Below are 120,210 nucleotides of genomic sequence, written 5' to 3' on the forward strand. Positions count from 1 at the left end.
GGTCTTGGTTGGTTAGAAATAGACATATGAGACTTTAAGAATGACAAAAACGTAAATTTATATCTTAATCTACAAAATACTACCTAATGCTTCATTTTTATGTCTTGGTTTTAGTATTTTCTAGTATATCAAATAATAACATTATGTTTTATGTTGATATTAATCTTTATTTTTATCTCAATTTTAATTATAGTTTTGGTTATACTATCAAACGAGCCCAAGGATTAATAATGGTCAAATACGGCAGCTTGTCCACATATGAATCCAGGAGCAGGACCAATTCAGTTTCTTACACTTTGTGGTAATTACAGTTTTACACCCAAACTTCTTCAAAATTTTCACTAATAGTAAAACACAATTGTGAATTTGTGAGTATTAAATCCTTATCAGTTGATAATTCAAAATGCCGTTTGCGGTATTTGATAATTCCATTTGCAATCTGATATAAGTACTAAATCTACAAAAATGCAGTAGTGTTAAATGTTAATCAACAAATAATTTTCCCGTCATTATTTTTATTCAGCCTGAATTCTACAATTTTAAAAATTAGTATAACAGTTGAATATAAAAAGTGTAACTAACCTTTTAAACTTTTTTAAGACATTCGATTATGACTTTAGTAATCAACTTTGCAACGACTAAAGTTAGTTAATTATATCCAAAAATGGCGTAAATATACAGTTAGGCTTAGGCCCGCCATTTAAGAAGAGGTGTGGGCAAAGGCATATGAAAGTGGCACCCCATTTCCCCCATTACTTCTCGAAACGCGCCGGCAATGCTGTCCTTTTCTTGCCCAGTCTAGTCCATCATTTGACGAAACCAACGAGGAGAAACTACTATGAACTACCAATTCAATTGGCCTCTTCTTCCCCAAAAGTCACCATTCGGCACCTCTTGTTTTTTGGGTTTTTTAGGTTAAGTTAAAATATGCAACTTTCACATTCAATTAAATAAGACATTTATTTGAGGCTAATTGATAACTGTAAGGTACTTTTAGTTCAAGGGCGGAAAAAAAATTAAGTGAGAGTTCATTGGCCTAAGCGCAATTATCCATTGTTAAGTTTGTCTTTGATGTGTATTTTATTATCCAACCAATGGTTGAATATTCCGTCAGATGGCTGTATTTAATGCGTGATGGTCTTTTATAGCGTTTCTCTACATCTATATAAGTCAACCCATCTATGCTATTAATGATTTCTGCTGCATTTACTTGTTCCATTTATATTTTGAAGCGACAGTTAATTTAGAATTTTGATCTTGCTTCATATTTTATTCACCCTGCTTTGTATTTCGGGATTTATGAGCTGGGAGATTTCTTTTGATGCTTAATCTATTCATCTCTCAAGTTTATTTGATTTGAATGCTTTGTATTTCGTTTTCTTTGCTGCTTGTACTCTGATCTTGAGATATATTCAATTGTATGGTTGTTGCATAAACAGATTAGCTGACTATTCAATCTTGATTCCCATTTGTGAGTTTGGTTTGACCAAAATCTGTTTATAGTCTTGTTTTGTGTTGAGATCCCATATACTGCTTGATTCTGATTGTTGAAAAGATCCCTTTTTTTTGTAAAGATAGTTAGTGGGACGTAAGAATAGACGAAAATTCACCAACATGGCTCACTTAACTTACTCTGATTCAATGTCTGGGAGCTCTCAGCATGGCCAAGGCGTACAGTTTGTGCCGTTTAAGACCTCAACAGGGTCACTTAGGGTGTTGTTGTTGCACGGGAATTTGGATATTTGGGTGAAAGAAGCCAAGAATCTCCCAAATATGGATATGTTCCACAAGAACTTAGGTGATATGTTTGGGAGGTTGTCTGGCAAGTTCTTGAGTAAAGTGGAAGGCACACCGCCTGTCAAGATCACGAGTGATCCTTACGTTACCATCTCCGTGTCTAATGCTGTGATTGGTAGGACCTTTGTGATTAGTAACAGCGAGAACCCCGTTTGGAGTCAGCATTTCAATCTGCCAGTCGCGCATTATGGTGCAGAGGTGCACTTTGTGGTAAAGGATAGTGATGTTGTGGGATCTCAGATGATAGGGGCTGTTGGGATCCCTGTCGAGCAGGTGATATCTGGTGTGCGAATTGAGGGTACTTATCCAATTCTCGCTGCAAACGGGAAGCAGTGCAACCCGGGGGCTGTTTTGACCCTTTCCATTGAGTACACACCAATGGAGAGGGTGCCCCTCTACCATGGTGGGGTAGGTGGAGATGTCTCGTATCAAGGTGTGCCTGGTACCTACTTTCCTATCCGGAGAGGGGGCAGAGTCACGCTGTATCAAGACGCTCACGCTGATGATGAGTTGCTTCCTAAGCTGTGGTTGGCTAATGGTAGGTATTATAACCATGGACATTGTTGGCATGATATCTATGATGCAATATGTCAGGCTCGTCGTCTGATTTATATCACCGGATGGTCTGTATATCACCTTGTTCAGCTTGTGCGGGATGGGCCTAATGCCAAAAACAGTGTTTTGGGTGAAGTTTTGAAAACCAAGTCTCAAGAAGGCGTGCGTGTCTTGCTCTTGATATGGGATGATCCTACATCCACTAGCATCTTGGGGTATAAAACGGTAAGACTTTTGTTTAATCCCTTTTGAAGTTGAAACAATTTATCATCTGGTCATTTTTAGTTAACATTCTATATTTAGACATGAGTATCATATATAGTAAAGTCATTTATGATACAAGTTTCTTTTATTTTGAAACAGATCAAAGGATTCTGTTGCTTATGATACAGCATGCTTTCTATAATCAGCTTTTACTCGTGATGCAACTTTTTTTTTATAATAAATGGCAGCCACTGCAGTTTTGTTAACTTGCTTCTGCTTCAGTTATGGTCAAGATTCTTAGGCCACTCTTTTTATGACATTCAGGAAGGTGTAATGAACACAAACGATGAAGAAACACGCCGTTATTTCAAGCATTCATCTGTTCAAGTGCTGCTATGTCCACGATCTGCTGGGAAGGGTAGCTGGGCCAAAAAGCAGGTTTAATATCATATTAGTTTCTCCTCACACGGATAAGACTTTTCGTCAAGTATATTGTTTCATCTCTTAACTGCTTCAGTCGGACGTATAAAGGAGTCCCTGAAGGGATCTGTCCCTTATAAAAGATCAAGATTATTTTCTTGTTATTTATACTATGACTACACGATTCTTTTAAAGTGAATTCCTGTTTGCATTCGAAGAAATAAAGACCCAACTTTTCCTTATGCCATCAGGAAACTGGAACGATCTATACTCATCATCAAAAGAGTGTGATAGTAGATGCAGATGCAGGTCAAAACAGGAGAAAGATCGTATCCTTTGTCGGGGGGCTTGATCTTTGCAAGGGAAGATATGATACTCAGAAACACTCAATTTTCAACACACTTCAAACTGTTCACAAAGATGATTTTCATCAACCTAATTTTGCTGTAAGTGAATATTTTATTTATGCTTCCCCACCTCCATGTTGTGTATTACTTCTTTGTCACTTTTATATATGGAGACGTTATCTCTTTGTTAGGGGGCAACTACTGGCTGTCCGAGAGAGCCGTGGCATGATCTACACTGTAAGATTGATGGTCCAGCAGCATATGATGTATTGACCAATTTTCAAGAACGTTGGCTAATGGCCTCAAAGCGCCACGGCCTTCAAAAACTGAAAACTTCATATGATGACTCCTTACTCAAACTCGAAAGAATCCCTGACGTGCTAGGGATAGATGAGGCTGCTGAGCTTGCTAGAAATGATCCAGAGGGTTGGCATGTTCAGGTATAAATAAAATTGCTCTTCAAAACCTTTCCTCTTTATCGAGGCTAAATTTACTACATGTCATAGGTATTCCGTTCCATCGATTCAAACTCTGTTGAAGGCTTCCCCAAGGATCCTAAGGACGCCCCAGGAAAGGTCAGATCCTATTTTCTTTTTCCCTATTCCATTAGATTAGACTGTATGATGGTAGTATGGCATAATAACTTTATTTCTTTGCGACAGAATCTGGTCTGTGGGAAGAATCTGCTGATTGATATGAGTATACACACTGCTTACGTGAAGGCAATTCGCGCTGCACAACATTTTATCTACATTGAGAACCAGTACTTCCTTGGGTCTTCATTCAATTGGTCTAATTATAACGACTTGGGTGAGAAACAAGCCGTTAGTTGTCATGTTTTAGTCTTAATTTTCCATCTAAGTCTGCATTCTAAACTAAGCTGGTGATGATGGTGGAAACTCCTTATATTTTCAGGGGCAAACAACTTAATCCCTATGGAAATCGCTCTCAAGATCGCCAATAAAATCAGAGCACGGGAGAGGTTTGCTGTGTACATTATCGTTCCAATGTGGCCGGAGGGGGTTCCTACAAGTACTCCCACTCAAAGAATTCTCTTTTGGCAGGTGAAATCGCGCACCTCATGTTTTCTTCGTCTGTAAGAATGATATAATAAGGAACTCAATCTGCGTCTGTAGTACTACCTTGAGACTAGTGTTGAGAATCTTGAGATCAGATAAAACCCCGTTTTCTTGCACTTAATTTATTAGTAATTCGCAAGTGCGGTGCGCGTGTGTGTTAGCCTAACAGTAAAGTAGTTAATGTGTGAGGCCAAAGGTCTTAGGTGCAATTATACATAGGCATGGTCTTAACTTTAATGTTGCAATTACCAGAAAAGAATAAATATTGAAACGAAAGTTGTGTATGCGTGCAGTATAACACAATGCAAATGATGTACGAAACCATCTACAAAGCTTTACAAGAGGTGGGGATGGAGAATGAGTACGAGCCCCAGGATTACTTGAATTTCTTCTGCCTTGGGAATCGTGAGACAGACGTCAGTGGAGGCAACACAAAGAGCTCCAGTGGAACTACCCCACAAGTACACATTCATTCTCTCAGTTCCTACATGTTATTGTTGATACATTTCTCTCTGGATTCTTGACTTTGAATGCGATATTGTCATGTGTCCAGGCACTGAGTCGGAAAAACAGGCGATTCATGATCTATGTTCATTCGAAGGGGATGATAGTAGATGATGAGTTTGTGCTCATGGGTTCTGCAAACATCAACCAACGCTCTCTGGAAGGAACCAGGGATACTGAAATCGCTATGGGCGCATATCAACCTCAGTATATATGGGCAAACAAACATGCTAATCCTCATGGAGAGGTATGATATAAATCTGACAACATTTTGTTTTGATATGTTACTCTCTTTCAACTCAAACCCGGACAGATTCGTATAGTTTTTTTTGGGAATATTGCAGTTTAATACCCGAAGTATATAATTAACAATGAAAGACCAAACCATAGACATTTTAATCAATATATCCTGAGCTACACATGATAACGATTCAATACCCGAACTATCACAAAACAAACAAAAATGTCCCAAAATTTTAATTTCCAGTTACAAATAGGTTGGTTGCATGGCTCGTAGGACACTGACATGAATGTTAGAACAAATATATTGAAAATGAGCTAGCATCAAAGTTGCGGCGTTTCACTACCTAAAATTTTCCTTTTTGTTTGTCCATGTAGTATTAAACTGTAATTTTTCCCAGTAGTTTTTCACATAGCTATTTCTCATTTTTACTATGAGCATAAATGTGCCTTTTTCTTCACTAATGTTAACCAAAGTCAACAACACCTGCTTGCATATGTGATCAAGTTGTTATATGGTACAGATCTATGGATATAGGATGTCGTTATGGGCCGAGCACACTGGTACAATTGAGCCATGCTTTGAGCAGCCGGAGAGTTTAGAAACTGTGAGGCGCGTGAGATGGATGGGCGAGCTGAACTGGAAACAATTTGCTGCTAACGAAGTGAGTGATATGCGCGGCCACCTACTGAAGTATCCGGTTGAGGTCGACAGAACTGGGAAGGTGAGGCCTCTTCCCGGCAATGAAACATTTCCAGACATGGGTGGCAAGATTATAGGAACATTCAGTGGCATTCAAGAGAATCTCACTATTTGATCTTAAACTAAACCTCAGATTTTACTGTTCTTGTCCATCATTCCTTCATTTTTGATGCTAGAATCATGGCTTTGGTGATTTGTTTTGATCCATACATTTTAATAGGAACCTAGATTGAGTTGTTAGAATCGAATAAGGTGTATTTTTCTTGATTTTAATAAAAAATTATGTAACCCATAAATCAGTGTATTCGTTGAGCTACAATGTTCCATTTCTCGATAATAACATATATACTACTCACTCATTTTGGCACTTAACGTTAAATTAGTATAACATACTAAAAAAATTGACAACAACTGTTTTCAGAATTAAGGTATAGCAGGAATGTTTGGTCTTATTCCCATCTCCAGTTTCGACATTTCAGCATGCTCATTGGCTTACGCACGTTACGAGGTGTTGTTTTGTGAATAAGGTTTTTTGTGTGAAGGAATTGCTTGAAATATAGAGTTATAGGTTTGGCAATCAAGACAAAAACAGAAACATAAGACAGATTCAAAAGATGATAAGCATGCATTACTTCAGATACTAGGAATTAGTTGTTCTGAAGACCAAATATTATGCTGGGATACAAACTCCAAATGGATGGATAGAAGGCGATATGAGCAACGTGGATAATTAAAAACCTGGGATCCTGGTCTAGCGACATGGATCAGTTCATCGATCTATCAACATTTATGAATCTTCCTTGACTCGGAAAAAGATACTTAAACGAAAACGATTGCGAATACATAATCTAGTTTAATGGAAGAACATGAATTTAACATACCTCAGCCAAAGAAGAACAGATTCATCAACTCAAAAGTGTCACTAATGGTTGAAAGAAAAGCACGACTGTAAAAGATGAAAGACTAGTAACATCTAATGTACTCGGCCAAAAAAATATGGTAAAAGTATAACCCTCTAAAATATGATTGCACAAATCATTCTATTCTGTACCCAAGACAAGTCAAATATGTCATGACATGAGATATTTGTAGATAGCAAAATGACCAAAGTAGTCAATCTGATAACAAATACAGCAGCTCAAAGGAATTTCAGCAAATCTGGGACAATACTTGCATTCTAGAGCAAATTCTCTAGAAAAAACTAGCAAGGTTTAACATCCTGTTCCAAACATATTGGTTTGATCTCCAAAGATACAACTTCTTCAAAGAACCTCACGGTTTGATCTCCAAAGATACAACTTCTTCAAAGAACCTCACATAATCATCATGCCCTTCAAGATATCTGATACGAGACAAAAATAAGTTTTCATTTAATAGTGTTACCTCAGCACACATGCTATAACAAATACAAATATGAAGTCGAACATATTCACGGGGGTAAGTCCTGTTATCAGAAAACTCTAAAACTACCCTGTTAACTATTAAATGAGTAGAAAATAAATAACGTCGGAAGAGTCTGGCAGAATTCTTAACCAACACACTCCAAACAGATGCACTCATACACCGCAATAGTTAAAATTTCTTGGTTTTTCAGTAGCTTAACTCTGCAGGTTATAATTTTAGATTGTTACAGTTACTTCAGTAAGATAATAATACATTTCTTATACTATATAAGTTATAACTATCTAGGGGCTAGATAGTTTCTGTACTGCAAGTATGTGAATAACTTTTTTTCTTCTCATTTTATTCCCATCTATCTCTTGTCTAAGGATTGCACAGCCCCACACGGTAAAGCTACTCAATACGAGTTCCAATCAGGAACTCTTAAATTGATATAAAATGATGTAAACACACCTCAAGGAATTCAATACTTTTATCAGGGAGGTCATGAGTTAAACTCTTAGTTGCATTAGATTAAACAAACGAGGATGCAAGAGAAATGAGATCTTAAATATTCTGGAGCGTAGATGAAACCCAGTGTCCATACTAAAAACATACAATAACCTGAAACAATTACAACGGTGTTGCACTTCGATAAAAGGATCTTAAAACGGAAATCCCATAGTAGAAAACATAGTGATGGTTGTTTAAACTGTTTCATTCTTGAAAGGATCCAAAACCAATACTCGCAGCCTAAACTAGTTTGAAGCTTTGGGTGCATTTGAAATCCACTCTCATGGATAAGGATTCAAAATCAACTTGTTGAATACTTTCATTCTATGCTAAAAATCCCTTTTCCATTCAAATCTTATTTGATAGTTCCAGCTTAGCTAAACGAAGTGAACAATCTCTCACATGTGACTTAAAATAGTCCACTCCTAACAGCGGTCAATTCTTCCTGCTACCAAATAAGGAGTAGTAATTTGGATGATCAACAATGGACTCCTTAAAACGCAAAACATAATTTTTTTTTCACATACACCAGTGGAAAATCTCAGCTTCTTCCAAATTAATACAGTCTAGTTTATCTAAATAGTGACCTATCTTTGCTGAAACTTGGAACTCATTGTAACTAGTTCAGAAATAAGTCAATAACTGTTCCATAAATTGAAATATCCAATACTATCATCTTGGACTTGATTTCTTTCTCCCAGTAGTTTTTCCTTCCCTAAGGATTCCCCCATACTCTGATGGTTTGGAAGCAACCAATAAAGTTGAACAACTAGATAAAACCATTCTATTAAGGGGACATCCCTGCCTTACAACCCATATACAGTATATAACTTTTAAAAATATAAGCCGCATAACTGCCAATATGATATCACCCCACAGAAGCAACTTCATAACTCATTTGTATCACACTCTGATTCACATATCCAGCATACCTACTGTCATCCCTATTGTTGAGCTGGGGACCAGACTGTATTTTCATTTTTCAGTAGAGAAATACACAAATGTAGAAAATTCTTAAACAGAAAATGGATATGAAAATATCAAAGGAGTTGATACAATTATTCTCTAAAAGGTTCGCAAAAGTTATGTTTAAACAGAATAAATAATAAGTACTACTCCCTCCGTCCCAGTTTAAGAGTCTTGTTTTGCCATTTCCGTCCATCCCAATTTAAGAGTCCCATTTAGAATTTACCATATTTGGACATAAAATTTAACCTCATTGTTGATGAAATTTACACTCAAATGCCATTACTTTCATAAAAATAAAACAAAACAAAATCCTAAACATACTAAAAGTCAAAAGGGTCCCACTTTTCACTACCCCGCTTCAATTATTACACACTCCAACAACCACTATCTCACTTCAATTATTACACACTAACAATTTCTTAAAACCCGTGTCCTAACTAAATTGCACTCGGAGGGAGTATATATTTAGGAAATAAGCCATAATTGGACAATAGAATCAATCACCTAAATTGTCCAGTATAAATATACTCAATAGAATAACTAGTGCAGCCCATATAAAAGTGTTAAATACTAATCATGAGTTTAAAAGTACATACTCTGCACTTTTAAGCTGTGTGTGCATCTGTGTTTGACAGAGGTTGACAGAGGGTTAGTAATCACCAGGTTTACAAGGGACATACTTTGATCATCCAGAAAGATCATGGTACGTAATGCAACTTTTTAAAACACATTCTAGTTCCTTCTATGTCTTTTCTCTCATTATCAAACATATATATGACAGCAAGGAAACCCTAAAACAAAGAATTTCAATAAATACATGAATGTTGAAACAAATCCTACTTACCAATTAAAGCAATCCCTTGAAATAAAGGGTGGCAAGCATCACCCTGATACCATTTTCACAATGATGCACAGCAAATTGAGAAGTATAAGAGGCACTCGTAAGTACTGAGTTGCGTAAATAAGACCAAGTATCTGTCCCTTGAATGAATTTCTCTTAATTCCAGAATACTCCTGGAAGCTCCATCCCCTAGGGGCAAGGAACCGATCTTCATTTAATATGGCCAGAGCATTTGCAAGAAGCAGAAAGCCTTCTACAAGTGTCCACAACCCCATTCCTGTATGATATAGCAGTTTAGAATCACTTTTACAGAAACATCTATACTAGCTCAAGCTTTGTGCTGTTATTTCCAAAAACTAAACCTAATTTTTGCAAATGACTAACAGAACATTAAGAACACTTCTGTCAAGAGCAACTCCTTGATTTGAAACAATTTTGGTAACTCTCACATCCGCGAGGATCAATGACTATGGAGGAGCTTGATTTTCAGAGTCTAGCCACCACACAATAATACTGATCAACTGGCAGACTCAAAGGAAGAAGCATTGATTCAATCATTTGATTTTAAGCCCAAATCTCATTACAAATTAAAAACTACCGTTCAATAACTCATAAATTGGTAGGACATAAAGAGCCCTATGATTTGCTGAAATATAAACTAGCGAGGCAATCTGTGCTATGAGCGAAGACCAGAACATCGAAATGATAGTAATTCAAATTAGAAAAACCTGGACTCTGGAGCTGAATCGCAGAATGATCACAAGTAAATCTTCAAAGGGTGCAGATACGTGAAGCAGATGTGGTTGGCGGCGGCAGCAGGATCCCCGGATTTGAAGAAATCGCCCAGTCCGCCTAGAGCGATTTTTCCTTCACTTCTTCCTTTTTCCCTTTACTTCTTCATTCCTATTCCATTTTATTTCTCTTTAATCCTCCGCGTTAATTTTTTTTCAATTATACATAATACAGGATCGTATATAATTTTAGGTTTCGTTCGTATATCAAGGAATTGTTTCGTTTATATTACTACCTTCGTTTCAAGTAACGGAAAGCATTTTTTTTTTTTGGCACAGATATTATGAAAAATTATATTAAATGAAGAATAAAATAGGAAATTGAAAAAGAATAAACATACAGATAAAGAGAGAATGAAATAGGAGATAATAAAATAAAAAATGCGTTGACTTTCGTAAAAAAGGAAATGACTTCACTACTATAGAACGAGAGGTATAAGGAATTATTGAAGATGTGAAATTGAAATATAGGAGTAATATAAAAATCTATTTATAATAATATATTTATATAGCGTAAATGTTTTTTGAACGTATTGATTTTATCAAATTTCCATTGTGAAATCATAATTTATTAATAGTAGTAGTAGTATTCTATTTTTTCCCCCAAAATATGTTATGCCATTATGGGATACTTATATCTATCTAATATGCACATCATCACTTCCAACTTTTACTAGTGCCTTGCTTTATACTCCCTCCGTCCCACAAAAGATGTCACACTTTCCTTTTCAGTTTATCCCACAAAAGATGTCACTTTTTCCTTTTTAGAAAAAGTTCTCTCTCACATAAATATAAAAATTATATTTTCTCTCTACATTTAACACACAAAACAAAATTTCCTAAAATCTTGTGTCGTCCCACAAGTGTGACATCTTTTGTGGGACGGAGTGAGTACAATTTTATCGTGAATTTAGTTAGGGCTGGTTTGGTTCGCTTGATATTTTATATCAAGAAAAGGGAGAATGTTGATTAGGAAAACTCTTTTCTTGCTTTACGCTATGTAAGCCTAAATTTTGCCGATTTCTTTTCTTGTATTTGGTTGGAGTGTTTTGCAAAAAAGAACTAATCCAAATTCCATCCGTACCCTCAACTTATTTCCTTATTTCCAACTTTGTCCTCATGGAACCCTAGTAATATAATTTGTTCCTCCCGCCACAATCTGCACTCATTTACCGCCGTCTCACTCATTACAAACCCTCTTCGCCACTTTTGCAGTTCGATGTCGACCGATTCGCCTAATCCCACACAACGGTAAGTACCTTCCGCACTCTTGGTATATGTTTATGCATCTGTTACGCCATTTTGTTCCGTGTGGTGGATGCTCTCTTCGTTGATATTTGTATTTGTTCCGTGTGGTGGATGCATCTGTTACGTCAGATTTGAGATTGTTTGATTCGAACACTCTATTTTGCTACTATCAATACAAACTATGTTTTAATTACACATTTTTTCTATTTGTTGAGTTCGTACTATGTTGCTGTCTACTTTGCTGCTATCAATACAAACCATAAGTCTATCACTATGAACTCTCCATTTTGTTGTTGCATCATTGCATTTGTAGTCTCTGTTTTGATGGATCCTAATTTTGCTGTCTATTTTGCTGCTATCAATACAAACCACAAGTCTATCATTATGAACTCTCCATTTTGTTGTTGCATCATTGCATTTGTAGTCTCTGTTTTGATGGATCCTAATTTTGCTGTCTATTTTGCTACTATTAATACAAACCACAAGTCTATCACTATGAACTCTCCATTTTGTTGTTGCATCATTGCATTTATAGTCACTGTTTTGATGGATCTTAGTTTTGTTGTCTATTTTGCTGCTATCAATACAAACCACAAGTCTATCACTATGAACTCTCCATTTTGTTGCTGCATCATTGCATTTATAGTCACTGTTTTGATGGATCCTAGTTCATCTACATGTTTTTTTTTGAAAGGATCTCAACGGCATCTAAAAGACCAAACTTCAGCTTGGATGGTTCTCAGAGTCAGCAAAGTATGCTATCCATTCCCAACATATAATAGCAATATACCTTCAGCTTCATTTATTATGGTTTCTGTAGTTGCTTATTACATTGAGGTTGCATTATATTTGGTTTGTGGGTTGTGCAGTGGTTAACTCACACTTGAAACGATCTCGCAAGATGAAGATGAAGGGAGACCGAACTAGGAGATGTTGGACTGACAGAGAGGATGAGGCATTGGTTCTCGGCTTTCAAGGACCTTGTCGCAGATAAGTGGAAGTCTGGCAATGGTTTTCGAGGTGGCTATCTTTCGAAGCTTGAAGATATCATGAAGAGCAAGTTTCCTTTGGCAAACATCAAGGGAACTCCACATATCACATCCAAATTTAGTGCTTGGAAAAAGCACTACGGCTCGTTGGGTAAAATCTTGGACAGGAGTGGAGTTGGGTTTAATGTGAAGGATGACTACAAAATAGATTGTGATGATGATCAGTGGGATCAAATTGTGAAGGTTTGGATTGATTATATTCTCTGCAAAATATTATGAAATTGTTGCTTTACTAACATAAATGGATGACGATTTTGACATTGCATTATAATACTAGTATTTAGCTTTGGATGAAATAAACAAAAGTAAAGTATAAAGAAACCTTCAATAATTTCTCCCAAGACGCCCTCTAGAGCTATCACCTCGTTGGTGTTGTAATTCCAGTAAACGCCATCCGTGTCACAAACCATTTTGAAGGTACGATAACGATGCTCAAAGAAGTGAAATCGCTCGTACAACTCACGCCACGAGAAGGTGAGCCCCAGGTCAGCTGTGATCACCACCGAAACTTGCTCGAGCACGTCGAAGGGGATGACCATACCATCCCACTCAGCCATTTTCTTCGACTTGGTGATGACAGAGAGCATGAGCGAGTCAACTTCGGCGGTCCAGTATGATTTGTAGAAGAATGACCCTTGCCTCGGAATGTTGGTTGCCATTTGTATGTGAGATGGAAAGTGTAGAGAATGTACAAGAATTAAAGATGAGCAATGGTTAAGTAGTGAAGCTGGCGTGTTTTGCAGCAGGAGCAGGTAACCTTTATTCTCCCTTATCCATTACTTTGTACTTAACTTCCACCCGTGAAGAGATTCCTCTTCATGAATTTACAAGAGAACTTTGCATCAGAACTTTTTTCCCTCTTGCATGCCTGATTTTGGAGATCAGCTTTAGTTCTCTGATTGAAATTTTCCAAGTAGGTGGTACACCCCTCAAATCAATTCACGGGTTGGCAAAACAAATAGTGTTATTCACCTCTCTTTATACATAGAACCTCCCACCATCTACATAGCAAGTATTGATATCTTATATTGATTTTCATCAAAGAAATGGCTACTCTGCCCGTGGACGCCTACCCTTCGTAAGTTTCTTAAATGATATCAATTTAATTTCTCTCGTGGTTAGTTCGACAACTATATTGACATCGTGACCTCGCCACACACTGATGTAGGAATTTGAAACCTTCATTCTGCAAAATAATGTTCAGCGATGACTACGACATCCGTTTGGTATGACATTATATTTTTAAAAGCTTTCATAATTTTGTCGCAACTAGGGACTGACCTTGTAGTTTTATTTTAGAGGTTCCCTCCACTATGGTATGCTGTTTACGGGAGGGATCTTCCTTCCGAATGCGAACTTCAGCTGCCAAATGGAATACCTTGGAAGGTTGGGATATCAAAAATCAACAGGGAAATTTATTTCGACAAGAATTGGCCAAGGTTTATTCAATACAACAATATCGAAAGAGGTCACACACTCGTCTTCAGCCATCATGGTGGGTCGGACTTCAAAGTATTGAGGTACATGGCTGATGGATGCATGCCCGAACAAGACATAGTAGGTAAGGTTTTCATACCATTCTCAATAGCTTAGAGATGAAGCTCGTTTGAAACCTATTAACTTCTACATCACTTATGAATAACACGAGGGTTGTTGAACACAAGACGTTACCATCCACTGGGCGAAGAAAGCAATGATAGTGATGTTGAGCCTCACTATGACCAATCTGGAGTTGTGTAGGCGTTGCCTGCTTTCACATGTGTTTTGATGTCGTCTGACTTGAAGGGTGGACCGGTAATTACATCACGGTTTATAGCTATTTCTTTTATGCCTTGAAGTTAAATTTGTAGTCACAATCCTTGTGTAGAACTTGCCGAACATATGGTGGAAAACTCACATCCAAGATAAAGAATCTATTGAATTAGTAACCTTATGGGTAGGCATAAAATCGTGGGATATCTTTGTGAAGATAAAAGATGGTGACGTGTGGATATGTAGAGGATGGAAGAAATTTGCTCACATGAATGAGCTTGAGGTTGGAACACTATCCAGGTTCGAGCTGCTTCCGGGACCTGCAAACACTTTCAATGTCACATTTCAGAGAGGTCGTCGTAATGATTAACTGCGTTTGTTCCAAAAAATATATGCTCCGAGCGTTTCGATGTTTTTATTTAATTTCGTATAGTATCTGCGTTTGTATTTCGAATAGTATTATTGCCCTTGTTTTTAGCTCGATTATGCTCTGAGCATTTGTTAGTATGTTAGTATGTCACTCATGAAGATGCCTTTATTTCTTATCTAAAAAAGTGCACTATCTTTAAATTCTAGTCGTTCAACTAAAAATTATTTAAACATCAAAAAAATATTAGTAAAGAAAAATTGATAAGAGATTCTATATATTTAATAATAATGTAATTACGTACATTTTTTTTATTGTTAACATTAATTTGTGTTTATTTAATAATAAAATAAATGAACAAGAATGAATGTTACAAATTCAATGTTTTACTTTATTACATACTTTATCGATCAAACTGTGAGGGTCCATGGTGTTAACATGATCTATCAAATGATGCCTGATGATCAAACCAAATCCATAATTTCCATAGTTCATCAAATATAAAACAAGCAAAGTTGTGGAACATGAAATCAAACGAAACAAGTAGTGGTTAAATGAAAAGGAAATGACAAATAGGTCGATTTTCTAATACATAGCAGACTTTATGGAAGTCCCAAACATAGTTAACTAACAACTTGGCTTCAATATTGCGATGGCTCTTCTAAAGTCAACAACTCCTTATGTAATGCATTTCATGGAGGGCCGCCAGTACGCTGCGTAGGAAGAAGACCACGATCAACTTTGCAGCCCAATCAATTATTTCCATGTACACATTCAAAGATAACTAACAATGTAAACAATAACTTTACCTGAGACCACATTGTGTTTGCTAGTTGGTCTCGAAAGAGGTTCCAGTCTGTTGTTGCCTCCACATAATCAACAAAGTCGACATCAGATGGATCTACATTTGTGTCGATACCATCAGCCCAGTGATCTGCGAGATCGTCTAGAGGATCGACAGCCATCTCGCTCTTGATGTAGTTATGGAGTAAAAAACAAGCTGATATCAAACGAACTTGTACCTTGATAGGATAGAATGATGCACTCCATAGTATGTCAAATCTCATCTTCAATACAGCGAATGCCTGTTCAGTTACATTTCTCGTCTTAGTATAACGCATGTTGTACAACTCGACTGCATTTTGTGGTGTGTCTGCATTCGGCCCCCATTCCTTCAGATGGTATCGAACACCTTTATATGGAGTTAGAAAACCTTGGCTATTTGCGTACCCATTGTCGCAGAGATAGTAATTTCCTTCCAAAAGAAAGACAACACATAAGAGGTCAATTTTATGCGAACAGAGTGTGAAATACAATACCTATAGGGACCCTTAGACCATAGGGGCGACTGACATCATTTTGAAGAACTCGGGCATCACCGGCAGATCCTTCCCATCCAGGTAGTACGTATGTGAACCGCATGTGTCGATCACACGCCGCTAGAGTATTCGTTGTAATTTGACCCTTCTTATTCCTATAACGTGGTTTGTCGGAATTAGAAAACAAAACATTTATAAAAGTACCATCGAGAGCACCGAGACAACCCTGCACATAATAAATTCAAGGCATGGAAGTCATATTTAGTTGAACAGCAAGAATAATTGTGATCTAGTGAAAATTTTAAATAAAATATTTTGATTGTTCGGCCTTTTCGCAATAATAAAGTACCTTGAAATGTTTCCACCTCCAATCCACACAATTATCAGGTATTGCCTCAGGTTTGACGATAAACAACGTGTGCATTTTCAAGATAGCTCGAAGTACCGCATGGAATTAGCATGAAATAGTATGGCTCGACCGCAAAAAATCAAACCCACTGAGATGAATCTTCTTGTGATATGCTAATATGCCTAAAAAAATGGCCACTTGTTCTTCAACATACACAAACCGCTTGTCACGAAGAGTACCCAGCTGACGGAACAACGCACATAGTCTACCAAATGCATTCCGGTCCATCCTAAGATTGACCAGGCAGTCCATGTCAGTAACACCAATTAATTTGTTCAAGTGGCTGACTTGTTTAGGAATTTTGTCGTTGATGCTGTAAGGTAGTGCAAGTTCAGCTCTCTTCCTTTTATTGTGTCCACCCAATCGTTTGAGGATCAAGTATATGATACAAAATCGAGATACATGATAATTCCGTATAATCTCCTCCATCATATGCATCACAGTTTTTTCCTTCTTAGAAGTTCGATCCGTCTAACAACAAGCAATTAGGAGTAAATAAAATTACTGAAACCAACAAATAAAATATTTAAAAGACACCAAACCAAGTCTTTCATAATGATATGTATTGGCAGCATAAGCTTGAATCTAAAAAAAGCCTCGACAAAAACATATCTGCATAGAAGATGGATATCACAATTGTTCACAATCCTCAATAACACAATCTTTTCATCATATCAAATTGAAACATTCAAACTAAGTCAATACTAACAAATTAAAACAAAAATTTATCATTTTTTTGCTTAGCAGTACCATATGAAATTTCGGCAAACCAAAACAAAAAGAACTAAATTGACGCATTCAAACGAGATGGCTTGTTGAACCCACTTCAATAAAGAAGAAAATATTTGAAAACCATTTGGGTAACCCAGATTTGCCAATTAATTGACACAAAATGTTCTTCCGATGTTGAAGAAAAAATTAGGGCTTTTATACTCAACTAGTGCACCGAAAATGCAATCTGAGATTACTAACCTTCTCTTCACGCTAAAGTCCGGGCGAGGTTCTGATGTACCTTCTTCAAAAAACGGCTGTAGTCGTCGTCGGTAGTTTTAATAATAGCTTGAGATATTGAAAAAAATGGTGTACGTCCAAATATGAGAAGTGGATATAGGGGTAAAAGAGAGGGTTATTTTGGTAAATTATGTAAGGTATTTAAAAAATAAAGAGAAAAGAAAAGCTATATCTCAAATTTGTGCGGATACCCTAACTAAAGAAATGTGCATTTTTGGCGGGCCAGTGCCAAAAACTTGGGCCTTGCAGAAAAGGTAAATGTTGAACCAAACATTTGATAACTTTAGATTACAGTCACTAACTGTGCTTATCAAGCGAACCAAACCAGCCCTTAGCGTCTAATAATTTTGAGGTGCTTCTATATATTAAGAGAACAATTAATTTTACCGCTTTAAGCACGAAACGTGCATTCAAGAACATCAATCAAGATGTAAGACCATGTTTATCGGTCATATGGGTCGACCGCCATGTCATATTTCCATTCAAAAAAAAAAAGATAACCAAATAAAGGTCTCCCTCTCTCTAAGTTCTCGGTCTATTTGACATCAAACACAGACCGTGTGGTCTATTTGACATCAATCAATGAAATTGTGCCAAATGACATAATCTCATTGGTTGATAAATATTTTATTTTTAAATATATATATCTTTTATATGTAATATTAAAAAAATATATAATGTATACCAAAATTCATATATTTTCATCCATAGAGACCATATTTGCTATAGTTTTGCACAAAAATATTTCAATCTTTTCTTCTCATTTAAATGTTATTTATTGTGCTTTTTTTTAGTAAATTTGCATTGTACATTAATATATATTTCGTATAAAAATATATTATCAACAAATAATGTGAAAATAAACATATAATGGTGTGGTTGGTTAGTTATTGATAAACCTTCAATAAATGTATGGTTAGATTGGATGAATATTGTTGATGTGGAAGATGATGTGGAGGAGATGAAAATTAATTAAATATTAAAAAGTGGATAGTCAGGTTCGGTTGAATGGTTGTTAATCAACGTAGTCTAATTCATCTTGTGGTAGAAGGTTCCTTCGTATTAATTTAATTAGTTCAGTTAATTAGTTTATCATTTATTTTTTCTATTGTAATATAATTAGCTTTTACACAATATTAGTAATTCGATATATGAAGTATTTTTGTTTTAAAAATATTTATTGAAAATAAAACGAAGAATATACATACTAAAACGTGCGTCTTCCAACAAATATATTTCCTTAAGATATGATTATAAGAAGTGAATCCAAGATACAATAAAACGTTACGATTGCTGTGGTTGAATGCAACAACCGTCTTATTTGTAATTAACATTTCAACAAGGGCAAGCTAAGAGCTGCTTTAATTGTTTAAGTTGCTATCTCGAACCACGACTTCGCCATGTCCGATTTCACATTCAGAAGTGTGGATGGGGTTTAAGCTGTTCAAGCTTCCCACTCCTAGAATTGCGGAAAGGCAGCTTCCCCGTAGCGGCGGCGCCGCTATCGTAGAGGTTGTAGGGCGCGCCGGGGATGTAGTTATACACCACCAGCGGCGTCCTCACCACGCGCTTCCCATCCCTCCAAACAATAGCCCCCGAAACAATCGGCTGCTGCGCAATCGCAGGCCCCTCCACGCTAACGCTGAAGTTCTGCGCCTCTCCCACGCTCGAGAACGTCAGAACCGGCGGCGAAACGGAGACTTTGATGAGCGGCGACGGCATGTAGAGACTGGCTGTGTAGGTGGAGTTTGCATCACCGACGTTGGTGACTGTACGATTGAAGACGGCGCTGATCTTGTCGCCGTCTTCGACGTAGAGAGAGAAGGAGGGGTAGTTGAGGTCCCAGGCTCTCCCGGGGGCCGTGGAGGCGCAGGTGCTGTTGTCGCCGGTGATTAGGCGGAGGTTGGTGGTGTTGTAGCCTTGCTTGCACAGGAAGTTGACGTAATCGGCCTCACTTGCGTCGAAGACTAGGCCCGGGTCTTGAGCCACGACCGGGTTGATCTGCCCTGACCCGTAGGCGAACTCCAGATCGCGGTGCTTCCTCGGGTCCATCACGTAAGCTGATCACATTGGTATATATATTTAAGTTATAATATAATTGTTAACCACATTACACTAATTTCTTTGTTTTCTGGATTCTGATTACGTTTCATTATAAAATAATTAAGGGTTTTACTAATGGTCTTATTGATTGAAGAATGACCTGTTGTCATGAGGGCAGACTTGATGGCAGCGGGAGACCAGTTGGGATGAAGGGCTTTGACAAAAGCAGCGGCGGCGCTAGCATGAGGGCAAGACATTGATGTACCGGAGATGATATTGAACAGCGACCTCCTCGGGTCATCGTAGTCCACGGAAGTCCCCACCAACGGCGACCATCCGGCCAGAATATCCACGCCGGGGGCACTGATATCAGGCTGTTATGAATATAGTATTTTTGAGACAAAGTTTTTCACATGATCATCATATATATACAAAAATGGATGAAGAGGAACCTTGAGAATGTCGGGGCTAATGGGGCTCGGCCCTCTCGAAGAAAACGATGCGACAATTGGAGCCATGCCGTCCTTCATCCCATCGCTCACAAATATGGTTGCCACAGGGTTGCTGAGAGAAATCATTCGATCAACTTCAAAATTCAACTAAGGAGAATTCATGTAGTAGTAGCACTTAATTACCTTGAACTTCTGATGTAGTTTAAGACCTTCTTTCCATCTTCGGGGTTGATGAATGTGGCTGGCAACGACCAGCTGAAGGCGTAGTCGGGAGTGTCGAAAGTGACATCCGACATAACGGTGCCAACGCCGTTAGCCACCAGGATGGCGACGCCATCGAATAGCGCCTCGCAGTAGACAATTTTCCCGGCTAGAATGTCGGTGTTCATCGCGCCCTCCAAGCAGTATCTGGCGTAGTCGGGGCTGGAGCCGATGGTGTAGTTGGCAGCATCTCCACCCCAAATTAAAGGGTAAGAAGTCCCATTCAGATCAAAGGTGTTTATGAGGATTCCCTACATTCAGATTCAGTCCTTGTGTTAGGGGGAAATTACAATTTTAATCTTTGCCTATATGAATATTGATCTTACAGTCAAAATCTGGCCATCTCCGAGCTGAAGTCTAGCGACGAATTTTCTATCAATGGTGCTTGCAGCAACGGTGAGGGACCAAGGAGAATAGTTAGCAACGGAAACAGGGTAAGGCCCGGAGTTCCCAGCGGAATTGGAGGTCAAAATCCCATTCTTCATGGCGTGGAAAGATCCAATGGCGATGACATCGTCAATGTAATCAGCGGGCCAGCTGGATCCCAGCGAGACGGATATGACATCAACTCCGTCGGCTATGGCGTCGTCGAAGGCTTTCAGGATATCGGCGGAGTTGCAGCCGAACGACCAGCACACTTTGTAGACTGCGACTCTGGAACTGGGGACGCCTCCTCTGGCTACGCCCGCACCGAGGCCGAAGTAGCTGGCGTCCACCTCCACGCCCGCAGCAGTGGACGCCGTGTGGGTCCCGTGTCCTTCCGTGTCTCTCGGAGATTGGTCCTCGCCCGAGTAACCGTCGCTGTTGTAATATCTCGCTCCGATGATCTTGCTGCAACCATTTTAATTATGTACTATGTCAAAAGAATTTAGGAAATTATTCTTTTGTTCTAAACTATTTTGTTCAATGTGTAACTAAGCTGATTACTTGTTGCAGGTGAAGTTTTGGCCTGTACAGGCTCCCTTCCATTTGGCTGGCGGAGGGCTGAAACCTGTGTCGTTGAAACTTGGATGCTCCGGCCACACTCCTATAAATAAAAAATAAACATTATGTAAAAAAGTTACCTTTTTCAAGAGTTAGGATTAGAGTGAATTACCGGTGTCTAGGAGGCCAATTACGACGTCGGATAGAGAAGGAGCTCCGAGTTTATCGGATGTAAGGTTCAAGAAATCCCAAGACCGCGTTGTGTGCAGCTTGTACACCTGGTTCTGGTTAACTGATACCACTCCTTCCATTTCTGCATTTGTAAGTTAAAAATTTCTCTTAATTTAAGCACAGAATATTTTGAATGTATACTTTGTGAATTTTTTAATTGCAATAATAGATGATCCCACCAGCAATCCTTTTGGCTTCGTCATTGGTCAGCTTAGCCGCAAATCCGTTGAAACTTCTGCCGTAGCTGTAAACCAGTGATTCTTTGGCAGAACTAGCACTGCAAATGCAAGTTAATTAATCACATTTCATAACTAATGACTACGTTAAGAACATGGAAATGAAGATTGTTGTAAGGAGTATATGTATAGGTATTAGGTAGAAACCTTCCAAGTACTTGATGCAACATGGAATGATGGTTGGATGCAACCGATGCATCGCCATCAGGCCGAGCTCCCATGTACACAATGTGCAGCTGCAAGCAAATCAAGTCAGCTTGTGTTGATCATAAATGTAGTACTCAATCATGTAGATTACTAAGAATTATGAAAATTAAGGCATCTATATATATTACTACTATATGAATACTTACGGTCCTCTCTTGGCATTGGCAGTTGAGCACAAGAGTTGAAAGCAAAAGAGGATAGAGAAGGGAAAACACCGCTGCTTTCACCATCTCTACTATGTATTTCTGAGGTTTGTTATCTTAATAAACTGAAGAAGAGACTTGATGTTTATATAGACTAGCTTTGCATGTAGTAGTATTGTTTTCTTCGCATTGGATTAGCCTTAGCAGGCAGAAATCTGCGTTGACTTCTTGGTAGTGTTTGAGAATGTCGCCATATTTTATGTACACTATATACTATACCTAATATCAAAGCCAGATTGTTTGGGATTATGACTTGTTTGACGTTATGTTTTTGCTTTCTAGTGATTGCTTTGTTTTAAGTTCCTTTGTCACTATATATATTCCTTGAAATCTCCATTTGTATTAGGGTCGACAAAGACAAAGAATTAACCACAATTTTAAGTTTTTTACTCACTCCGTCCCACAATAAGAGACTTATTTTGTTGGTAAGTACCACAATAATTATTTAACCCATTTTTCTTTATAATTCTTAAAATCCGTGTCATAACTGAATAGAACTCCTATTATGAGACCGAGGGAGTATGTAGAAATTTGAAGTATATGAAAGAATTATTATACTCCATCTTTATTTGCATGAATTCTAGTTTCCTCCAACAAAATAAAATTATTGTTTTGGGTTAATTCGAAGTACCAAGACAATGTTAATTAATAGTTCTAGTAATAATATAAACAAAATGTATTTTGCTTATGAAAGAAGTCAAAATTAATGTTTTAATCTATCTACCAATATCGACGAATAAAATTAATTATATGTAATAAAGGAATAATTTCCATCTCGTCGTATTGGACAGTAGAAGAATTTCGGTATAAGTTACACTATAAATTTCTCATATTGCACACAATACACCAATACATCTAATAAACAAATTCATAAAAAAAATATGTATAGTTTAATATTCTAGAAACAAATACTCATTTATTTCCAACCAAATACTCATGAAACGTCTCATATCCGTCGAAACGGTCGAATATATTCAATCAGTTCACAACAATATTCACAACAAGTATATGTTTATATATTTACTAATTCCCATTGCAATAACAATTTCATGTCTAGAAATTGCAGCTAATTTAACTGTCACTTTTCCGCGAGACATCAATTCTCTCATTCAGCATCTTCACTCCCACATACCTGTTAGTCAAGTACCATTGTAAAAAAAAGTTCTTATATTATCATAAAAATTTAGAAAATTCATTCTAAACAAACTCCCAAATAATGCCAATCCACCAATGCATCTAATAAACAATAGATTGATCCTTATTCTTAAAGAACAAAGTCATTCATTTTCAGAGGATTAGTAATGTTCCCATTTTGCCCATGGTCATCGTGTTTTGAACTCCCAACCATAAATTTTCTTAACAACTATGTTGCACTTCATTGTCAGAAAATTTATTGTTCAAAAATAGTGAAAGTTTGAACCCTAAAAAACGTCTAGGTTAGAAAAAATAGGTCACGCCATTTGGTGTTCCTAATGGACAGTTAAAATGACAAAGTTGTGCATGAATGAGTTAGTAAAAATGCATTGAGAAACATTGCACACACATACCTCCCAAGCATCATAACAGTGGCTTGAGGATTAGTTCCCGGAGTGGTATTAAAGGTGGATCCATCAACAACTCGTAAAGCATCGACTCCAAAAACCTTATAATCATGATCCACCACCCTCCCAACTTGACACCCTCCATGGTAATGCCAAAGGGTCCTCACACCCAGCCTGCAATATCGCTCCAACGATATTGTGTCATTCGGGCTATAAGGCAGTGAATAATTCTCAAATACGAAGGGTTTAAACGCATTTGAATCGACTATATTTGCCATAATTTTGAGGCCATAAACACATCTTTCCAGATCTATAGAGTTGTTGAAATAATTGAATCTAACAAGAGGATTGTCATTAGGGTCCTTGTTTTTGAGCTTCAAGTAACCTCTAGAGAGAGGGCCCTGCACTTTTGCTAATATGAAACCCCCTTGTAGTGCTCTTGGATCTGGGTCTTGTGCTGAGATCATCTCAATCTGTATTCATCAAATTAGTTCAACTTGATATATATTTGCAAATATTAGAAAGTGTAGTCAAAATAGGTAAAATATATTACTTCATCCGTCTCATAATAGATACTATATGTCATACTTTTTCATTTTTGAAAAAAGTTCACTCTCACATTAATATAAAAATTATATTTTCTCACTTTATTTAACACACTAGACAAAACCTCCTAAAATCTTGTGTCGTCCCACAAGCGTGACATCTTTGTGGGACGGATGGAGTACATAAAATAAAGAGAAATCAGATCCATGGGCCTGAGATAATGAGCCCATAAGCAAAATCTCAATTCATTTTTGGGCCTTAAGGCATACCTGAGGAGAGAGCATCGTATATCCACCGGTGAAGTTTCTTCCACTGATGGCTTCGATATCGTTTCCAGTTTGGGATATTCCGGCCACCTGAACTAGAGAAACCTCCACCGGGGTCGGCGACGGCACATATATGGCGTTCATTGGGTTGTCTCCCATACCTTGGCCCACTGAAGGCTGGTCCATAACTACTGTAATATTATGGGCCTGGAGATCACCCATTGGGCCTATACCACTTAGCATTAACAGCTGCGGGCTTCCAATTGCCCCAGCCGATAATATCACCTCATTATTGGGCCCTGGTTTTAAGTATGCTGTGTGATTCTCCCCAATCGCATCTTTAAATATCACCCCTTCAGCACTTGGCCTCTCCTTCCCTATTATATTGATCACAAGAGATGTAAGATATGAACAGATGCTGATAAATAATAATGGTTTTGGAATATACTCCCTCCGTCCCGCTTTAGCAGTCCCATTGACTTTCTGCCATCTTTTTGTAAAAATAATAAAAAATAGTTAAAGAAGAGAAACGGTAAATTAAAAGAGAGAATAATATAGAGAAGAGTCTTATCTATATTATTGTCTCTCTTACTTTAACATTTCTCTACTTTAACTATTTTTTATCACTTTTACAAAAAAAGGGCAGAAAAGTCAATGGGACTGCTAAAGCGGGACGGAGGGAGTATTTTTTTTCGTAGTTAATAGGGATACTGGCCTTTAGTATCAAGGAACTTTTTAAAAGTTGGGCTTTCCCATGAATTTTCAAATTAGCGAATAATATTACGAACTTTACATGAGTTTGTTATTTCCCATTGAGTAGTTTTCACTGGAGAAAAAATTTCGGCAAATAATATTATGATGCGGATTTTTTTTTTTTGTAATTTTTCAACAACAACTTCGAGAGCTTCAAGTATTTCAATCTTTGAGAAAAAATTTTCTTGAAGCACACCCTCCAAAATCTATTAATATAGTCAAAATTTATTGACTGTTGGGAAATAAAAAACTCGGATAAAGTTTGTGATATTATTTGTCAATTTGAAAGTTCGTGGGAAACACATAACCTTTTGAAAGTTTCATGATATTAGAGACCAATATTCCAGTTAATAATATTTCAATTGGTAAAAATATTCAAGATACGTATACATGGTACTCCCTTCGTCTGAAAAAGTTTCTCGCATTTTTCTATTTCCATCCGTCCCACAAAATTTGTCACATTTCACTTTTTATCCTTTTTTATAGTGAACCTAATATTCCACTAATTCATTCACATTTTATTATAATATAAAAGTAGTACTCATGTTTTACTAATTTTTCCAACTAATTTTCCATTACCATTTCTTAAAACTTGTGTCATTTAAAGCGCGACAAAATTTATGCGACCACGTGAGTAATTAGCTTGAATAAAATTCACTTGGACTAAAAAATGAAAGCAAGATATACCTCGAGTGGTGAACAAGATTTTTTGAACCGTAGCATTGAGCAGCACAGTAAGTCTGTTAAAATCCGCATACTCCACAATTAGTTCCGCCGCCGTGTGGCGCCGCTCGTCGCCGTCAAATATAGTGCCGCCGATTTTCGTCCCAATCAAATGGTCATACGTAAATCCATTATAAGGGACCACGCCAGCCTCGAGCAATCCATCCCTCACAGCCGCCTGCCACTGCCGCACCGTGGGCTTAAACACCACCGCCTTCTCCACCCACCGGTACGACTCCTCGACGAGGCGGGGGTCCCAGCCAGCGCCCGCCACGTAGCCGTCGGAGGCGCGTGAGTAGAATCCGGCGTTGATGGAGGTGCCCCCGCCCAGGACACGGGCGCGTGAGTTGAAGACGCCATCTTCGGAGATGAAGCGCTGGGCGGGGGAGGAACGGGAGAGGTCCAAGAGGGCTCCCCCGAAGGCCGAGAGATAGGTGATGTTGGGATTGCCGTAGGGCGAGCCGCCGCGCTCCAGGACGAGCACGGTGGAGTTTCGGGAGAGCGTGGCAGCGAGTGAGCAACCAGCGGTGCCGCCGCCGACTATGATGTAGTCATAGAAGGAAATTGTTGGCGCCGAGGTTGCTTCGTGCATGAAACTGCCAATCGAACCTATTGAAATATTGTAAAATTCGTTCTTGAAAAACTCTTAACTGTACTTATTTTCATTTCGGTCGTTCCCTAAAAATATGTCACCTTTCAATACCATTTTTAGTAATGGATCTCACATTCCACTAACTTATTCATACTCATATTTTATTATTAAAGTAGGACTCATATATCACTAATTTTTTATTACATTTCTTAAAATTAGTGTCGGGTCAAATGGTGGCAAATTATAAGGAACGGATAGGAATTATTAAGAAATAAACATTAGAAATCGGTATGTATTTAAGAGAGAGAGAGAGAGACCTCCTTCAGAAGAAGTGAAACTATGAAAGATGATGTTGATCCTGGCAAATCCAAAAAAGAGTAATCTCCACAGCCGAAAACCCATGAATCTATCAACTTGAGGCATTCTACAACCTTAATTAATTACTCCATGTCATTGAACTAGCTAGTGTGTGTATATATATATATAATCAAGGCAGTGACTGATGTGGATAGTTAACGTGGCGTTTAAGTGGAAATTAAGTAAGAAAGCGTTTGACTAAGCTAAATTTGAAGAGCTTATTAACTAAGTGAGTTTAATAAGAGATCCTTCAAAAGCTTATAAAATGCAATTTCTTAATTAAGCTAATTGATCTTATAAGCTAGAGAGATCATTCTAATTTAGAAAATGAAAATCATAATTAGACAGGAAAAAAAATATAAATACTAGTAGAATTTTTAAAGATCCTAGGTTACAAATTTTGAAAAATAAATTATGAATGAGGAGATTAATGTTTGGAAGCTTATAAGTTGTTTGGAGCTTATTTATACAGTTTATAACTACTTTTAAAAAGCTTATTTTATCAAATACTATTTTACATGAGATTATAAATTTCTAAGTAACTTTAGTAATCTATTTTAAAAGCTTTTAGCCTTTTTAAGTCCATCCAAACACTCTGAATTTTTTTAATGAATGTTCATCGATAACACATGTAATACACTTTGGTTGTTGAGATTAAAGTATTTACGTCTGGACGAATCTTTATCGACAACATGTCCATAACATGTTTTGGTTGTTCGAAAATAAGTGGAATTAAGGTATTTACGTCTGCACATTTAAATTTAAGAATTGACAACAAAACATACTTTATAGTTTAGAACACACTTTAATAGATAGATGTTTTGTCACGCCATTGTATAGATAATAATTCCAAATTTCCAATGACACTTGGGTTGTCAATAACATTACGTTGTTCTATTCTCGTGTACTTGGTAGGGTGTGATGGGTATAACTTATTTTAAATTAGATATAAATTATGTTTTTAAATTGGAGTGCTAAAATAAAAGGTTTAAGTATTTTGCAATTATTGCTAAAAATAATACGGGGGTGTTCGGTTGGTAAGACTAAATCCCATGATTAAATATGTATCATATTTGGTTCATAAGATTGACTCCCACAACTTAATCCTAGATAGATAGTCTCATGATAATTAGTCATAGCCTCCCCACTCCAACTAAAATAATCTCACAACTTAATCCTATATGGATAGTCTCATGATAATTAGTCATGGCAACCGAACACCACCTACGTGTACTGAATTTTCGCCATACTTTTAAAAAATAGTCTTAAACTCATAGACTCATATATACTCCATCCATTCCTTGTAATAGATGCATTTCTTTTCGGCACGAAGTTTAAGAATAATGTATTAAATGGATGGTGAAAAAGTAAGAGAGTATAAAGTAAAAGAGATGAAGAGAGAATAAAGTAAAAATAGAATTACTTTTTGCCAAGAATAGATCATTCAATTAACCTAGAATTTTCTAAAATAGAAAAATGACTCTATTAACATGGAACGAACGGAGAGAATGGAGGGAGGGAGTAGTTGTATATTCTTTTTTAAAATACCCATTTTGTAATATTTTGAAAAGATATCCGAAAATTACGATTTTGCCGACTGAATGATATGTCACATCGCAAAGTCATCCCGTGAATTATGTGGTTCAACTACAAGAAACTATTAGAATTATTAGGATTTATATTCAAAAATTCAAAGCCAATACAAATTAAATCACATCATAGCATGCTTTCCTTATTTAGATTATTTATAATGGGAGTGTGATCAATTGTTAACCTTTTAAGTTGTTAACTTTGCTAACTCATCAACAAAATGTAATTTTGTTCACATTTCAATATACTATATTGATAATTTTAATACACTGCATTGTTGATTAAACAAAGTTAGTAATATAAAGCACTCCATTTACCGTTTATATTAAATCCTGGTGTTATAGTGCATGTTTTCTATCTAATACTTAGTAAATTAACCGACGGTACAGTCCACCGTGGCGGACACAAGTGGAGGAGGTAAGGGGCTTAAGTCCTTCCCAAACTATTTTTTTTAATAAATTTCTACTTTTTTTTCCCAAAATTCTTAGAAACTATCTTCAGTCTTTCTTAAATTAATATCTTTGGAGTTTAATGGGAAAGAATTTAGTGAGAAGGAAGGGCTGAAAAATAAATTTACAGAGAAAACTTGATAGAATAAATGGTAGCATTAGAGTTGGGACGAGGAAGATAAATAAATAAAATATCTTAAACTTAAATAAATATAATAATAATAGTTGAAAAAGTCAATCCCTATTCCCTAATTAAATGGTGGCACGTTTAACTTTTAGCTCTACAAATATTGTGAATAGATATTACTCCATGCTTTTTTATTTCAAACGAGAATTAAACTTATAATCGGTGAGGTGAGGCCATTATTTTTTCTTTTCTTTTACCATTCTCTTCGTTTCTTAAAATTAATATAAATTTTAATACAAAACTAGTCTATTAAAAATAAATAAATAACGAAATTAATATTAAGGGATTGTAGGGTCTCTATTTACTAAAGAGGGAGTTTCTATTTTTAAGAAAGAAATTTAAAATAAATATATATTAAGAAATGAATGGAGTAGTTTACAAAATCACAATGTATTAGATAATTATGCATTTTTATAGAGTATTAGATATTTATTGCTTTAGCAAATTAAACACAACCAGAACATATGAGTTGTATTATTCTTTTTGTTAAATTTGTGGTAGGATTAATTTTATATGGTATTAGATATTTATGCATTTTTATACTACCTCCGTTCCTGAAAGTTTGACACAGTTTATCATTTCGGTTCGTCCCTGAAAGTTTGACACACTTCACTTTTTACCATTTTTCGTAGTGGACCTTATATTCCACTAACTCATTTCTACTCGCATTTTATTATAAAATTAATACTTTAAAAGTAGGACCCACATCCCACCAACTTTTTTAACTCATTTTCCATTACATTTCTTAGGGGACGGAGGTAGTAATTTTTACTCCATCCATTTGTGGATTAAAGTAAGATAGATGAAGAGAGTGGAAATAAAGTAAGATAGATGAAAAGAGTAAATATGAGAGATGATGACACAAAATATATAATCTCATTTGTGGATAACATAAGTTTTAATGAGAAATTAATAAATTAAGGGAGAAAGAGAAAAGGTAGTTAAAGTAAAAGAAATAGAAAGAAAAGTAAAGAAACTTTCCATTTTCACAAACAGGACTAGTAGACATCCCAAAATAACAAAATGAGACTATTTTTCATGGACAAAGGTGAGTATGAAAAATTTTAGTGAAGCCTGGCAAACTTTTTTTCTGCGTCCGCCACTGACAGTCCATCGATAATGTCGCCAATTATTTTGGCGTGTATGCTTTACGCTAATGTCCGTCGAAATCCTTTAGAAATTCCATTGAAGATGTTTATCGTTGTTAGAGCATCTCCAATGGTACTTCGGCCAGAAATCGGCCAGCAGTTTCTCCCCCTGCCACGTCAGCAGCACTAAAAATCCACCTGCCACATCAGATTTAGGCCAGCCATAGGCCATCCGCAATAAAAATAATTCAAAAAATACTACATTTACGGATTTAAAATCACAATACGGAATTAAATTTACGACATATATACGGGAAAAATTCGTTAATTTTATTTAAATAAAAAAAAGTACATTAACTAAAAATCAAAAAAATTACATAATAAAAAAAAATCCGGGCTTCCACACACGAGCCACCGCCCCACTCTACTCTTCACTAATTTATTAAAAAAATACACAAAAAATGTTAGTATGCCTTGAATCTGTTATAGTTTGCCGCTAGCCGAACGGGGGTCTCAGCGAGTCAGGGGGTCAAGGGGGGCGACGCCCCCTTGCCATGGGGGTCCGGGGGCGCGGAGAGGCCCCCGGCCCGACGGTATGACATATTTCTGTTTTAGCTCTTAATTTTGTATTGGGCCTAGTTGTTGTTGTCCATCGTTAGATGTTGCTCTTATACAGAAATTTAGAGAGAGGGAAAATCGCGTTTATATAGGTTTTTAAAAAAAAAAAAAAAAATTGAAAATCGGCGCTGGCCGATCGGCACGCCACAATGGCGGCCAGCGCATCGGCTAGCGCCGGTCGATCAGCCAGCGGACGCCGATATTTTGGCCGATTTAGCGCTGGCCGACTCCAATGGTTTTGGCTAGCCGATCGGCCAGCGCGACGAATCGGCTAGCCGGTTGCTAGCCGACCATTGGAGATGCTCTTAGTTTGTCGGAATTCCGTCGATAATCAATCTGTAAACTCCATTCCTGTAGTGTTTGATGAATTTATGATATTCAAATTATTTAAGAATTGTAAATCGCAAGGGTTAAAAGGATGACATACATATATATATATAGGGAAATGTCCAAAAGAGAAGTTTGTTGAGTGTCAGTAACCCCAACCCTATGATATACACCCACCGCAGGAGAGAGTGTTTGATGACCAGCAATCCCCTTGCTGTCAGATTAAACTTTCGAAAACCAGCAACTTTGAAGAGCGGAAAACGACGAAACCTATTTTTGTCCCTATTATGTTTTCTTTCAATTTGTTTTAGCTCTGCCAATTTAATGTTATCTTCAGTGAACTCTGCTTTTTTCGAGTTAGTATTCGATTTCTTTCATGATGTTTATGTAGGGCATTGAAGGTCTAAAATGGAAAATCATCAATTTTGTAAGACATTTGATTTCCTACATAATCCATACGAAAGAAAACTTATCTTTTAAAGACACAAAAATTGAGACGCATTTATTATCGTGAAATTTTTTAAAAGTATCAACAATTTAGGTTGCAAAAGGAAGTGTTGCTAAATTAAGAACAATTAACTAAATCTTTTTATTTTTTAGGACTCTTTTATTTGCGCTCTCTAATTTTAATTGGGACACTAACAATAGGGATACTTTTTGAAGCGTTGGTGGTATATTTAAAACACAAATTAGCATCCATATAAATTGCATTCAAATTGTTCTTAATGGTTTTTTTTTTTTTTTTTTTTTCTTTCTGCATGCAGTGGTTATACTTCATTCTAAAAATTTGTACAATGTCCAGCCTCTGCACATGCACAGATGCCGTTACGTTAGATTTTGAATTGCAATGGAGAATTTGGGTCAAACTATATAGTGCTTTATAGATTCATTTAATTATTTCATTACCAAAATCCATCCATCTGAATACACCCATGTCTGAGAAAATAAAAGACTAGCAGAATCATCAATTTCCGAATCTCTCTTTCAGAATCTTCACTCCCATATACCTATCACACAAAATCAAAGCACACACATATGTACATTAAAATCATGCAAAAATGTAATATGATACATGCATGTCTAAAATGGAAATATATCTATAGACATTACCTGCCGAGCATCATAACAGTGGCTTGAGGATTAGTTCCAGGAGAGTCACGAAAGGTGGATCCATCAATAACACGCAATGCATCAATCCCAGTAACCCGATAATCCGAATCCACAACCCGTCCCATCTGGCATCCCCCGTGGTAATGCCAGATGGTCATGACTGTGTCCTTGCAATACTGCTCCAACGAGGTGGAGACGTTAGCATGGTGGGGGAGGAGGTTGATGGGCGAGCTAGCGGTCATGTTTAGGAGGATGGGGAGGGAGAGGTAGTCGTATCTGAAGGGCGCCATGGGCCTCGACTGGATGACCCTCTCAATCACCCTCAGGCCCTCCACGCATCTCTGGAGGTCCTGAGGGTGTTGGAAGTAGTTGAATGTGACGGAAGGGTTGTCGTTAGGGTTCGTGTTTATGAGGTTTAGGTGGCCTTGGGAGAGGGGCCCTCGAACTTTCTCGAGGATGAATCCACCGTTGAAAACGATGGGGTCTAGGGCTTCCATGGCTGCGATTGCTTTGGCTAGGGCTTCTGGAGTCCTTTGCTTTGGTGGTAATGTTGAGAACTGACCAATCTACATCAACATAATTCATGAAATTAATTGTTACATGTTCATGTATGTGGTGGATATGTGTCGAATTAGATGTGTAACGTTTTTAATCTTGTGAATTGATTTAGTGTAACATAGGCACATGCGCCCAACGACTTTGGGAATGGACTTAAGATATGAAAAGGGCCCTCAAAATAGTTATATGCCACAACTAAATTTCTAATTTAAAAGGCCCCATAATTTAAATCATTAAGTTGAAGGTAAACTTACTAAAGAAACTTACCCTTGGAGAGAAGATTCCAAAGTCTCTTTGGGTGGAGCCGCCAGCAAAGTTTTCTCCGCTGGCGGCTTCGATATAGCTCCCGTAGGAGGTAATCCCGACGACTTGAATCAAGGACACCTCCACCGGAGCCGGCGACGGAATATATATGGCGTTCATTGGGTTGTCGGCCATGCCTTGGCCCACTGAAGGCTGGTCCAAAACAACTGTTATATTATGGGCCTTGAGGTGGTCCATTGGGCCCACCCCACTTAGCATTAGTAGCTGTGGGCTCCCAATCGCCCCTGCTGATAATATTACCTCATTCTTTTCTCCATCATTTAAATAAGCTATGTGGTTATTTCCAGAAGCGTCTCTAAATATCACCCCATGAGCTGATGGCCTCTTCCTCCCTGTTCACAATTTTAAATATCAATTACTACTATATTAAATAAATTTGTATAGTAGTAGTATTTTTTTTAAGAGAAAAAAATTAGTTACACATTCGAATTTTAAGAGCTGAATACTATATCTAAGCATCATTAATAAAATGGGAAAATTATCAAAGAAAACCATAAAGTTTGATCAATATCTATTTAATCCTGTAACTTTTTAAAAATTAGTATCATTTAAATTATAACTTTAGCTTAATCTTATATTCAATATTTTTTCATACTAATCAATAACTTTTATAAGTAATATACAAATTTGTAAAAAAAATCATGGATTTAGACTTCCACGTACACATTTTCCTTCAAGTACAAATAAATGAGACAATTAAGAAAAAAATCAAAATTGTGACATAACTAATTGACTAGTATTTTTTAAAATTGTGTGATTGACTAGAATTTGAGTAATCTTAATGATTTTTCCGGCCATTTGCTCTAATAAAATAAAAAAGAGGAGGATACCTGTAGTTGTGAAGAGAATCTTATGGACAGAAGCATGCAACATGACGGTAATGCCCTTGGGGTTGGCATACTCCAAAAGATCCGCCGCCGTGTGGCGCCGCCCCTCCCCGTCGAAGATGGTCCCGCCGACCTTCGTCCCGATCAAATGATCATACGTGAACCCATTATAAGGACTAACACCGGTCTGCAGCAGTCCATCCCTGACCGCCGTCTGCCACTGCCTCATCGGCGGCTGAAACGCCACCACCTTCTCCGCCCACCGATACGACTCGTTGACGAGGCGGCTGTCCCAGCCGACGCCAGCGACGTACCTGGAGGAGGCGCGCGTGTAGAAGCCGGCGTTGATGCAGCTGCCGCCTCCGAGGACGCGGGCGCGGGCGTTGATGACGCCGTCTTCGGAGACGAAGCGCTGGGAGGGTGAGGAGGGGGAGAGGTCGGAGAGGGCTCTCCCGAAGGAGGAGAGGTTGGTGATGTTGGGGTTTCCGTAGGGGGACCCCCCGCGCTCGAGGAGGAGCACGGTGGAGTTGTGGGAGAGGGTGGCGGCGAGGGGGCAGCCCGCGGTGCCGCCGCCGATGATGATGTAGTCGTAGTAGGAGAGTGGCGGAGCGGAGGTTGCTTGGTGTAGGAAACTATAGTTTGGAGCTGAAATGTTTTACCACATGAAAATTTTAATGCATCTTTACTAGTACTATGATTTAATGTCAAAAAGATATTATTACTAATATAGTAATGAAGTTATATAAATGAAGATATTAGTACAAGATTGATAATCCAAAGTTGGGGTACATTTGTTTTTAACTTCAATTCAAGTATAAGTACTTGCGCATTCTATATTTTTAAGGCACCAATTGACTATCTTGTCTAAATGAATGCCCATAATTGACTCTTTCACTAAATATACTTTTCGAACGAAATTATATGTAATGTGTGTGTATATATCTATGTAGCAATCAGCTATGACTCTAATTTGATTATATAAAGCTAAAAATGTATGATTGATAACAGTAGAGTATAATTAATGTTCCTTGGGAAGAAGTAGTTGGACAGTTTGTGGCTTCTGTGGAGCATAATTAATAAAAAGGGACATAATCTAGTTACATATATCTGTGAAGAATATTTATGGACCGAAATGGAGTAGCTCGTAGATGCCAGCAAATTAATGAATTAGTGAAAATTAGTTAAATTTACCGGTATAAATACAAGTTATTAAATGAATTATGTTTACAAATTACAAAATGAAATCAGAGTGAGAAATGGAAAAGAAAACCGTTACTTGTAGATGCAAACCAAGTAATGCAGTAGTGATAACTAGTTAAAAACATAAGTATATATAAATCAAGGTGCAAAATATTAAAGAAAACATATTTCAATAGCATTGATTTTGAAATGATCCACTACTACTTCAATCAGGTTTCAGTCAAAACAAAATCGTAAGTAGGTGAACATATGAAAAAAAATCTTACAAAAAAAAGAGATATGGAAATTAAATGCAGAAAATGAAAACAAAAAATGTAAAGGAAATATTTAGAGTTAAATAATATACCTGGCTCTGATGAGCAGAAGCTATGAAAGAGCAGAATCTCAGCAAAGGCAGCAAAGAACAATCTCCACAGCCAAAAACCCATGATCTCAAATTCTGAATTTGCAAACTATAAAATTTTAGCTCTTCCTTTCTTTTTTTGACTTTTTAACTTGTGAAAAGTGATTTATCTAAATAGTTCAGAGAATATAAAGCTCATATATTATATAGTATGTATAAAGTAGTATATATATAAGGGTTGAATTATTGAATCAGGAGAAGAGCAAGAATTGAGATGGGTTACTAGAGCTCACTAAAAGTTTGGAGAATGAAAAGATGGTTGGTGGTTAAAAGTTTGAAGATCATGGGTTAGCAAAATTCAAGAATTATGTACATTTTTTTTGGAGGCATTTATATAATGACACGCTCACAGTCATATAAATATATACGCACCTGAATTAGTGGCAATTTAATTGGAGGGTGGGTGTGGGGGGTTTTACAGTGTTGCATGCTGCTTTTTGAGGTGTATATGTGTAGTAGCTACAAGGAAATAATACTCTCAATGAGCAGAAATTTCTGTTAGGTTATTTATTAATATAAAGTGATTTCAGGTCTTGGGGTGTTATACATGGTGAGGAAAATATTCAGGAATTATTGTTAATTGGAGTGTGCATTCTGGTTGGAAGTATAAAAAATGGCTATTAAGTAGTTACTGAATTAATTGTCAGTTAATGCTCAAATTTCCTCTAATTTTAACATGGTCTTTGATAACGTTGCAATAATGACTTTTGATCGCCTTAACAAACATCACATCATAATACAACAATATTAACTTGGATTATTTGCCTGAAAGTTATTTTTTATTTTTCACCTGACCTTTATTTTTTTAATACAAGTACATGAACTTTGAAATTTTATGGTTTTCCCGAAACAAATAAAAAACCAACATGGTGGCTGCACAAGTTAACTAATTAATTAGCAATGTATACATACATTGTAACAATGTTACTTTGAAACTTTCAATTATCAATATTTCACTGCTCAAAAGAGAATAGGGTGGTCAAACTCAAGTTGATATAATACTAGTATTAGAGATGGCTTGTGGAAAATATGAAAGGTCCCATCACATTTCAAGACTTACAAGGATAAATAATTAAATATACAATACAAACTGAAAATTCCAGTTAAAGAGACTTCCAAGATGAATACAAAGATACTAATTACATTATAAAATATCAACCAAAAAGACATATATAATAATCAATGGCACACCATTTATCTCTACATACTTGAATGCATATATAACATTCTCTTGAGGTACTAGGATGACTTTAATTTGGCCTAGTGTGGTAGGCCAAACATAGCAACAATAGAGGTGATGCTGTGGCTAATACAGACTGTTGTATGTGCAGCATGTAGCAACAATGGAGGCGATGCAAATCACTAGGGAAGGAAGTAGGGTGATGTTTAAGAGCTTACTCTCCCCTATGAACCCGGCAAGGGTGATCGTCGCATCAGCAACAACTCGCGCAAGCGTCCCAGCTTCGGTCGACAGAAGGCCACCATTGTACGTCCCCCGGGAAAGTCTCGACGACATTACTCTGGACAGGAGAGACAAATTGACTCCTGAAACAACAAACCACAGCAGAGTGTTAAAATTATCACAGTTTCTGGGTAAGTTTTAAACTAAATGAAAATGAAATGGTTTCAGACTACTGCAAATATTAAAAAACAAGTTGAAACTACTGTTATGGCCTGCTTTGTTTTCAATCATTCACATAAATATTTTGATGATTGAAGTAGAAAATGTTTCAAAATATTTGCTTTACCTTCCAACACTTCAGCAGAGACAAACATGACTAGGCCTGCTACGACATATTGTGGCACAGAATATGGGACAATAAAGTTGAAGCTGAATAGTATACCCAGGAAGACCACAATTTCAGATGCCATCAATATTTGCCTGCAAAGAGTTCATCGTGTAATGCTTAGTTGGGTTGAAAATCTCATCTAGAACACACCAACCATTATGACATAGAGATTGAGGGACTAAAATTATTAAACATCAGATTTTAGAACAGAGTACAAATAAAATGGATCATATCCAATGCAGCACTTATGAACAAAATAGAAGTGTGGGTCTGACTAATCATGGTTCTTATGATGCATTGATGTATCATAAGGTGATTTGCACTTTATGGTTAGATTTCTAAAACCCAATGGTGGTGTTCGCTTTCCTAGATAAAATAGTACCAAGATATACTCTAGGATTGAGTTGCGAGATTATTTTAGTTGGAGGGGGTTAGCTATGACTAATTATCCCATGATTATCCATACATGATTGGGTTGTGGGATTGAATCTCATGAACCAAACAAACAACATATTTAATCTCGAGATGCAATCTTGCAAACCGGACACCCCCGATGAGTATACAACAAACGCATGACATGTTATGGCAAGTTCTTTATATGAAATATTTGATGTTGTTGCTCAAGAAGAAACATATAAGGCTGATCATTTAATCTTGGCCAAATGGGACAACTGGAGCCCCACACCTAAATAGCTGAATATCATCACTGTTCCATCGTTATTTAAGTGGACACTAGTTCAAACTTGATCTGAAAAATGCTGCTCCAGTTTGAGTAAGAAACAGAAGAAATTAATTAGTAATGGCTCAAGGAAAACGGAATACCAGGTCACAACTATAAATATGAATTTTGTGGCATGCAAATAGAAATTCTCTGACAATACATGTACGACTCAGCTTTCTATGGTTTTTTCTTATCCACTAGTGGCATTTGAATCTGTTTAGAGAAGTTGAGAAAAAGTCCAATGCCTTATATCATAACACATATCCAAGGTCTGGCAAGGCGGGAAAAGAATTACCTGTCCTCGAACATGTTGCTTATGTAACTCCCAACAACAATGTTTACCGGTAGAACTGTTAGACCTAGACAGGCAAGAAATATGGACACGGTGCTTGTGGTCCAACCAAAATAGTATGTTGTAACAACACTTGATTCTGAAAGTAGGATCTCCATAGCATATTTGAGCATAAAGTAAATAAGCAATTGAACCTGCACAATAGTATGTAGAACCTTCATGAGACTGGGAAAGCATGATATCCACATCCAATCTAGGATGGGTGAGGGATATATTATTATTGGGAGAAAAAGGTTTTATAAAAATATTAGTACTATCATCTATGCATATACTATTGAAGTTATTTATTCTTTTCAGTAGAGCTGCCCTAGAGAACTCATACATTCCCTGGCAGCATATAAATCGGTCCAGCTCAAGAACAGATACTGCTTTCATGATGTTCCTTCTAATTATCAACAATTACTCAAATTATTTGAGATACAGTCAGACTGTTTGTATTAGTACACACTTCTAGTAACAACATAGAACGGCTATAACATTTTCTCAAATCATCTTCTATATCTCAATGTAAGAAAATGGCTTGGTAATTTAGCTTTCTAAACAGAATTACTCTAGTAAGAGTGAAAGTTAGTTTGTTACCTTTACAGAAGGTGTAAGCAGCCTGTAAGCTGATGCTAGTGAGTTGGCTGGTCGGCGAGATTCCTCTGAAGCCTCCTCACTTTCTTCATCCCCCTCTTCATCTTCTTCATTCTCAATTGACTTCAGAAGTAATGGTTGTGCAGGACCAATCTCAAGAGAGACTTGTTCTTCTGGTCAAAACAATTAAGAAAAAAATATCATTTATTTTATTACAGGGGTGCAAAATACAGTATAATTTGAATTTTAGAAAGAGATAAACAAAGGAGTTTTTATAAGCATTTGATATGAGTGAATTGTTTTCTCTTTACAATGAATCACAAAAACTAGCCCCATTTTGCATTCTGACTAACAGACACAGCAAGATTTGAACTATCATCAAGTAATAAGCATTGCTGAAAATATAGAATATACATGTAAAAATTCACATTCTCCGAACTTTTGATGATACCAGAAACAAACTCCATTAGTGGGACATGAGCTTCATGTGAAACTGAGGTTTCCAAAATAAGGTGCTCAATATCTGATTGATTTTTAATTCTGATCACGACTATTATTGGAGGATCAATTCTAATCTTCACTTAATATTACGAGAATAGTTTTTATTTATGCCTACTAACATGATATCAAGTAAGTAACAACAGGATTGTTGGTTTCTTTCACACCCTATAGAAGACTCTACAACCAGTCATGTTACATTTGTTTTGTTTACCCAGCGAAAATGGAAGAACTGAATCAAGCACTATGAAAGATATGATACCGGTGTTGGGTTCCTGCGGGATGGGATCGACTTCGGTATCACGAGCAGGTTCCCTAAATGTGATCCACAGCAACACTAGATACAATAACCAAAGCACAGCCATCACCCAACCAGGCAAAGTCTCCTGATTAAAAGTGATTTTATAGATCTTGAATTTGATTTGAAGTAACCCGGCTAATGCCGGGCCACATGCCATTCCTAGAGCACTAGCACTGACAAACCCTGCTGAGGCCTGCATGCGATATTTAAGTGGCACACAGTCGCTAATGTAACGTCGGTTAACTGCTCTGGCAGAACCCAACCTGCATATTCATTTAATGGAGCAGGAACTTAACTTAGAAATATATCCAAGTCAATTACATCAGTTCAGTAATTGTAGGGAACAATCAGATAGTATAAATAAAATATCAAATTCATTATGGCAGTTAAGGCCACCATTATTGTCACAACAAAGATTCATTATCACCATCAATTTATTGGATCGGAGTTTCATATTTCAGTTTGTTGATAGCAAATGTTAAACTACGATCTCTTAGTGGGAAAAGTAAGTTAACAATTTATAACTTTGACAATGCAAAATATTAAACCCCTAATAATCCATTATGGGGTCATTTTGAGTTGTCTCTAGAATTTAATAATCTGTGGATTAGGAAACATTAATTTTGTAGTATGGAACTATGGATACCTTTAATTGGTAGCACAAAGAGGATCAATCAAGGACGCCTTAGAGGACAAACACTGCTAGCATCTATAGACCTATAATCTAGCATGAGCAAGACAGTTCTCAAAAAGAAAGTAGCATTGATATAACAGCACCAAGGATATTCTGCAAAAAATAGGAAAATATGACATATGCCCAAAGAGAAATTAACAGTGCCAGATCGAGTTACCACAGGCAGATGAAAACACATACACACGTGCACAACACACACACATATGATACTTACCCACAAAGTAGTCTTCCAATCAGAAGTACAGCTATTGAATTGACATCGTAAGCCATTGCATACATAACATTTCCTGCACAAAGAACTAAGCTGCTAAATACAAGAGGTCCAAAGTATGACTTGTTAGACCAAGCACTCAAATACACAGAGGAAAATATCTGTGCGATCGCCATTGCTCCAATTATAACACCACAGACTGTCGGTGCTGCCCCAAGGCTCATAGAGTAATCATCAGCTGTCGGTACAATAATGTATGTATTGATCATGTAGAGAAATGTGCTTGCTAAGTTTAGAAGAAGTGACATGAAATGATATCTTTCTTCACTTGGAGGTTCCTCGGCAGCAGAAGGCAACTCTTCATGCATGATAAATGCATGTTGTGCCAAAAAGTTGAGAAAATGTGTAGAGTGTGTTAATCTGTCGGAAGCTGCTTTTATGGCGTCAACGACAGGATCCTGCAGATTTATTCTCCATGAGAAGATGAAATGAGAAGTGATTGCATGATAGTGAAGTACACTAATAGATTCAGAAGATATGGTCAACCTAACTGATCATATATAGATAAGTAGGACGCGTGAATACCTGGAGTGGAAGAGCGGGCTGGTCGTATATAGATAAGTAGCTTCCCTGACGGTCTTGAAGATCTCCAAGATTTCGAGAAATTGCTCCAACAACAGCTCCAAGTCCCTGCAATCACTGGTCAAGTCAGCCAAGATCTGTTCCATATTTTAATATAATTGCCAAGCTCCACAATATTAAAGTAAAATGTCAGGAAAAAACTATCAAAAGTATGGACAAGGAAAAGTAGCCAAAGGATACAATCTATATCCATATAAGCATATTACCACATGCTTGAAGACTTGCTGAAGTTGGGAATAAGGATGGTTCGCACGTGTTTTCACATAGTAATCGGTGAACTTGTATCGCAGTCGCTTATCAAACTTCTTAAGGATCTTCCGCAGACCAATGGCATTCATTTCAACAAAAAAGAGTAGCTTCAAGAGATCTCGCCCCACTTCTCTGTAGGCTTCACGTAGATCAGATATTTTGGAAATATCAGGCTCCTCTTGAAGAGAGTCCTGTTCCTTGTTAAGCTGGGAAATCCTGCTTGCTAGAATGCCTTGTTGTTCTAACATAAATAGAACAATTTTTTCAATCTGGAAGGAGAACAAAAGATTTACTAAGTTCTGATGTAAACAATTGAGCATACATAGAGCTGTTAGATTTGTCTTATTCTCAAGCACTTTTGTTAAAAATGCTAGGCTTCACTTGTCCAGATGCACAACTTCTTTATGGTACAAAAAATAGACAATAACACACACACACACACACACACACCCAACAGAGAGGCAGATAAGATCTTGTATTTTCCATAGAAAACATGAAGTTTTATTACATAGAAACAGAAAACGTGGAAAAGGTGAAAAAAACAAAACAGCAGATCTCCTTCCCCTACTGTTTTTCTTTAAAAATTCTACAAGTTCTGAGGTCATTTGTAACTTCGTCAACACACGAGTGGAATGTGAATTTTTCAATTTTTTAGGCTTAATTCCTGCCAGGCACCTGATACAGGTAGAGTGCACCATTTACAGCAATATGGTTGTACCTCTAATACAGGTACAAATTCTAGTAGAAATAACTATACTGGCAGAATAGTATGAGATGAAAGACTGATATGTCATGTCATGGACTCATGTCCACGAGAAAAAAATTTGAGATCATATATTTAAGGAACATCTAACATTCTCGTAGAAAAAAAATATCAACTTAAGGCAACATTTGTTATGGAACTATGTTCCATAAGGTATATGAAGTTTGATTACCTGAGTATCCAGCATTCTTGAGAAATCCTTGAGAGCGTTTCGGTGATCCAATGCTCCAGATTCAATTTGAGTAGTGTACTGCTTAACTTTTTTCTTCATTAGTTTGTAGTTGATGTAGAATCTGTACGATATCAAAATATTTCAAACTACAGCTAGCACAAAAACACCTACAACATATGCAGTATGTTTCATCATGAGTTGTGATCCTATTCTCATCTGACTGCATAGGCTTCCCACTTTTACAGGTTTCTCCGGGCAATAGTTTACATGAAGAATAACTCCCCAAATCCACTTAGTAACCATTCATAAGCCTTACAAGGATATGTAAATTGGCTACTACTTTTTGTCAACCATTAAAACAACTGTCTGCAACTCTGTATAAGTTTTTTTATAAAAACAAACTGTATTTATAAGTTAAACAACTATAATTCCCTCAATAGACTCTCAGCTTAACAAACAACAAGACTGTAAATAATTGCATACCTTTGCCATTCTTGGATTTGTCTTTCCTTCAACCTTTTCCCGAATTCAACCATCTTTATCTGCATCAGAATGAGAGAAAAATAGAGAAAATCAACTAAAGTTGTAAAGGATGCCGGTAACAGCTTCTCGGCTTCCAAGTGCTAATAAGAGAGAAAACATAACTACTGAATTTGAGATCAAATCCACACCAGAAAAAAAAAACGAAAAAAATGTGTTGTAGAAGAGCGGCTTCAACATAATGGCTGCAGATATTACTCTCTTACCACACGATAAATTAAATTGTTGAAGAGATAAGCCACAAACAACTAGCTCCAGAATCTTCTGTATATCTCAAACAATTACTCCACAAGAGTTGAGATCCAAAGATAAAATGATTGCTCTGCCACTCAAGCGCTGATCGGAAACCAATCTTATCATCAACTCTAAAATTGCAAGCTAAACATACATTCAGGGGCAACAAAGAGGCTACTACTATATTTCTGACGTAATAGTCGATGTCGCCGGAAATCGAAGTGGCTTGAATTAGATGAGCATCAACAAACAAATATCAACTCAATTTTGATGCGTAGGTAGTTGAGTAGTTCAACTCACAGGAATCAGTCGGTATTCTAATCAAACTTGATCAGCTATGCAAGTAATTGGTGGCTGATGCAGAATTGAAGTATAGTTGTCAGCATATAGAGATAGTCAAGAGCAACGATTATGAAATACTCCTATTTTACGAGTGAAATGGATAGCTAATCGAAGTTTTAATTTTCTTTTTTCCCTTCAATCATTGTAGGACCCATAACTGGGTAGTATATATGATCACGAAATGTTTGCTATTTATATTACTAAATTAACCCCATGACATGACGACAATAAACTCGTAATTAGACTAGAGTGCATTTTTAATGTCTGAATTTTGTCCCCCCTTTCAATGATGTAGGCTGTAGACCGATCCACACAGAGATGTTAAGAGATTTTATTTTATATATTAAATAAAAAAAATATTTATTTTATAAAAATATGAGTTTTTTTTTTTAAATAGCAATTCATTTTATTTTAGTTCGTTCTTTAAAAATAGCGACTTTCAAACTTTTTATTTTAGAAAATCTGTACACCCTCATACATCAATTTATTTATCACTTATAAGTTAGTATAACATTACAATTAACAATTTAGAGTGGATCTCATAATCCGCTAATATTAACTCTATTATTTTTCTCTCTCTCTTACTTTACTAATTTTTCTCTCCCTCCCCCTCCTCCTTGCTTTACCAAATTGTACATTAAAATTCATACCGTTTCAAACCTTCCTATTTTTAAAAAACGGAGGGAGTATATAATATGAGAATAAATACATAATTGATATTGGTAAAATAAGATAGAGGAGGTGACAAGTAGTAGTTAAAGTAGTGTTAGTGGATAGTGACATTCACGTTATTATAACCCCCTCCGTCTCAGAGAAATAGACGATATTTCTTTTTTGTCCTTCTCTCCGTCTCATAGAAATAGGCCATATTTCTTTTTTGTCCTTCTCTTCTCCCTCCGTCCGTGAATAAGAGTCTCATTACTATCCGACACAGGTTTTAAGAAATGTAAAGAAAAGTGAGTGGAAGAAAGTTAGTGGAATATAGGTCCCACTTGTGTGAGGCCGCTTTATCATTTATACTAGTAATTATGAACCGGGACTCCTATTTGCGGACGGACTAAAATAGAAAAACGGAACTCCTATTCATGGACGGGGGAGTACTTTATAATTTATGGGCCCCACTGTCCATTACAAAATTTCAACTATTTTTTCTCATTGCTTTTATTTTACCAATTATTAAAACACGTGTCAATACCAAATGATCAATTTCTATTGGATGGATGAGTACTATTTATTGAATTGTAATAGTAGGTTACACTGGTATCAGTTGTAAATAAATTGATGTTATGAATAATAAGTTGAGAGAATTTATGGAAATGTTTATATTTTTAAAAAATAGAAAAAATGGATATATTTTTATAAGACAAAGGAATATTAATGTGAAAGAAGACTTTTCTTCAAAAATAAAATTGTATGATATCTTGCGTGGGATAAATAAAAAAATGTGATATAGTATAACATTATTTGCTGTCTTTATTCTTCAAAATTGTCATCACGTTATGATGCTATTTTGCTCTTATTAGCTTGATATTTTTTTGATTTTTGGAAAGTGAGAGAACTATATAGTTTTTCTGTGTGTTGGCATATTCCAAACTTTCCATTAATTATGAACCGTCCATTATTTAGGTTTTCTATTTTTTTATTTGTATACTTCCACGATCCAATAAAAATATGAACATTTAGAATAATACGAGAATTAATATACAATTGGTGAAGTAAACGATAGAAGGAGAAGGGTAGTTGAGTTAGTGTTCGTGGATAGTGTGACATACATTATTATTAGTATTAAATGAGTTGTAATGGTGGATCATAGTGGTATAAGTTGTGAATAAATTGATGTATACGATTAATGAGTTGGAAATAACTTTTCATAAATGGAAATGCTCATATTTTTATGGGACAAACAAAAACAGAAAGTGCATATTTGAATTTTATTTTCTCTCATGTGACTTGCTAAGGAATTGGTGTTCAATTTCAATCATTGTTTAGGAATGTTAATCGGACTAACTCGTTTTGATTGTCGAGCTATTTAGGTTAACTCGTTATGAATTTTTCAGGCTGTAAATTTTTAACTCTAACTGTTATCCACCGCATTTCTAACCCATCAGGCTTTTCAGCCCATAAAGATTTTAAAACAGTCTCTTATAATCAATATTTTCCTTATAATTAATATTTTCCTATATAAATAATTCTAAAGTTTAGTTATTTTTTTCTTGTTAATTATAAAGTTACATAAAATCCATAAATTTTCATGATTATCATTATTAAGTGAAAATGAGTCTTTTTCATCTCGATAAATCAACTAATTAAAGCAATAAATTTCTAATATCATGTCATGTACTCCCTCCGTCTCCAATTAAGAGTCACACTTTTTCATTTTGGTCCGTCCCCAATTAAGAGTCACACTTCATTTTTACCGTAAATAGTAAGTAGGTCCCACATTCCACTAACTCAATTCACTCACATTTTATTATAAAACCAATATAAAAAAATGGGTCCTACATTCCACTAACTTTTTCAACCAACTTTTCTTTACATTTCTTAAAACCTGTGCCCGGTCAAAGAGTGACTCCTAGGGACGAAGGGAGTAATTTCAACTGAAGTGCTTAATAAAATTTGATTGCAATAAAAATATTGAGTCATGTGTGCACGAATGTGTACCTTTATCCATGGTGCGAAATTGCGAATATAACTAAAATTGAATTTTTTTCTATTGGTGTCATAAACTCATAATTCATTAGTTTTGATCCCCTGTAAGAGTATTTATAGTAATAAAATAAATACTAAACTATGCATCAAATATAATGCTATTACTATAAAATAGAAATACTATTGAATAATATGATATAATCAGTCATATATTGTAAATTACATGTATTGAATTAATTATACTATTTCCATTATTGAAAAATAAAAACATTTAAAATGGCACAAATTTAATACATAATTAATAAAATGAGATAGAAAAATTGGTAAAACAAAAAAAATAAAATAAAAGAGAGGAAGAGCAAAAATATTCAAAATAGTGTTTAGTAAATTATGCGATACTATCTTGAAATAGAAAACTAAAAAAGAATATATATTTGCAATAGACTGCCTAAAATAATAAAAATATCTATTTTTAAGTACTAGTATAATATTTAATTAATAGAGAAAGGAAAATGATTATAGAATACAGATGTTAAGATTTGATTGGCCAGCAGCATGGTGACATAGTAGCACTCTGGAATCACCTTTCAGACTCTGGAATGCTCCATAATACTCTACCAAAAGAAAAGCACCATTTTCAGGTGTATATATACATAGCTCATCCCATCCCAATCCTCCACAGAAACAAACACTTTGAACGCCATTTCATAGTAGTAATTCACTCGCTCTCATCAATCACCAATCGCAATGTCTCTCATTCCCAGCTTCTTCGGCCGCCGCAGCTCCGATCCTTTCTCCCTCGATCTGTGGGACCCTTTCCGCGACTTGGCCGTGGGGTCCGGCAGCGAGACGTCTCAGTTCGCGGCGACTCGCGTGGACTGGAAGGAGACGCCGGAGGCCCACGTGTTCAAGGCCGACGTGCCCGGCCTCAAGAAGGAGGAGGTCAAAGTGGAGGTGGAGGAAGGGAATGTGCTCCAGATCAGCGGCGAGCGCAGCCGCGAGAAGGAGGAGAAGAATGACACCTGGCACCGCGTCGAGCGGAGCTCTGGCAAATTCCTCCGGCGCTTCCGCCTCCCGGAGAACGCTAAGGCTGATCAGGTTAAGGCGAGCATGGAGAATGGGGTGCTGACCGTGACCGTGCCCAAGGAGGAAGTCAAGAAGCCTCAGGTCAAAGCCATTGATATCTCTGGCTGAGAATATTATCTTCAATTGTGCTTGGAATTTTAATAAGCTATGTATGAATGAAGTGTGTTTCTGGTTTTTATCTCATATGTATGTATCTGATTTGAGTCCGAATGTAATAAAGTGAGTTAAAATAAAATATCATTTGTGCATGTTTGAAGTTTATATTAGGAAAGTAAAAGCAAATTAAGTACTCTTATCTTAGGTAGTAAAACAGTTACTATTGCTAATTACTTATGTGTGGAACAAGTATTCTATTCTTGAGTGACTAATTTATCAGCATAGATCAAAGTTGTATCCATGCTTCCTCTACCTCTAGACCTTATATTGTTAAAATTCGTGCAAATTAAACCACTTGATCAAATTTTGTTCCTTTACCTAACTTTTAAAATTGACCGATTAAAGTATATACTGTACTAAATACTAATTTAGACAAATCTTTGAATAGTCCCATGGATTTAAATTTGGAAAAATTTGAGCGTGGTTAGACTGCTAAGAACTTACGACATAGACGCCGAAACGTATGACATGTAATAAATTATTAAAAAATATTGTTCCACTAGAAATTATGTCTTTTATAAAAAAAGAGGTTTAACTACAAATTATGTCTTTCATAAAAGAATCCTGGGGTTGAAATCATGTTCCTTATAAAAAAACATAAGGGTAATTTTCTCCATGTTCAAATTTATTGGACAATTCAAAAAACCATTTAAAGTCACAATTAAATTGGACATTTTTTTGAAGTAATTGGATAGACTCAAATTTGATAAATTTCGTGACTACTTATTTGCCCTTACTTCGGTGTTTCGGATTTTTATCGTGATAGTACTAATTATGAATTTGTTCAACTTGTTTTCGATTATTACCAATTTGAGTACGAGTAGTATTTAGCAGTGTCACTTTCTTTTGTGGTGAGTGAAGTTTAACAACGATTTTATTGTAGTTTTGTTAAGCTCGCCACATATTTATATTTTGTTTATTTATATGTGCAGTAGAGGTTGGGAAAGGGAATGCCCATTGGCCACCGCCACAAACACTGATAAAATTATTTGTATAAATTTGTTTTAAAATCTTGATGTAAAATTCTAGTACTACTGTGATTTTTAACAGGATGTACAAGTACCAGTATTGACGAAAGACAAACTCTGTTTCGGAACATCAAGCATAATAGTACATTCTGTTCTTACAGCCAAACACACTTGAGTAAAACAAACTACACACTATACATTATTACATGTCGATTCATAACAGTCAAAATACATAGAATCGAAATTCTAGAGATAATTCTCTTAACCAGAGATATCAATAGCCTTCACTTGAGGCTTCTTCACTTCCTCCTTAGGCACTGTAACGGTGAGCACCTCATCCTCCATCGCCACCTTCAACACGATGACATTAAAATATCAACACGTTATATTGAAGTTCAATAAAATTATGTGTTGACATTTTAATGTAATCGTATTGACATTTTTAATACACATTGTTGATGAGTTAACGAGTTAACAACTTAAGCAAGTTAGCAATTGATCACACCCCTATTCCTCTATATTATTTTTTCTTTTATTTAACTACTTATTAGTATTATCTTTTAAAACACATGCAAAATATAAATATTTCATTTTTAATACGAACACGTTTGATTTGCTTTTGGAAACCGATTCTAGCACTCAATAAAATTTGTGTGAACAATTGAATGTATATAGTAATATGTCGCTCAAATAATTAATTTGCGAGCACAATCATGCTCACAAACACTGTATATACTTGCAAATCTTGCTCGCAATATTTGCAATTGAAGGGAAAATGGCGAGTGGGACTACCTATTCTTGGCTATCGTGTGACTGTATTATGGAATGAGATCATTATCATACAATGTAACAAAACATTATTATAGAATGAGATCATTATCATACAATGTAACAAAACATTACATATGCTTGTGCTTCTTTTTAAGTATGATATTTTATTTTTATTCTAGATATGCGTGATTCCTTATTTTATGCCTTGAATCCTAATTACGATATCTATAAGATTTTAATTACAGATTCAAAGGAGAAATTATTACTATAATAAAATCATTAAATAAAATGATAATATAAAATAAAAATATTAAAAAATAAATCATACTTATAATAATGAATACATATAAATATGCGAATTTATTAATCTAATTAAATTTTAATACTATTTTTAAAATGTTTTAATTAAAAAGTGAATCAACAATAAAACTAAAAAATATCATGAAAAATCAAATTAAGGAATCAGGCATGTCTAGAATAAAGATGATTATTTTTAAGTTCAGAGAATAATAAAAAGGAAAGCAGAGAATCACCTCAAACCCTGAAAGTAGCGCCCCTTCTCTCTCTCCCTCCCTCCCTCCCTCCCTCGCCAGCCGCCAGTTTTCTCTCCCAAATCGGCGCCGCCACGCCCCTCCGCCGTGCCTCGCGAGTTGCTGTCTTTTTAGATTAAACGTTGCTGCTTTCCATCGGCTGCATCACTTTGTTGTTGCTGTGTCACGTCCAGACGTCGGGAATTCAAGGTGCTGCTCTGTTCTGCTTATATACCGCACAAAAATTCAATTTTTAATTGAATTTGAACTGATTTTGTATCACTGTGTGTGTTTAATGAATAGCAGAATATTCGGTATGTTTTTCTAGAAAATAGAAGAAGAGCAGTATACATAAACCTAATTGCAAAGAAGCAAAATCAGGAGAACTTTTACAAAGAAAAGAGAAATTAATGTAGTTGATGTTATAGTTTTGGGTTTGTTACTTTGTTGACACGACTCCTTTCTAACTGGATTCTCTATAGTACCTAGCACCTCCAAACGTACGTCGCCAGACTTTCCCTACTGCAATTGCTTAGATGGATTTGGGTGTCGGAGTCAGGAGCTTCAACACCAAAACCACGACCTCGTTCTTCAGCCATCTCCACCACATCAAACCCGACAATCTTAACAGTAATCGCGTCGCCTCATATGCTTTCTTACACTCTCGTCGGAATCCCATGGGGCGAGCATCCGTCAAAGTGAACAACAGCATCACCGATTCTGTTTCAAAGGTAACACACACAACTTTGCTGAGGAACCTAAGATTCAAATGAATTTGTGTCAGTTAGTTTCTTGCTAGTTTCTACAGTGAAGAGGTGCTTAGTTCGTTTTTAAGATTAGAGTTGGAAAGGTTTGTTGTTGTTTGAAGATAGGTTATTTTGGATAAGATGAATATAGATTAGGAAATATAGTATGGTTTACTCAAACTTATGAATGAGGGAGTACTAGAAAGTTGAATCTGTATTAACTATTAGAAAATGTTTTGATATTCGCAGTAGAAGTAAGGGGAACAGAATGACCAATTCAGGTTCTATTATCAATCATGGGAACAATTGGAAGTATCTTTTGTTATTCGAAAATCAAATGGAATTCCAGGGAAAAGCACAAATAATTTTGTTTGTTGATAAATAGATGTTTATGACAATCATCTCAATTGATATTGTTATGGGTACATACAAAGTGTAGCCTGGTTGACTTTGAACCAGTTTCAAACAAGAGTCAACAGGAGTTGGCATATTGATACTTATGCAAGAAGTGTTTCTTATCTGTATCATTTAAGGGCTTCAGATACACTGCTGTTTTTCAACATTCAGAAAAATCTGTGCTTCGGAATTTGGATTGCTGTGGGTAACTAGGTTTGCATGTTCAGATCAATTCATGATATATGAGGATATAATGGTAATTGGTAAAAGAAAAGAGATAGTCAAGGGAAGTTTCGTGTTTTTTTGTAACTTGATACACTGATTAGGTTGACGCAACTTATCTTAACTGATATCTTCACATGTTAAAGCATAGAACTTTCCCTGATGTAAGTTGTATCGTTTTTCCAGGTAAACTCGATGGCTGCTGATGATTATGTACTGGATCTTGAGCTATCAAGTTTGGCAGCTTTGTGCCCCTTGGATGGACGATATTGGTCAAAAGTGAAGGATTTGGCTCCTTTTATGAGTGAATTCGGTCTTATTAAGTATCGAGTTGTAGTTGAGGTAAGCATTTGGTTTACAATTCGATTATAACTATTTTTGCTGGTCATCACTATAACAGCGGGCAGTGGGCTAGATGTATCTAGGCTCTTACATCACATTCATAAACTGTACTAGATGTTGTATGTGGCATAAGTTCCATGTTCAATTAGCTCGTATGACAATAAGAACTACATGGCTGGAGAGTGGAGACTTCTTTCGTTTTAGTTTATACACTCAGCTAAAAGGTTTATTAATATGAATAGTTAATTTCTTGTTTGACTGTCAGCCTAAAACAGAATAGTTCTTGTTAGTTACTAGTTAGTAATCCCATTGAAGTTACTTTTCCTATCCCACATACTAACCATATAGTATATTGTTACAACTTAATATTACAGATGGAGTGACTTTAGTTTTTGACCAAAAAATGAAATGGCGGCTTATTTGTCAAGACCATTGTTATCGCTTGCTGCTTGTTCAGGTGGTATCTGGTGGGTATAAGGAGATGGGATTGGAAGTATATTAGACTTTGGAAAATCATGCTACGGAAAATTCTTAGTAGCTTTTGTTTTTCATCTGGAATTAAGAATTTAGGATTTATTTCAGATTTGTGGAAATGGAAATCCTCCTCCTTCTATTTCCCAACACATGATTTATTTTAATTTGGTGCAGTTCAAAGAGTCCAGCCTTTCACTCAAAATATGTTGATGTTTTATTGGACATGATAAAGCTTGAATAGATTTGATATGATGTGTTGTTACATAAAAGCTAGTACATTTTATATCAGGTTCATCCACTTTAATCTCTTTCACCTTCTGAATGGTCTTAAACAACTTTTTTCAGATTAAATGGTTGCTCAAGCTTTCTCAAATCCATGAAGTCTCTGAGGTCCCGAAGTTCTCTAAAGAAGCCGAGTCTTATCTTCAAAATTTAATCGATCAATTTAACCTAGACGATGCATTGGAGGTGAAGAAAATTGAGAAGGTGACTAACCATGACGTCAAAGCTGTTGAGTACTTTCTGAAACAAAAATGCCAGTCTCATCCAGAGATAAATAAGGTGCACATGTCTATACCTTTGGCCTTGGATATTTTGAATCTGATTTTGGTATTATAATATTGCTTTGATTAATTTAACAAGAATTCGGTAGTCGTTGCACTTATATGAGTTCAAATCTTGATGTCCTTCCCTTTTTGCAGGGGATTTACATTTCTCTTGAGACTCATAGTATGTACTAATCACTATCCATTTTGTTAGGTGCTTGAATTTTTCCATTTTGCTTGCACGTCGGAGGACATTAACAACCTGGCGCATGCGTTGATGCTGAAAGATTCCCTCAATAAAGTCATACTACCTTCTATGGACAAATTGATCAGAGCTTTGTGTGACATTGCAACTGCAACTGCTTCTATATCTATGTTGTCTCGAACTCATGGACAAGTAATACACTTTGGTGCTAAGCTTTCAAATAATTTTCATACTTAATATTATCATGCCCCTGCATTGTAGTCTTCTATTGTGTATTGGTGATACATTAACATGCATTAATCAGATACGAAAGCACAAAAATATTTATTAAGATTGTTTCCGTCATTCTATGGCCGATTGAGAAATAGCTAACCATATTTTCCACTTTGTGACGTTTTTGTGATTTTTAGCCAGCTTCACCAACCACATTAGGGAAGGAAATTGCGGTCTTTGCGTATAGACTCAGTAGAGAACGTGAGATATTGTCGCAAATTGAAATTTTAGGAAAGTTTGCTGGGGCTGTCGGAAACTACAATGCTCATCTAGTTGCATATCCTGAAGTGAACTGGCCACGGGTTGCAGAGGAGTTTGTGACATCTCTTGGAATAAGTTTTAATCCCTATGTAACTCAGGTATGTAAGGAAATAATGAGTTTCTAATTTTAGTTGTTGCTTATTAGGTTCATTTTCATATGACAGTATCTAATATACACTCTTTTGAGTGCTGTTTAATTCCATCTCACAAGAATGATTGTCTGGCAAAAAAATATCACTCGTCCTTTTCTATTTCAGATCGAAAAAGGATTTTTCTGTGAAAACCTGAACTAACTAACCATTTATTATCCATCTGATACAGATTGAATCGCATGACTATATGGCTAGACTTTTCAACTCTATTATGCTGTTCAACAACATTTTAGTGGACTTTGACAGAGATGTCTGGGGATACATTTCTTTGGGTTACTTCAAGCAGGTGAGAGCAACAATCTGTTATTTGAGTACTATATCATTCTTCTCTTGCATCATGCCAAATTGATACATTCTCAACCTTAAGCAGATAACTAAGGCGGGGGAGATTGGATCCTCAACGATGCCCCACAAAGTTAATCCAATCGACTTTGAAAATAGCGAAGGCAATTGTGGAATTGCAAATGGAGGCTTATCACATCTTAGCACAAAGTTACCTATATCACGCATGCAGGTAACGTTTTTCCATAAAATTTGTTTAAGCTGTATTATCTTCACTATTGACTTTAAGCATCTAAATCCTGACCGTCCTGTGATTTTTCATTGCAGCGAGACTTGACTGATTCGACTGTTCTGAGGAACATGGGTGTTGGGTTAGGACATTCTCTTCTTGCCTACAAAAGTGCATTGCAAGGAATCGCAAAGCTCCAGGTATGAAATATTATTTGTGTTGATTTCCATAACCTACAATACATGTGGTATTTTTGTATGATTTGATAATCTCCATTAAATTATCTACTAAATATAGGTCAATGAAGCTTCGCTGAATGCAGACTTGGACCAGACTTGGGAGGTGCTTGCGGAGCCAATACAAACTGTATGTCTTCTGTCATACTTTAGAGTGTTTTTCTTTTCTGCCGACAATAGGTTCTCTAGTCGTATCTCTCAATGTGGCCCTTTTTCATCTGGTTATAGGTAATGCGGCGGTATGGTGTTCCAGAGCCATATGAGAAGCTCAAAGAGCTAACTCGAGGCAGAGCAGTCACTAGAGAAAGCATAAGAGAGTTCATAGAAGGCCTGGACGTTCCCACAGAAGCCAAGAAAGGTCTCTTAGATTTGACGCCCCATACATATACTGGGGAAGCTGAAGAGTTGGCGAAGAAGCTCAACCTCGTTCGGAGCTCGGTGAACGGAGCAAGCCTTTCCTGAGTGCAGTTGATCACTTTGTTGGTCGATGAAACAATGCTTCACGAATGGTTTGATCCTCTCTTCTTCTATCACAACAATTTTTGTAGGAGACAATTCTGGACATGTAAAATCACTATTAATCAATGTATAATTCCGGGAACCCATTTATTCGAAAAGAACCGATATTTAGTGAATCGGCCTGGTTTTTTTTTTTTTTTTTAAAACTAGACGTGTGTACTAGTAGCAACACTCTATTCCATGATACGCACAAAACACAAATAGAATGTAACTTCTTTAACATCTACATGATGTAATAATGATGGATGAACAATTAAATTGTTAAGATTTGGTATCATGGAATTTGAACCTTGAATTCCAAATCCAATATTTGGTACCACAAAATATTAAGATTTGAGATTCAATTACAATTCTAATTCTAATTGCACAATTTGATTTCCATATCAAAAGTAGATAAATGAAATTCCAAAGTTATAAAATCGGGCACCTTCACAAACTACACCCACAACGCACACAACCACATACAACTCACACACACGCACACTACATTTAAAATGCATGCACACGCGTGCACTTCATATCAGTATATCAGTTTAGCGAACAAAAGATTTGGAATTGAATTATAATTGAATTTCTTTAAATTCAATTCTAATTCCGTGTACCAGATGTCAATTTCTTAGTCATGGACATGTTCATTAATCATGCATGAAAACACGTCAATATGCAAACTCTTAGAAACGCACTTAGAACTTATCCCTCCCCATCCCCGCCCCACAATTTAGTCTTTCAGTAAATATGATGAATATGAATACCAGGTATTTCTATTGCAACGATGGCCACCGAGGTCCTAGCAACACTACTAATAAAAGCAATATTCATATATGTGGCCATGAATTTGATCATCAGCATTCGGTAGCTCATGCCGGCTCTTCTGCGTCTATTGCATCAATATATTATAGTACTATATATATCCCCTTCAAATCCATCACCACCTGCTTCATCAAATTCACATTCAATTTATTGTGTTCTAGTAAAGTTTCTGGAAGTTACACAGTGCATAGACAAAGACACTTTACTCCCAAATTCAAATCGCTCCTCAATAAAAAAGTTTACTTATATCTTCCGGGTGGACATATGGCGATAAGTTCCTCAATAAAAAGTGTATTTATATCTTATTCTCTTTTCTCAGTGCTTTCCTAGTAATTTCCTAAACATAAAAGTAACTAAATGGCATAGAAAGAGCATTGTATCTTGTGTTTCATTTGACTGATATTTATTGCACAGGTCCATTTCATAGATTGAACCTGGTGATTGTTTAAGTTATCCTGCTCCATCTTCTCACTCTAGAATTTAAATATGGTTCACAATTCCATTTTTTAAGTGAGGCTTTGGAATTAGTCAAGAGTTCGATTAGAATAAATATGGATTCGCATTCGATATCTACTTATTATAACAAACCTCAGTTTTTGTGTTATGCCATCATAAAAGAAAAAAAAAAAAGCTAAATCATATATAGAGCTCACATAAAGATATAGAGCAAGCACTTGAGATTATCACCATGAATTTGATGCAAATAATCTGTAAAAAAAGGTATCTAATCATGCATTCTTTTTCTTTTTTACTCATGTTCTCTTTGCTATTGATTGTACTACTATTCAAGAAACTCTATTCGTCCATCTCTGCAGATTGTTTCCCATGATGCCCACAATCCTTGGATTTATTTCATTCCTATGTCTAACACTAACAGCAACCTCCCAAGAAATATCTTGGTCTAAAAATGGTTGTCCGAATAAGTGCGGAAATATCACCATTCCATACCCTTTCGGGGTTGGCCCTGGATGCAGTGTAAATTCTTCGTTTGCCATCACCTGCGACAACAGCACCACCCCCGAAAAGCCCTTCCTGAGCAGCATCAATCGCGAAGTACTGAACATCTCTGTCCATGGTGTGGTCATCGTAAACCAGCCCATTTCACAAATGAATTGCTCAACTGAGCAGAGAGTGGGATCACTGCCTGTGTCCCTTGAAGGAAGTCCCTTCACAATCTCGCCACGCTACAACTCATTGGCTGTACTAGGCTGCTCGAATTCAGTGTGGCTGCTTGCTAATGAAACAACCACACTTGGTGGATGTATGGCAATATGTCAAGCCAATAGCCCCACCAATGGCTGCGATGGCCTCAACTGCTGCAAGGCCGATATCCCAGAAAGGCTACAGAGCTTCCAATTTTGTTATAGAAGCATTCAAAGCAGCAGCGATGGCTTATGCGGATACACCTTCCCCGTCCATAAGAATTGGTTCCGAGAAGAGTATGGAAGGTACAGAGGCCTTCAGATCAACCAATCATATCCATACGATCAAGAATTTGTATCTGCACCACTTGTGCTTGAGTGGGAATTCGACTACCCTGCAGTAAACAATCTTTCTTATTGCCTTAACTTGACCGAATCTTCAACAATAGTTAACCCTTACAATTATCACCTCGAACATGAATATGTATCTTCCGTAGGCTATTGCTATTGCAGAGATGGCTACCAAGGCAATCCATATGTTACAACTCAAGGATGCATTGACATAGACGAATGCTCACTTAATGAAACATACACATATAGAACATGCACGGGGGGGGGGGGGGGGGGGGAAATTGCACCGAAAAAACAAGGCTTCGCTACTGCCCAACAGGGACTTGCATCAACAAAATTGGGGGTTACGACTGTCGTCATCCAGGTAGCACTACATATAAACGCAATATAGCCTTGATCAGCATTGGTAGTGTGCTTGGGGCGCTGCTTCTGCTCCTTTCAGCCTGGAAAGCCGTGAAGCTTACAAGGAAGAGGGTCAAGGCGAAACGCAGGCAAGAGTTCTTCAAGCGCAATGGGGGCTTGCTACTGCAGCAGCAGCTCTCTTCAACTGATAAAAGCCTTGAAAAGACCAAGGTCTTCACTTACAAGGAGCTGGCAAAGGCTACTGATAACTACAACGAGAATCGCATACTTGGACATGGCGGCCAAGGCACGGTCTACAAAGGAATGTTAGCCGATGGTAACATTGTGGCCGTTAAGAAATCAAAGATGGTGGAAGAAGGCTATCTGCAAGACTTCATCAACGAGGTTGTCGTTCTCTCACAGATTAATCACAGGAATGTGGTTAAATTGTTGGGATGTTGTCTGGAGACGGAAGTTCCTGTACTCGTCTACGAGTTCATCACAAACGACACACTTTTCCGACACATCCACAACCCGAGTGAGGAATATTTCCCCCTATCTTGGGAGATTCGGCTCCAGATTATGAGAGAAGTAGCCGGCGCTCTTGCTTACCTGCACTCTGCTGCATCCGTGCCTATTTATCATCGAGATATCAAGTCAACTAACATTTTGTTGGATGATAAATACAGGGCAAAAATTTCAGATTTTGGGGCATCAAGAACGATTTCTATTGATCAAACACACCTCACCACACGAGTTCTCGGGACCTTTGGCTACTTAGATCCAGAGTACTTCCAGTCGAGCCAGTTCACAGAAAAAAGCGATGTCTACAGCTTTGGAGTTGTTATGGTCGAGCTTATAACAGGAGAGAAGGCAATATCTTCTATTAGAGCTGAAGTTGGGAGGAGTTTGGCTACTCAGTTTTTGCATATGATGGAGGAAGATAAAGTGTTTGATATTGTTGATGAAAGGGTACTTAGAGAGGGGAAGAGAGAGGAAATCATGGGCGTTGCTCAACTTGCAAGAAGATGTCTACATCTCAACGGAAAGAGAAGGCCAACGATGAAGGAGGTAGCTGTGGAATTGGAAGGAATCCAAATACTTAAACTGAAACAAGATTCAGAGTTGCAGCAAGGGAGCGAAGTTGTTGAGGTTCATGAAGCATACGACGACTTCTCTCGCATCACAGACAGCATGTACTTTGATGCCAATTCCATCAACGCCTCCTCACAAGAAGATAGTGATCCATTGCTAGATTCACCATGAAACTAAGGGCAACAGTATAAATAGTGCATATCATAGTGCAAATTTTCATCAAAGTTAAATAGTGTGTTTTGTAAGTGGAGAAAGTATCTCACATCGTTATTTTATATACTACTACTACTACTACTAGTTCCTGTAAAAAATGTCAATCAAGTATAAATGTGTGTAAAAAAGTTATAAGTGTGCATTATTTTGTAGAACAAATTACTACTTTCCATCGATCCCATAAGAATGTGCATATTTGATTTTCTCCCCTGTCCCTTTTACATAATAGTATGAGATAAAACAAAAACGGCAGGTTTACATTTCAGGTTGCTGATTCGTAGAATATATACTAAACCCGCTGGTAGATAATAACTACTACAATTTGAAATTGCTGCATAAACATAAAAATATATATATATATATATATATAGAACAAAAATACCTGCAATAATGTGAGAATCATAAAGCAAGCGGCTGAAAACCGAAGAGAGGGAGAAAATGTGCGCCGCTTCTCGCGATGAAGATGATGTCAACGTCAATTGCTTCGGGCGAGCCAATCTTCACATCGTGTAATAATTGATACCTCTACCATACCGATTCAGCTCACCGTCGGTCTGAAGCAGAAGCAGGAATCTCCGCTCTATTATAGACTCATTGATTTAGTCTAGACTCTAACTCAATTTTTGATTAATAATTATATTAATATTAATAATTAATCATAATCTCACCTCTTATATTTTATCTAACAAACAGTCATAATCATTTCATCTAACAAACATAACCACCACATACCACATACTTATTAGGAGTAATTATTTTTCCTAAAAATAAATTATAGGAGTAACTTAAATTATATGATAATTAATCGAGCAAGATTAGTTGGATTCGAAAGCAGTGTTTGATACACCTGTAATCAAACCAACAAAAATAAATTATTCGTATATAATAATTAGTCATAGTCTCACTTCTTATAATTATTTATCTAATAAACAATCATAATCATTTTATCTAACAAACAGAATACGAGAAGTAGCTGATATTCAATTTAGCTAAAAGTAAATTTCAATCGTTGTGATTCTTGTTCAACCTAGCACTAGAACATCCTATATAAACTCAGCAGGTCTTTCAAAATCGAGGTATTAAAATTAATGCTAATAATATTGAATAACATGATTGATCAAAAGATAGTATAAGATGTCTTTGCTTTTCTCCGCTAATTATTTGAAACCTCAAAAATGAAATGCAATTTTCTTAAGGGTTCATGAAGTGCCCAAGCAAGAACTATATATGTGCGATTAAGCTAGTGAAATATGGGCAAGAAATTTGACAAGATCAAAAGAGAAAATCATCATCAAGTTACACTGTCCCAAAAATTAATCACCAATTCATTATTTATTATTGTATAAAAACACAAAACCAAGTACTATATCTCAAAGGTGGTTTTAGTCATTCTAAGCATCACCATCCCAGCGCTAGAATGATAAAAACAACCCCAGTTTCGGCTCCTCAGACGACGGTGATAGACGAGATATCTACCACCAACTCATCAAACAATGCATCAAAAACCACAGCTTCCAACTCCAACGCCATCTCCCTAATCTCTCCATCAAAGCATCTCCACTCCTTCGACCCTTCCATGTCTTCCACGTAAGTCTGACTGTTCCATCCGAGAAGAGCATCACGGATTAATGCTGTGCTGTTGATCCATCTCTCTGCTTCTCGTACCAGATCTTCGCAGTACTCATCTCCCAATTGCCTCGACATGATTTTCTCTCTGAAGAAATCCAACAGAAGCCTGTCTGCCTTGCATGGTGGCATCACTTGTTGCAATAAATCCATTGCCTTTTGCTCTGCTCGCTTCACCTCGTCCTCCTCTAGTTCGCCTTCTTCTCGGGTGCTTGACACCAAAGAATTAGGCAAAGGAGATTCTGTAGATTCGAACCGTTTGCTTAAGTTGAGGGGATCCACACCTCCAAACCTCTCAATCTTTGGCTTCCTACTTCCTGTGCATCAGAATTTTTAATAAAAAATGTAGTAGTATATTTTGTGAATTTTTCAGGAGTAGTAGGAAGGTGATCTGACCTTCCATATGTGGGAAAGGGGATGAAACTTCATCATCATCGAATGGACAATCCAACACCGACACGGGGCTGAATTGTTCTTTCTCTTCACTTACTGACCACTGCTTTTGCTACATGTTCAATATCGACATTAATGTATGAATATGATGTATATACATTTAAAAATATATTTATTTGAATTATTATTACAAAAGAAATAAAAACATGTTAACAATCTAACATTTCAGTAACTCAAACGTTTCACCTATAAATTGGAGCTAAAAAATCTTACTACTAATAAACTAAACTATGCTAAGTGGTCACATCAAAGTAAGAATATATCCTAGGAGAAACAATATCTAAATGAAACTCCCTGTTGTGATATTTGTTACACATCAACACGTGATAAATGCTGCCTAAATCTGGTGAAACTAAGGCTGTGTCCAATACGAGCTCATTTGATATGATAGTAATTTTGTTGCAATAAATCAAGAGAAGTTAGATCTGTCGAGTGTGTATTCAATAACTGTGGACACTAGATAGGCTGGGGACCTCAAAAATATTTCGTTTGGTGATAACGTAGGGTTGTGACATTGAAGTCACATTAATCATGATTTCAATAATGATAAAGGATATCATTATTTATTGAGTCCCACCCCCACAATAGACAGTCACCAATAAATATTGCAGCATATATTTTGAGACAGATGAAACTTATTCACTTTGCTTGGATTGGACCACTTCCAACGATTATTGTTCTCCACTCTCTTCATTCGGCAAAGATTGATCCTTGCTCGCAACAAGACAGTCTAATTTCTCATCTCAATAGTATTTTACTTAAATTAATAAATTTTGGTTGAAATTATTAAATTGTAATTAAAGCATATTGTGGGGTGAGAAGTGAAATCACAGAGCGTAATAGGTTCATTAAAATAAAATAATTGCCATGAGAATTTGGATGTTTCTGATAGAAGCAAAAAGGCTGAGACCACAAAGACCCATGGTATGTAAATCCCAATACTCGTATAGAATTTGTCAAAAATGTCAACCCATTACTTGACAAAATTTGTTTACAATTTTCTACCTTTTTTTAAAGACTAAAACAATATACTAATATAGCCTCCCATTTGATTATTATTATTAATAGTACTAGTATTTAACTCGACCACACCCACCTAGTTACAAAATTCAGGTTCATAATAAATACGCAAAGAAATGTAGTGCTACATATATTGATAATAATGACTACTTGTAATGCAATACAAATGATCATGTAGACATCATGTATATAGTTAGCTAGCTTATGATTAATTGTAATACTACTACTACTAATTATTTAATTTATTTCTATAGTTCTCACTTCTCAACCGTCGGGAAGCGCAATTTAATAATCCATGGAATCTAGCGTAGCCAATTCTCTCCCGCTTCGCACGTGTGCCCCCAGCTATTTTTACTCCATCTTTACCGCTCTGGAATTTCATCAATTTCAACATTCTTCTTAATTGTTTACCCATTTTGAATTCCCCTCGCCTATTATTTTACTATTTTTCAAACTTTTGAAACTATATATTTTAATCTTCTCACATCCCTATAATATTCTGCTCACTGATTCAAAATTCAAACTGCAAGTTTAGCGATGAATGATGATCGTAACCTTAATTAATTTTCTATACTGCTCAAATTATAGAACTAGTGAAACTAAATTACACTAATTTCCTCACTGCAAACTTAAAAATATTGAAATATTAAATTTATTATTATAAAATAGTATATTTTTTGTTCAACAAATACCGAATTAAAAGCAATTTGTGTCAGTCGTAATATCTACACTACATCCAGCAAATCATCATGTATAATTTGATCATATAGTGGGAAGAGCTAAATTAAGCTATACTTAAATGGAGAAATTAATTCCTAAAGGCTAAACTGAGCTACATAATTAGGGACAAATCTCTATCTTACCACTTTTGTTACTTTTACTAAATGCTCCATCGCCATTTTAGATATATAACCAAACTATCCAATTTAATGACGCCAAATTTAGGAAAAAAAGTGTACTTAGTAAACTAAACGTTTAAGTTCATCTTAATACTATAAAAATTGAGGCATATAATGATTAGTTGGATGCATAAATAGTGGTCCCATAAATAATCAGTGGATTGATATGACCGACATCCAAAATAATAGTTTGTACTATAATTTGATCCTCCATTGCTAAAAAAAATTAACACAAAAGCTATTTATCTGTTGACAATCTCCTTAACTAGCAAAAACTACAACTCCAATTTGAGATGAATCAAGTTCTAATCCTAGCATTGAAATTTTAATATGTATCCTTTATTTGATTTTAAATATATCAATGAAATGAATCAATTGAAATCAATTAATTGAACTTATTAAAAGCTTACCTCCGTGGAGGATTCGGTGGCGCCACCGGTGCTTGAGTCGTCAGTCGTAACATCGCCGTCTTTTAGTATCTCGACGTCGACGTCTTCGTCTTCCTCTCTTTTCACCTCAGTGAAATTGGATGAATTACCGCTGGAACACGCGTTGAAATCGGTGGGAATATCCAACGGCGGAGGATCCTCCTTCATCAGCTGATCGAACGATTTGAGCCGCTGGATCTCCTTGTGGCTCGAGTTCCTCTTCCAGAAGATAGTTTTCCGGAGGATTTTCCTGGACAGGCTGCGCGGCAGGATCGACTTATCCGGGGAGCCGAATGGTAGGCGTTTCACGGCGGCGATGACTCTCTGGAACGCGGAGGCGGCGGATTTGGAGGGGCTTTTGTTGAAGATGAAATACTTTTTATGCTGGTTGAGGTCGATCTCGACGAGGAATCGGACGGTGCTGGGGCAGCATTGCCTTCTCGGAAACGATTTGAAGCCGTTGGATGAGCAGGAGCTCATGTCGTCCATCAAGTAGTCCTTGAGGAGCGAGGGTTTGGGGAACGCCTTGTGTTTGATCAATTTGGAATCCATATTTCTGAAATTAGGTGTTTTGTTTAGGAGTGATGAAAATGTAATCAAACTATGATTTGATTTGAGGAGTGAAAATGATGTGATGATGGATTTTCAACATTTCAGTGGATATGCGTTTGGTACGCGGAGGCGGAGCTGTTAGTAATGGGGAGGGAGTGAGTGAAGTGAGTGAAAATGGGCTCCTTTAAAAGAAGCTTCTATTCAGATTTAGAGAGAGAAGATGCTGGATGCTTCTTGCTGAGGAATTTTGAATCACAAGTTTAATTATAATAATGAGGTTTAAATCCAAGAGGGGTCGTCGAGTGGCTGATACTCATCTATCCTTAATTACATGGTTGGGGGATTGATTCCTGACTTTGAGCCAGCTATTTCATCTATCGAGATATCTACAAATCAGCTCGGTGAATAGTCATTATGCACGTCAATAGATATCTTTGGTAATTAAAATAAATAATGATAATGAGGTTTACGTATTGTTTGTAGAAGATTATTGATGGAGTTTTAATTAATAGAGAGGGTTTTTGAATTTCACAGTAATTTTAAATTTGTATGTATTGGCTGGTGGACTGAGAAATGACCAGAAGTTGACCTTGTCAATTAGATTAATGATGGTCGACCTGCTATTAATTATCACTGACAATAAATCTGATACACAAATCACATTTATTTGTTTGGACATAAAAAGTTACTATATTGATAATATAGGAATTATTCAAATGAGTAACGATAAACAACTAAATTTTGTACAACCAAAACAAGATTATATTAGCTATTTTGATGTGTTAAATATAAATTGAAATAATAAATATAGTTAGTTAACAAATTAAAAATAATTTATTAGTCTTTGGCCTAATTTTCAATTTTTTATTTTTATATTTGAATTTTTCTATTATTTTTTAAATTTGAATTAAAGTATGCATTAATTATATTTTATGGTTCAAATTTTTTTTAAAAAATTATACACAAATACCATAATATTATGCACGTTCCCTATATTATATGTATGTCTATACTTTTTAATTAAATGCATAAATAAATTAATTTTTTTCTCAAATAAACCAATTTTTGGTTGTACAAAATTTGGTTGCATAGACTTGTTGTATTCAAATTTCATTGTAAATTTTTTATTTTGTTTTTTTGAAGAGAGAAACATTTCTTAGTGAGGGGACTCTATGAGTCTAGCTTGCCAGCCTCACTTATGTTTAATCAGTAGAATTATAATATTATGCTCTCGGTCGTAAAATGTTGGTATTAATGTCATGTTTTTGACTTGATATAGATTTTAAGAAATATGAAGAAAAAAAATTATAAAAATTTGTAGAACGTGGATCTCACATTTATATAATAGAATGTGAGTGTAACGAGCTAGTGAAAAATGAAGTCCGTTTACCAAAGTTGAAAAAAATAAGGTCTATAACTTTTCATGGACAGATCGTGATGGAAAAATTAGACAATATTTCACGGACGGAAGGAGTATTCGTTGAACATAAATTCTCAAGGTGTGTATTGTCTTATGGATAGCTTTTTATTAGATTTTACTTACAGTTGGTTTGAACTTAAATTATTTTGTAAAACTAAGTATTTGTGAAATGAGCAATGAGCTTAATAATCCTCACGTGATAGGGTCAGATTTAATGACACGTTTGCCCCATTAAATTCAATGTCACACTTTACTTGATCTAATTTAAGTGGGCGGCCGTATCTCTATTTAAATAACCTGACTAGTCAGTAGTAAATTTGTTATCAAGAGAAATAGTTGGGCTATAGTCCGTAAACGAGTTACAAGACTTAATAGCTATTATACGAACAGTGGCCCAACTTGAATATTGAATTCGTGTGTAATGAATAATTACATAATTAAAGATCTAAAATGTAGTACTCCGTATTAATAAGGAAATTGGTACACTCTTTAATACACTATTCATTTTAAAGTCGTACATATATTTTCCAAAAAAATAACAGAGTCGTACATATTAAAAGCCACAAGAAAATAAAATATGGTAATTAGTTGTCTACTTTATCGTATTGTCCCAAGTGAGTTGTATTTCTTTTTTAGTTGTCTTATTATATAAGAGTCATTTTCTTTTTTAACAAATATAAATATCATATTTTTCTCTTACTTTATTATTGTTATTATTATTATTATTATTATTTTTTTATACTTTATTTTCTATCCCACTTCATTATATGTCCATTTAACTAAGGGTGTCCATAATAGACTAGAACAACCACGATTCTGCCAAGGCACAACCACAAAAACTCTTTCACAACTTCAAACTCTTCCGCCACATCATCACAAAATAAATTAAGGAAATTTTTAAAAAAATGAAAAATACCAGCACGGCGGACCACCGCGGCTCCCTTCCGGCGTGCAATAGGCCTCGCGGCTCGGCCACCACCTCCGCCCCCACCGCCCCACTGCGGCTCTCTCCCATCCAGCCCACCCCACTACGGCTCACCCTTGTCCAGCCCGCCCCACTGTGATGATGCTATTGTGGACACTCTAATTACTAAACATCAGTTTCTTAAATTTCGTGCCAAAAAAGTGTCACACTTATAGTGAGACAAATAAAGTAGTACTTCTCCTGTCTACAAAATATAATCTCATTTTGACATTTTGAAATGTCCACAAAAAGTAATTAATATTTCAAAAATGGAAACTTTGTCATACATACCTACTTTTTCTCCTTCCATTTCTTGTTTTATACTTTATAAGTGGAGGGAGTATTATTTTTCTGTGCGACTTGATTTATACGGAGAGTTATATTTATAACGTTTTTCAAGAATATGGTCTCCTACGTTGATTTAGAGGTTAATTTATTGTAATACTAATTATTCTTGACCACGATGAAGAAGTTAATCATCATAAACCAATTCTTTTCATTAACGGTACACTGCTAATTAGGGCTGGCAATTTTTGACACGATACGATAACACGACACGAACCGGCACGAAATTAATGGTTTGGGTCAGAGCTTATCGTGTTCGTGTCCTTATCGAGTCGACCCATTAAGGACACGAAAATTTCGTGTCGTGTTCGTGTCGGGTTCGTGTTATCCGTTAACAATGCGTGTTTGTGTTGTGTTCGTGTTATCCGTTAACACATAATATTTTAATATTATTATTATTATTAACACATTATATTTTAATATTATTATTCTTATTATTTTCATTTTTCAATACTTATTTTCGTGTCATTAAATGGGTTCGTGTCGTGTTGACCCGAAACGGTTCGTGTCGTTAATGGGTTCGTGTCGTGTTCGTATCTGAGGGTAGCGGGTCGTGTTCGTGTTCGTGTTTGAGGTTTTCTTAACGGGTCGTGTTCGTATTTGTTGTTATCGTGTTCGTGTCGTTATCGTGTCGACACGATAACGACCCGACACGCACGATTTGCCACCCCTACTGCTAATACTTGAACTACCCCAGTTGTTTTTCATTAATGGCACGTTGCTAATACTTGAACCACCCAAATTCATATATTTTCCTGAGTTAGGGATAAATCATTTGAAGGACACAAGCTAGAATGGAGGATTCTTATCCAACCATGAAAATTATGAAGTTTGATTGTTCCTTAATTAAAAATATGAATATTCGAAGACAGACATTGTTAATATAAGAGAAATGAAGAGAAAATATAATGAGATCCACATTAGTTTTTCGTAGGACTAATTTAGATAATTCATAATTTTATAGGATATACTTGGTATTAAAAAAAGAAAATGATTCATATTTTTAAGGAAAGAAAAGGAGTATTACGCAAAAAATATACTCCAACATCATTTTACACGGTGGGATTCTTGTCCTATAAATTTCTATTCCCTCCGTTCCCTCATAGTTGAGGCAAAAATTTTCGGCACAAAGTTTAAAAAAAGAATGTTGAGTATGTTAAATAAATAGATAAAAAAGTAAGAAAGAGAAAGGTAGAGAGAATAAGGTAAAAAGTGAATAAAGTAGAGAGAATAAAGTAAAAGAGAGTAAAGTAAGAAAGAGAAAAAAGTTACTCCCTCCGTCCTAGTTTTATAGTCACATTTTGTCATAAAAGGCCGTCCCACATTTATACTCACATTTAGAATTTTTCATATTTGGACATAAAATTTTACCCCATTATTCACTAAAATTACACCCAAATTCCATTATCAACACAAAAATAAACCAAAACAAAATAAAAAACCAAAAAGTAAAAAAATGGACCCACCTTCAACCAACTCACTTTATTTATTACACACACTCCTCCATCTCACTTCATTTATTACACACTCTATCATCTCACTCCTCTATCTCACTTCATTTATTACACACTCCACCATCTAACTTAATTAATTACACACTCCACCAATTCCTTAAAACCCGTGTCATAACTAAATGTGACTATAAATCTGGGACGGAGGGAGTACTATATATGGAAATGACTCAACTATGAGAGAACTTCCCGAAATAGAAAAATGACTCAACTATAAGGGTATCCACAATGGTGGCCCTTTTGGGCATGCCCAAGCCACCATTTCTTGGGCATGCCCAACAAACTTGGCCCTGCCCATGAAAACTTGGCCACCACAATGGTGGCCCTCCGGGCCACCATTTTTTTTTTTATATTTCAACAATTAAAATTATTTTCATACATTTTTGTTATATTTTAATATTACTAAAACAAAAATTATATGCCTATAATAATAAAAAAATGCATACTTTAAAAATTACTAAAAAAAATTGAAACCAAATTATCGTCGTATTATAGATAGGGTAAAATTATACAACGATAATATTTTAAATACAATAAAAAAAAATGACGCACACCGGAGGAGGACTGACCCCGGAGTTGGGGTGTCTGTTGCCATGACGGCGGCGATTGTGGACTCCACAGGTGGGTTGGAGGGGGGTCGGACTCGATCTCCACGGTTGGGAAGACGAAAATGCGCCAAATCCCGATTCTCCATAGCCGGGAGAATCATCTCCACCTTGCATTTTGTAGACTTTGGAAATGGTAGAGATTGAAATTTTAGGGTTTAGAATCGAGAAAGATAAAAAAAATGGTATGAATATAGTATTTATAAATACAATTTTCGAAATAAATAAATAAAATCTGACCAAGGGCCGCGGCTCTCGGCCCTTGCAGTGGCGGGCCGAGCCGCGTGCCCAGGAGCCTCGGCCTGGCCGAGAGCTCGGCCATCGCTCGTCCACCCCCCAGGCCGCGTCCTCCTCTCGGCTCAGTAGTGGGGGGCCGCGCCCTGCCCAAGCCCGGGCCAAGGGCCGCGGCCCTCCCACTGTGGACACTCTAAGGGAACGGAGGGAGTATATATTATGAGAGATTTTGAAGAATGAATCCATGTAAGATCGAACTTGTTGCTCTTGCAAATTATAGATGTTTTGACTGGATTGTTTTAGGTCTATGCAAAACATGTTATTTCTGGATAAAGATATGGAAAAAAAATGGTGTGGGACAATAAATAATTAAAACAATTGATGGATTTATTGGAGAGGGAGTGGAAGAACTAAATTAGACTCAACCATCAAAGGAAAACGTTTTACGTTTAAATCTTTAATTTCTTCTATTAAAAAGTTTAAAACCATCAGCTAATTTTACCTTCCTTGCCTAGGAAAAGAGAAAAATTTAATTTGTTTTCGTAATTTTGAAATATAAATAATTATAATTGTTCTGTTCACATGACAGTGACAATAAACTTGGTGACTAATTCAGTAGCTTCTTCCTATTAGAAGGTTCGACTGAAACTTCTTACTTAACGAGTGTTGGGTTCCACCTATACTATATACCAAAACAGCCAATCATTTTCAAATAGTTTGCATTTCAGATATAATACGACAACGTATCAGATAATCCCATTTAAGGGACCAAAAAGCCAAACACTAACTCCAATTAAAAAAATTAATTGAGGATAGCAGGCAAACAAAGCATTCACAAAAAAGAAAAGAAAACCACACATGTCGCAAAAAGCATGTGCATCACAAAATAACTAAGCTCATTTCTTTTTTACCACTACATAATTTTCTACGCAAAATCATTTATATACTCCATATATGTATAGTAGTACTATATAATAATTTTTTATATAAAATCTAGCCATTCATTGGTGGGACTATATATATATGTCCTACCCCCAAATCATCATATATTTAATTTATCAAAGTGAGTAACTCCACAGCTCCACCTCAGCATCGCTTTCCCCGTCATCATCCCAGCCGAAACCCCCTTCGAAGTGCCGCGGCGGCGACATCAGCGCGCCGCCCACCCGGTCATATTCCTGATTCATGCAAAAATCACCACCCAGCACATTCACGGAGCTACTCCCCTCATCCACCGCCGCGGCCGCATTATTCATCTCCCCTCTTTCCTCATAAACCTCGCCCCCCAACGTGGGGCGGAATGCCTCCGCGGCCTCGACAGCGACCCTCCGTATCTCCTTGGGGTCGTTGGAGGCCGGGTGGGGCAGCCGCCACACGGAGTCCGCGAAGTTAAGACAGGCGCCCTGGCCCCTGAGGGCCAGGGCGGCCACGTCATGGGCCCTGGCGGCCATCTCGGCGGTCGGGTAGGTCCCGAGCCATATCCGCTTCTGCTGGGTGGGCTCACGCACCTCGCACACCCAGCGGTTGGAGTTGCGGCGCCGCACGCCGCGGTAGACTGGGTGGCGCGTCTCCTTGAACTTCTTCCTCCCGGCACGCTTCTTCGGGTGGCTCGACGCCAGGATCACCTCCTCGTCGGAATGAGAGCTCTTGAAGGAATTCATGAGATGAGGCAGTTGTTAGTTAATTAATCAGCTGATGTTTTTTGTTTGGTAGAAAATGTGATGTTAGAGAGAGAAGAGGGGACATATGTGTCTATTTATAGCTTTTTGCCTTTTTGGAGATGCGATATCCACACGGACTAACTGAAGGTGCCAGCCTGGCTTTTTGAATTCATTCACACTAGTGCTTAGTGAGGAAGTTATTTTTGTATAAAATGTGAGGCCAGCGCAGAAATAAAAACGTGCTTATTTGATGACGTGGGGTTTTCTATATAGTGAGGATTTGCTGGTGATTTCGAAGGTCGCATATGTATTTGTTTCTATGGATCAATTGGTTTGCACGTTGCACAAAAATGTTATACTGTTTGACTTTACTCTTTTGAGTATAGATAATTGACTTGATATTTTGGGATTTTAGGTTTAATAGTAAAGTCTTTTTTTTTAAATATGACATGTGCAGTTTTGTTGACCCAATATTGTGTTTCTGCCTTTTTGTTATATGTATCTCCGATTTCGGCTGCAAGTGGTTAGTTGGAGGATTCAATATTTGACTTATTGCAAAATTGATAGGAATCGAATTTATAATGAGATACTAATAGATGAAGAATTAAGATATAATGGTATATATTGATAAGTGAATAATGGAGTATGATTTATGTGAAAAAAATATTAATACTCCCTCAATTAAAAATCATTTTGCCAATTAATTAGTTGACCAAATAAACAGTTACGTTACATAGTAGTACTTTTTTTTTATCGGGAAATATAATTTAATTAATCTAATAAAATTGCTCCCTCCGTCTTTTAGTTGTGACATATTTGACTTTTAAAAAATAATTAGTAGATGTGGTTTGAATGGACAAATGGTAATGTAGTTTTTTGGTAAATTAGATGTGATACTAAATTTGAAATATCACGTAGTAGTGATCATCAAAAGGAGAATACACTTGCTTTATTTATAAGTAGGAGGGTATAAAAGAGTGCAAACAACTAATGGCAGGTTTGGTAGGGCCCGTATAGATGATAACTCATCTATGGATAGAAATCCAGGAAAAAAATGCTAAAAAAATGTCATTTTTTTCATAGATTTACATCCATAGATGAGTTATCACCCCTACCAAATATAGGCCTAAGTATTATAGAGCCACCACACCCTTTTAACTGGGGCATAATTAGAGACCATATCACAATTACTAGATAAAAAAATAATAAAAGATGGAATTTAATTTTAAATTTTTGGATTTTAAAAATACAAAGGTTATTTTAAGGGTTTTAGTTATTTTAGAAATATTGGATTTTGAAAGCATACAGGTCACTTTTAGACTATTTTAGTTTATTTAAAAAATTCAAATTTTAAAAATATAATGGTAATTTTGAAATCGTTTTAGTTCATATACTTATAGTGTATTTATAATGAACTAAAATGATCTTCCTATAACTCCCATGTTTTGGAATGAACCAAAACGCCCTTAAAATGACTTACGTGTTTTCGAAATCCAACAACCAATCTCATCTTACTATTTCTTTTATCCATAGTTCGGTTTTGATCATTAGTTATACTTAAAGATGTGGTTATTTTTTTTATCGCTATCCGTGCAGGGCATTTGCACATGTATCCTAGCATAATACTCTCTCCGTCCACTATTAGAAGTCTCATTTATAGGTGGTATGGATTTTAAGAAATGTTAAGAAAAGTGAGTGGAAAAAAGTTAATGGAATAGGGATTCCACTTGTATATATCAGTTTTAAATGAAAAGTGAGTGGAATGAGTTAGTGGAAGATGAGACCCTATTAACATTTATAGTAAAAGTGAACCGGGACTTCTATTCGCGGACGGACTAAAATGAAAAAAACGAGACTCCTATTCACGGACGGAGGGAGTAGCATTTATATAGTAGTACTATTTCCAAATTACGATTGGTAAATATACAGTATACATATAGAGCTTGAAATTGATACCGTAAATTACGTTATATTTTCTCTATTTATATTTGTTGGTAATTTTTGTCTCTTGTAACTTTTTACAGTAAACATGAACTCCTGTAAAATTTATTACTATGTGTTTCTATAGCTAGCTTTGTCGAAGAAATTAAAAAAAATTAATCATAAAATAAAATTTAAAAATTAAATGAAAAATGACGAGGTTTCGACTGAGATGATACTAAAAAGAGTAAAGGTCAATTTTTGTCCTAAACATATGACCAAAATACGAATTTGGTCCAAAACATTCACTTTTTTGAAAGACAAGTTCATAATAAATGAAATTCTTATCACAATGATCCTCTTTTTTACGGTTTCTTAAAAAATTAACAATCATGCCACTTTGCAATTAGTGTTGACCGTTAGTTTTTTGACGAAACCATAAAAAGGGACTACTTCGGTCACATTTTTATTTGTTATGGAACTATTTTTCAGAAAAAGAATGTTTTATACCAAATTCATATTTTGGTCAGCACAAAAATTGACCTATACTCTGCTAAAAAATCATTTGTGAGTTGTCAAATGAATGTATAAAGCTCATTCATCACGCTCTAGTTAAATGAACTAATGCTTAAACCGAAATTTTAGTCTTTTAGCTCTAAACAAGCTAATAAACAAAATTTAAATATAATTAACTTAGTTATTTTAATATAGACTTACTATTTCACCAAAATATAGTGTAAAATAATCTTTCACCAAAATCTGACGAGTTAGACTCTGGTATGATTATGATATTGCTGTACAAGCAATATAATTATTTCTACTGGATCCGAATCCTAATTGTTTTTAGTAGTAATTGAATAATAAATGGATTACAAAATTAGCAGAAACAAGATTTTAGGCTCCATGATGTATTATTAAGTGATCACATGATTAAAACACTGAGGTCACACATAATACTATACATAGTTTAGATATAGCGGTAGATAATAATTATCCACGTAAGAAACGTGTTGAATGTGGGATCAAACTATTTAATTGAGTAGCTAACAATATGGGAGACAACCATTATTTTAGTAATTAAGTTATAATCAGTGTTAAGTAGAGCTCTCCAGGTGGAGTAATGGGTAAAATCAGTGTCCATTAAGAGTAAACTGTGTCCCACAAATGTCACTCTCAAACTAATATAATAGCGTATCAGAAGGTTCCATTAAAAGTATACTGGGCCATGGCCGAAAGTCTAATCATATTTTCCATAATATTACTAACTAATCATTTCAAAATCTTTCAAATACTTTTATACTGTCGTTGGTTTACCAAATATACTCATACTTTAGTTCTTGTCTCTAATAATTGTTAGCTAAGGGAATAATTAGAAATCATGGAATTGACTTTTATTATACGAAAAGGGGAAAATATAAATAATTGTATTTTATTTATTTTCGGGATTTAATTATGTTTGTGAACTGTATCACAGTCTTCTTGAATTGAAAAGAAGTGCAATATGTTCCTCACATTGTCTTGTATCATAGTCTTCTTTTTTATGGAATACGCATTAGTCCCTCACATATAGAATGTCGATTTATACATGCAGCGTGTAAAAAAAATAAGTGGAAAAATTTTAGGAATCGTTATTGTGGATTGATTGATTGAATTTGAATTTGTGATATAGTGATGTTTAACAATTTTTAAATTAATTTAATTTGTGATACGTGCAAATTCAAAATGTGTCTTTATATATTTTCATTTTTAATCTACCGCTACAACGAGGCATTAAATAAGTCACGAATGCAATTTAAATTGATATTATGCAATTAAAACTTGATATTGCATAATTAAAGCATGATTAAAACTTTATCATGATTTAAAACTAAGTAGTTAAATTAAAGTACACTAATTTTTAATTGATAAAATTAATTAAAATGCTAATTTTATTTCTTATCGAATAACCCGAACCCAACTTGAATTCATCGGGTTCTTATTGGGTGAACCCGAAAAGGATCCAAACCCACTAGGTAAACTCATTAATTTTGTGTGAATTCGTGTCAAAAATTACAAATCCTGTCTAATGAATTAAAACTTAAGAAATAAACAATAAAATAATAGAGTTATTATCTAAGCTCTATAATAATTAGAATTTCACCTTTGATTTCATGAATTGTATAACCAGCATGCTATGTGTTTATACTGCTTGCCATAAATTATTTTTTCAAATTCGAAAAAATATAAATAATGGAGACCATGTGCTGGAAGAGCTAAGGGTCGAATCGACATACCATTAAAATCTACTAAACGGGCTGAATCATGTTAGTGGCTAAGAACCCATGTTTAAAGCCCAGTTTACTTTTTTTTATAGTAGTAACCATTGGGAGTATTAGCTAAAGACAAAAAAGAAAAAACTTTAAATCAGTGATAAGAAATGATTGTGGAGCATCCAGTGAAATTTGGGCCTCCAATTTTTCCCGTAAGATTAATAGTAAGCAGGATAAGTTCGAGTACACTTTGTAATTTTTTATTGGAAAAATACCAAAATCATCTCAATTTTGAGCACCATATTTTATTTTGAATCCGCAATAGCGAACTAGCCGATGCCCTAGCCGCCAGCGAGCGGCTAGGTGCTCGGCTAGTCCGCTATTGCGGTAGGCGACCTGAACGGATGGGAAAAAAAGCTCGAGAGGTTGGGCGTCCACTAACCGGCTAGCCGATCACTGGCGGCCTATTGCACGGCGATCGATCAGTTAGCCATTTTTATTTTTTAAATATTTTTTTTTATAATCTATATTTACAACTCATTGTACTTTATTTTTTTGGCTGGACTATTGTTAGGCGGTGGCTAGGGTGAAGCTATTGGGATGCTCTAAGTAAAATTGTTTACTGATACAACGTTATTGATTCAATGTTTTAGTAATCGAATAAGAAGGATATTGATATTCCTTGTGAGCTTCTCCATTTTATCTCCAAATACAGGTTTATCTGAGAGCATCTTCAACGGCGGACGTCGCGGAAGTCCGATCGGACATCCGCCGTAGTGAAGCAAAAACTCGGACACGGACGTCCCGTGCCCCCGTTGGATGGGCTCGGATATCTGACCAACGGGCGTGCAGACGTCCGCTACTGTGGCGTGGGTAGGACGTCGAGGTCAAACGTCCGACTAATTTTTATTTTTTTTAACTCTATAAATAGGGCTCGTTGAACTTCATTTCATTCATACCACTTGTGTTGACAAGTTTTTCTCTCTAAATTCTATTTTCAAGTATATCTAGAATGGCTAGTAGTCGTGTGGGTGGTAGTGGCGGCGGCGCTAGTGATAGTGATAGTGATAGTGATAGTGAGAATGAATTGGATGTAGCTATGGAAGGGGCGATTGATCGATTGCTACGGCAGAGGCAGCAGGCGGCGGTACCTCGGCCGATCCATCGGCGACGTCATGTACCCCGGGACCACATTGCTGCACATATTCGGTTGTATCAGGACTACTTCGCTCCGCAATCGCATTTTGGGGATGCCTTATTCCGACGACGTTTTAGGATGCATCGTCCGCTGTTTATGCATATCGTGGGTGCTTTAGAGAGAAGATACGAGTATTTCAGGATCAGGGAGGATGCGGCTAGCAAACCCGGACACACGCCCTTATAGAAGTTCACTGCCGCAATCAGGCAACTGGCGTATGGAGGCCCGACCAACATGTTCGACTAGTACCTCCACATTGGCTCGTCGTCAGCCGTCGAGTGTCTGCAGAATTTTTGCGCGGGCGTTAGAGAGATATTCGGGGATCGCTATCTTCGGAGTCCGAGCCCCGAAGACTGCCAACAGTTGATAAATATGCACGGGTCAGTGCACGGGTTCCCTGGGATGTTGGGCAGCATAGATTGTATGCATTGGGAGTGGAAGAACTGCCCCGCCACTTGGAAGGGGATACACACTTCCGGCTTCAAAGCCAAGCATCCCACGATGATCCTTGAAGCTATAGCTGACTACCAGCTGTGGATATAACATGCTTATTTTGGAGTCGCCTGGTCGAACAACGACCTCAATGTCCTTCAGTCGTCGCCCCTGTTCAACGATCAGTGCAATGGCGTTGGTCCTGCCATCAGTTTCGTTGCCAACGGCAACCAACACAATATGGGATACTATTTGGCGGATGAGATATACCCAAACTGGTCCGTCTTTGTGAAGACGATCAAGCATGCGATCGGACCAAAGAAGTCTTACTTTGCGAGCCGTCAGGAGGCAGCGCGCAAGGATGTTGAGCGGGCATTTGGTGTGCTCTAGAGTCGATGGGCGATGGTGAAGTGTCCTTCACGGATGTGGTATATTCCCAACATCGGCGACATCATGTACGCATGTATCATTTTGCACAACATGATTGTCGAAAGTGAAGGTGACGAACTAACTCAGTGGACCAACGAAGATGATACGGGTGCCGGTCCAAGCCACGGCGTGGCCAGCGTGAATGTGAACATGGGGGTACCTCATGGAGAGGTTGAGCGGTTGCGCGCATTTGCCGACATGCGGCAAAGAGATGCCCATATTTGAGTTCAGGAGGATATCATCGAAGAGGTTTGGACGCGGAGGGATCGACGTTGATATGGTTCATTTTTTATTATCTACTCCCTCCGTCCCGCTTAAGATGACACATTTCCTTTTTTGGTAACTTTCTCTCTCCAATTAATACACTCAACCACTTTTTCTCACTCCTATTAAAATATTTATCTTTCTTTATCTCTCTACTTTAATACTTACATCCACCTTCTCTCTCTCCAATTAAACACTTTAACCAATACTACCTCTGTCCCTTAAATTTTGATACTTATTACCATTTCGGTCCGTCCCTGAAAATTTGATACACTTCACTTTTACCATTTTTGGTAGTGGACCCCATATTCCACTAACTCATTCCTACTCACATTTTATTATAAAACTAATACTTTAAAAGTAGGACCCACATTCCACCAACTTTTTCAACTCACTTTCCATTACATTTCTTAAAATCCGTGTCGGGTCAAAGTATAGCAAATTTTGGGGGACGGAGGTAGTAACTCCTAAAATCTCGTGCCGGCTAAGCAATGTGTCATCTTAGTCGGGACGGGGGGAGTACTATGTAATTTTTCTTTTTTCGAATAATGTATGTTTTTTTTAATGAAATATTTGCATTTTCCCGTTCGTATTCGTGTCTAATTTTAATTCTTTAAATTTTAATTTTAATTGTGAATTTAATTTTATTGCGAGAAGTCCTAGTGTAGGGGAAGTCCTAGTGATGTGGCAGTGGAATAGGAAGTCTTAGTGATGACGTGACATGAAGTTTTTTTGAGAAGTCCTAGTGGGAAGAATGCCACTGATTTAAGTGGGTTCGAAATATTTTATTGGCGTACCCAAAAAGCCCTTGCATTTTGTTGGCAGGTAACTTTGTTTTTTTCTTCTAAATAGAGTGATATTTAAAATTTCAGTGGCGTATATATAATATTTACTGAATCTCTTTTCCTGTTTATAGGTATTAAGCCTATTACTACTATGACAGACTCCAGTCAGTATATACATAAGTAAATATCTTTATCGCTACATGAGAAATTATATTATTCCTTCTTTTATAAAACAGACAAATCAAATTCCACAAATAAAACTTTGTTTTGCAATATTTGTTCAAAAATTAAATATTTATTGGGTTTTAAAACTTTTCTGCATGCACTGCAATGATGGGAAATAAATAAAAGACTGGAACCTGAAAAAAAGCTGATTTTATTCAAAAATTCACTTTTCCAAAACATTAAAAAAATGGGAGCAGAGGAAGCGGAACATCCCCAAAACTCACCACTCAGCGCCGGCCACCATTTCCCGGTGGGTTCCGCAGTTGAAGTACTGGAAAACGACGCAGCCGTACGTTTCGTCGGCACCGTCGTCCCTCTCCCCAGAAATATCGACCCCGAAAATCAGGGGAAGCTTCACGTGAGGTACAAAGCTCTCCTGGCGCGCAAAGGCCGCTCCGACCGCCTGCACGAGTTCGTCCACGTCTCTTCCGTGCGGCCGACGCCCCCGCCGCCGCACAAGGCGGCCAAGCACTTCGAGGTGAACGACTTCGTCGAAGCGTACTACAAGGACGGCTGGTGGGAGGGCGTCGTCACCGCCGCGGTGGACGGCGGGCAGAGGCTCGTGGTCACGTTTGAAAACCCTCCCGACGAGCTCGAGTTTGCGCCGTCGAGGCTGCGGCCGCTCTGGGATTGGGCCGATGGGGTTTGGACCTGGCCTCAGAGAAAGGGGGAAAATGGAAATTCGGCCTTTAATGTGGGAGAGAAGGTGGAGGTTTCGATTGAGAGAGATGGCGGTGATTCTGATTTTAGGGGCGCTTGGTTTCCGGCGGTTATTGTGAGGGATTCGGGGAATGGGGCTTATTCGGTGGAATTGAAGGATAAAAATGGCGGGAGTGTTGAAGAAGAGGTTGAATTTGCTCGTATTAGGCCTTGCCCTCCGATTCTAGGCGATGGGAGATTTGGGGCTTTTGAGAAAGTGGATGCGTTCTTCGATTTTGGGTGGTGGAGTGGATTGATTATGAAGAAGGTTAAGATGAATGAGTACATTGTGTTTTTTGAGCAGAGTGATTCTACTAAGAAGATGGATCGGCCGGAATTGAGGCCGCATTTGGAATGGAAGGATGGGAAATGGCTCATTGAAGGCGTCTCCGAGGCGGCGACGCCAAAGTCGTCGAAAAGTAGAAGAAAATCGACCTTTTCTGATTCTAGGGTTTCTCTGAAAAAGCACAAGCCCCAAATTGAGCATGCAAATGAAGAAACAGAGCGTGTTGATGAAGACGGGGATGATGTTGAATATGATCGAGAGCTGCGCTCGAAACGGATACAGGATGTACACATTCCATCGATGCTGCCATTGATTGATGATGATGATGATGATTCTAGGGCACCAAATTCTGCGCAGAAACTGCCGTTTGTTAAGCATAACGCCATTTGGAAATCGATCGAGTCGATGGAGGTGCTGCAGAGGATGCCTCAGAGGCCGCATTTTGAGCCGCTGATTGCCTTCAAGGAGAGCCAGCGGGAGGGGCTGGCGATAGGGTGTATGATGACGTTCACGAATGTGGTGGAGGCGAGTTGCAGGTTGAAGTTCAGTGACCCGAAGAGTGTGGCGGAGGACCTCCAGGAGATGCTGTTGGACTTGGAGAGGTATGGTTTCCAAGTTGGGGCGGTGAGGGAGCTGTTGATGAAGTTGCTGAAGGCGAAGGAGGAGGAGGAGAGGCTCGTGGGTCGGGCTAAGGGGATAATGGAGCAGATTGAGGTGCGGAGTGAGAAGAGGGGGAAGATTGAGAGGGATATGCGGGTGATAGGCGAGCATTTGGGGAGGCTGCAGGAGCAGCTTAAGCTGGCGGAGGTGGAGATGGAGAAGGAGGTGGAGGAGATTGCGCGTTTGCAGGCCGGATTGGAGGAGGATCGGCAGCAGATGGAGAGTTTGAGGGCTGATTTTGAAGGTGTGACTGCCTCTCTTTGCAATGGGGATTGATGATGAGGAAGAGTAGTGTGCATGCCATGGCTTGGTTTAGAATTGTGGGAGATTCTAATCCTTTATTTTGTCCTTATGAAGCTTTGGCATTTTAGGTGTCTCTTGCCTTTGGTTTTTAGTTTAACTTGAATTAGATGAGAGTAAGCCTTGTTCTAGTTATAAAGTTAGTATTTACACACTGGCGGCCTCTACTCGCGATACCAATGCAAACAACAAGAAATGAATGAACAAATGTATTAATTAATTGGGGAAAAAGAGAGTTGTTTGAGTGTGTAGGATTCGACAAATTGCCACCATTCATTCATCAACAGATCTCTCAATTCTAAGTTACAGCGTGGAGCTCGTAAACTGATAATGATGTATGTATTGGTTGTTCATACTTTGGATTTATTGAGATTGATTAATTAATTAATTAATTATTTGTTACATTATGAATTACATTAAAGAAATGAGATGGAAGGAAGAATAGAAAATGAGAAATGAGATGAAAGGGAGTGCAACAAATTAAAATATTTAATTTGGTACGATAAGTTGGTTTTTGGTTAACGTTCGAGATCGAGTCACATAATTAAGTCATCACGTCTTATCAATGCTACAATTTTGATTTATTGAAAAATTAAATTAATAATTTAGTAGTAGTAATTTATAGACAAAAATTGTCAAGTTGATATCACACTCAAAATAAAAATTAAACTTATGCTTAAGGAATATAAAAGCAAATACACTTTATATATATGTCTCATTAAAAATAAAACATTTTTGTTTTTAAACTGTCCTACATGATATATTTTCTAAAGTAAAACTAATATCATTTCTACTTTTATTTTCTATTATTTCAATTTCTTTTAGCTTATCTCATAAAATAACACAATATAAAATTCTACATAAAAGTAAGTACTATTTGTCTATTTCTATCTAGTGAGAGTTTTACTTTTATTAATGCCACTACTTTGTTCTTTAATTTATCAATTTTTTATCGTAAAAAAAATGTTGAAGCCCAAAATTTAGCAACTGTTTATAAGTCAAGCCACGAAAAAAGGAATAAAAAAATAACTAATGTAAATAAAGAAGATCCTAATTGATTTGATATTAATATATGTTGTCCCCGCCAGCTGCTCCCCATTATGAATTGAGACCACCCCATTTCCGCCAAATGCCGACTCCACCGCCCACTCCTCTCATTCCACAGTTCAGCCTTAAATTTTAGCCGCAATTTCCTTATCACTTGAGTCCACAATAGGAGCATCCACACTAACAGGCGAGTGACCGGATAGCCGGTCCGCTTGCCGAACTATTGCAATCGGCAAGCGCCGAATCGGCGAGAATATCGGCGAGCGCTCGCCGATTCTTGAGCGCTGGCCGATGCGCTCGCCGATCCGCTCACCGTCATTGTAGGCTGGCGATCGGCCAGCGCATTTTTATTTATTATTAAATTTTCGAAACACTGTATAAACGCGATTTTACTGTCATTTTCATTCGCACCACTTGTTTTAACGAGTTTTCTCTCTCTCTTAATTTCTGTACAAGAACAATAAAGCGAAGTAGATCACAACAACGAGTCTACTCCAGCGACGAGCAGAACTCAAACTCCCATGATACCCGCATGGGCGGAATGGGGGTAGATGGGCGGCGGGTACTACAACATGTACCCTTGGCAGCAGATGATGCCGCAGGGTGGCGGGCAGGGGCTACCGGGCATGCAACCCGATATGCAGATGATGCCCGGTTGGGGAGTCAGGATGCAGATGATGCCACAGATGATGCTGGGGTGGCAGACAGGGGTGCAGCCGGTGCAGCCCATGACGCCGGGGGGAGGGTGGATAATGTCTATCGCCCCACTCTTGATTTTTTGACTGCGTCTTCCCACACATCGACCCCAGTGGAGACGCAATTCACTGGAGATGACACTTTCTCCATAGAGGAGTTATTACCGGGCGTTCGATTCGGAGACACTCCCATTCAGATAGTGAGAGTAGGTCAGGGGCGGGGGCAGGATCAGGGCGCACCGAAGAAGAAGAAGAAGAAGAAGAAGAAGAAGAAGAAGAAGAAGGGGAAAAAGGTGGTAGGTGAGTCGTCGCAGCCGGCTGATGACAACGGTGCACGGAGGAAGTGGACGGAAGATGAGAACGTTGCGCTGGCCAAGGCTTGGGTGTCTGTTTGTGACGATCCCCTCGTTTCGAACAATTAGAGGATCGTCAACATGTGGGCTAAGATTGCACCAGCCTACCGGAGGAATTGCCCGTATAGGAAGGTAGGCATACACCGGGGAGGAGTGTCGGAAGGGGTGGGAACGAATCAGGGTTGCGGTCTACCGATTTGCGGGCTTATACACCAACGCCCTCCGCATGAAGACCAGTGGCCAGACTGACGAGGACTGCAGGAGGATAGCGGAGAAAGTCTTCCCTGTGCGGGGGTTGTATAAGGAATTCACCTACTGGAACTGCTCTCTGTTTCTAACGGATTCCGAGAAGTTCCGGGCGGGTGTCGATGCTGGCTGGCCGAAGAAGCAGCGGCTGAACTATACCGGTAATTACAGCGGCAGCAGCGGCGGTTCCCACGACCTCCCCGAGGATGTTCCAGATGAGTCGTCCCCTCCATCCTTCGCTCGCCACACTCGCTCAATTGGTCAGAGAGGGCGCAACGGGCAGCGAGGGGAGTCGTCCAGGGGTCCCAGGAGGTCCAGTCGGCATCCCCCCCCCCCCCCCCCCGCTGGCAAGTCGGCAGCCGAGCTCGCCTTCTACGCGCGTCAACAAACGCGCAAACATATGCACAAGATCTTCTACGAATGGAAGGAGGCAACTGACCCCGAGGAGAAGGAGTTTCTTCACTCAATGCTCGAGAGTATGCGGGTCGATTTGGATACCTTCGCGGCATAGTTGGGGGGATCAGGTGCAGGCTCAGATGCCGGTGTAGCCGGGGGCGGCGAGGACGGCGGCTACGGCGACGAGGAGTAGAGTGGCGCGGTGGCTCGTATGTGGAAGCCTGGATTTTTTTTTATTATGTAATTTTTTTATTTTTTTTTAGTTAATGTACTTTTTTTATTTAAATAAAATTAACGAATTTTTTCCGTATATGTGTCGTAAATTTAATTCCGTAAATTTAGTTATTTTTTAATATTGTTGATGACGTGGCTAGCCTGTGGCTAGCCTATTGCTTGTCAAGTTACTTGTCCTGATGATGTGGCAGGAGGAATTTTAGTGCTGGATGATGTGGCATGAAGAGAAACAGGTGGCTAGCCTATTTACCATTGTGGATGCTCTAAGGAGGAGGATACTTCCATGGACATGTCACTTTTTTTTATCTACTCTCATTTTTGTTTTCTATAGTCACAAAAATTTATTCATAGCAATAGTGGACGCTTCTAAGCCACAGCTCACATTATTTTATCAATTGTTGGCACAAAATTTTAATTGAATTAACCCAGCTCCCTTTTTCAAGTCAAAACCCAATCTTAATTCCAACTTTTTTTTTATTCTCTCACGCACCCAAATCCAAATACCTCCTTCATCAACCCATTTTCTTCTTCTCTGCAGGCATTCTCTCAAAAAATAATTAAAAAAAATGAAAAATAGAAAAACCGGAAATCCGACGGCGCCGCGGCTCTGCGGGCCGTGCTATAAGCCGCCGCGGGCACCAACACTGCTCCTACCCACCCGCCCCCCTCTGTGCATTGCAATTGGGCGCTGTGGCGGAGTCAGTGGCCGTCGGGGTCCTATTATCGTGGTTACCCTTATGCCGTTGGCGTGTTCACTATATAAGAATTAGGCAATTCTTGATCTAATTGGGGGAATTATGGTGTTCACCTTCCACTAATTAATTATTGGGGGCCTTACAATTGAGGTGGAGTCTGCACTATTCATGCGAATTGAGAAAGAATTAAAATCTTGCCTAATAGGTAAGATTTGTTGTGCATTGAAAAACACACCAAGAAATGGACTTGGTTTTACATATTTGCCCAATTTTCCATCTTCCACTTGGAAAAATAAAATTGTCAATCCATAATTCTATTAACTTAAAGTCTTTATTTTATGGAGTATAATATTTGGGCCAATTCTAGTATAGTAAATAGGGGGACATAATTATATATGTACCCAATTATGACTCAATTCTTGAAATAATTACTTCTTCCAAATCTTAGAAATGGAATTAGTTCATAGTGAACAAGCATTTAATATTTTAGTTTTCTTCTTAGAAATGGAATTAGTTCATAGTGAACAAGCATTTAATATTTTAGTTTTCCAACTAAAACACCCCAATTTATTCCATCTTTTTAGCTCCAACTCCAACTCCAAATTTAGCCATAATCTCAAAAGTTAGTTAATTGGATTAAGATTTCATATCTTTGAAGGACTTTTTGTAACATTCTTCGTTCTATCTTAATTTGCTCTCCTTGGATACCTTTTGAAACCTACCCATTACCCAATCTCCACATAGCATCTCAATAGATGTTAGCAATACACGCCCTAATCTCACATTCTCACTTAGCTTTCTCTCTTGAAACACATGCAAACCGCACACAAAATCCAACAGCAACTTACAAATTCCTTCTCATATTTTGATTGATTTATCAAAACAAATGGTGCAATTTTTTTACATGTTTACAAGTTTGTATTTTGTTTGACGGATTATAAATTGTTTCTCTTGTGAATTATCATAGCCATTGTTTCTTTTGCGAATTATCATAGCCAAAAAAATTGTAGGTGTTGAATTTGTCGTGTTTTATGTAAAAACGATGGAGTTTTGTTAGAGAATGTTTTTGAATAGGTTGGTGTTCTAGAATAAAATGGCTACAAGGATTGTAAGTAATTGTCGATGAGTTGAGTGCTAGGGAGGAGATGAAGTCGGTTATTACAAAGAGCATGACATCTTAGTTGTATAAACCATAGAAAATTTTACTCGTCAAATTTCATTTTCTAGATATATTACCGTAATAGGGTATGCCTGCATAAATGATACTCGTAAACCGCAAACTTTCTCGACTTCATCCTGACCCGCTACCTGACTTTTTATGGGTATCAAATACCTTAGTACTATAAAATGTGTGTCGGTCCAGTTATATATATTTGTTGGCACAAAATCAGGCTAGGCCCAATTCCTTCTCATATTTTCTCACTGATTTTGGTCCTTTTGGATGCGCTGTCACGAATTTGTGGCCTTGCCTTCCTTCTCTTGGACATAATAGATATTTTAAGAGAGTTAGATTATGATGTAAAAGTGAGTGAATAATAAATCTTATTAAAAGCGCCTAATATACTTGGAAAGTCCGGAAAAGAATATATAAATATACAGAGTATATTTATAAACCCAAAAGAGTAAACTCAAACCATTCGAGTCGAAATAAAAAATGAGTAAGAACATTACCTTGGCAGTCCGAATTAACGGAACCAATTACCCGTTATGGTCGAGGCTGATGAAGATAGCAATCGGAACCAGGAAGGGATATGCCGATATCCCTTCCTGGTTCCGATTGCTATCTTCATCAGCCTCGACCATAACGGGTAATTGGTTCCGTTTAGTCGGACTGTCATGGTAACGTTCTTACTCATTTTTTATTTTGACTCGACTAGTTTGGGTTTATCATCGTCCATCTTTGGTTGTAGGGTTTGGGTCTCTCGCCAATTTGGTCGAGAGAGGTATATTTGGGCAGTGATGAATTTTTTTTTGAACCTGGCTCTGATACCATGTTAAAACGGGAGTATAGATTTTCCATTCAACTTGTCGTCGTATATCATTCATCAAGCCCATAGGTATAGAGATCAATACATATGGTAAATATTTATCCTAGATCCTATATGGTAAGGATCAATTATAAACAAATTACAAATCAATTCCACTTTTTATATCACGCAATTTTTAATTACAGAGGTTACACATTCAATTTTGTATATCGAAATTGTGTAATTAGGTCAAAAAGGTTACAAACTATGTTGAAATAGAACTAAAATGTAGTATTAGTTAGCTTTTAATTAGTTAGTTTAGCATTTTATTGGACATTTTATTAGTTAGTTCTAGCCTATATATAAGGCATTTTGTTGTGAGTTCTTGTTAACTTCTTCTAAAATGTAGCAAATTTCCCTTTTTCTTCTCCAGTCTCTCTATCGAGAAAGAATTCACAATTTTCAACAAACTATCAACACTACTATTCACTGTTTTAACGTGTAACAATGCTAGCATCGTTTCTTTCATTTTTACTGTAGCACACAAGCTAATGTGAAAAATTGACTATATTTTAATTGCCTGTATCTGATCAATATTTATCTCTTGTGATAAATCATAACAATAAGGACCTGTTATTTTTTATCATAAATATATCAGGGTAAATGAGGGATAATATAATTCTCTTCCTTTAAAATCTTCATATAGTTTTCCTTAGTTTGCATAGTATGAAAGATTATTTCAGTTTCCTTTCTTATTCATCATCCGTAAAAAACCATGATGCAGTGATAATCGTATTCTATATTCGAGTGAAGTGAACATATGCAAAATTAGAAAGTAAATCTTTATTTTTAAATAAAATTGTTAGTACTTTATATGCCACCAACCTGTTGAAAATTATTAATTTTGTATTCAAAGCGACTATATTTGGAATTCACAGGTACTCCGTACTTTATCTAAAAGTAATACATATGTAAATTATAAACCAAGCATTACTAACATTTAATGAACACCTAAAATTAATGCAAAAACTCTTCAATGGATTGAAAATTTATGTTCAATAATAAGCATATATTGCAAAATACTATGTGAATTGTGATAGAGTGTCTCCTAAAGCATGATATTAAAGTATTGATAGGATTAAAATGAATTTTACGTCATGAGAAAATAATCTAAACCCAAAAATAAAATAAATCGAAAATTACCTAACATTATGAGCAGTAAAAAGCATGAAGCAATAGAATTTCAGTTCAAAGGTCAATATTCATATTGCGTATGATCTCGTTGTTCTCATACCAAAATCATCTTAATTATAATAGCGATTCTTAACCCAAATTTAAAATTGGTGACAAGTAAATATGTAATGATTGCAAATGTTTTGTGATAAAATATGGTTTGCACAAAAGTCGTAGGTGTAAGAAATGGTCCTTCCAATGTCTCTTATCATTTCCATTGTTTTCAAAAATTTCGCTTCATCAACACCCCAAATTAATTTTCCGATTTCAACACACATCCCTTTCCTCTCTTACTCCTCTCTTTGATGATTATTTTGACTTACTCAATCCTCAGTACACTGTCCCTCTCTTATGGTCCTTCACAAAAATTAATTACATTTAATAACACTACTACTATATATCAACATATATCTGTCAACTTAAAATAGAAAGAAGCTCTATCCAAAAAACATGTAAATTGCATAGATAATCATTGAGATCCTAGTACAAGGAGTACATTATAAAAAAACATTACTTAATGACACTTTGATCATCAATTTTACACACATACCAACAAAAGAGGGGTTTAGCAAAAAAAAAAATTTCAGGGTTTGGAATTGAAAATTGCTCTACTTTGTTGTTGATATGCAACCCTAAATATAAATATACCCTATCAATTTTAATAAAATAAAATCTCTAATCATGCACTATCAATTAACGTATCCTCCAAAATCTAATTATGCATGCAAAATTATCTTCTTCTTTTTTCAATTTCATTTTTTCCGTATATATACTAAAAGTGGCTCCACAAGCCATCACTGCCGAAAATCTCCGGCCACTCTTCGGGCGGTGGCGGCGACGCCAACCGAGGGGGGCTAACGAGCATCCCCTCGGCCATATCCACGAGCAAATTAGGCATGTAAAACAACTCCTCCTCATCAACATACGCATGCATTTCGCTCACCATTTTGGCATCCTCCGCCGCCGCCGCCTCCTCAGCGGCGGCGGCCTCCTTGGGGCGCATGAGCTCGGCGGCCCCGGCGGCAGCGCGGCGGATATCGGGAGGCGAGGAGGAAGCCGGGATGGGAAACGAGGCGGCGTGATCGGGCAAGTTCAATGGGACATGGGCGCCTTTGAGGGCGAGGGCGGCGACGTCGTAGGCGGCCGCGGCCATCTCCGGCGAGGGATAGGTGCCGAGCCATATGCGCGTGGTTTTTCTTGGCTGGCGAATCTCCGACACCCATTTGCCGCTGCGGCACCTTATTCCGCGGTAGATAGGATGTTTTCCCGAGGTCGGGGAGGAGGCCGAGGAGGAGGCGGCGGAGGAGCTTGTTTTGGTGGCTTTCTTTGGAGGGTCAGCCATACATGGAATCATGAGTGAGTCACTGTGTGTATAAATATACTACTAGTCTACTACATACAATTGTAATGGTTGAATTTTGAGTATAATATACTATGATTGTTGAGTGGTTGATTTATGGAAGAAATTATAAGAGAAACTATATATATATAAGGGAATAGGATTGTGTCGAAAAAAAAAAGAACCCGTGGGAAATTCGTGGGTAAATTGACGACGTGGGTGGAGACAAGCATAAAATTAAAACACGTATTGTAGCATAAAAAGTGAGCTAATATTGAGCTGTTTGTTTACAGAGGTCAATACCTTTCGTTTTCACCTTATATCTCTGAAAATGAAAAGAATAAGGTGCAAGTGTAATTGTATGAATTTTATGATGAATAGTTTGTTGGGAACGACCGCTAACTAGCAGGGTTTTCTTTTTATTTGTTAATTTCTTGTTTTTCATTCTCATAAAACGTGGTGAGTTGAATTGAAGGGAATGTTACCGGTGAATTACTATAGCTATATTTTGACACTTTGATCACCTATGTCTTACTTGATTATCTTAGTTTGACTCTTAAAATGTTAAGGTCCAAAATATTTGAACTTTTATAAACATAAATTAAGGTATATATGATATGAGAGGTAGGCAGCGGGATTATGATCAATGTCGAACTAATTACTAGTGTCAAACCGTCGAGCCCTTCATTTTTAGTTTGTGTTAGTTCGTTTTAGAACATTATGATTACAAGGAGTTCATTTTTAGTTTATGTTAATTCATTTAAGAACATTGTTAGATAATAAAGAGTTCATTTTTAGTACTCCATCCGTCCCAAGATAAGTAACCTACTTCTTTTGGGCACGGGATTTAAGAAATAGTATTTAAATAAGTTAAAGTGGAGAGAGTAAAGTATGAGAGAGGGAAAAGTAGAGGAGAGAAGAGAGAATAAAGTAGATGGAGAATAAAGTAAGAGAGATGACTTTTTGCTAAAAATGAACTCCGTGTCATCTAATAATAAAGTCTGTATTGGTTCGATGGTTCAACCAGTGTTTTAAAAACCGGTTTGGACCGGCCGGTCAGACCGGTCCGGCCGCGAACCGGTGCTCATGCCGGTTCGGTTCACCATATTGGGCCGCCTAGAGGTTGAGCCGTTTTGAACCGGATGAACCGGCCGGTTCGACCGGAAATCGGGAACCGGTTGAACCGATTTTGTGACATTTTCAGCTTTTTTTCAAAAATTTGTGTCCTATGGGATTAGAACCATATACCTCATATATATAAGTCCAACTCCATTACCACTCCACCACTTCAATTGTTGTGGTATAATAATAACTTTAATTATTCTTAAAATCAATGAATAAATTTTCATTCATTCTATGATTAACTATTATTTTTATAAATTGATTAATTCATTATAATTAATTTTAAATAAAATATGTTAATTAAATTTAAGTTTTAACTATACTATCTTCAATTAAGTTTAATAATATTTTATTTTTCACTAAATTATATAAAAATATATATGAATTTGATCAAAACTACATTTTATTATATAATAAATTTGGTATATTTATAAAATATATATTTAATTATATATGCTACAGTAAAACAGTTCGACCAGTGATTGGACCGATCCGACCAATTGAATCGTGAACCAATAGCTTCACCGGTTTGCTTGCCAGTCCGATTTTTAAAACATTGGGTTCAACATTAGGAATGTGTTATGCATATATCACAACCCGTAGGCAGGGCCCATTTGCAAGTAATGAGCTAGTGGCGTTGGATTAATCCATATTTAATCAAATTATGTCATATTTCTCTTGATATGGAATATTTTCTCGACATATATAACCTTATTTGTATCTGAGGGAAATAACAAGTAAGCTTATAGTCTGGGAAATAACAAGTAAGCTTATAGTGTGCAATTAGCACATCAAAGGCTTGATTTGATTGTAACAAAAGTATTTACTTCCTCCGTCTCCGAATAATATGAACAATGGGTTTGACACGGATTTTAATAAATAGGGGAAAAGTAAGAGAGAGAGAGAGAGAGAGAGAAAGGGTAGTAGAAATAATGTTAATGGAAAGTAGGGTTAATGTAATGATATAAGTTGGTAATGGCAATGATAATGATATAAGTTATAAATAAAATGATGCATAGGACAATGTGTTGTTTGACTTTTTCAAAATTAAAAAGTTCATACTTTTCAGTGACGGATGAAAAAAGAAATAGTTCATACTCTTTGAGGACGGAGGGAGCATTATTTCAAAAGTATTCCTCCAGTCCTATTAAAAATCTTCGTTGAATATTAAGAAAAAAATTGATTAAAGTGCTAAATGTACAACTAGTAATTACAGTACTCCCTCCGTCCACGAATAGGAGTCCTGTTTTTCCATTTTGGTCCGTCCACAAATAGGAGTCCCGGTTCATAATTACCATAAATGGTAAAGAGACCTCACATTCTACTAACTCATTCCACTCACATATCATATAAAACTAATATATACAAGTGGGACCCCTATTCCACTAACTTTCTTCCACCCACTTTTCTTAACATTTCTTAAAACTCTCGTGCCGAATAGAAATAGGACTCCTATTCGTTGACGGAGGGAGTATAACAGAACTATTGAAATAAGACAACTTAAAAAAATGGGGTGAGTAATTTGGAAGCGAAACACATCCCGTCATCAAAACTCAGAAAATCCACACTTTAGATCCGATCCCTCAAACAATTTTTTCTCGAAAATATCGATTTAGAATTGATGATGTTGACTGTAATCTTGAAAGTTGGGGTGGTTAAATTATAATTTATTCTAAAAATAAAATAAAAATAAATGAAACAAAATCATTTAAACATAGATAGGGTAAATAGGAAACCATTATTATCTTCTTAATAAATTTTAAAAATATTATTTTGGATTGTGTTTCCTTTCACCATCAGCAATAGTAATCAATGCAAACAAGGGAGATGAGAGGTGTGAGAAACTGAATCCCAATTTAAGCTTGGTTTCACTCACTGTCACAACTCAATTTGGGTATCTAAAGGTGATAAGAAACCACCCAGCATAAATTATTGAGACAGTGTACTAAATTAATACGCCCCATCCACGAAAAATAGAACACATTTGCCATTTTTAGTTATCCACGAAAAATAAGACACATTTAAATAATATACATCTCACATTCCACTAACACTACTTCTCTCTTACTTTTCCCTTTTTCTCTTACTACTAATTATTTGGACTCACATTCAAGTAATAACTTCTCTCTTACTTTACCAATTCTACATTAAAATTCGTGTCATTCACAAAGTGTCCTATTTTTTTTAGACGGGAAAAGTATAAATTTCTTACAAACTATAGAAAAATATACTACTCCCTCCATTCCATAGTATATTAAAGAGCAAGCCGTCAGCCATTAATTTAAAACATATTCACACATAAGAAAAACATTAATTTTTATTGAGCCTTTGCATTCAAAAACTAAGCCTAGTAAGTGATTAAAAAAGTTTCTACTCGTAAATACAAAGAAAATTAAATAAATAGTCACGAGAATTTCACAATAAAAACGAGAACACAAATCGTGTCCAGCACCATAAAATGGGTAACGCCAACAATAGTAGTACAACATTAACAAATTTAAGAAAACACCTAATTTTCCTATCAAATCATCAGACTCATAGACTACATGGCACATCTTATTTTTCATCTGTGAGTTCCCATCATCTTATCTATAGGGGAAACAACATGAATTTCCCTGCCTACAAACAACTTACAGAATCAGCAGCATCCTAACAAAACTTATGGCACTTGTGGGCTTGATTTCTTCCCACTAGAACCCTTTAAAAATAATTTCACAACTCCACAACCCAATATGCCAACAAAATGAAATAATGGAAATCTAAATTCAGACCAATCACTTTTGCAAGATGTGTACCGAAGTTCAAATTAGCACATCCTTGTGTAGAAAACCAATTTCCCAATGAAAACGACGATACTGCACGAATCCAGTCACGATGTGTCAAACTTCAAGATCCAATAAGAAAGGTACTGGAAATCATCGCCCAAATGCATCCCCAGCTGAAAATGCCTCCAATAATTAGTGCCAAGAAAACAGCAGACCAGATGACAGGAATGACAGTGTGAATCTTGCAAGACGGCATACAATGAAAACTCTCCCAACACAAGGATCATTGTAGTTGATACTTCCGTAGCTTGTCCTTCACAGGTGGCTCCAAAGCGGACATGCATTGTTCCCATGCTCCATCCTTGAGCATCTGGCAACATTTCAAGTAAGCAGTGAGTCGTCATCAATTCGTTCTTCCACAAATTACAAATGATCATTAACAACATCCTCTCCAACCAAGTATACTTTCCAAATTCTAGAGTGGAATTTAGTCACAACTAGCGGTATAATTGATCAAAATGCCCCAATTCAATTCTTTAAACGAAAAGAAACAATCTAGCATAGGAATTGAAAGTATCCATAAAAAGAACTACTCCACTTACTTGTTTATACCCATGCAACACCTGGCATACTTCATTGTGTAGGTCCTCGCTTCTTATTTCCTGGGAACATAACATAAAATAAGAAAAGGGACTTGTTGCATATACCACACAAAGAACTAGTGAAGCATCACTTACATGCCAACTAGCAATTGCCTTGCACATGAAAACCAGTGAATTTAAGGCCCCTGATGGATTTGCTCTAACCTGAAACCAATCAATAACATGTCAAATCATGCTACAAAGTAAGTCACTGTTAAAATACCATGGGCATATGAGAACATAATCCTCTTACCATTGCACACAAACCTCTGAAAGCATCTTCCTTCTCTATGTCATCTCGTATCCTAATTTAATTCCACAGAAACAAAGGTTATCAAACTAGCTTCGAAATGAAGAAATTTGAAATAATCATGAAACCGATTAAAATTAATGAACTTTTATACTGCATAGTTTACGAGTGTACAAGACAGACAAGTATTTTAAGTTAAAACTGTCTGCCAAAATAAAAGGAGATGTATTTCCTGCAGTTTTTCCAACAAGATGTTCAAACTCTCATTTGCAAATATATTATTGGCCTTTACATCACCTTCTCTGGTGATGCATTAGATGCAATTAACTTAACCCTTACTGTTCTTAATACATTGAAATGCCAAGTCACACCTTGATAGAGAAAATTCAAGTAGTCAAAAAAAAATAAAAAAAATTTGATACAAATGAAGAGAACTTACATGGACAAAGCAATACACCAAGACTGCATGAAATGCTCCATGTGAGGTGAGACAAGCTCGGGGCACACCCATGCAAGTCTTCCAAGTGTAATTGCTGTATTTTCAATGAGTGATTTGTTGAGGCCCTGGAATATTAGCATAAACAGCATGAGAAGAGCAATTAGACATGCTCTCCCACTATAATATCACTGATTCCAGGGCATTAAAATTGAATGGACTGGCCAACTGTGCGCCCAACGAAAGAAAGAATCAAGGAACGGTGGTTACCTCAGGATGTTGAAGTATTAAGACCAAGGCTGATACCACAGTCAGAACAACTGGAGACATCTCCTTGCGAACCTGAAGTTAAAAAGTTTCAACTAAAAAATGTCAAGGCTCATTAAAGATATGAGGAGAGAGTTCTTTCTGCCATTCAAAATAATGGGGTCCTTTTTGGTATTCACAGAGACTTGTTAAGAACAGGCTCACAGACTAGACCACAAGAGATTCAGTGAAATTGAGAAAGCACTGGAACAAAATGCTGAAGAACACCAAATGCATCAAGATGGGAAGAAAATTACAATCAGGAGGTGAAGGATCTAAATGCACCCACAGTAAACATGCAGATACATGCTAGTGCAAGTACTTCCTCTAGAATAGCAGAGTCGCACTGCAAGGCTTCACGAATCACTTCGTTGTCAATAGTTATCGGCAATCATTTTTCGCATGAATATGATGTCATCTCATATTCCTTTTTTTATATGACAAAATATTATATCAGGAATGTTTACGAATAAATTAAGAGATTCTGCATCATACCTAGGAGATTATTCACATTTCTCAACTTTTTACAGTATACACAAGACAAGGCTTGACACTATGCAAGAAGGACGATACCTTTATTGCTAGTTCTCCGATTGCCCAGCATGCATTGTTGGCAACAGATACTGTTTCCTTCAACTTTGGGGGGTTCTGATGAGAGTGAAGGTAAATTGAATCATTAGAAAGGAAGGTCTAATAAAACAATAGCCAACGTAACAGATAAATTATTCTACTTACCAATTGCTTAGCAGAAACATCAAGGAATTCAGCTAATCGTGGATGTAAATGAACTGGACAGACCTAATCATATCATCAAAGAAAACCCCGTTGAATGAACGCCCCAGCTAGGGTAGCTAGTTGGACCAGCACAAAAAAAGAATCATTCTCAACTTACTCTAGCAAGGTCCCCCAGCAGTGCAAAAGCACTTTGCCTGACATCATAGGCATCATCCATACAGCATTGCAGCAGCAAGTCTCGTAAATTACTTTGTGAAACCTAAAGAGATAAAAACATAATTAGTAAAAATGATAATATGAAATTTTGAGCCCCACAACAAAAAATATACAAGAAAACAGATGTTATGAAGAACTCATTCACATACTTTTATGCTATTTTTTTCACGTTAGATTTCAGAACTTGTAACGTAGCAAGTAAAAGCTGAAGTTTGCCACAGCAATAACAGAGTTCAACAAAGAACAACTCAAAGTAGTTGCCATTCAAAAAAACGCGTATCCAATAAAAAATCAATGGGAAGAATATAACGCTATATCACTCAAGTGCAAGGGGCTCCACACAATGAATAATTCCCAAAAAAAAATTGTAAAACAAGATGAGTACGCGGTGCAGTATCACAACATTAGGCATTATCAGGCAGGAGGAAAATTACCAAACTCTCTATGCCAGGACCAAGACCCTCAGTAAGTCCAGAGAGAAGATCCAAACAGCAAACTATGAACTCTTTATCATATGGTGAGCCAGCTGAAATAGGATCAGCCTGAATGGAGAAGTGCAACTTTTAGAGTATTCATTGCAAGAAGAAAAAATAAGTACAAAATTTTCGTCAATAACCTTAGTGTAGCAAGAGATTACGGGAGAAATAATCAATTGTAAAAAAAGTCAAGTTGATTCAAAGGTACCCACTCTATTAAACTGAAATGCATCAGGCACTTTCTAACTATTATATTTGCACATTTTCAAAGCAAAAGAACCATATAGTTCAATCCCTTACTCTACAGATGATTTGTATAAGTTTGATCTCGTGCATAATAGAACAAAGCGGAAAGAAACACTAAATCTAATGAAACCACTACATGAGGATCAGGGGCCAATATTCAAGTAAATACTCCCTAAGTAACAAGTTACATGAGCTAAGGACTCAGTAAGCAGGTATATATTACTAATTCAAACCTTTGCCAGTTGTTGAGTCTGGATGATGCTTATACACCTCTGATACACTGGTTGAGCAAACTGCAAAAATCCAGTACCCAGTGCCTGAAAGAGACCATGCTATTCAGTTTCTCTTGAGTATATTGTCCCAGATATACTCAATTCATATAGTTTTCCCTATTTGCACAGCAATAATTGCAAAAATTTAAATATATTTTCCAAAGAGATTACAGTTTACCTGTGCTATTGATGTAAAGCATTCCAGCAGTGGGAAAAGATCTTTGTCAGAGTTTGAAAGCTGCTGCCACTTTGTAATCAATGGGGGCATCAAGATTTCAAGATATTTAGGCTGCATTAGAGTGAACACATTTTTCCTTATAATGCTGAACAAGGGGGAAGACGTAAATAATACAATTGTAGTGAACAATCATGCACAGCACAGACCTGATTCAGTTCCCCTCCAACAGCATCTGCTAATGTTCCAATGGCATCATACACAATTCTGAGATTCCTCCTCTGTGAACAAAAAGGCGCTCATGAAAAAGAAAAAGAAGAAAGAAAGTAGCAGAAAAAAGGAGTTAAATATGCACTGGTAAAGTTACAAACACGTATTTGACTAATAAGAAGTTATGAAGCTTTCTACCCAATAACCACATAACTGGAATAAAGAACATTCAGAGGAGGAGCACAATGAACCTGATATTTCCCAAAGGCACACATTAAGTGTTGCAGAATGACATCCAGTCGTGGTACCAACTCTTCCGCAGCTTCCTGAAATTTGAAGAGAAAAAAGAACATTACAGGGAAGAAAGAAAAAACAGTGGAGTATATGAATCAATAGTAACTTCAATATGACTCCATTTACTAAAAGCTTCTTAAAAGACAAATGTAGGCAAAAGAGACCTCTTCAAGTGTCGCAAACGCTGAACAAGCAGCTTCTTGTACCCTCTTATTATCATCCAATAATCTTCGTAGGAAACCCGTCAAAACTTTCTCAAACTGATCATGACCTTCTCGATGTGCAGTACCCTACAACAATTTCCAATAGAGTTCAGTTTACATAATGGAAAGAAGAGAGATTGATAAACTCAATAATCTCATCATGGGCACCAAATGAACATAAAACCAATTAAGACGAAACAGAAAGCCACAAAACATATTGAAAAAACAATAGAACACTGATAATCTTGAGCAAATCGACTATATGTCTCCAATACAAGGCTGATCAGATGACGAGAGGTGAGCAAAGTGAATAGCCTCACATGGAAATATTTTTCCCCAATTAAAACACCTTCCCAAAACAATATCCATTCCAGGAAAGCAGAGAAATATCCCTAATACAAAAGCACACCAACTCCAAGATGCTTCTTGACTGGATGTGAAAAGCAAGAAATTACAATAACTTACCTGAACAATATATTTGCTGAAACGTGATAGTGTCCAACAAGAGATGCTCCTTATCAGAGGATACTTGTCATCTAAGAGAGGAACAAGAAATGCAATAATCTGCAAAAGAATTAGACACGGATGTATCAAGGAAAATTAGATTGGGGGAAAATACAAAGGTATACTATTCATCATGGATTGAACTTTTGAATAAAACAAAATTAATGAACCAAAACCACATTAAAGGTATCAATTCCTTAAAAAAACAAAGTAAACAACACAACAAACCAGGATCATTATACACATGCAAGGCCCATTAGGAAAGAGCTTATATCAAATGAAGAAATAGACAGATAGACAGCATGCACTGAAATTGGCATGATAGGAGGGAGAGGAGGATATGATTGAAATTACAAGCAGGAACCAAAAAAATTCAACTATCAACTACAGAAGCCTTTTGAAGTAAGTATAGATATCTATCTCAGTGACACCATGAGAGATTAGATTATGTAGCTAATTTGCAAGATCACCCTGATAAAATGAAACTACTCTTACGAATCCAAGGGATATGACTTCCATTCACAACAGTACATCTGTTAAGCCTTTCATTGCAAAAACATCTTGCAATTAAAAGGTTGGATATTTAAACTCCTTGTGGGAGTGGTAATAACATACATTCGAGCCCTCTGGACCTGAATGCTGAAGCATCATGCCAAAGCCTTAGAAGTCTACTGTGATCCAGTTTCCTTCTAAGATTAAGATGTACATTGCAAATTATTTCTATTAAATATAAACCTCAGTACATTTACTTTCTTCCCTCGCTGTTCTAGCAACCCAGTACCACAGATATCCACACTACCAAAAGTTGCACTTATGTACTATGCATGCAATCGCAACAAAAAAAATGAAAGATAACATTAGAATATGAAACATTCTACAGGAAATGTAATCTACTGAGGTTCGGCACTATATCTCCAGAAAATGAGATGTTACTAGCACCAAATAACCAGCGAATATGCTCGGGTGGAACATGAATGCTAGGAGCTTTAGGGAGGAGACAGACATTAGAGAAAGGTTGAAACATGCCTCATCTGTTTACCTTCTTGGGGCAGAGAAGAAACAGCAAAGTCATCAATATGAAGAATCCAACTGCATTTGGCCAGGTTTCTAATGAGCTTACTTTACTAATACCTCCGTCCACGGAAATTCTTGTTTTTCAATTTTGGGCAGTCCAAGTTTTTTTTTCTGTAATGAAGTGGGTCCATTTTCCACTAACAACACTTCAACAAGTTTTTCTCTCTATCTCTCTCTTACTTTACCCATTTGGCATTAAAACCCATGCCGTACACAACCAAGACTATTTTTTTTGGACAGAGGTAGTGGTAAGTAAAAGAAACATATATATTTTCTATTCAGGGCATGAGTCATATATATTTATTCACCAATGGACGAATTGGAAGTTATGCATGCAATTAAGAACTTTAACAAACATAATGCAAATGAATCAAATTTATAACGGAAAGCAGCTAGAGCAGGCTTGAAGTGTTATCCAGCTTATGCTGGCAGGGTAGTAGAAACATAAAAGGAGGAATATAAGTGCTACTGCAAGAGGGGCTCCAACCAATTCAGCTTTATGTTAGTCGATAAACAACAAGCAACTCTTGATAGACAAAGCATGACGCATACAACAACAGACGCAACAAACAAGTTAAACTCTGGATGAAACTTAAAAGAGAACAAATATCAAAGAACTTCCAGGCGCACAAAACGCAGCCATGTGTTAGAAACATAATTAGTTATTAATGCGTGTCAATGAAAATTACCTCAGATAAATGTGGATAGAGGCCATTAATGCATCCCTCGCCTATGGCACCAAAGGCTAAAACGGCAGCTTCCCTATCTTTCCAGGCTTCATCACCAGTAGCAGACAACTTTGCCTGCAAAGAAAGCCAACCACAATTTCGACAAAATTGAGCAACAGCAAATATGTAAACATCAATAGAAAAAAAATATGGCAGCAGTATGTATCCACTGTTTTATTCTCATGCCACGTTATGTTTCTCATCAGCTCCCATAATGGATACAGAATAATATTGGACTTTATAATTCAATATAACATTTGTGCAATCAAAGGATCAATAAATTAAAATTGTCAGAGTGAGTCCACCTATGTGTCCTGCTAATTGTTGTTTTTGGAACCTTTCATGTCCAGCAACTAAAAAAAAGCAACTGAAACACTTGAATCTTCATGAACTTTTACAGCTTTATACAGTTGAGAATGTTATTTAGTGTATCAGTACAACATTTTTTGAAAGCCTCCACCATTTAAACATCATTTAGCAAAGAATTACATATAGAAAACTCCATCAGGATTTGAAATAAAATTTTAAAAAGAAATAACAACAATCTCAACCATCAATGATGAAAGGGAAAGTAACCAAAAAGGAAAAAAAAAAAGAAAAATAACAGGAATACAGAAAATCTTTCACCAAACATCATTACCTGCACAATGGGCATCAAGGTGGGCAAGATCTCATCTCCAAACACATTGGAAATGAAGTCCAGAGCAGCTGCACTGCATTTACGTAAGTTCCACACATTTACAATATCATCATCCTGAAATCACAAGAAAGAAAGCACCTGTTGAATATACTAAACAAAAGACTTGAAAGGGGCACAAGTAAAAATATGAAGAAATAAAACAACTTAATGAATTATGAATCTGTATATGTATTACTCCCTCCGTCCCACTCTAAGTGAAGCATTTCTTATTCGACATGGGATTTTACGTGGTGTTGTTTTGTGAGTTCAGTGGAGAGAGTATAAATTAAGATTTAAGAGAGAGAATAAAGTAGAGGGTGATGTTTCTAATTTAAGGAATGTGCCACTTAGAGCAGATATCTCAAAAGGAAAATGTGTCACTTAAGAGTGGGGATAGAGGGAGTATTATTTAGAGTAGAAGGGTTAGCAAGCCAATGCCAGTCAAAATGTTCAATTGGTACTAAATGATCGCAACCCCAGACTTGAGCCTACTAGATGACCACTCCTAAAGTTACTTCAATGTTTATTTTCCATATTTTTCTTACTTGTTAGTAGTTAGTAGTTGTATAAGCATGGTGTGTTGGGTTGTGTTTGAAGTCATGCATTTGTGTTTTGGTTTCCTACTTATGTAAGTATAGGGTTGGAGTCAACATTTATGATCATCTCAGAGAACTTTGAGACGACAGATTTTTTGGGAGGCTACGATGTGAATATTTTTCTCTTTCTACAAGTTCCGTTCAGCACAGTACATTAATTTGTTTGATTTCTTCTTTTCTCTCAGTTGTCATTTGAATTTACCAATTCAGTCCAACTTGCCCTTCCACCACATTTATGATTCAAATGGGCTGCATCAAGGATTTGTTGGCTGAGATTGCACTCTACTAAGTAGCTCAGCAAAATCAATTAGTTGAACAAGACTGACGTCTTGAACAACTTATCATGTCTGTTCTCCATGGCAAGGCCTGAAAGTGGACACAGGGCCCAGAGTCGATTTTCCTAGACAATTCAAACGTTCACGTAGGCCTACCCTTAATTGCAATGGATGGCATCTCCCTACAAGGGGGTCAATGGGTGCTTAGCTATTGCTAGGAGTTAGGCCCTGCATGTGTGATTTTAGTTTTCCTTATTATCTAAGTGGGAAGGTTGGAGCAATTTACATTCCCCTCCGGAAACCAAAAATTTGTTATTATTGAAACCCTTTTTGTCCACATCGACAAATTTGTGGTCTTCACTCATCTATTAATGAGTGGATAACCCTCCCCTTATTAGGCCTTTTAGGGGGGTGGGGGGGGAGTAGCCCATTTCTAACATGGTATCGAAGCGGGCCCAAGTCAGTGATGGGTTTCTTTGTTGCAAGTGTGGGAGTCCGATGACCATTCCGGCCCACACATTGCGGGGCCGTATTGAAACCCCTCTCTCCCCCCCCCCCCCTTCTCTCTTGTCCCACATCGACAAATTGGTAATCTCGACTCCTGTATAAAAGAGTGGATAACCCTCCCCTTATAAGGTGTTTTAACAGGGTGGGTGGCCTATTTCTAAAAGTTATTTTGGCAACTTTCTTGGACAGGCTACTTATGCACCTATAAATTTTAGACTCTGTTTCTACCACCAAAACCAATGAGAAATGTCATAATTACCTCATCTTCCACATCCTCTGATCCATGAAAGCGAGATGCATGAAAGCGAGGCTTCAGATCCTGCATTTATTAATTTCCTCAGGAACATGTCGCATATCAAAATGCTACATCCAAATGGAACAGTAGGAATTGCAATATAACCTGCTCTCTGTCTGGAAGAGATCCATCCTCCTTCAAAAAGAGAAAGAGTGAAGAGAAAACAAACAGAATTAATTTCAATAAATCAATAAAGGGTTGAAAGAATATTTACAAAAAAAAACAATAAGAATAATAAGCGAACCTCAGCTTCAACAATAGATTCATCATCATCAGAATATGCCATGTTTGAAAGCAAAATCTGTAGAAGTAGGGTGGCATATTAATGAAATGAATTGGTAAAGCAAGCTATTCAATAGAGAGGACTGCATCAAGCATGAATCGTACTGGAAGAAGACGTGGTAAAAACTCTCTCAAGTTTTCAGGAGGCAATTCTGCTTCGCAATAAGCAGACCTGTCCAATGAAAATAAGGAAAATAAGTACAAAAACAAAGATAGATCTCAACATCCACGAGTTAATTCTCAGAGGAGACAAAAAGATAGTGAAAATAAGGAAGATCAAAAACAGCATATGCATAGGAAACAGATGGAAAAACTCTAGTTCCTGTAATTATATGCAAGAGATATATACTGCTAAACTTATAGCTCACACCATTAACGTGATTTACTATGTCGTATGCACTACAGATAATTTTGTCATGCAGCAGAAAATAATCCCGGAAGCTAAAGCAAATATATAGTCAGTGCAACTTCAAAACCTTCAAAACCATTTAATAAGATTTTATGAAAATTTCTGATCTATATACACTAAGGCCCTTCTTGGTGTGATAGAACTAAAACTTCAGCCACCAGAGAGAATCCCCGCTAGAAAGGAAGCGAGAAAAACAAGAACATGGATTGCATGACCACCTATTCATAGGGTAAAGAGGTGACTCAAATATTAAATATATATCAACTTCATCTTGCTTTTCCCTTTCTAACCATACAGAAATACTGTTTTACAGTGAAATAAAGTAATCTAACAAAACATCCAAACTAAATCAGGACATGAGCTTTTCAGAAGATTGGAATTTGGATTCATGATCGAAGAAGTCATATAAAGCAATCATTCATTGAAGTTGCAGAACTCTTTAGTTGAGATATAGAATAGCTCAATATTCCACAGAAAAAAAAGCCAAACTTGGTAACAAATAAAATGACAACATAGCACATCATAGATTTCTAAATGGTTAGAGCTATAAAATATATCTTGAGAGCAACTATATACCAAAATTCACAGGCTTCTAGAGCCACTTCGTCATCTTGGTCTTTGTTGACTACCAACATATACTCGATGACGTTCCTTAAATGTGGCTGCAGTATAAGTTTGAAATGGTATCCAGAACATCAGCATAAACATTTTTGTGAATACAACAGATATATTAGTCAAAATCAAAAAGTATTAGCAACTTAAATTTAAAGATTAAGGACATTTTAAACTATACATATCTATACACATTTGAAATGTATTAATTGAATTACACACCTCCAATACAGAAGAACGAACTTCAATTAGCTGAACAAACGCAGCACACACCTGTGTAGCAAATGTGCGTCAAAAATCCAGTTATTAGATAGTAGATATTGGTTAAAACCTGGATAGTCTCATAATAATGTATGAGCTACAAATAATTGGGGCAACATGGCACACATTTTTCCAAGAAACCATACAATACAGAAAGGATCTTTCACCTCAACAAATCCTATGCTCAGTTAATGTGAATAAATACAAAAGAAAAAATGTCTAGATTGTCGAACATGAGATGCAAAAGTTAAGACATGGAACAAGAGAAAGAAAGGCAACAGGCAACAATTGACAGATCCCATCAGCTAAATCAGAAACAAATGCATAAACAACAAAACTTTATAGAGGAAATAGAAGTGAAACAAATGTATAAACAACAAAACTTTATAGAGGAAATAGAAGTGAAACAAATGTATAAACAACCAATGTCTGTACGACTGTTTTATTACATTGTTTGCCACATATCCACACATTATTAGCATTGAATTACAACAAGTTAGAAATAAAAAATAAATAAATAAGCAAAGAATCTTACCAGCTTCCGCACCTCCGGAGTTGGATCATTAGCAAGAAGAAACAAACCTTGTAAATATTTATCCATAGACACAGATAGAACCTGCACATTGGTCACAACAGCTTTTTATAACATTTGAACAGTAGCTAAAGAGACATAAGAAACTAATTTTTCCGAATCCAAATTCAACTGCACTCACAGTAGGCATTAGCATAACATACTGATTCACCGAACCCAAAGCAAGCTTCCGTAGTGTAGCATGTGGTGACTGGAAGAGCTGTTTTTGCACAAATGACATACAAAATGAACCTTGATATCATAGGTTAAAGTGTCGATGGACATAGGAAGGGAGGGACAGCAAGAAAAGCACATCAGGCGAACCTGAAGAAATCTAGGAATAAAAGCATTAATGGGCCGTTCAGATAATCCAGAAATATCAGAATCTAGCACTTGGGGAACATCTTCACAAATCTGCATTGAAAGACATTAAATTAGAGCATTTGTATGTACAGAGCTACATATTCAGCTTCAGGATTATTTTCTCAAAACAAGTCACTGAGTCAAAAGGGTGAGGTCTCTCATCCCAATTCCCAAAACAAGAATGCTGAAGATTACAGAAAGATTATACGCAATTTTACAAAATATGTTCAGCTCTTTATTCTTCCAATGCAAGAAGAATAGTTTGAGAACAGACAAAGGAAACCAGCATGAAAAGTATTACTACCACTGCAAAAGATACCAGGAAAGAAAATTCCAACATAATATCTTGCATCATTCCGTTTTACATCTTATTGGGGCAAAGAGATACAGAATGGTAAAGTGTGATAATTCAGATAATCCAACAAAGCAGAATGAACTTATGACATAAAAAAATGATAGAAGGAACAAAAATGAAACAAAGACAAGTGTCAGAGATACTGGCAAATCAAGAAATTATACCTTAGACAAAGCATCCATAGCACCTTCCATATGATTGACATCATTACTATCCAAACACTTTACAAGCGCATGAAGCAATTCAGGCCACTCAGCAACTCCCCCAATCTGAACAAAAGTACTAATAATGGTCCCAGCTGTAGACCTAATTTGTTTATCAGCTGCTCCCACACAAGGTAACAACTCCAACTTTATATATTGTTGATTTGCAGGTGGCATGGTTTTGAGTGCACTTCTAAGGTTGTTTTTCAGAAGCAGGCCAGCTGCTTGCCTAACCTCAACTGAGATTCCCTGTTATATTACATTTATGTATGAGTACATTGACTGAGGCAACACAAGTTCAACACCAACAGCTATTGGACACAATACTTTATTATTAGCAGCTTCTCAACCAACACCAGCTAATCAAAAGTTATAACTATCCAGGAGTTATATAGTTCAAGCAACTACGCTTATCCTAACCAAATTTGGACCTCACACGAAAGCAGTTGTTTTTTATACATTATTACCATGTCAGTTCAAAAGAGATGACTTGCTTCCACAACATCTTCCATTGATTGCATTTTCAGTTAAAATTAATGGTATTTTGTTTGATTTAGTAGCACAACTTTCTGAAAAAATGAACGAGGATAAATTACAACAAACTAACATTAAGTTATTACGCTCATTCTAAATCCCCACCAGAATATGAAGTCAGTACTAACTAAAACAAAACAATGAAACGCCACAACAGGCGAAGTTTTAGCATTATCCTACAACCGATGAATCCATAAAGCCCTAACTGGTAGAATTCCAAAAAACAGCCTTTTTAATAATGTGACCCCAAACCTAATCAATTCCATGTATAACTGGACCGAGCAAGTAACAGCAGTCGTAAGCACAATTCCAGCCATAGTTTAAAAGCAAAGTCAATGTTGAGAGTTAAGACGCAAATCAACCTCCGCTCGCGCGAAAATGAAGGCGAGATAATTATTGAAATCGGGGAACTGAGAGTAGTGCTCCAGCTTCTGCCAAATCGCAGACTTGTCATCGGCGGTGGGAGCCATCTGCTGCTGTAGAAGCCCACAGATCTCCCTCAGTCCCTCCTCCTGCGGCACCCACGCCGCTGCTTCGCCACCGGACGCCATCCCTTACTACTTCAACACAAAAACTAATCCCGTTTACCAAAGAAAAGACTGAATCAAAAAACGGATAAAAGTGATCGACACGATATTTGGAGAATAAGAAAGAGAGAGAAAGACGAGAAGCAGAACCAACGATGAATTTTGAAGGCTCTGTTCTCAGATGAAGAAGAAGAAGGAGAAGACTGAGAAAGATTTGCGTTTTTCTTTCTTCTTTTTTTTTTTTTGGCTTTGAAGAGCCTGGATCGAGTGCGGGCGGGTGTTGGGGATACTGTAGAGAGAACCAATAGGGGAAATTTGTCGATTTGAAAGTGGGCCCGAGAGCAAGTGGGCGGTGAATAACGGGGAACAAAAAAACCAGCCACAGTTGGCTTACTTTTTGGAATAAAGTCTCACACGATGTTCATATTTTCTTTGCAAGAATAATAATCTAATCATTATTTTTCAAACAATCAGATGATGTTATAATTTAAATTGTCCTTGGAGTATGCATAATTACACAAATCCATATAGTATTTTTTTCGAATTTTTTGTATTAAATACACTGTGTTTCATACTAATTTTGTTTATATGAGACATAATATTCATGATTAGCAGTATTAAGCTTGAAATTTTGTTTATGATATTCTCAAATCATTTGCATTCATAATTATATATTTTGTTAATAATTTTGAAAAATCGAGTACATCCCATAGTTATATATTTTCATAAGGTATCTCTTGTAATATTAATAGTTTTTTTTAATATTAAATAACTTATTAGTGATAGTTTTTCAATATTCTGGAAACTGAATTTGTATGTCAACCGAGAAAATTACTAGTTCATGATTAAAATATTGTAACAAATATATAAATATATGTATTAAGATAATAACAGCATCTTATATGTTAACGAATAATCCATCGATATACTGCATGATTTTAAAATCGGGATGTTGGAATTTTGCCATGTGTCGCTCGTGTTGCACCCAAACTAAAAAGACAGTGGCTTATTGGTCATTTTTACAATGGAACAATTATGGTAAATCCGTTTTTTTTACGTGCAATCTGATTCTGTATACCGCAACTTAATTAAATACCACGTTGGAAATTTGAATTTTTTTTGTCTTATGTGAAATCTGATTTTGTATATACCACGCGCCATATTTTAACCTAAACTATATTTTAACCTAAATTTTGAATTTAAATTTCAGTTGACATACCTCTAAATTTAAATTTCGGATGACATACTGATTCAGTTTGCAAATTTGAATATGCAAACCTCTAAAATCTACCATAGTTTTAAAAAAGTGACCTACATTTTTTAACCTAAACTTTGTCACAATATCAAACGCAACCCTCAATCTTTAAACATATCTACACAAGTTTCTGAACCTTGATGTAATATCTTTGGAGAGACTTATTTTTTGAACACTTTTATGCTCCAAAATACCATGAAGCCCTCAAAGGGCATTTTATTCTATTTGTGATGAGAGAGACGACAATCTTCTGCATACTCTGGCTGTTGATGCAAATTTGACATCTCATTTAGAATTAAGTCATCTATCTTCTTATCCAACTTTTGTTGCAGATTTGACATTTCATTTAAAATGCATTAAACTGCGATCAATACTTAACTTTCAACACCTTTGTTATTAGATTGGATGTACGCAAGGTACAAATACAAAAAGATGCAGATAAATTACAATTCCATTACTTCGAATCACAAATAGAGTTCCAAAAATGCTATTTGAATCCCATTACTGGTTTTTAAGAGCTTTGCCTCTTGCTGGCCTCGCCGGCTTGATGAATTTGCCAAGCAGGATTAGAACTATTGGAACAATCGTTCCAATATAGTAAACACTTCCGTAGGCGCTGACTGTTTCGTGAAGGCTGAGCACCTGTTTAAGGCACAAGCACAACACCATGGTCAATCAGCTACACATTACTGTTGATATCTTTAGTCGAAATTTAATTGTGGAGAGACATACGAACCATGAAACCAATGCAGGAGTAGTTCAGAATGAGAAGTGTGTAAGCAAAGTTTACGAACACTAGGAGGTTCTTAACCAGAGATGATTGACAAGCTTGCTGCCATCTGTAAAGAACTGCTCATAGACCAAGCTAAGTCGGATGTGAAGAAATGATTCAAACGCTGCCTGAAAGTAGTGTTGGCATAGATTGATGCTTACCTCTTGAACCAGCAATCATAGTAGCAGATTGAATGAAGAAGATGATGTACCCCGGATATAATCCCTGTCAACCAATGAATCAGTAAAAAACTTATATTAATCAGGACATTTAACTATCTTGGTTAACTCACCCATTCAAATCCCTAAGAAAAAGAAACAAGCAGTTCAAATGAGAGTGTTTAAACAGAAAGAAAGAAAAGCACTAACAAAACTAAGCCTTCTGTGACCATCATATTGTGTACATTCACATTGACAGACAAAATTATGCAATTTGTTTCAGAAATTACGCATATGTTATCCTACAAAGACACCAGGCCTTAAAAGCATGGCCACACAATTTGAAACATCTTGCCTATCTCAGAATTAACAACTCAACCTTAGTCCTATAGACATTCTTCATATGCTGTATCCACATTTTGCAGAAATCAAAATGACTAACAACATGTACTCTTTGACAGTTTACTATAGGGAGAAGATAATTCCAGGAACTAATAGTAACTATTGATGAAGAAAGCAGAATAAGGGGCTAAAAAAATCTATTAGGGTGAGAAGATAAGTATTAACACTTACATGCCAGACTGCACTGACAGTTTGGGTGGCCAGCAACTGGAAGAAGCCTGGTTTCCTTCCATTCTGAATCAGCCTCTCATAGACATCTAAACAATGTAACAAAAATTAGATTAGATGAAGATGTAGATTATAGTTTTATGATTCATTTTACAGATATTAGATAAGCAAATGTAAAAAATAGCATAATTCAAAGTGAATGTGTACAAAACTATCATACAATCATATTCCTAACTCTAAGCTCAAAATATGCAAGCACAATAGAAAAGGTACGCATAGTAATAATTTCAGCTGCGCATCTAAGATCAACTACAATTGATTGTTTTTGATGAGAAACCGTTTCAGAATTTAGCTTCTGAAGCTATGGCAGAGCAAGGAACCAATATAAAGGCCATGCTGCACTTGGACTACTCCCATGATACTTTGGAGGTAACAATACGAGCAGCTAGCAGCTATGCATTTTTAAAAAATAGTTAACTTACAGTGCCTGAGCCAGGTGCTAACTTGAATATTCCATACAAGGGGTAACTGCACGGAACTCTTTGCCAGCTCAACACCTAATATATCAACGTTCTTTGCACGGTCCCATCGTGGTTTGGATGGATTCGAATCAGTCCAGCCAGAAAATCCAAAACCAGATATAATAATAGAAGCTTCTGATATGGACCAAATGAAATAATATTTCCAACGAGCAGTGAAGCCTGACATGTACTGGTAGCTTAGTCGTTTCCAGAAGCCATAGTCTTGGTATACTGGTTCTGTGAATCGAGAAAGTGGGAAATGTGCTACAAGATAGAGATATAATCCCATACAGACAACGGCTTGAAGAACAGCTTTGCAAGTTGCCAAATAAGGAGAGGGGGATGACCCCTGCTTTGTAGGTTGCCAAATCTATCACAGATGATAATGGCTGAATCAAAAACAAGATCAAAAGTAGGGATACATGTTGAAGCATTTATAAGAATATAGAACCAATACCCCTTTCCTCTCAGTCCAGTCCAAATAATCCTTCATTTCATACACTGGACCAGCAAAGTGACTTCCACAACACAGACAGTAACCAAAGTACTCAAGCAAAGATGGCAGCTTTTTCAACCGGTTCCGCTTTTGAGCCTCACGCAAATCTTCCTCTTTTAGAACTCCGTCATTGTAATTGATCACACATGATATGATTTTTAGTGTTATCACCATCAGAGAACCTATACATAGGGAACGCCAAGGATATATAAGAAATTTCAGTGAAATCATGATATTTCTTCATAGGCATGAATCATGATTAACTACAGAATTCAGTAGAAAGAGGCTGATATGTTGTGAATCATTTCATTTTACGTGAGCAAGCTTGAACAGTCCACATGGTTACTCTAAAAGGAGCAGATTTGCATTATTTACATTTGAATCCCATTTCATTATGCAGAGGCATCTTCAGTTTGTTTTAGACATTTTGTGAACCGCAATATTTATGATAAATTACACTTTTCATCCAATGTTCTGGTCTAGTAATCGAAAAAGAACTAGAGGACAATAGTTGGTGCTTTGCTAAGAGATATATGCAGTTTATATGTGGAAGCAGATTTTATCAACATTACTTTTAAATGCTCACAAGCGCAGAATTTGAGAGAACAAAATGGTTTGACCAAAGAATCTACAGATAGAAAAACTGAGAGAACTATTGGTTTTACTACCATTACAGAATATAAAATAAAGATATGCAGCATAAGAAAAAAGCATGTTATTCCATTCATAGATATATAGACATTAATACATAGTCTATATCACTATACAGAAGCATAATAATCCTAATGCCTAACATAGTAGTTGTACCAATAAGTTTTTAAAGCAGCTCTACACACACTTTAGCATACCATAATAAGAAAATTGCTTTAATAAAGTTAAGATACTCACATCAGTAAATAAATGCTACAGCATGTCATAACCATGCTAGTACTGTACGTGTTCAACAGAGTTAGGCTTTTGATACTAATCAACAACCAAAGATGAGCATGCTCAAGAATGAAACAAATTTAAGTTGGAAGTAATGAGAAGGTGCTCACCTGTAGCATCAATGCCCCCTTCCTTCCATGCATCACCACTCATGTAATACACATGGCTGCACACATCAACATTATTCAAACAGTAAGAAACTGATTTTATAGTCCCCCACGCTTAACTTGAACCGTATATGATTTGCTACCATAACAAATAAAAACGTTTATCCAAATAACTTCAAATGAACAACTAATCCTACTCCAATTTCAGAAAACAGTAGAAGTAAATTGAATATAGCTCACAAATAACGAGTAATAGGCAAAAGAGCTCTAAGATGCCAAATAGGGGCATTCCAAATATTTGACTTAGCACAGTTGAGGCGATAGATACAATGCTTGAAAATTGAAATCAAAAGAAATCGACAAAATCGAGAACAATGAAAAGTTCCAACTGACCAGCCAATGAGGTAACCGAAGGCGAGGAAGAAGGTAATGATTCCACAATAGTGCCGGCAGAGCAGCATGGAGGCGTATCCTAAGAGCATCGGCACAATGAAATGCAAATTGGAGGAGAATCCAAAGGAGAGATAGGAAAGGAAGGCTCCCGTGGCGGCGGCGTAGAAGTGGCGCGGCACCGGTCCACCGGGAACGAAGCGGTGGAAGAAGCTGACGGGGATGGTGGCGGCGAAGCAGAGCAGAAAGCGGAGCACCGGAACCGATACTCCTATGGAGGAAGCCATGGAATCCAACTCCATATTGGAAGAGTGAATCTGAGATGAGAGAGCTCTGTTATGTTTGCTCTCATGGCTCGTCAACTAAAACACTCTGTCTATTTATTGTAAACCATTTTTGGATATTAAACAATCTTAAATTATTTAAATAATTAAAACACTGAACTACTATCAATTTTTGGAGGTAGATCGGGAATTACAACAAATGTCGTTTTCCATCATGCAATTTTTTGTGAAACAATCAATGTATGCTAGGTTTTTGTGCGAATATCTCCATCATTATATGCTTGGGAGTTTAGTCCAATTAAATCTAGTTTACAGAGAAAATAGAAATTTGCAGCTAATATTCTCTATTTTGAGTTGAGCCAATCATAAAAAAAACTCATTAAAATGTAGAGGGATTTTGATTGGATTGGGCTAATCGATTGAAATGAACTCTAATTTGATTGGTTTTCAACCGAAGCCCAAGCTAGGCCTAGAGCCATAGAAATATATTCAGTTACTCAGACCTTCAATCGGCAATGTTAGTACTTCTAGTTTAGTTATGCCTACGTCATTATATTTTCCCAATTCTTCCATAATTCAATCCAGTTTTTCTTAAAAATAATTGTAATAAGATAAATTTGAATATGTATATCTGTAACTATTAGTAGGACTATAATATTTCATGTAACTTAAATAGTTGAATAGTATTATATATCTGAACTATAATTGAAAATAAGAACTTATATAAGAACTTAATCCTCTAATTATCACTGTTTTCAATTTATAATATTTTAAAAAAAATGGATGCTACATGAAAAATAACATTGACCCTACTTTTCCCTCCATACAGTTTATACAAGTAAAAATTCCATGGTCTTTCCATACCATGGTGGCATAGTGATGTGGTGTGTCTCACCAATTAATTTTTGATAAATACAAATAAATATGCTCACATGCCACGTCAATTGTACATATATATTTTATAAACTGACGGACAAGAGAAGTCCATTTACTTATTTTTATGGAAAGTCTCCTAATATTATTAAATATGAAAATTGCCATATATAATTATTGGCATCCATATACTACTACAATATTTATATATGTGCATTCATCTCATAATATAATAATATTAATACATATAAAAATCAATATTCATATTGACGTGCCATATACAACATTTCTCTCTCATTATACTTTTATTTGAAATAATATAAGAATATTTCATTTTTGATTTTCTATTTTCATTGTTTTAAGATCTTGAATTTTTATAAGCTAATAAAAAGATAGTAAAAATACATATTATAATTTATTATGCTAACAAAATAGTATAAATAGTTATAATTTTTATTTGTTTAAAATTTTCAAATATGCATATAAGTTTTACCCAAAAATATTTAAATAGTACCATCATCAAAGAGTTTAATATGATTTGTTTTCCTTGACGTGAAAAGTGACACAATATGAATATTTTTTATATGTATAATAATTTTTATGCGTATATATAATATTATAAGTATTATATGTATTTATATTGTAGTAGTATATGGAATGAGTATATGGAACACCAATAATTACATATGGGAATTTCCATACATTTAATACTATTAGAGACTTACCATAAAATGAGCATGTAGACGCCTTTTGGTGTCCGTTATTTATAAGATATGTGTAATTGATGTGGCATGTGGGTAATATTTATTTTTATTTGTCAAAATTTTATTAATGAGACACACCATATCACTATGCCACTATGGTGTGGAAGGACTATGGAATTTTTACTCTGATACATGACCAACGCTATCAAATAATAATAATTTTAATAAATGCAATTGATACATGACGATTGATATCTATTCGTAGAAGCCAATATATGAAACTAGACAATATTACATTATAAAGGATGCTTTTTGTAACCGAACATGATATTAATAAAATTATAAAAGTAAATGATATTATTGGGTTACGTGGATGGGACCACAGATGCATAACATCCACATAAAAGTTTTTGTGAAGATGAAATACCTTACATTAAGGTATAATAAACAAATAAAGATTGTTTAGTTTCACATTTACTGTAAAATGAACTCTTTCTAAAGGGATGGCTAGTTTGATGGTTTAAAAAATTGGTGAATGTACAATTTAATACTCGCTTTTACTACAAAAAAAAAAGGAAGTTTGATCACTAAATTTCTCCATACTTGTAAAAAAAGTACTTCATTTAAGATATAAATTAAATTCCCTACTTCCTTAGAAAAGCTTCACCGTCATGAATGTCTCAAATAAAGATATTTTTATGTAGTAGTACTAAAAAGAATATCTAGACAGCTACGTGTGGCCTTAAGAGATCCACTGATATTACCAGAAAATCGCATAACATTTTCATAATTCAACATTTCAATACTACCCACCAAATAAATAAAAGAATAGGAGTAATTATTTCTGATTACAAGCTCACATGAGAGTACAAACAAACTATGATAGCAACTTCGATATTTCGTTTCTCCTTATGAAAAAGTGGGAGTAACATAAACAATAATTGGACAAATTGTTCCAAAATAGCTGCATCAGCCAAAAATCATAAAATAAAAGGCAGAAACAAATATCCAGAAAATTAGGTCTTATGACTGTAACATTTCTGGTAAAAGTCTGGTTTCCTACTGCAAAATGATATCTCACCTCATGTTCATTGCACCAATAAACTCCACATGCATACAAGGAACATAACCACCATGATTAGTACATGTGGGTCATATATTTAGTACTACAAAAAACATAAAGGAGAACCATTTTACAATAAGGATGCACATTATTTTACAATAAAAGATCCCAAATATAGATCTTTACCAGATACCTCATTACCATGAGGCCTACAAAACCTACACTCTGAATTATGAAGACCTTTACACCTCATTTTTTCTACAAAGATTGTTGATTTCCAACAGAGAGAAGGGTTGCAATTAAAAATGCTGCAACCTCCCTTTGAACTCCGCAGGGAGTATTTGTACAGAATCCACACACAGCCCACCTTTGGTGTGAGTGCAATCAATCTGTGTCATTGAATATTTGACTTTGATCGACTTGCACGAGCTGGAGACAACAAAATCTCCGGCATGATAATGGATCCACCTCCCTTGCTCCTTCAAGTAGCACTGTTTTGTTGCTTGCTGACCATCTGAGGTCGAAAGCTGGAACCGCACAGGCTTTTTATCCCAGCCATGAACGTGCTCCGAGTTGCAAACCCTACGCCCAAACCTCTTATGGGCACGTCCTAGTTGTAATCTGAAGAATATACTGTACGACCCTGCCGGAAAGGGGAACTCAATCTCCCCATCGACCTCAAACCACCATATTTGCTGGAGATATGCAACTAATGCAAACCTACACACAAGAATAAATTTCATCAGTTTTAGTTAACCTTTACTGGCTATGAAATGCACATGTATTGCTTCTAAAAGAACACAGGGAGGGAGACAAGTGCATAAATATTTCATATTTGGATGTAAAACATAAATACTGAGTTTGAGGTCATTATCAAGATTCACTATTTCTACTGCAGGATTCAAGAAACTTTTGTAAATTAGTCACCACTCACCAACAATCCAATTGATCATCGTACACAAGTTAGCATACTTTCTTCCTTTGTGAAATCCAACAAATTTACTTTTAAAATTGGTTCCTTTTCCAATAGTAGGAAAGGTTTTCTGATTCATAACTATGAAAGGAATAGCAAGATATAGTCTTACAGCCATTAGTTCATTCCTAACAGTTACCATGTTCGGTAAGCAAAGTATCTTTCAAGATTTTGGCAATTATTTCAGCAAATCCCATAGAAAGACCAATCAATACAAAATCATTCTGTTGCATAATATTGTAACAACACACCTAAAATGTAACTACTTTCTTGCGTTTAATTTGTGTGGAAGCTTGGACTAAGAAGAATGACATAGGCTAATACGACAAATACTTTGATGGATTGAACATTTTTAGCTCATTTCATAATTAAATTCTTCAAATCTCAATTTATAATTACGCCCCTATAAAGTTAAAAATATTAACAAAATTAATCCTCACCTTGATTCCTCAGTTGGAATACGGCTCCAATATCTCCTATCATCAATCCCCGTTATCGCCAGTCCATTTGAAGACACCGACATGCAAATGTTGGCTGTCCTCTTATCCAACCATACTTTCTGCAAAATCACCCAGAATCGATCAATCAATCACCCAAATCTCAATTAAACCCTATTCCAAAACAATTCAATAGAAATAATATCCAAAACCTTAACAAATCGCGACAATAACGAATTCAATCGAATTTAGGGCACAAAAAACGAACCTTAGAGCCACCATCGAACGAATTCGCCCTACAAAGCCTCGCATAGATATCCCTCTTGCAGAGACCCTTGCAGAAAGAGGCATCATTTTCGAATACCCTACCGATAAGATCTTCGTAATTCACCGGCAATTTCGACTCCCAAACGAAATCGGCCGACGAGGCTCCCCGGAAAGCCCGGTTCAGCTTTGCAAGCTGGCAGATCTGCATCGGCTCGAGGTGGCCAATAACCGACGCCACACAGCTCTCCGGCAAGTCGCCCAGCCCCGGCTCCGGCGACGGGGCTATGGCGGTCGCCGCCGGCAACGAAAACAATAAGCCCATGTGATTGCAATCAAGGAACCGAATTGAATAGGCCGTGGGCGTAATTGGAAGGGAGGAGGAAGATGATGTGGTTTATGCAAATGAGAATAAGAGAGAGGGAAGAATGAATGAAGAGAGAAGGAGAGCCAGTTGGATGGATATATATGAAGGAGGTGGACGCGTACGGTGTGAATGTAACTCTGTCCTTGTGTGTGTTTCTGCGTGTGTTTGGTCCGTCAAAATATTAGCAAAAAAAGTACTATTATTTTTTGTTTTGGTTGGGTTAAGAATCCATAGGATTATATTTCTTATAATCCTTCTTTACAGATTTGGTCAAACTTATCCTTATTTCTTAAATAAAGAGGGAAAACTTTATCCTTAGACAGCTTAAAGATCTTCTTGATAAAAAATAAATATATGAATCTAATTAAATATAAATTCTAAATATTTTATAATTCTAAATTATAATTTAAATCGTTAGAAAATATCAACAGATATAAAATAATAGTAATAAAAAAATGTCAGCACAATGTCAACGGTTGATACTGTGTTAACATTGTGTTGACATCAAAATTTTAAAATTTCACATTCTATTGATACCGTATTCAAAAGTTTGTAGTTTATATAATATATGAGTTTGTTGATTCACCTTTCTATAATTTACATTAAAAAATATATCATCGATTTGATCATTAAAAACTCACTAGTATAATTATTCTTCACATATTATCTACGTATCAAAGTTTTAAATACAAATTCATGCCTGATATTTTAATTAACTTTATTTGTTTTCTTTTTTAAATTATCATAATAATAAGAAGAAAATTTTCACAATTTATTAGTATAATAATTCTGTAAATGTTAAAAATGATTTTTTTTTATAAATATTAAAAAATTGCACATATATTCCTATTAATTTCAATTTTATTTCTATTATCCAATTATTCAAATGTTTTTATTACATTAAATCAAATTTAAATAAATTGAATATCATCGAGGGTTGAGGTTGAGCCTTATTTATTACTATTATATTTATTTTACCTTCCAAAATTAGTCATATCATTATTGCTCAAATTTAATTAATACTGGTATTATTAAATCACTATCCTTTTCTTTTTCTTGTGTGATTCCGTTGAACATAAATTATCAGTACATAAATCAAATAGTACTAATTATATAATGATTAATTTATAGTGGAACTTGGGGAATACAGGAGTAATATATTAATAAAAGAATTTCAAAATTATTTATAATGAGATGCTAATTTATTTTTAATATCATTTTTCCTATAATCTTATCAATTTATGAATAAACGTTTATTTGAGAATCGAGTGTTAGAAACTTCTATTGTCGAGTGACCTCTATTACGTATTTATGTTAGTATAGTAGTTTAACAAATTTCAGAATAATAGAGATGTTTTATAACTTAATTATCTCATCATGAATGTATACACTAAGCATAATTTGAGGGCCAAATTTATAAGATACTCTCTTCGTCTCTCTTAAAATTTATCATGTGTTAACCCGGTACGGATTTTAAGAAATACTCCCTCCGTACACGAATAGGGGTCCCGTTTTTCCATTTTGGTCCGTCCACGAATAAAAGTCCCGATTCATAATTACTATAAATGGTAAAGAGACCCCACATTCCACTAACTCATTCCACTCACATATCATTTAATACTAATATATACAAGTGGGACCCCTATTCCACTAACTTTCTTCCACCCACTTTTCTTAATATTTCTTAAAACCCGTGCCGAATAGAAATGAGACTCCTATTCGTGGACGGAGGGAGTATAGTGGAAAATGAGTTGAGAAAGTTAGTGGAATGTAAGTTCTATTTTCATAATTTTATAATACAATGTGAAAAAAAAAGAGTTAATAAAATGTGTGCCATACTACTAATTTTGTGGGATGATTGAAAATTAAATTAAATGACAAATTTTTCAAGAACATAGATAATGATATAGTTATGAGTTGACATATAATTATTTTTAAAAGTTGTAATTTGATTGTTCAAGTCATTTTTCTATAAACTTAAGGAACAACGAGATAAATGACAAATTTTCACGAAAAATCAAATAAAATGACGTATTGATGTTTACCTTAGTATTAAAAATTGACATTTTGTTTATAAGTTTCAGTGTCTCGACCTCATTCTTATTAAGAGGGATTGGAGTACTCTAGAATCTTCCGAAATACATAAAAATTTGAATGGTAAGTTAACATTCAATTTGGATGCAAATTTAAGTAAGTAAATAATTTTTATTTTTGCACCGAATTGTAGCAATTAAACTTGAATTATAGTAGTATTCACAAATGTGCAGCGTAACAATCTTCAGCAATTATACTAAATTGGTTGGGCAACTTTCGGCAACATGGCACTTTTATAATTTATTAGTGTTATTATTTTTCAGCTACATGGTATTGACAATTAGTCTAAAACCAATGAAATTATAATAATCAGAGCCGCATACACAGCCCACATTATCCATCTCTTTTAGCATACATTTTTATTATTTATAAAGTAAATGATTAGATAATTTCCTATTAAAAATGCCACGTAAGTGTGCGTCACAATCTTAATCTATTCACCAATTTAAAATCTTTGTCGGAGTAATTGTCTATTGTTAATTCTAAATATTTTTATTAATGATGAATATATAAATTGAATAAGCATCGAATATAATGAAACGCAAGTTAATTAATGCACACCCGCTAGCTGAGCCTAGCTACATTATTTGTGGAAATAAAAAGCTATAAACAAATTAAGTCATAAACGTAAGTATAAATTATAGTACTCCATATTAATATTCCCAGTAATAAAATTATTAAATATGTTCAGTTTGGGCAAAAAATTGTGCACAGAACGTGACCAACCCTCAGTTAAAATATAGGAACAATTTCTTAGTTAAAATGTGGAGTAATGATTAACTTAATAAAGCTTACTTAATATAAACTCATTAAAGTGAATTAAATAAATAAAATAATGCTAAATTATTAGAGGAGTGGGTCCAGCACTATATATGTCCGCATCTGTTGCTAATATGTGCAATGATGATGCACTACTTGTTAATTAATTAATGCTAATTAGTTGTTAGCTTAGTTCGATACGAAGTTGCACATGCATTGATCAAAAGGCAAGAATTTAATTAAATTAGAAAATTAAAGGTGCGGCAATTATATGAAGGTTTGATAAGTTCTCAACATGACAGCTTATCATCTCTTTTATATAGTGACATTGTATTTGGTACATTATCTTCGATTGATAAGAACATGTGGGACACTGATAACTTGTCTCATTCTTTAAAAATCAAAATGACATTTATGAAGAAGGAACAAAGGGAGTGAAAAATATGCATAGAAAAATTATTGCACCAACATTGATCATTTAGTTGAAATTGCAAACCGAGTATATGATAATTGCAAAACAAGAATATTATAGTATACTATATGAATAGACATTCAAATAATACTGGAAATGAAACAATCTCATTATTGAAATATTCCAAATTCAAATTCGTCAATTCAATTTTAGTTGAGATACTTTTGAACTTTTCGTGAGTAGTATAATTTATACATGATCAAGGGAGACAAACAGCTTCGTACAGTTTATTTTAGTTTTGCTACATGTATATAACAATCTACTACTGTACTTTATAATACGGCATTCTTCATTAATATCTTAGTGCAGTGTAAAATTATGATTCAAAATGATAATCATATGAGTAAGTGCATAGAATCACATAGTTAAATCAACGTCACTTTCTATGCCTGTATACTAGTTTGATACGGTAGGTGTGATGAGATTGTGATATTACATGTTGCAATAAACATATATAAGCATTAAACTGTAGTACTCTATCCATTGATATGAGTGTGTGACATAATGACATAAGCTGTAGTCTGATTTATTCAATCTGTGTAGTTTGATAGGATAGTGTCATGTTTCTATACTTACTTATATGGAGTGAATCATCTGAAATTTACTGGACTTAAAAAATGAAAATTATCTGGTTTGGATCCTAAAAGAGCAAAACTTTCATTTCGTAGGAGATTAGGTAATTATGCATATATACACGGTGCAATTCGGTGAAGAATCTAAAATGCACCCTATATATTCTAGTTATTACCGCTATTATATTTTCTAATTAAGGTTTAAATTATACGTGTTGTGTGAAAATTGTGTAGCATTTCATGTTCGTCTCATGTTTTTATTTGTGTGAACTTTCACAGATCTTCCAACAAATTGTGTTTGTATTTTTATTTCTGTGTCACATCGAATAACAAGATTAAACATTTGAATTTGGTTATACTCTTATGTAAACAGTGATATACTATGTAGTTAAAAAAATAGATATGCATTATTGTTGGTGAAAAAGGAAGAAATATAAATTGTTTTAATAATGTATCTAGCAAGTGATAAGGCTGAAGGCCTGAAGTTTACCTAAACTTGCCAAACATGAAGAACGGCTTATTGAAACTTCGTTGTCGTTTTCCTTCTTTAAACTGCAAAACGACAATGGTATACAGCTCATCAACACAAGCTTAAATAATTGATACTCCATTAACTTTCAGTACAACTGTCCTAGTTCAAACAGGTCTAGGTAACTTTCTACAGTTCTCGAACCTACTTCTCCTTTCTTTATTTAATTTGATTTCTATATAAGTCGACGAAAATAATTACTCCATTCCATCCGTCCGCTATTAGGAATCTTATTTCTTGGAGTGAACTATAAAAATGGTCCATGGACTATGGATTTATCTCGCTCATAGTCCCTGGACTTTAAAAATATCGCCATTAGTCCCTGTACTAAGGGTATATCTCGAAATTGGTCTTTTTAGCTTTTTTTGGTACGAAAATACCCTTTGATATTATTTTGGAGGGTTTGGGCAATTTGGTCTTTTTACACTTTTAACATTTTAAATCTGATATTATTTCGGCTATGTACTAACTTTGATATTATTTCAAATTTATCATCTTTTTTCCCTTTTGTCATCCTTCACTTTGTTTCTTTATTTC

At 36.3% G+C, this 120,210-nt stretch overlaps 14 protein-coding genes and 3 pseudogenes across 20 annotated transcripts; 6 read left to right on the plus strand and 11 right to left on the minus strand.

Annotated features, from left to right (window-relative positions):
• The first annotated feature begins 737 nt into the window (after window positions 1–737).
• LOC125211664 (phospholipase D beta 1-like) lies at window positions 738–6,221 on the plus strand. The gene is made up of 10 exons (XM_048111555.2): window positions 738–2,577; window positions 2,881–2,994; window positions 3,228–3,422; window positions 3,515–3,763; window positions 3,830–3,898; window positions 3,986–4,133; window positions 4,239–4,387; window positions 4,696–4,863; window positions 4,956–5,153; window positions 5,671–6,221. Exons 1-10 carry the CDS (start codon window positions 1,615–1,617, stop codon window positions 5,962–5,964), a joined length of 2,547 nt encoding a protein of 848 aa, XP_047967512.1. The 5' UTR covers window positions 738–1,614; the 3' UTR covers window positions 5,965–6,221.
• Window positions 6,222–6,849: 628 nt separating this feature from the next.
• LOC125209052 (uncharacterized) lies at window positions 6,850–10,485 on the minus strand (annotated as a pseudogene). Its single transcript, XR_016136394.1, has 3 exons — window positions 10,281–10,485; window positions 9,556–9,829; window positions 6,850–7,191 (listed from the first exon to the last, which is right to left on the minus strand). The product of XR_016136394.1 is annotated as an uncharacterized LOC125209052 (transcript).
• A 1,031-nt stretch (window positions 10,486–11,516) lies between these two features.
• LOC125213080 (B3 domain-containing protein At4g01580-like) lies at window positions 11,517–14,920 on the plus strand. 3 transcript variants are annotated; one of them, XR_007174852.2, is made up of 8 exons: window positions 11,517–11,594; window positions 12,286–12,344; window positions 12,461–12,823; window positions 13,058–13,392; window positions 13,558–13,718; window positions 13,809–13,866; window positions 13,940–14,434; window positions 14,508–14,920. XR_007174852.2 is itself a non-coding variant. In XM_089067883.1 (7 exons), the coding sequence occupies exons 5-7, from the start codon at window positions 13,687–13,689 to the stop codon at window positions 14,231–14,233; spliced, it is 384 nt and encodes a 127-aa protein (XP_088924009.1). In that variant the 5' UTR covers window positions 11,517–11,594; window positions 12,286–12,344; window positions 12,461–12,823; window positions 13,058–13,392; window positions 13,558–13,686; the 3' UTR covers window positions 14,234–14,920. The 3 variants fall into 3 exon arrangements, 2 of the variants coding, with proteins under 2 accessions (XP_088924009.1, XP_088924010.1); XM_089067883.1 differs by having other exon boundaries at window positions 13,940–14,920; XM_089067884.1 differs by lacking the exons at window positions 11,517–11,594; window positions 12,286–12,344; window positions 12,461–12,823; window positions 13,058–13,392 and having other exon boundaries at window positions 13,549–13,718; window positions 13,940–14,920.
• A 3,994-nt stretch (window positions 14,921–18,914) lies between these two features.
• Window positions 18,915–22,082, minus strand: LOC125210387 (cucumisin-like). Its single transcript, XM_048109946.1, has 10 exons — window positions 21,999–22,082; window positions 21,793–21,881; window positions 21,589–21,686; window positions 21,351–21,491; window positions 21,182–21,281; window positions 20,581–21,085; window positions 20,177–20,505; window positions 19,994–20,105; window positions 19,702–19,915; window positions 18,915–19,558 (listed from the first exon to the last, which is right to left on the minus strand). The coding sequence occupies exons 1-10, from the start codon at window positions 22,080–22,082 to the stop codon at window positions 18,915–18,917; spliced, it is 2,316 nt and encodes a 771-aa protein (XP_047965903.1).
• Window positions 22,083–22,951: 869 nt separating this feature from the next.
• On the minus strand, window positions 22,952–26,934 carry LOC125214819 (protein HOTHEAD-like). Its single transcript, XM_048115983.2, has 5 exons — window positions 26,794–26,934; window positions 25,849–26,493; window positions 24,412–24,785; window positions 23,603–24,069; window positions 22,952–23,187 (listed from the first exon to the last, which is right to left on the minus strand). Exons 1-5 carry the CDS (start codon window positions 26,897–26,899, stop codon window positions 23,127–23,129), a joined length of 1,653 nt encoding a protein of 550 aa, XP_047971940.1. The 5' UTR covers window positions 26,900–26,934; the 3' UTR covers window positions 22,952–23,126.
• Window positions 26,935–31,947: 5,013 nt separating this feature from the next.
• LOC125214818 (protein HOTHEAD-like) lies at window positions 31,948–35,836 on the minus strand. The gene is made up of 5 exons (XM_048115982.2): window positions 35,458–35,836; window positions 33,915–34,556; window positions 33,028–33,416; window positions 32,203–32,768; window positions 31,948–32,099 (listed from the first exon to the last, which is right to left on the minus strand). Exons 1-5 carry the CDS (start codon window positions 35,537–35,539, stop codon window positions 32,057–32,059), a joined length of 1,722 nt encoding a protein of 573 aa, XP_047971939.1. The 5' UTR covers window positions 35,540–35,836; the 3' UTR covers window positions 31,948–32,056.
• Window positions 35,837–36,532: 696 nt separating this feature from the next.
• Window positions 36,533–43,692, minus strand: LOC125213898 (SPX domain-containing membrane protein At4g22990-like). Of its 3 annotated transcripts, none has more exons than XM_048114686.2 (11): window positions 43,230–43,692; window positions 42,967–43,025; window positions 42,484–42,604; window positions 41,506–41,817; window positions 41,243–41,347; window positions 40,661–41,115; window positions 39,714–40,015; window positions 38,957–39,126; window positions 38,321–38,511; window positions 37,263–37,396; window positions 36,533–37,059 (listed from the first exon to the last, which is right to left on the minus strand). In XM_048114686.2, exons 2-11 carry the CDS (start codon window positions 43,017–43,019, stop codon window positions 36,821–36,823), a joined length of 2,082 nt encoding a protein of 693 aa, XP_047970643.1. In that variant the 5' UTR covers window positions 43,020–43,025; window positions 43,230–43,692; the 3' UTR covers window positions 36,533–36,820. The 3 variants fall into 3 exon arrangements, with proteins under 3 accessions (XP_047970643.1, XP_047970644.1, XP_088924358.1); XM_048114687.2 differs by having other exon boundaries at window positions 43,558–43,691; XM_089068232.1 differs by lacking the exon at window positions 43,230–43,692 and having other exon boundaries at window positions 42,967–43,031.
• A 3,170-nt stretch (window positions 43,693–46,862) lies between these two features.
• LOC125211698 (17.3 kDa class I heat shock protein-like) lies at window positions 46,863–47,595 on the plus strand. Its single transcript, XM_048111602.2, has one exon. The coding sequence runs from the start codon at window positions 46,996–46,998 to the stop codon at window positions 47,440–47,442; it is 447 nt and encodes a 148-aa protein (XP_047967559.1). The 5' UTR covers window positions 46,863–46,995; the 3' UTR covers window positions 47,443–47,595.
• Window positions 47,596–49,795: 2,200 nt separating this feature from the next.
• On the plus strand, window positions 49,796–54,918 carry LOC125215526 (uncharacterized). Its single transcript, XM_048116969.2, has 11 exons — window positions 49,796–49,969; window positions 50,242–50,490; window positions 51,310–51,465; window positions 52,285–52,500; window positions 52,699–52,881; window positions 53,100–53,321; window positions 53,545–53,661; window positions 53,746–53,889; window positions 53,985–54,086; window positions 54,184–54,252; window positions 54,351–54,918. The coding sequence occupies exons 2-11, from the start codon at window positions 50,296–50,298 to the stop codon at window positions 54,582–54,584; spliced, it is 1,638 nt and encodes a 545-aa protein (XP_047972926.1). The 5' UTR covers window positions 49,796–49,969; window positions 50,242–50,295; the 3' UTR covers window positions 54,585–54,918.
• Window positions 54,919–56,157: 1,239 nt separating this feature from the next.
• On the plus strand, window positions 56,158–58,686 carry LOC125212899 (wall-associated receptor kinase-like 6). Its single transcript, XM_089068343.1, has 2 exons — window positions 56,158–57,193; window positions 57,232–58,686. The coding sequence occupies exons 1-2, from the start codon at window positions 56,277–56,279 to the stop codon at window positions 58,550–58,552; spliced, it is 2,238 nt and encodes a 745-aa protein (XP_088924469.1). The 5' UTR covers window positions 56,158–56,276; the 3' UTR covers window positions 58,553–58,686.
• A 1,185-nt stretch (window positions 58,687–59,871) lies between these two features.
• Window positions 59,872–63,802, minus strand: LOC125212297 (uncharacterized). Its single transcript, XM_048112419.2, has 3 exons — window positions 63,003–63,802; window positions 60,617–60,725; window positions 59,872–60,537 (listed from the first exon to the last, which is right to left on the minus strand). The coding sequence occupies exons 1-3, from the start codon at window positions 63,570–63,572 to the stop codon at window positions 60,041–60,043; spliced, it is 1,176 nt and encodes a 391-aa protein (XP_047968376.1). The 5' UTR covers window positions 63,573–63,802; the 3' UTR covers window positions 59,872–60,040.
• Window positions 63,803–69,338: 5,536 nt separating this feature from the next.
• On the minus strand, window positions 69,339–70,361 carry LOC125211831 (dehydration-responsive element-binding protein 1E pseudogene; annotated as a pseudogene).
• Window positions 70,362–77,921: 7,560 nt separating this feature from the next.
• On the plus strand, window positions 77,922–79,913 carry LOC125212532 (DUF724 domain-containing protein 10-like). Its single transcript, XM_048112733.2, has one exon. It carries the CDS (start codon window positions 78,002–78,004, stop codon window positions 79,733–79,735), a length of 1,734 nt encoding a protein of 577 aa, XP_047968690.1. The 5' UTR covers window positions 77,922–78,001; the 3' UTR covers window positions 79,736–79,913.
• A 7,148-nt stretch (window positions 79,914–87,061) lies between these two features.
• Window positions 87,062–88,082, minus strand: LOC125216914 (ethylene-responsive transcription factor ERF026 pseudogene; annotated as a pseudogene).
• Window positions 88,083–91,499: 3,417 nt separating this feature from the next.
• Window positions 91,500–105,304, minus strand: LOC125213889 (transportin-1-like). 2 transcript variants are annotated; one of them, XM_089068369.1, is made up of 30 exons: window positions 104,922–105,304; window positions 103,987–104,274; window positions 103,429–103,518; window positions 103,247–103,324; window positions 103,069–103,149; window positions 102,495–102,545; window positions 102,237–102,322; window positions 101,357–101,423; window positions 101,214–101,270; window positions 101,075–101,104; window positions 100,934–100,993; window positions 99,258–99,371; window positions 98,579–98,692; window positions 96,777–96,875; window positions 96,273–96,398; window positions 96,066–96,140; window positions 95,814–95,885; window positions 95,608–95,718; window positions 95,391–95,474; window positions 94,870–94,977; window positions 94,377–94,478; window positions 94,220–94,282; window positions 94,058–94,132; window positions 93,449–93,520; window positions 93,182–93,306; window positions 92,746–92,797; window positions 92,589–92,657; window positions 92,454–92,513; window positions 92,110–92,221; window positions 91,500–92,024 (listed from the first exon to the last, which is right to left on the minus strand). In XM_089068369.1, the coding sequence occupies exons 1-29, from the start codon at window positions 105,108–105,110 to the stop codon at window positions 92,135–92,137; spliced, it is 2,685 nt and encodes an 894-aa protein (XP_088924495.1). In that variant the 5' UTR covers window positions 105,111–105,304; the 3' UTR covers window positions 91,500–92,024; window positions 92,110–92,134. The 2 variants fall into 2 exon arrangements, with proteins under 2 accessions (XP_088924495.1, XP_047970631.1); XM_048114674.2 differs by having other exon boundaries at window positions 91,500–92,221.
• Window positions 105,305–106,715: 1,411 nt separating this feature from the next.
• LOC125212344 (lysophospholipid acyltransferase 1-like) lies at window positions 106,716–110,643 on the minus strand. Its single transcript, XM_048112478.2, has 8 exons — window positions 110,286–110,643; window positions 109,896–109,951; window positions 108,820–109,040; window positions 108,324–108,732; window positions 107,845–107,930; window positions 107,275–107,338; window positions 107,078–107,190; window positions 106,716–106,983 (listed from the first exon to the last, which is right to left on the minus strand). The coding sequence occupies exons 1-8, from the start codon at window positions 110,582–110,584 to the stop codon at window positions 106,843–106,845; spliced, it is 1,389 nt and encodes a 462-aa protein (XP_047968435.1). The 5' UTR covers window positions 110,585–110,643; the 3' UTR covers window positions 106,716–106,842.
• A 2,555-nt stretch (window positions 110,644–113,198) lies between these two features.
• Window positions 113,199–115,333, minus strand: LOC125214942 (F-box protein PP2-A12-like). Its single transcript, XM_048116180.2, has 3 exons — window positions 114,885–115,333; window positions 114,620–114,738; window positions 113,199–113,926 (listed from the first exon to the last, which is right to left on the minus strand). Exons 1-3 carry the CDS (start codon window positions 115,203–115,205, stop codon window positions 113,506–113,508), a joined length of 861 nt encoding a protein of 286 aa, XP_047972137.1. The 5' UTR covers window positions 115,206–115,333; the 3' UTR covers window positions 113,199–113,505.
• Between the last annotated feature and the right edge of the window lie 4,877 nt (window positions 115,334–120,210).

Source organism: Salvia hispanica, chromosome 3 (genome assembly GCF_029641045.1).
Source record: "Salvia hispanica isolate PSC_SH4W2 chromosome 3, Shi_PSC_v1, whole genome shotgun sequence".
Lineage (NCBI taxonomy): Eukaryota > Viridiplantae > Streptophyta > Magnoliopsida > Lamiales > Lamiaceae > Salvia > Salvia hispanica.

Excerpts from the sequence above, each read along its gene's own strand:
- LOC125213898 (XM_089068232.1), bottom strand. The coding sequence starts at position 43,031 with ATGCAGATAAAGATGGTTGAATTCGGGAAAAGGTTGAAGGAAAGACAA. Across the intron at positions 41,818-42,483 it reads CAAGAATGCTGGATACTCAG|ATTGAAAAAATTGTTCTATT; the intron begins GTAATCAAACTT and ends TTCTCCTTCCAG. Across the intron at positions 41,348-41,505 it reads AGCAAGTCTTCAAGCATGTG|GGACTTGGAGCTGTTGTTGG; the intron begins GTAATATGCTTA and ends CAGTGATTGCAG.
- LOC125212344 (XM_048112478.2), bottom strand. The coding sequence starts at position 110,584 with ATGGAGTTGGATTCCATGGCTTCCTCCATAGGAGTATCGGTTCCGGTG. Across the intron at positions 108,733-108,819 it reads ACTGGACTGAGAGGAAAGGG|ATTTGGCAACCTACAAAGCA; the intron begins GTATTGGTTCTA and ends CATCTGTGATAG. Across the intron at positions 107,191-107,274 it reads TATGATTGCTGGTTCAAGAG|TTCTTTACAGATGGCAGCAA; the intron begins GTAAGCATCAAT and ends GTCTATGAGCAG.
- LOC125211698 (XM_048111602.2), top strand. The coding sequence starts at position 46,996 with ATGTCTCTCATTCCCAGCTTCTTCGGCCGCCGCAGCTCCGATCCTTTC.
- LOC125214942 (XM_048116180.2), bottom strand. The coding sequence starts at position 115,205 with ATGGGCTTATTGTTTTCGTTGCCGGCGGCGACCGCCATAGCCCCGTCG. Across the intron at positions 114,739-114,884 it reads CGTTCGATGGTGGCTCTAAG|AAAGTATGGTTGGATAAGAG; the intron begins GTTCGTTTTTTG and ends GTGATTTTGCAG. Across the intron at positions 113,927-114,619 it reads ATTCCAACTGAGGAATCAAG|GTTTGCATTAGTTGCATATC; the intron begins GTGAGGATTAAT and ends TCTTGTGTGTAG.
- LOC125214818 (XM_048115982.2), bottom strand. The coding sequence starts at position 35,539 with ATGGGTTTTTGGCTGTGGAGATTGTTCTTTGCTGCCTTTGCTGAGATT. Across the intron at positions 34,557-35,457 it reads CTTCTGCTCATCAGAGCCAG|CTCCAAACTATAGTTTCCTA; the intron begins GTATATTATTTA and ends AAAACATTTCAG. Across the intron at positions 32,769-33,027 it reads TTGGAATCTTCTCTCCAAGG|ATTGGTCAGTTCTCAACATT; the intron begins GTAAGTTTCTTT and ends ATGTTGATGTAG.
- LOC125211664 (XM_048111555.2), top strand. The coding sequence starts at position 1,615 with ATGGCTCACTTAACTTACTCTGATTCAATGTCTGGGAGCTCTCAGCAT. Across the intron at positions 3,764-3,829 it reads CAGAGGGTTGGCATGTTCAG|GTATTCCGTTCCATCGATTC; the intron begins GTATAAATAAAA and ends TACATGTCATAG. Across the intron at positions 4,388-4,695 it reads AAAGAATTCTCTTTTGGCAG|TATAACACAATGCAAATGAT; the intron begins GTGAAATCGCGC and ends GTATGCGTGCAG.
- LOC125214819 (XM_048115983.2), bottom strand. The coding sequence starts at position 26,899 with ATGCCTCAAGTTGATAGATTCATGGGTTTTCGGCTGTGGAGATTACTC. Across the intron at positions 26,494-26,793 it reads TTTCACTTCTTCTGAAGGAG|GTTCGATTGGCAGTTTCATG; the intron begins GTCTCTCTCTCT and ends ATATTTCAATAG. Across the intron at positions 24,786-25,848 it reads AATCTTGTTCACCACTCGAG|GGAAGGAGAGGCCAAGTGCT; the intron begins GTATATCTTGCT and ends TCAATATAATAG.
- LOC125213889 (XM_089068369.1), bottom strand. The coding sequence starts at position 105,110 with ATGGCGTCCGGTGGCGAAGCAGCGGCGTGGGTGCCGCAGGAGGAGGGA. Across the intron at positions 103,150-103,246 it reads ATGTTATGCTAATGCCTACT|GTTCTATCTGTGTCTATGGA; the intron begins GTGAGTGCAGTT and ends ACCAATGTGCAG. Across the intron at positions 95,886-96,065 it reads GTGCCTTTGGGAAATATCAG|AGGAGGAATCTCAGAATTGT; the intron begins GTTCATTGTGCT and ends TTTTGTTCACAG.
- LOC125212899 (XM_089068343.1), top strand. The coding sequence starts at position 56,277 with ATGATGCCCACAATCCTTGGATTTATTTCATTCCTATGTCTAACACTA. Across the intron at positions 57,194-57,231 it reads AATGAAACATACACATATAG|CGAAAAAACAAGGCTTCGCT; the intron begins AACATGCACGGG and ends GGGAAATTGCAC.
- LOC125212532 (XM_048112733.2), top strand. The coding sequence starts at position 78,002 with ATGGGAGCAGAGGAAGCGGAACATCCCCAAAACTCACCACTCAGCGCC.
- LOC125212297 (XM_048112419.2), bottom strand. The coding sequence starts at position 63,572 with ATGGATTCCAAATTGATCAAACACAAGGCGTTCCCCAAACCCTCGCTC. Across the intron at positions 60,726-63,002 it reads CCACCGAATCCTCCACGGAG|CAAAAGCAGTGGTCAGTAAG; the intron begins GTAAGCTTTTAA and ends TTGAACATGTAG. Across the intron at positions 60,538-60,616 it reads CCCTTTCCCACATATGGAAG|GAAGTAGGAAGCCAAAGATT; the intron begins GTCAGATCACCT and ends TCTGATGCACAG.
- LOC125215526 (XM_048116969.2), top strand. The coding sequence starts at position 50,296 with ATGGATTTGGGTGTCGGAGTCAGGAGCTTCAACACCAAAACCACGACC. Across the intron at positions 52,501-52,698 it reads CTCATCCAGAGATAAATAAG|GTGCTTGAATTTTTCCATTT; the intron begins GTGCACATGTCT and ends CCATTTTGTTAG. Across the intron at positions 52,882-53,099 it reads TGTCTCGAACTCATGGACAA|CCAGCTTCACCAACCACATT; the intron begins GTAATACACTTT and ends TGTGATTTTTAG.
- LOC125213080 (XM_089067883.1), top strand. The coding sequence starts at position 13,687 with ATGGCTACTCTGCCCGTGGACGCCTACCCTTC. Across the intron at positions 13,719-13,808 it reads CCCGTGGACGCCTACCCTTC|GAATTTGAAACCTTCATTCT; the intron begins GTAAGTTTCTTA and ends ACACTGATGTAG. Across the intron at positions 13,867-13,939 it reads ATGACTACGACATCCGTTTG|AGGTTCCCTCCACTATGGTA; the intron begins GTATGACATTAT and ends GTTTTATTTTAG.
- LOC125210387 (XM_048109946.1), bottom strand. The coding sequence starts at position 22,082 with ATGGTGAAAGCAGCGGTGTTTTCCCTTCTCTATCCTCTTTTGCTTTCA. Across the intron at positions 21,492-21,588 it reads CGAAGCCAAAAGGATTGCTG|AAATGGAAGGAGTGGTATCA; the intron begins GTGGGATCATCT and ends TTACAAATGCAG. Across the intron at positions 19,559-19,701 it reads GTCTGCCCTCATGACAACAG|CTTACGTGATGGACCCGAGG; the intron begins GTCATTCTTCAA and ends CAATGTGATCAG.